Genomic DNA, 129,320 nt, shown 5'->3' with positions numbered 1-129,320 from the left:
TGTCTAAAACCTGTGAGAACCCCTGTTCAGCAAGTCCTGGAACACACCGTTATAATTGTGCGCATGCTTTGGTGTGTTGCCCAGCCAGTCACCAGCTGCAAAGGGTCACGCTCCTTTCTGAGAGGCTGTCATCAGGAGGAGTTTGGCATGTTCCCTCCATGGTTACCTTGGGCCAAAGGTCCATGCAGTGTCACATTCACAGAAGTTCATCATTATTTGGATGGCTTCTGAACGTGATAGAAGCAGATCCATTGTTATATGGTAAAACAACAATGTACCTGAGAATTGGTCACAACTGCTTCCCAGTGGCCGTGCTAAAGCAAGGTTATGATAACCCTTGCAGAATACATTACGCGAATTTGTGATGATTAATACTCACGCGTGAATATGCACACCATATTTCACATAAAATTGAAAAATGTAATGGTTTACTGAAGAATTCAAAGGTTGGAAACTGATATATTTGTTTATGAACTAAGTATTAGCAGAACTAATTCCAGAACCAAACCTATAAAAGAAAAAAAAATATCAAAAGGTTAAGATGCAAAAATGAAAAACTACTTTGGTACTATGCTGATTCATTGTCTGAAGCCTCAGGACTGTGTTCATGAGTATTTGACTTTCACTGATGTAGTGCCACTATTTCACAAGTTTTGTGATCAAAGAGTTAAACTGTTTTCTAAAATCAGTCTATGAGAAATGAGGCTACTGGTGTCTAAGTTGATATAGATATCAGTTTAGAAGTTGAAATCTTGCTTAAAAGCAAGACTTCAGATATCTGTAAGAATCAGCTTTTCAAAAAGTTAATTTCTTCACTTGGATATTTAGCTTATTCAGATAACATACTCAATTCATATGCAGCCTCTGTGAAAGTACACTAGACTAGAAATAGAATAACAAACAGTAGGAAGTCTCCATCAGCACATGCTCACAGCACTAATATCACCCCCTTTGGTGCTTTAACAGGCTATATAAAATTATCAGCTTTGTTTCTTCCACTTTATATAGGGAAAAATTTCTGTCTCACCCCTAACATTCTACCAATGCATGATGACCATCAGTATTACAGATGATGGTTACTAAACATGAGCAGTAGAGTTAAGCAAGAGAGGGAGATGCAGGAATAAAGATTAGGAATGTGATCAGCTGTGATATTTGTTACATCAGTTTGTTTTAAAATGGCAGTGCAGAAAATTAAACATTTCAAGCTATGACTGTGGTATGGCAGACCAGCTCTACCACTCAACCATATTGTCACTGGAGAGGACGCTACCCTCACCCACAGTTCAAAAATGCAGGGCTTCATATCCACGGTACAGGGCATGGATAAAGAGCTATGGGTCACCAAAATTTTGGCCTAGGGTTATGAGCTCAAATCAGCAAACTGCGAAAGATGTAGATAAATCATAGCTTTGAATGGGAGACCCTTCTTCCCATTAGACAAGGAAGGCACAAATCAGGACACCTAGACTGTCCTCTTGTTGCTAAAGCAGCATAACAGAGAAAGTACAAGATAGAAATTAAATTTTGAACAGAACAGCAGAAAGCAATTGGGTGAAGCCCAGAAACACATCAGTCTACAAGCTTTGCCTGCTTCGGGTGTAGAAAAGGAGGAAAAGTTGTTACAAGCAGCGACAGAAATACTTTGCTTCGCTTACACATAGAAGTCTTGAAAACTTCATGAAAGTCAAAGCAAGATACAGCTGTTGTAATATTTGAGAGTAGGTGTCTCACTAGGGTTACGGTTGATGCGTGAGCATAAGGCTAGGAAATTTGTTGAAATTTGGTTGTGTTCAGTTTTTTCACTAAATTGTTGTATGATAGGGCAAGCTACCCTGGTTCTACATTTCAAATAAAACAACATTTCTAATTAACATTTAGCTGGTTTGGTCACTGTATAATCAATATGAAAATTGGCAGCATCCCCTCTACTTCTCACAGGTTGAGCAGTAGAAATGGCAGTTGTCCTATCACTGAGGCTTTCTTGGTATAAATATGACACAATTTATGATATCAAAATAGTAAATATTTGATTGTATTTCATAGGATCTGATCCCTTCTACAATTTTCATCAATGAATCTCAGCACACATTTAAAAGAAAAATTAATAATAATAGTACTTTATCCCAAAGTTGGTAGAAGAAATGCCTAAATGAGCATTTGACTGCATGTTGTATTTCTTCACTCTGGGCCTGATTAGAATTGACTAAAGCAGACGGAGGATTTTCCAGGCTGATCTTACCACTTCTGTTGGTGCAGTCAGCACTCCAAGATGCCAAAGCACTGTTCTGGCTCAGGTGTACTCGTGAAATGCCACCTCTAGCCATCCACAGCTCTTTATCACATTTCTAATGGTTCCTGCTCTCTGGTTTAGAAAGTCATGGCAGCTTCTGTCCAAGCAAGTAAAGAATGAGCAGGGCTTGGTTAACCCAGCTGATTTTAGTTTAGCTAGCTTAGGCAGTGCTGAGCTGGCTGGTTGGATGTGTGGCAGCTCTGTGTAGGAAGGTAGCAACAAACAGCTTGAGGGGCTGCAGCCTTTTCAGTGGGCCAGACTGGTGACCACTGGGAACATCTGGGAGATCTAGTCCTTGCTAATTTACAGCTCTCAGGGATTCATGCTGGGCTGTCTCCATTATTGGTCTGAGATAATGACTTGCCACTGTATGAAAAAAAGTAAGGGCCATGTCTGTAGCAAAGTTGTCATTCGGTGGCTTAAATTTTAATGTGCCCTTATTTGCTCAGTAGTTACTTTAAGTCAAGCTATAAAATCATATCAGCAACAGATTTTATATGTACAAAAGGAATTTTGTAGTCTTTAAGAAAAATAATACCCCTGTTGGACTGCTTTATAGACTCATGTTTTGCTACTGTGCCATGGAAAAATCTCTGGAACTGGTCCCAACTTCCCAGGAGAGTCAACAAAACTGAATTGTACCATCCTCTTTTTTTTTTTTTCTCTTGCCAGTTGCAGCAATGTTCAGCTTTGCAGAAGGAAGAGGGGCTCACTTGGAGGCAAAGGGGAACCTGTGGAGTTTCAGGGCATCCGAAGATACAGGGGCAATACTGTGAAAGTGAGCAGACTTCTAGGGGATCTGTCGTAGGGAATGGGGTCAGAAAGGTTAGTGTGGTCTTGGGGACCAACTGTTCCCCCAAGGGATATTATCCTGTGGGGGCAGCTGCGTTGCGTGCAGTAACTGAGGTTCAGCAGCAGCACCGTGTAGGCAGCCATGCCTTCTGCTGACTAGAAGACCCATGTTCCCCCTTCCCTAGGGGTGCAGGATTCCTCGCCTGGTGCACACGCATGCACTGCCAAGGTAGGGATGCTCACTTGGCCCTTCAGACCGTACGACCACTTGGGCCCAGACATCTCCTATACTGAGGTAAGTTCTTCCTCAATTCAGCAGGTCCCTATAAAAACCAGCCAAATAAATATTGATCAGACCAGCTGTGGCCAAGAGGGGTGGTGCTGCATGTGCTGGTGAGCCACGTGGGGAAGGAGAGGTCAAGACAGAAAGGGCGGAGGGAGGAAGGGTGGAGGTTGACCGTGCTTTGTAGATCCTTGCGGGGTCTTGAGACACCCATCTGGCTGTGTGGTCCCAGCAGAGAGGGACCCCCTGGCCTCTGTGTCCATAGAGGACTGGAAGCAAGTTTTTAATACCATTCCCACCCTTGACAACAACTAATGCCTGTGCGTGCCTGAAGTCACCTCTGTCTCATTCAGGCAATCAAATCTCAGCCCAAGCCATTTACCGAATCTGCTTGTTGGACTACATTCAGCGGGCTGCCTGGCAGCGGGCAGTAGAAGCGCATCTCTCTCAGTTTCGTGTCATTTCTGTGGGATCTTCAGTGCATCGAGACTGCTCTGGGACAGCACAGAACCAAAGCACAGAAAGCAGAGCCAGCTGGGAGAGTGGCTTTTAAAGTGCACCCCTAACACAGACAAACACAAATACAGATGCGTCCTGAGTGAAATCTGCCCCACGAATTCGCTATTCAGAGACGTCTGCCTGTCTGGCCTTTTGCACAGAGCAGGGCTCACTGCTGGGCTGCGATTCCCCCGTTCTGACCCAAAGGCATTGCGTGTGGGACTAACTGCACCCGCTTACAGTACTTTTGGACTAGAGTTTGCTCACCTCCTGAGAGCCTGAAGTGCAGGAGAAGCAAGGGCTAAGATGTGCAAACTCACCCTGCACTCTGTGTTAAGCAAAGGCTTGACTAAGGGTTGTGCTGCCGATGTGCAGGGGTATCTGTGGAGAGCAAGAGGGGCTGCTTGTGTCTGCAGAACTACAGCATCAAACATTTGAATACAGCAACAACTGCCAGAGCATGTGCTGGAATGAAGGCCAGAAAGCTTCACAGTTTTGCTCTTTTTTGATCACATAATGGAGAAACTCAGCTCAATTACTTTTCAAGCAGCTAAATGCCCTGCTTCCTCCACGTTTTGCTTGTCTGCTCATGATAACTTTATTTCCCCAGAGCTCTAACAGCCACTAGAGTAAGACTCTTATAAACCTGAACTGCCTGTGCCTGAAGAAAATACGTTTTCGTCAGTGTGTGTTTTTGTGAAATCCCACAGGACTGTTCTCAATAGTCCTATATAGCAAATCCACAACTGCCTGTTGTAACTATCCACCCTGGTTTTCGGTAATGGCATTATCCTTGTAATTTTCCAGTCGTTGAAATCTGGTCTGCAAATGACTAACATTACATGTTATAAGGTGTTTCATCCAGAACTTCACCCTCACACAGCCTCATTTCCTGTAGAGCCAACCATCGTTATCAAGTGACCTGCTACCTACTATCTCATTAAAAGTCTTTTTTTTTTTTTTTTTTCTTTTCAGTGCTATTGACATTTTATCTTCTTATGGCACTTCTAAAACCACCTGCTGCAGGTGTCTAACTAGGTGCTGTGACTATTGCTTTCCGCTAGTAGTAAAGCGAGCTGAGGTCTGGCAGGCTGAACCACATATTACCCTCTTGACCCAGGATGTGTAGGAGATATACCACCACCTGTCATAGGCATGTCCTGTTCCCGCCTTCCACCCCACCCCCCCACACACACTTGCAAAACCTGTAAATTGTGTCTTTAGTTCCTATTCAGTTACTCTTTTACCTAAGTGATTCATATACAACACACGTATCTAGCTAGCTACCATATCAATGTATGGTAATTATAACATGTGCATATAGTATAGTTCAATCCAAAGAAAAAGATTTCCTTGGCTTGGAAAGTTATTGTGCATTGTAAAAATGAGAAACCCTATAGAATGGTTCAACATATAAAAACTACATGGCAGGCTCCTCCTCCTTGATTTACTGTTGCTTTTCTGGTGCACTCACCCTAGGAAAGCTGGATGCCAACCAGAACTGCATTAATTCCGGCACCCCTTCATCTGTTACACCTAAAGCAGGTCCCAGGCCTTCAGGTGGAACTACAGATGTGTGGGGAATTACAGATCCCTGACTAAGGACACCACAGAGAATCTATTGCTGTTATTGAACTTGTTTTCTAATCTGTCTTTGTCTTCTTTCAACTTCAGACCAGCAGGTCTCATTACACTTCTTTTTCCTGAGAACTTAAAGAGCAATTTACTACCCCAGATCCTTCCCATTTTGATAATGGGGGGCCATGAACAGATTACCATTAATCTTCTCTTGGATAAACTGAACAGGGCGAGTTTCTGATATCACTTATCAGGTATTGCTCAGACAGTAAGGCATTGCTAATTCTTGGGCATGCAGGTGCTTGACTTGGACACAACACTCCTTTCCTGCTCTCAGACATGGCCTATATGGACCTGATCTCTCCCTGCCCTTACGGTGTACTTTCCTGATTCCAAGGACCATGCTCGTTCTCTAAGGCACAGCATCACCCCAGGACCTCATGCTCAGTGTCACTCCTAGACAGCCCTTCAGAGTACGTGTATGTGTGATCCATTCCTCCCTAAAATTTTCTGGATGTGGAAGAGACCAGACAGAAAATTATCTGAGGCAGAAAACAATAACAAAAGAGTGAGCTGAAAGAAAAATGGTAAAATAGAGTTAGGAAGCTCATTTCAGCAAACTCTGCTTCATTAATGGTGATGCCTGTATCCTGTATTTTTGTTGCTGGACCATGAATCTTGCCCAATATGGAAAGAAATACATCTCTGTCATAACCATCTGATAGTCAGCATTGCTGAAGCCAGGTAGATGTCTCGCAAGGCTGCTACAGAAAAACCCTGAAGTGATTGTGTAGTTAATCTTGTTGGTTTAGTTGTGTTCCATGGTGATTTTAATTACACTGTAATCTGAGCTAAGTCAAAGGATGGTAAGAATAGTGGCTGGGTAGAGGTTAGTGGAATGTGAATGGAAAGAAGTGATTTGGGGGGGGCAGATCTGATGGGCAGGAATATTGCTGCGCTCCCGGGGAGGGGGTGAGGCTGTTCTTGGCATGAGCATGACAGGGAGCAGTGCCAAGAGGCGGGCAGGGCTGGCGGGCGAGGGATGACAGCCGCTGAGCAGGAAGAGTGATACTGCACTGATCGTGAAAAGAGGGTGAGAAACACTGCACGGATGCTGGTTAAGAGGGAGGAGGTCAAAAGCGGGACTCAGAGATGTAAGGAAGGATATCACAGGGACAGAACTGCAGAGCTGAACGCCAGCACTGTGCATCCACCCTCCCTGGCAGGCACTTCACAACATCGACAAGGCTGAACCTTGAATTACCTTGAGGGGGTTTTTTGCCCTGCCTGACAACAGTGTCTGCCCCTCACAGCTAGAGGGGCATCCAGCTCGTAACTTAGCTTTCAAGTCCATCAGTAATGGCTGCATTCAATCATCAGCTGTGGCACTGATGGACCCTAGATTACTGCTGTTTGATTAAGCAATGCTATCAGAGCTGTGTGCTCTGCAACCCTTAGATGTTATTTAGGCAGACTGGCATGGAGTAGCAGTAGTTTTTGACCAAAGTATTCCTAGGAATGTTAACACTTCAGTTGAAATACACCTAGCACAGCTACCTTGGACTGTAAAGCCATGTAAGACGCATCAAGCGATCATTCTTAAGTCTGTGCTGCAGCCTTCTTATGGTAATGAGGAGCTACTGAGGGTCAATATTAAGAGCACTCATTTTACCGATGGGGCAAAATATTTTATTTTGATGGGGAAAAAGAGACAAAGCTTAGAAAAGAAAAGCTGGGGGTTTGTGTTTCTGTAGGATGTACTGTGTATGTGGCAGACAAGTCTTATTACTATGGGGGAAATGGTAGTTTGTGCTGGCATGTAACGTATTTTGATGTCTTGTATATCTTAAAAGACAAAAGCAGTTGTAGGGACGACGAATGGCCCTAAACATGGAGGAGCTGACTGCACCCCTCTAGTTAGAGAGCAGTGGGTGGGTGGAGGTCCTGTGGACTCCTTTGAAAGCCAAGAACTCCCTTATAGCAAACTCGTACTATCTCATGGGATCAAGACCACAGATTTCCCCTTTGATTTTCAAGAGCTCTTGTCATACCGAAGAAAAGCCAGCATTAAATGTGTGCCACCTTTGCCCCTGCGCTTTGGGGAGCTCTTATCACAGGAGAGACCGCATGACTGCTTTCAGATTTTGGAAGGACACAGAATCTATTGCACATTCTTACAGTGCCCTGGAACATTGGCTCTAAAGCAGAAAACTAATGATGGACAGGTTGCAAAACAAATTCTATGAAGTTTGCTTTGTGAAGAAGCTGATCCAACTTTTTTTTTTTACTTTTTTTTTCTCCCTCCCCCCCCCCCCCCCCCCGCCCCAAAAGCAGGTCTCAGAGTAGCTAGCTGGAAGCCTTGTTGCCTTCTTCCTCTAGATACAACACCAAATTTTGTCAATTTAATAGCAAAATTTATATTCTATTTCCTTCTGTTATATACTCACTTAGATGAGATTTTAATTTGTCTTTTTTCCAAGGGTGAAGGTATGGATTTCCAAGCCATACAAAGTAAGAACAGTGTCATTTTAGTAAAAATCACTTGAATTCTCTGTATTATTTTCATAATCCCATTCTCCACTCCTATATATCAGCATTTTTTCTGTATAGACTCTGTAGCTTGCATGCGGTCTTGTTTTTTCCTACAGCCGTTTCTTGACAGCAGGATCAATCCTGCTCCTGCCAGGTGCTGAAAGGGCTGAACTGGCTTTGGCTGAATAAAAGCTGTGGGTGCGACACCAGCAGCTCTTAGCTCCCCTCTGTGGAATGCTACATTTGTATTAACATGTATCTTTCTTTGTGACTTTTTTTTTTTTTTAACTGAAAATGATGCCCTTCAAAACCTCTTCCTGGAGAAAAAAAAAAAAAAAAAAAAAAAAAAAAAAAAAAGAAAAAAAACACACTCCCGTTGGAATTTAACCTTAATTTGAACCAAGATCAGTGAAAGAAAAGCACTTTCGTGCATTGTTCACCAGCTCCACCCAGCCAGCCCCTTATCTAACCCCAGTCTCTATTGCCTATAGCTTTGTAACTTTTGCAGTAGTACGCTCCACATGCTCTTACATGCTTTAAAACCAACCTGGAGACACTGTGACATTATAATACCAAGAAACACCTAATGATCCTATCTTGCAAGTCCTTAGGCCGCACGCTGCGGCGGCAGCAGGGACTGTCTTTCCACGGGTTTGTGAAGGCCCTAGTGCGCACTGCGAATAAACAGCCGTGGTTACTCCTGACCCCTGGCAAAGGTGACAGCAGGTTCTGAAGCCCCTGAGTCAGCCGCTCCCTACACCCCAAACCAGGGGATATTTAAACATTACTAACTCTTCATTTTAACCTGATTCCTTGGGTTTCTTTTGCCTTTAGAGGGAAGCAGTCAACCCTTGATTTGCATGACGTCAGCTCGGGGTCAAAATTCAACCTTAAGCACACACATAAAAAAGCAAGCTTCCTTGTTTGCTGTTCAGAGGCGGACTTCCACTGTACGTCTCCTATCGCCTGCACGGGGGGGAACAGCCAGCAGATTGCTTTCCTATTACTTTTCACTTCCTAGAAAAGGCAGTCAGCTGCTCCAGGTGTGGTCCACCTTCATGCTGTTCCCCTATCAGCCACCTGCTCCCTGCAGCCAGCTCCCTTCCGCAGCATCCTCCAGTTTCTCCTGACCTGTGACCACTTGGTCCGCTTTCCCCCGCTTACTGCCTGCTTTATACCCCTTCCTCCCACATCCTCAATCTTCCCTCCAAGCCCTCATCGCTCGTTATTCCCACCCCTGCTTCTCTCGCGCTCCGCAGTCACAGGCCTTCTCCCTGGTTCTCCGGGGTCTGGCTTCCCCAAGCCCACGGCCCTTTTTGCGAAGCGCTGGCTCCCTTCACCTGCAGGCAGATGTGGCAGGTACCTGGCAGAGGGCAACCGGTGGTGCCACTCCAGCTAGCAGAAATGGTGTCCGTCACCTGGGGAGCAAACTTCTTAAAACTGAAGGCAGGAATCGGCCATTCACGACGACTGCTCAAAATAAAGACCAAATATCGTGCGGCTCGGAAGGAAAGAGAGGATACTATTAAATGCACCACTGGCTTGCCATGTAACCTCCCCTTTTTTAACAACGGCCGGCTGCTTTTCTTTTAAAGAGGTGTTTTGCGAAATGCCGTTTGTTTTCGTTCTAGATAGCCTCGTAATAAAACCCTTCAAGGAAATACTGCATATAGCATTGTTCTTACACTCCTCGAGTGTTTGAAGGACCCCTCGGAAGGAGCGTGCACCAGGAGACAAGAGGGAGGAAGCAGGAAAACTCAAAATAAGAAATATCAAGGAGACACAGTCAAGCATGAATCATTTTGGTCTTTCGGTTGAAGCCAAAGCAAGATCAGGTTTCACATCCACCCTCGACGGGGCTGGCGTTTTCACACACATTGCAACCCCAATGGCATGGAGGTGGCTTGATTTCACGGTTATTACAGGGGCCGCTGGCATATATTTAAGCCCGACTTAGGGGGGGAGGGAGGGTGTTCCAGGGGGTTTTTTTTAAGAAAACCGCAGCTGAGAAGAACAGTTACTTGCGCCTAAAAAAAATAAAGAAAGAAATAACCTTTCGGACAGGGAGGCGGTTTTAGTAGGCGCCCTCCCGCCGGGGAGCTGCGGCCCAGGCGCCTCAGCGGTGGCTGGAAGCGCCATTGACCCCACGGAGGAGTGAAGGCGGCTGCAGCCCCGCGGAGGGAGCGCGGGCGCGGGGGGGACGGGGGGGGTGCCCTGCGCCCCGGGAGCCGTCGCCCCCGCCGCCGCCGGGTGCCTCTGCCCCAGCTCGCTCCGGGGCTCGGCCGGCAGCAGGAAGAGGGGCTAGGAGGAGGAGGAGGAGGAGGAGGAGGAGGAGGAGGAGGAGGAGGAAGTCCCCCGGAGCGCCGGCCGCCGCCGGCCCCGCGGGGACTCCGCGCCCGGCCGCCGCCTGCAGCGAGGTGCCGGAGCTGGCGCAGCAGCCGGGTCTGGCGGGGCGGGGGGCACTGAGCCCTTGCTTTTAGGAGCTTGGGGGGCCGGGGGGGGCAGTTTTCAGCCCGGTCACAGGCTGAGGAATAGGCCAGATCCCCGGCCAGGGCCGGCAGCGGAGAGGCCCCGCCGCCCCTCGCCGCGCAAGGGGAGGCTCCCCGGCCCGCTCCCGCTCCCGCTCCCGCTCCCTGCCCGCAGCCTCCCCGCCCCCACCGCTCCGGGACCGATAATCCCTCTGCCGCCGGCGCAGCCCACACCCCCGGGACTGCTGCGCGCCTGCGGGGCGGGGGAGGGCCGGGGAAAGGGGGAAACCCCGCGCGGTGCTGGGGGCGTGGAGCGGCGTGCGGGGTCCCCCCGCCCGGCGCTCCGCAGCCGCCGCCGTGACCGCCTAGGGCGGCGACGCCGGCAGCAGCCTTGCCGGGGAGCCCCTCCGCCCCCCGAAAGGAGGGGAAGCCCCGCTGACCGCTCCGAAACCGGCGGGACGAGGAGGGCGCCGGGCAAACCAGCCTGTTCCCGCTGGACCGCTAACGCCTTTCGGCGGCCCGAGCTCTGGTTGCCCCCGCGATCATCTCGAGGCGCCCCCGGGTTTAGGAAGCCGAGCAAGAATTAGTCTGTCATTAAACCAGTGTTAGGTTGGAAAAAACCCTTGCCTTCTCTTTTCTCTTTTCTCTTTTCTCTTTTCTCTTTTCTCTTTTCTCTTTTCTCTTTTCTCTTTTCTTTCCTCTTCTTTTCTTTTCTTTTCTTCTCTATTATTTTCCTTTCCTTTTCCTTTCCTTTTCCTTCCCTTTTCCTTTCCCCCCCCCCCCGTAGGTCTTTAATTTCTAAGTATCCTGCTCTGCTCGTACTGGCTCAGGCGTGTTTCATGTGCCAAACCACAAATCCTATAGAGCACAGGTCCTTGCAGATGAGGAGAGCTCCAGCTTGCGCCTTTGGTAAATTAAAGAGCTCTGTGTCTTCGTGTGTCTGTATATTGACTATTTTCAGAGGGGTTTAGCTGTGGTTTGCAGCTCAATATTGAAAGGCGTTATTGATACTTCCAGGGAAAAACTGAGAAAAAGATTTTTATTTTTTTTTAAGTATAATGACAGCTGATGTTTTCTCTGTGGTTTTCCAGCTTCGATTTTTTTTTTTTTCCTTACTAAGGTTAGTGGCATGGGAACAGGACTGTTGTACTTCACGACTTCATTGACACATGCTGCATATTTGCTGCAGTCTGGAGGATCTGACTGTTAAGGAGTATTCGATCCAAAATTTATATATTGATTGTTTGGTCTTAGATTACCCTGCCACAAACAATCCACCTGGTTAAGTATAGTGACATTCCTTCTTCTGAAATTACAAATTTGAAAAGGAACGACTCTTTCGATGAATGTATTTTCTGATTAATACATACTGTAGCTTTTATTCTATTCCGGTAGTTCTAGAATGGAGACAATATATACAATGGGAACACTCTTATGCCTTAAAAAAAACATTTTAATACATACTAAAGTCTTGCACGTCACCAGAAACTTAAAGGTATTGGCAAATCTGCCAGTACATTAGACTGAAATGTTGGGGTTTCTCAGATGAACATGTATTTGCCAAAAAGTTCGGAACTACCGTGCGAAGAACCCCTGTTATCAGACAATATGTAAAAAACCACTGTATTCTTTCTTTATTTTTAGTGAAAGAAACATATTTTCACAGCATCAAGGTGACTCTGGAAACACATACAGTTTTTCCAAGCTTTTGAAATCCAAACTACTGTTAAAAAATATTGAGTAGCTCTTGCAGTTCCATCCTGCAAAGTGCCGTGCATCTCTTACAGGCACTTAGAATTGCTAGTATTTAATTAGGTCTTATTTATTTATTACATTCCAGTAACCCGTGGATTGTGACATGCTCTGTAACGGAGTGAAACAACAGTCCTTGCTTTAAAGGGCTGATAACCAAAGGTTGGAAGTACCTCCGAAGGCCCCCTGCTTCTGCCACTAAGGTATTTCCAGCCTGCATTCGGCTTGAGCACAGCAAGGCCCACGCAGTTGGCTCCCCTTGGACCTGCATTAAGCAGCTGACCTCTCAGTGCAGCTCTTCCCTTGGGATGCTTTGACTCCAGTCGTGTGTGTGTGTGTGTGTGTGTGTGAGACCGAGTACCAATGAGGAAGAAACTCATCAGTAGGTCAGTCTCTCCCAGATTCCTAGAAGCAGCAGCAGGAAACCCATCAGCTAATGCACACTGCTGATAATGGAAGAGTAGAAACTGTCTGCAGCCCGGAGTCCTCCCAGCCATCCTTGGGCATCCTTAAACACCTCTGTCCCTTGCTTAGCAGTGTTAGGCGGGTGATCTCAGACGGCTTCATTCTTGAAGTAGGAGTCAATAAAAGATGGTGTCGATGGAAGGGGAAGCATTTGGAGATTGTTTTCGTTCAGCAGGGCTTTGCCATGTAGCTCTTGACTCTCTCTGCTATCCATCTCGGTTGTCAAGTGGGTTTGACCTATTGGCTTGTACTCATACAGGCATGCAAAAGGTTTTTCCTGCATCAACTTCTATGTCCCTCATTTGTAGTTATTTAATTTTTGAGGAGATCATGGTCTGAGTGAGCCGTTCCCACCTTCACTGTTGTCAAAGGGCACCAATAACCAAGAAGGACAAGGGGGAAACCAGGAGCATCTAGGGGTGAAGGAGCCGGGCTGAGGCTGCCCACTGGTCCCTCCACGGTGCCCACCCCCTGAGGGCAGCAGTGGGACCCCACGGGACATCCCCACCCCCGCAAGCCCCAAAGTTTGAGGCCACCTGTCACGGACGATGGCCAGGCTGGTTTCAGGACAGGCTGAAGCTGGTAGGTCGGAGCTCGGGATCCGTTTGTCGCTGGCTTTGTTTCCAAAGCTGAAAATGTTCTGAGTGGCTTCGCCCACCACACGTGCACTGGTTGTCCCCTCCACTGAAACACCCATGGAAACTCAGAAACAAGGGGTGTGTGTCCCGGTCACCCGCCATCCTGCAGAGGTGAGGGTTGAGGGTCGGGCCACCGTGATGCTCTGCCTGTGCCCAGCCACTAGACAGGAAAGACGGTCTCCATCTTAAATCTGGTTTGTTTTTACAATTTCTACCTGAATTTAGGATACGCCGGTGATCGCAGGGGAAAAAAAAAAAAACAAAAAAAAAATCAGCCATCAGTCCAAATGCAAGTGATACTTTTAAATCCAATCGCCTTTGTACTGGTTTTACTGGAAATATGGAAGGCTAAAAATTAAATCCACAGATCTGCCTTCAACTTCTGCCTGTTAAATCATGATTTTTTTTTTAAATGGAATTCTGTTTAATTCGGAAAATTTCTTCTGCTTATTTTACTTAGCACTGCATAGCATCACATGCGACTTTTGGCCCTCGAAGGGACGAAGGATGGAAAACCCTGGACAGTTTTAAACCAGAAAGAAATGCAGGGTAACTAATGTCTGACTGGTCCAGTGAGCTGGAGATGGTGCCGTGTCCTGCTTTTTACTAGAAAGAAATCTGGCGTGAAAGCAGGATCTTTGTTGCCTAGGAATTAAGTTGTTGCTGCTGCTTATTCCTTACCTGAACTCCTAATCCTCTGTTTGTGCTTCGGCACAAAACAAATTATTTCTCATAGACCAGAGGGCTGCCTTGTAACAATTAAAGTCTATTGTGTAAAAGTATAAATGGCACATTGATCGTTAAGGTGAGCTGACTTGTAAAAAGTAATTCTTGGACATGAAGTATGTGGTCATTTAATGTATACTTTGGAGAAGTTATTATGCATGGGGAGGTAACCTACAAACAGTAAAATGCTCAGTTAGCCGGTTAACACGTATGCTTGGTCTGAGCAGACCTCAACGTGAGGTTGGCTCCCGCTTCTGCAGAAGACAAAGAGTATTTTGCTACTGCTTTCCCTGGGAACAACCACCTTATTCTAGGTTGTTTTTTTTTTTTTTTAATTTCTTGAACAAATAAGCAGCCCCCTCCCCTCAAATAAAAATAAACCCCTAAAGCACTTTACAAAGTGGGAAATACCCTGAAATCCTTGAACCTCGGACTCTGCCGAGGGTAGCGCAATCTCGGTCCACACATTAGGGAAAGAAAAAAGAAAAAAAACCTCCTCCTGCCCGGGGAGTGTTTAAAAGGAGGAGCGTGGATCCACAGAAACCAGTCCCGTCAAGGTCGGCTTTGTCTCGTGAGAGGAAAAGGCGACGGGGGTCAGCGTTATCGCACATGAGGAAAGGAAACCCCCACGGGGGCTGGAAGAGCTCGTCTCTCTCCCGTCTCCCCCTTTGGCCGCTGTGTCCCTTGCGGGGGCGACCCTCCCACCGAAGGCGACGGGATTTCTTGTTCCCAGAGGGAATTCCTCCGCTGGCCAGTTTTAGGGTTCCCGGCTCCCAGTTTAGGGTGGGGTGGGAGGACTCCTGCTCCCCGGCGCGCAGTTTGACTCTGGGGCAGCGGGGTGTCCCCCTGCCCCCCCGGGAACAGCCAGGAGGTCCCTGGGTGACCGATACGCTTCGCTGGGCCCCTTCCGTGTGGCTGCCACCGCCTAAAGGGCATTGTCTGGGAAAAACGGTTCGGAAGACACCGTTGGCAAGGTGTGGCGAACACCCGGGGTGTGAGGCTGCGGCTCCGCGCCTTCCCCCGGGGCCCCGCGGGCGCAGCTCTGGCCGCTCCCCCTGGGTCTTCCGCGCCGGCGTAAACTCCGCGGGGGGCCGTGCCGTGGGCGCTGGGCGGCACACGGGGGTTCTGCGGTGGGATGGATGCGCGTGTGCGTGCCGGTGCGCGGAGACACGGGAGACACGGAGGTGTGCAGCTCCAGCCCACCTCGCCGCCGCCCCGCGTGCCTGCGGACACGCGTGTGACACGCACCCGCACAGGGGCCCGTGACCGCCCCGTCACGCGTGCAACGCCTTTAACCGCTCCTCGCCGTAGTTTGCTTGGCTTTCAAAATTAGCCTGTTTGGATAGCACCCGATAGAAAACATTTACGGTGGAAGCCAAACGGGCAAATATTTTAATCTCTCATATTAGCACAGCGGTTTTCCAATCGGTTGATTTTTGCGCTCGAATATTTATTTATTTATGTGTGCGTTATTCATTCATTCGCTCCGTTCGCTCGTTCATTCATTCAATCGCTCGACCGTTCATTCATTCCTCCCTCTCTTGCCCTCCACCGACGGGACCGAATCCGCGGCATCCCGGGCTGCGCCTGCTGCCACCGGAGGCGGTAACCCCCGGGGGGGGGGGGTTCGTTTGCACACCCATCGCAACACCCTGGACGGTGCCGGGGCGGGACGGTGCTGAGAGCCCCGGTGCCGAGCCCTGCTAGGAGAGCCTTCTGGGGGTCCCTGCCGTCCCTGGAGGTGGCGGGCGGGTGGCGGGGGAGGGGGCCGTTTGCCTGCTTGGCTGCTCGGTGCTCGCGGCCGTTCCCCATCGCCGCTTCGCCTCCGCCACGCCAGCGTGAGCCCGCGGGGACCGCAGGTGCTGCGGCCGCACCCGGGCGAGGGCCGGCGGCCCAAGGCAGGGAGGCCCCCCCCTCCCCCGCCTGCAGCCCGGCTGCCACGGGGACGGGCGCCGGGGGGGGCACCGGGGCAGGTCGCGGAGCGGCGGGGCCCGCCGGCCCCGGGGCCGTCCCGGGGAGGGAAATGTCAAGAAGCTCCACCGCAGCCGGTGCCGGCTCGGCCGGCGGAGGGAGGAATGCGCAGTCAGACCACCAACGCGCCTTGAGCCGTACAATGCGCCACTTAATACACTTCTGTAATTTAAACTTCTGGGGACCCCCTCCTTCCAAGCCGATTTGCGATATAGGTGTTTTCTCATTTCCACCCCCCCCCCTTTTCCTTTGAAATGCCCCCACCCCCCTCACCCTCCCGCTCCCTTTCTTCTGAGCCCCGCTCTCTAATTCTAGATGAGTATTACTTTGCTCTTTTCGTTGGCCAAGCACAATTGTGTTATTGGAGATAATGAATTCAATCCCCATCAAAGAGTATTAGGAGCGCCTTGGCCCTGTAGTGCCTTTTTTCAAACCGGGAATGAAAGGCAGAGAGAAAATTCTCTGGGTAGCCTCCGCGATGGCAGCTTTTGAAGTGAAGGGAGGCGGGCATTGTTGTTCACATTTTTGTCCATACGGCTGAAGAAAGACCGGCGGCTTTTGATGAGAAGATGAGAACCGCCTCGTAAGTTGAGCAACAAGTTAGATGGCGAAGTCTTACCGCTGCCTACTGCCTGTGGATAACATATGTCCCGCATTAATAGGGGCTCAAGGGAACAATTGCCCGGGGGGGCCGGGTGGGGGAGAGCTCTGCTCTGCGCCGGCCAGCGGCTCTTTTTTCCCCCGTCCTCTGGACACCGATGCCCCGATGGGGGTGTTTTTAAGGGAGACCCGAGGAGATGCTCCGAGGCTCTCGGCTCGCTCGGGGGTCCGCGGGGCCAAGCGGCGGGAAGGCGGGGTGCGCCCGGCCGCCGGGAGGGGGGGGGGGGGGGACAGGGGCACCCCGGTGGCCGGGTGGGGATGGATGTGCGGGGTCCCCTCCGCTCGCAGTTTCTGATGGTTCTGCCAGGGCTCCTGGTGGCCGGGGCCTGATGTTAGGTCGGCTCCCATGTATTTGGAGGCCAGGGCGTTCCCCCTCTCTAAACAGGAATCTTTCTCTGTTACTGGGGTTTTTCCACTAAATGTGCGGTCGGGGCTTGGGTTTGTTGCCTTTTTTTTTTTTTTGGTTCCCTTTCCATTTCGTATAACGTAATGCCATACCTGAAGTTTGTAAAGTACTTCCTTAGATAGAGCTACCGGGCAAGGAAAAAAAGACGAGGGAAAACGTCTGTTGGTCACATCAGATAACCTTAGAACTAGAAAACTTGTTGCATACATTTGAATAAGTTCAGACATGCTCTTATTCCAATCTCCTGTCCCGCAGTTCAAAGATTCCCCGCCCCCGGGGCTTTATTATGCTAACGAGGTCATTACTGAGAGTCACTATGGAGAGACCCCGGTTTGCAGAATGAGGCCCACCTCCTAGTTACCAACATGTTTACATTTTCCGCCGGTCATAACCGGAGGAAACGTGCGTTAGCAACCCGCCGGGCAGGCTCGGAGAAGAGAAGGAATAAAGGGGAAAATATATTTCAGCTGCTGCGCAGTAGGTCGCAGATGTAGATGATTCATTAGGGAGCACTTAGAGAGAGGTCTCGGGCACAAAGGCGGCGTTTGCCGTAGGAGGGGTTGCAGCGAGAGGGCCAGATCCTGCTGCCGGGGCCGGCGGCTCTGCGCCTCGGTGCCCGGGCTGGCTGGGAGCGAGGTGAGAGCCCGCTGCGGGCCGGCCGGGCCCCCGGAGCGCGCCCGCCCCCCCACCCCGTGCCGTGCCCCGCTAGCGCGGCGTGGGGCGCAGTCACGCGGGGCCCCCCTCTCAGCGGCGTGGGGCAGCTCCCGCAGCACCTCCGGGAGCGGGTGCCGGCCCTTGGGGGGGCACCCTGGGACTGCTCACGGCCACGGGGTGCCCCGTCCGTGAAGGGGATGCCCCCGCCCCAGCTGGCGGGGGTGGGTTTTCCCCCGGACGGCGGCGGGCTCGGCCCCCCTTTCGCTTGCCGAGACGGGGGGCGAACGGGCCCCATTTCGGAAGCAGAAGCGAGGCCACCCGAAACGCGTCCAGCCGCCCCCCCCCCCCCCCCCCCGCTATTCCCCGCGGGGACCCCAGGAAGGCGAAGGACGGGGGTCGCAAACCCAGAGCTGGGCTGGACCGCAGGTGGGCAACGCCTCCCGCTGGGGAAGGCTCGGGCCACCGGGGCCGGGCGGGAGGCCGGGGCGGTGGGGGAGGGCGCCCGCCCGCGCCCGCGCCGCCTCCGCGCCGCTGCCGAGCACCCCCCGCCGCCGGGGGGGACCGCCGAGGAGCGCCCAGGGCAGCGGGGGCACGGCGATGCTCAGGTTCAGCGCGTGTTCCGCCTGCTGGCTGGAATAATAATTAATAACGATGATACTGATAATGTTTCCCATTCTGCCGGTAGCTCCCGCCTGGAATAACGAGCAGGTGTACGAACACTTCATGGGAAAAATTAGATTACCGAGAGGAAAACAGTAGCAGCAAAATAACGACGAGCTTCCCCTAAAATAACCCGCCTGGGCGAAAGCCGTTCGAGCAATGCTCCCGCAGCAGAGGCGCCATTCCGGGAAATGATCGTTTCAATGAATTCAACTAAATGTAGGGGTTTTGGGGTGGGGGGGAAGAGCGGAGACTGCAATTTTTTCCCCTCCTAGAGACAAATGGCTTCTGCCATGAGGCTACATATGTTTTAAATCCTAATGACTGGAGACAAAGGTGAGCGCTGGCAGTTTGATCTGTCCAAAGTTCAAAGATCTGAAATCTCAATGAGTTTCTGTTTGAGGTGAAGGGGAGAAACACAAACACCATGGCACGGCTTGGGCCAGAAAGTTGCACGGTTTGGGAGTGAAATGCGAGGTTATTTACACTAATCTATCCTTAACTGCTACTTTGTCACAATGGGCAGAATAATTAGTAGAAAATAACCAGAGAGAACAAAGGCAGGTTTTCTTCTTATCGCCTCCCGTTTTCCACTCTTCTCTTCCCTCGGTTATTTTCTCCCGCTGAAAAAAGACCTTTCGACACTGCAAATCGCAGAAAACGTTCAATCTGGTGGTTTTTCTGGGGTTTTGTTGGTTTGTTGGTTTTGGGGGTTTTTTTTAGTTATTACTCTGCATTTGCTAGTAGCTGAGAAGCCCGGGTTTGCGTTAGGAGGGGAAAAAAAAATCGACCCATTTTGCAGCACCGCCCTTGACATTTAAATAATCAAACTAATTGCGTTTTGATTTTAGCTATTAACCATTCTCCTATATTTCCTAACACGATATTGTAGCGTGGGAGTTTTGCGAGGACTTACGTGTACATTCCGTATCCCGGTCACTCTGTGTGCACTATTGTGGTGTGATTTTCGCCTGGTCATTGTGCGTTGTGTATATTTCCACTTGTCTCCCCTGGAAACAAATACATATTAATTATATGTATGTTAATATATACAAAATATGCATCGATATGCCTCCCGAGAGAACTTTCTCTCCCATGTTTATGTGAGGATAATTTGCTTCTTCGCGAATTAAAATCATCACGAAAATGCACGCGAAAAGTACATGTTTGTTTTGAGTCTCTGGTTTAAAAACGTTTCTTCAGAGTGATTAATCACGTATGGTCACACGTATATGCCTAGATCCCGTTTTATCATAAGAGAAAAGAAATAATACAAGGTGCATTGTTATCTCAATCAAGCGTTTTATCTACAATATCACTATAAAATTAAAACCGAGTCAATTGCTCTTTTAAAGGCTAGTTGGCGTTACAGCAAGGGAATTAATTTATTTCGGGCTTCTGTTGACGGACCAGTAACCATTCAACTATTCAATATCTACTCAACATTTCAAAACCGTTTTTTGAAGGTGTGCCAACGGCTGAAGTGTTTTCTCGCGCCCTTCTTTTACGCTTTACTTATGTTTTATTGACACGACTAAGTTTCAGAGGGAAAAACTGACCGGGAAAATTTTTTTCTCATCTTTCAGTCCCGACCATTTCAAATGAATTCCTTCCAATAAACGTACACCCTCCGACTGTTTGCCGATGTAGATGTCAGTGTTGTCCATTCGCACTCGGAAAACAACCCAGGAGCTACTTGTGATTTTATTTCTTCCCCCCCCCCCCCCCCCCCCCCCCGATTTGGGCGGCTGAAGTTGCTTTGATTCCATCCACTCGTCCCTTCTCCGGGGGGGGGGGGAGCGCTGTCCGCAGGTGCTCCGAGGAGGTGCTACGGGCGAGGGCCCCATCCCGCCCGCCTTGCCGGGGGAAGGCAGGGCCGCCGGACCCCGCGGCAGAGGAGGGTCCCGCTGTGCCAGGGCAGGACCCGCCGCGGCTCCTCGCCCCCGGTACCGGGGGCTGCCCCTGCCCAGCCCCGCGGAGTGGCGGCCGGCCCCGCCGCGCCGCCTCGACGGCCCCTGCCAACGCGCCCGACATCCCCCCCCCCGCTCCCCCCCGGGCCGGGCCGGGGGCCTCCTCACCGCCCAAACTCCGCGTAAATCTTTACAGAGATCCCCCGCCGCCCTGAATTACTCCCCGCTTGTATTTAATGACGTTAAATGAGCCGGTTTCGCTCCCTCGCACGTGGCCGGTGGGAGATAATTGCCGTGTAGGAAAAGGCGAAGTTCCCCTATAAATTGCGGCGACGGCCGGAGCCCGCAGCCCGGCGGGCCCCCGCTTTGCCGGTGCCCCGGAGACGCGGGGCTGAGCGAGCACCTCCGGCACGGGCAAAAAAAAAACCCCGCACCCGCCAGCTCCTTCCCTCCCGGCGCAGAGCGAGCGGTCCGGCTGGAAGGAGAGATGCTCGTAAGCTGCCCTCTACACGCTGCGGGGCGGGGGGATGCACCCTCTTCCTGCGGAGCCTACTTCTAGTTTATTTTTGCGGTGGGGCTGGGGGCTTCTTGAGCACGGGATTAAAGCAGCAGAAGGGCGGCTGGGAGCGGGGCAGAAAAGAGGGGACTCCTCTCCCCTCTGGTGACTTCCAAGGCAGCGGCTCTCTGCGCCGGGTACGCGCGTTTTTAACGTGTCGTGTCGGTGGACCACTGCCCACCGCAGCCCCCGTTTGCCTGCGAGAAGAAAGGGAAGGGATATAATCCTGATGGCGAGTGGCGAAGGGGCACAGGCTGTAGCGGTGACAGGCACCGCTCCTTATCTGCGAGAGGTTTGGAGCCGCGTCGGTCCGCTTAAACCTTTTTATTACCCACGCCCCGAATATTTCCATTACACACGGTCTGCGCTCCTCAGCTGATATGCGAAACCTGCTGCCTTATCGCTGTCGCTCGGTTGATATTTTCTGTGTACAAGCCCAAGGCATTAAATCAATGTCTCCACTCTGCAGTGGCATATTCTCTATAGGCTAGTCTGTGGGAGACAAGTGAAGTCCTGCTGCAAACGGCCTTCGTCCTGTCTCGATCCGCACGAAGCTCCTTTTGGCAGAAGAAGCGGGACTTTAAACAGGAGCCACCTGCCCGGACTCGCTGCCGAGCAGCCCCGAGCTTGCAGCCCTGGCAGCCGTCGGTGTCGGCCGGTTCAGGAAACGCAGAGGGCGAAGGGGCCGCACGGCCGGCTCGGGGGGTACCCGGCCGGACCCGGCGTCCCGGCCACGAACCCCCGCTCCCTCCCGCTGCAGGACCCGCATGCGGCGGCCCGGCGGCACCCGCGGTGAATCTCCGCCGGGCCGAGCGCATCCGCGTAGCGCAACGCCGGGAGCGCCGCGCCCGCATCTCGGCCCGCCGCCGCCGGGCTGCCAGCGGCCGGGCCGGCCGCACCTGCAAAGCCCAGGGCGGAGGGGCTCTCCGATATTTTTTTTTTCTCTCTCTCTCGTTTTTCGCTGGGTAGTAGCGCTGGAGGAATTTGGTGAGATTTCTGGTGCGCTGGCTTGGCTTGGCTTTCCTAAATCGACCCTTCAATTTAGGTGGTCGCTGCTGTCCCTGACCCGTCAGGGGCCAATTATGTGACAATTATGAGAATTACACGGTTCTTTTATCCGGCGGCCGTGCACGAAGGGGGCTGAGCACAGCGAAATCTGTTCACGTTTAACACGCACACCCCCACGCCCCCCCCCCCCCCCCCCCCCCCACCGCGCCGATGCCGCTTACTGGGAACCAGCGCTCGCCAGCGCGGCTGCTGTTATTACCGGCGCCGATGGGAGCCAGGGCTGCAAAGCGGGAGTCGGGCTGGGAGCCCGGCCCGGCCTCCCCAGAGGCCCGGGCGAGGTGGAGCAGGGCGAGGGATGGTCCCCGCGGGCGCCGTCCCGTCCGGCGGCGAAACGCCGGGTCTGGCTGCCCCCGGCCACAAAGCGCCCGGGAGGTTACACCGCCTCGGGTGGCTTTTTCCCTTCCCCCTACCTCCTGAACTAAAACCCCCGAACAACCCAACCCCCCCAAAACCCCAAACAAAACAAAAAACTCCACGCACACCCGCAGACGCCGGCGGGCCCGCAGCGCGGCACCCCGCACACGCACCCTGCGGGCGCGTCCCCTTCCTTCCCTCCGCATGGGCTTGGCCGTACACATCATTCCTCTTCGCATCCACGCTTTAGCGCTAGGTTTGTTTTTCTGGCGGCTGGCTCCGTCCTCCGTCACCCGCCCCAGAAATTTTGAAAGAAAACAGCAGAACTCTTGCATTGTTAACATTTGATTTATTTAAAGTCCTTAACTGCAAATGATCAAAAACATACTTCACGCATTAAATTCTCAGTTATCGTTTTAAATCAAAATATTTTTTTTTTCAATTACAATCACATTTATAAAATTAACAAAATTTCTTAAATTCACGTGTAATTCTTTTTTTTACTGTCATTTAAAGCAATTTCCAGCTGTAGAGAAAGAAAAAAAATATAAACCATGCAATAAATTAAGAACATTGAGACAGCGAACAGGAATAATAATAAAACCCGTCTGGCTATGCTAACACCGTGTAAAACTGTGGAAAGTGCATTAACACTGGATGAAACAAGCTGACGATGGCGATAATTAAACGGCCACGAAAAAAAATTGGATGTGGAATTTATTAAGCAAGTTGGAAAAGGGGAGAGAGACAGAGCTCTCCTCTTTTCCTTGCGTCGGTGTAATAGTCAACGTTTCCAGGGGAAGGGGGAAAATAACCTTGTTATAGATACACAGTTCTAGCTGGTACACGATGAAGACACTTAAATTAAATAAGCATGTCATCCAAATGTTGATGAGAGTTCCTGATGAACGAGAATCTTCAGTAACAGATGGGAAGGAAAAAAAAAAATCCGACTGGCTGTGACCTCTTGTAACTTTATATTACATCCCAAGACAGGTAACACTTGGAAAAAAATAAGGGTCGCATCCTGCACTCCAAAGCTCCAGTTGGTCCCCACGGGAGTGCAGGATCCGGCCCACAGCATCTGGGTGTATGCGGGTTGTACTAGCCGAAGGTTTATTTTGCAAGTATCAAAAGGATGATCCGAGAAAGTAAATAGTCCTCTTGTTGCTTAGAGATTCTCTTAGTGTTTTGCTACTTCACAGCAGTATTGTCCTTCAAAGCCTTTTTAATTAAAAAAAGTCTTAAATGTCTACTCACTTCTTCATCTCCGTATTGTTAAAGTATTGCCACATACCTGTAAACTTACATGAGATTATAGAGCACAGAAGGGGGGGAGACGAGGGGGGCAGAAAGCACAAACAAGTAGTTTACAAGCTCAACAATTTTTTCTTCTTTTTAATAACACCCTGCAAAGGCTAGGGGGGATCTCCGGGGAGAGGGGCTGGGCGGGGGGACGGGGAGATGGGAGGGGGTATGTACAAGTGGGACGCGGCCGGCTTTGCAGGAGGTCGTGGTGGATCATAACAACACACAACGCGTTGCGAGACAATTAAAAAGTAACAGTCCTTTGTACGCAGCGTGGGGAAACACCTCGCTTTCTCTCAGGGAGAGGGAAAGGGGGGAGAGAAGCCAGGAAAGGGGCTTGGGGGGGGAGGGGGAGAGGGGCTCACCCCGGCGGCGGGGGTGCAGAGCTAGGAGGTGTTTAGTACGGGTCTGGAATACACACCTTGGTAGTAGGAAGGCTCTAGGGCCGAGGGCTCGATGCTGCTCCGGCCCGCCATGGAAGCGCTGCCCAGGGGCAGCCCGCCGGGGATGCTGGCCCCATAGGAGGAATATTGCAGCGCCTGCTCGTAGGCTTTGAAGTCCAGCTTGTGCTGCTGCTCCGAGGAGGACATGAGGTTGTTGATGGAAAAAGGGTGGTTGAAGGAGTAGTGGGGATCGCCCTTGAGGTGGAGCTGGGATTCGTGGGCTAAGGAGTGAGGGGGGTGCGGGACGGAGGCCAAGGCGGGGACGGAGCTGATGGTGGAGGAGGCGGCCGAGGCCGAGGTCTTTAGCTCCGTGCTCGATCCGCTGTGGTCCATAGACTGGGGGCTGGTGGACGGGTTGGAGCTAGAGAGGGAGGTGGCGGTGTCCAGCTGCGCCGGTTTATTGTGGCCTCTGTGCAGGGGGGAGTTGGAGCTGGAACTGGAGGCCCCGGCCTGATCTTTCCTTCCCTCCTGAGGGGCTTTGCTGTTCGCTGGCTTCTCGCACTTGAAGCGCTTTTGCCGGCGGAGGTAGCAGCCGTTTTCAAACATGTTGCCGGAGTCGGGATGCAGGGTCCAGTAGGAGCCCTTGCCGGGCTTGTCAGGGGAGCGGGCCACCTTGACGAAGCAGTCGTTGAAGGAGAGCGAGTGGCGGATGCTGTTCTGCCAGCGCTGCTGGTTCTGCCGGTAGTAGGGGAAAAGGTCCATGATCCACTGGTAGATCTCGCTCAGTGTCAGCATCTTGCTGGGTGCCTGCTGGATGGCCATGGTGATGAGGGAGATGTAGGAGTAGGGCGGCTTGGCGTGGGGGTAGCTCCGCTTGAATGTCTTGGCGTCCCGCGTCCTGCCGAGGTTGGACTGGGTGTAGGCCATGGGGCTCATGCAGGGGTTCATGCCGCCGTACGGGCTCAGCCCGTTCATGGGGGCTGGCTGGGCAGACATGGCGTTGATGCCGCCGGGGCTCAGCGCCGTGCCCATGGCGGCCACGCTGGCCGGCATGCCGTTCACCGGCCCTGCCGAGCCCGCCGGCATGCCGGCCACGGCGCCAGGGCTCAGCCCGGCCCCCAGCCCCGTGTTGGCGTAGGACATGTTGAAGGAGCTGGAGGTCATGTTGCCGCTCGTCGTCATGGTGTTCATGGTCATGTAGGTGTTCATGGTGTTCATGGAGCCCAGCCCCGAGTTCATGTTGCTCACAGGCACCGAGGAATAGGCCTAGGGCAGCGAGAGGGAAAGAGGGGGTTAGAGGGGAGAGAGGCGCGGGCAGGACCCCGGCGGGGCCGGATCGGCCCGTCCTGCCCGCCCTGCCCAGCGAGCCATGCGACTGTCCTGCCGCGGGACGCCGTCTGCTTCCCCGACCCCCAGGAAAGAGCTTTCCAAAAGCCACACGGAAAGGCCTCCGGCTCGATGAAAAGCTCTAATTCATATTTATACGTGTTTCTAAACAGACACGGAAGAGGGGGGGCTCGCTCCCGACGCGCTCCCGGTTCTACCGGCGTGCCGTAGCTTGCGCCGGGATCACCGGGGCGCAGGGACCGACGGCCTTCCCGGAGCAGCTCCGCACCCCCGCAGAGCCGGGCTGCCGGCTTTATCTGCCCCCGGGAGGAGGTTTTCTCCCGGAGCATTCCCGTGGTTTTGCTGATTTTGTGTCCCGTCTCGCTAGCTAAATATTTAAACTCATTGGATTATTGAAATTTACGGGCGCACGCTGACTGCGCCGAGGAGAAATTCAGCTGCCTGCACTTTCTTAGAATAATCTCATGCATCTCTCCCACCCTGCACTGATTTAAATTTCTATTCTTACATAAGGTGCGATAATGTCTTGTCGCAAAAAACCCCACAAAAACCCCAACAACCCCAAAACCCAACAAACCCCAACCCCAAACCCCCAAACCCAACAGCTCACGTCCGCGCATTTTATCTGCGGAAAGCTTCCCCCTTGTCTGCATTTTCTATCAAGTCAGTCTTTAAATTAAGGTTAAAAAAAAAAACCCCAAACTTTCCCGAAGTACGAAAAGCCTGATCTTCCCCTGCCTGAGATTTTCTACAATTGCCCGACGTGCAGAAATTGTAGCACCCTACCGCATAACACAACTCTTAAAAAAAGCAGAACCGGAGAGCCTGAACTCGTGCTTTCCAGTACGGCGTCCGATTTAACAGGAGGGAGAAAGACGTTCCCCGTTTACCTCGAACAGAGGCAATACGGCTAAGAAAAGGAGGTTTAGGTGACGGTTAAATGTATAAAATTCATTACTGTTCACTAGGAATTCCACGAGCTTCTAAATGAGCTTTTAATTTAGAGGATCACGTTAATTATTTGAGATGGTAGAACGCGGATGGGTTCCCCACCTTGCATCCGCGCAGCGATTCAAATTAAATAGCAGGAGAGGAGAAAAGATTGAGGCTAAAAACCAGCAAAAAGCCAAGGTCGCTTAACTTTATGTTTGTGGATAATGAGTACGGCGAGGATAAATGGAGTCTGGAAACGGCACATAATTAGGATGACCCTTATTTGCCCTTAGCCGGCTTTCCTCTATTAAATGCGATGCCAGCAGGGTGACACGTATCTGCCTGTGCCCGCGTGGCCCTACGGGCGCTGTGTGCCACCTCCGGGGTGCAGGGACGAGGCGTGGGGACCGCGGAGCCCTGTGTCCGGGTGTGCTGATGCAACGCCCGGCTGCGCACACCTAGGTGCCCGCCTCGCTGCCACACTTCCTCAAAGCGGCTCCTTCCCGGGCGGGAATCCGAGGGGCTGCCGGCGGAGCTGCTGGGCGCCGGCGTCTCCCGGGGACGGCCGCTGCGGAGCCGCAGCGGCACAGTGCGACCCGCGGGCCCCCGCAGGGCCGAGGCGCGCCGCGGGGAGGGCTCCGGGCGCTTGCCTGGCTCTCTCCTCCGCCGTAGGTGTCGGCGCTTGGGCCGCCTCTCCCCCGTCCTTTGCACCGTGTTGCCAAACGAGCGCGGGGGCCGGAAGCGCCTCCCGGGGTGCCGCGGGCCGGGCCGGGCCGGGCCGGGCCGGAGCGGGCCGGGCCGGGGCGGCGGGGCCGGGTGCGGGCCCCCGCTCCCGCTCTGGGCGCCCGGGGCCGCTCTCGGCGGGGCCGCTCTCGGCAGCGCCGCCCGCCGGCCCGCGGCAGCAGCGCACGCCGCAGGCAGCCCCTCTCGCGAAGTACGAACGAACGGCTATCTTCTCCCCACCGCCCCCCTTTCTTCTCGCTCGGCTTTAACAGGTGAGGCCCCCGGCGACGGCGAGCAGAGAGGCCGGCGGCCCCGCCGAGGAGCCCGGGGAAGGCGCTGCCCCCGCCCCGGGACGCGCTCGCGGCCGGCTCTCTCGCCCCTGCCATCTGCCGGGAAGGAGCCGGGGGCCGGCAGCGCGGCGAGTCCTCTGCCCCGAGCCAGGAGTTTTCGGGGCGCTTTTGTGCGCGCCGCCAGCGGAGATTACGCCTTTTAGACGAGATCGAGGGCTGCCCCCGGCCCCCCCGGCCCTCCCGGCGGGTCCGCAGCCCCCCCCCCGGGTGTCCCTCCGAGGCCCGCCGGGGCTCTCGGAAGCCGTGTTTTCCTCGGGGAAGACTGGCCGGCTTCAGCGCCGGAGGGAGGGGGGGGGGGGGGGGAGGCACGTTTGCGCTGGCAGGATCTGGAGCTCAAACCGATTCCTCCGGTTGCTGCCCCCCTCCAGACCCCCAGCCCTTCCCCCCGGCCCCCCCCTCCCCCTTGCAGAGGGGCAGCAGCGGAGCCAGACCCTGGGATCGACTCACCTCCTGAGTGTCGGCGTAGTAGCTGTTCCAGTCGCTGGTTTCATGCCCTTCCATTTTCACAGTCCCTAACATTATGGAGCCAACCTGCCCGGTGTAACCATCCAGCCCTCTTGCAAGTGAGCGACGGGCAGCAGGAAAAGAGCCCGAAAGCCCGACCTAGCAGGAAGCCAGCTCTCAGGAGGGGCGGGGGGTGCCGAATTCTCCTCTAGAACCAGCCAAAAAGGAGGCAGGGAGCGGTGTGGGGCGAGACAGTTGAGAAAGTGAGGAAGTGCCGGCTGGGATGTGAGTGGAGTTGAGCTGATGTGTATCTTACGTCGCAGAAGTACCCACCTCCTCCTCCTCCTCTCCCCATTTGTCCGCCGCACAAAGGCGTTCGCACCTACAAAGCCGGAGATGCACCTGCAAACAAGGCAGTTCCCCTCGCCTGCAACTCCCCCCGGGGCGGCACTTTATTTGCAAAGCGGCGTAATTGGTTTAAGCTTGTGGGGAAAGAAGGAGAGACAGAGGTGGGAGAGGGGGAGAGAGCAGGAAAAGGAGGGGGGGGGGACGACCCACCCTTTCAGATGGACAGGACGAACGCTAGGAGGGATCGGTGGAAATGAAATGAGGTAGATAAGGGCAGGGCAGGCCCCTCTGTTTGAAGAGAATGCGAAAGGCCTTAAACCCCTGAGATTAGGGGCAATATTTACTGAAGTCCAGTAGATGCTCTTTTAACTTGGTGGCCCGGACGTGCTCCAAAGTCCCGAGTCCTGCAGTCCACAGGCTCCCCCCCGCTCCCGCCCCTTACTTCAAAGCTGGTCACCGCGCAGGTACCTCCGCGGCCCCCCCCCGCCCCGGCCGCGGCCCCCCCCCCCCCCACACCCGTTCCCAGCGCCCTACGGGGCGGGGGACCGGCCTCGGCGCTCCGGGCTGCGAGCAGGAGAGCTCGGCTCCCCGCTCCCCAGAGCCCCCCCGACACCCCACCCCCCCCCCCCCGGGGCTAAACCTAGCCCTTCAAACGGGGCTGCCGTCCTCTGTAGGTTGGTGATGGTGATAGTTCTTTTCTGGTGCCTTACGTTTAGAAACCATGTGAGTCACCGCGCTGAGACATAACACTAGAGGCACCCAATAATGCGGACAGAGGCTTGAATGCGGATCCACCGATATTAACCTCCACTTGGCAAACATCAGGTGAGTCACTGGAACCATTTTATATCTTTACTGTAGAAAGCCTCCAGCCCAGAAGGCTCCCTTGGAAGGCTCCAGGCACCCAGGAGCAGAAATAATAAATAGCGGGTATCTCATTACCGACTTCTTGCCCATTAACCTGATTTCTCGCAAAGAACAGGGGAGGAGGACTCTACACGGGCTGGTAAAAGGTAAAAAGGGGCAACGTCGATAAAAAAAAATTGACATTGGACGACGTTCTTTATTATTATGGAGTGAATCTCTCAGTCTCTACAGACGGATCGAACGTCCTCTCTTTCTGCTCCTGCCCTTGTCCGACTCTTCGAGCTTACGTCAAGATCACAGACTTTTCTTGGGTTTCTCTGCTCTATCCTTTATGAAGTTGCTCCTGCCGAGCTCCCAGCACTTTATCACCTGATAGTAAAAAAACAGACAACCCCCCAAAACCCCACCCACCAACCAACCAGCCAACGCTCCCCCCCCCCGCCCCCCCAACCCAAATAACTTCTCGGGCAATGGGAATTTGAAGGGGAAATAAAGTTTCTTGGGATTTTGCAAAAGGCTTGCGTATCATACCACACAAACTAACATACACATCTGGGTCTGAATTTCTGCGTGGCATGTTTATCGTCCAGCAGGATCACAGTTGCTTCCACAGTGATTTGTCCTCGAGTGATCTGCGAAAACGTCACCCTCACAAACACGATTTTAAAGTTCCTTATACAGAGACCCAGGATTCAAACGACGAGGTACAGCGTATCTCCACTTCCACAAATACGTTTTAACTTGTCCTCTAAATGCGTTTTCTGTTATCCCTTTCTTTGTTCTTTCCCTCCTCGTCCTTCTTTCTTTAAATCTGGCAACAGAATCAAGTCAAATCCTCGAAACAAACAAAACTCTGGAATCAGCAGACGACAACAAGGGATGAAAACGTGTCTTGAAGGAAACAAAATAGATAAAAGCACTGGATTAAACCCCTACTTTCTCAAACGGTCAAACTGCACCCACGGAAATTGGAACAAACCCCAGTGGAAAACCTAAGAGATGTTAAAATTGCCGTCTTCATGTATGCACCCTCCCTCTTTCACTAATGGCAGCGGTCTGTACGACTGAAAACAGAGCCCCTTCGGTGGTGGCGTGTTCCTTTCAGTGCCTGAGGTCCCCACAGAAGCACGGCTGCATGCGGCGAGGCCGGGAGGGGTGCCGCGGTCCCAGGGTCCCCGCTGGCGGCACCTCCCCGCCGGATGACCTCGGGGCGGTGCTGTCCCGCTTCCCAGAGCCCAAGCCCGCGGGAGCAACACCCGCCGGGACGCCGGGCGGCCCACGCAGGGCTCGCTCCGTCCCTGGAAAAAAAGAGCAGGCACGAAGCCGGCCCCGCTCCTCGGATGCCGCTACGAACCGCGGAGGCGTTTCGCCGGGCGGAGCAGACGTGGCCCCCGGCAAAGCCGCTCTCCGCGCCGGCCGGCCCCTCGGGACGCCCCCGCCGGGATGCCCGCCGGCCGGGCCGGGCCGGGCCGGGCCGGGCCCGGCCGGGCCGGGCGGGGAGGGGAGGTCGGGGGTTGTGCAAAGTCGCAGCGCCTCCTGTTGTCCGCTTGCGGCTCGGGCTCGGCTCCCTCTTCCCAAGGGTGCTCCCAGAGGTGAGAGCAGAGGCGGGCTCCTGCCTGCAACCTTAGAGAGCCCTTCGGCTTGGTGTGCAAACCAGCAAGCCCCAGGCAGAGTTAGCCGTTCCTGGAAACTCCCTTCAGCCCGGGTTGCTGTGTTGCAGCCCCGGTGGAGAAAAGCCTTCCTTGCGTGAAGAGGAGGGTCATGACGGCTCTGCCCACGACCACGGGAAAAAGAGGGTATTTCGGTAGCTGCCCTTGCCCTGCACTTGAGCCTCTGCGAAACTCTAGTGTGGGATGCTACGAGAGTCCAGCGCGATTTGTCCGTACCCTTTGCAGCAGGCTCAGCGGGGAGGGAGAGACTCTCCTAGGATGGAGGACGCGCGATACCAGCCGGGAGCTCTCCACGCGCGTTTAGCTGCTTATGCGTTTTCTAGACTTGACGACGGCAGCCCTGGCCCGATTTACAGAGAGCCTTTCCCCAGCTCTGGTTAGAGTAGCGCCAGTTTCTGATCAAGCTGTACACTGGCTTTTAATTTTTTTTTTTTTTTTCGGGGGAGCTGTTTGTACAGCCTGGAGAAAAGCGCCGGCTGAGGTGAGCTGTATTTTCCCTGTCTAAACGGGAGCAGGGTCTCAGCTCCTGGCTCCACCGGTGCGCGCTGCCAAGGAGGCAAACAGAATAACTGACCTAAAAGAGGAAAGTATGCGTGTGTGGTTTGGGTGTGTGCGGAGCGGGGGGAGGACGTCCACGGGAGCCCGTGTTACCAGCTCTGGCAGCGAGAGCTGGGCCCCGCAGAGGCCATGCAGCAAGCAAGCGGCCGCTTTTTGGGAAGCGCAGCGCTGCGGGGTCCCGGCTGTCAGGCCGGGCCGAAGGGCCTCGCCCGTGGGAAGGGGCCTCCGGCAGCGCCGCGGGTACCGGAGCCGGCACCGGCGCGGCGCTGCCCACGCGGGGAGCCGCCAGGGCCCGGGAGCTCGTCGGCGCCCCTTGCCCAGAGCTGCTCGTGAGCGCCGCCCGCAGGTACTGTCCCACGCGTGGGGCGGGCGGCCGTAGGAATCGGCGGGGGCTTCAATTTTAACTGTGAGGCGCTGTTCCAAGTTGGCTCCGGCGTAAGAGCTACTTTTCCCCCGGCAGGGGCAGGGCCTGCCGGCTACCCCTTCGGTTTAATTTGCAGGGTCTTCATTGATTTTACCCGTCTCCTGGCCGGGAATCTCTGGCAGTGCTTGTGCGGGAAAGCTCGGGAAGGAGCCGCGAGGTTCCCTCTGCATCAGGGTGCCCTCCCGGCTCCTCACTGCACAGCCTTCTTTTCTTTTCCCCGGATCTGTCTCCTGCAGAGGGTCGCCGGTACCCGGCTTTCCGGGCGGGCCCAACCCTGCGCAGCGGGTCGCCTCAAACGCCGCGGGACCCCTCAGCCTCTCCCTGTCCTTACTCATCCACCCCTCCCGACGGTGGGAAATCCCTCTTCCCGTCTGCTTCCGACCCGAAATCCTCCCGCACCCAAGCGGGCAAACAGGAATCGGGTGGGAACGTGCCGCTGCCCGGAGCCGAGTCCTTCGGACGGGGTGGGAGCCCGGGCTGTCCTGGGCCGCCCCGGGAGCGGGGTCCGTGGCGGGCGGGAGCGCCCCTCGCTCCGAAGGGAGCCCTCATCGAGACGGCGGCGGGGTCGGGGGCTCCTTGCCCTCCCTCACACCGGCAGAGCCGCCCCGGCTCTGCGCTCCTGCCGCCGAGCCCTCATCGAGAAGAGCCGGCGGGCCCCCCCTCCCACCGCCGCGCCCGGGCTCCCGCTGCCCGGAGGCGCCCCCGGCCCCGGCCCCCGGAGTTCACCAGCCGGTGCCACGCGATGAGGCGGCGTTTTCCTCCCTCCCTCCCTCTCGGGAGCAGCGCCCGGGCAGGTGAGGGCACGGCGTGGGGTCAACACTTGCTTCGGAGCCTTTGCTGCGTGAACTTTCCTTATCTCCGACCGTGACGGCCAAGCGACCCCCTTCCCCCGACCGACCCGAGGTAGGAGGGCGGCACCCCCTGCCCTTTCTGCGCCTCCTCCTCCCCAGGACCCGCGGTCTGGATCCTCCTGGGCGGACTAGCCGTGCCCTGCCGCAGGGAGGGCCGGGGGGACGCAGCCCTCACCCGCCGGGCCCTGCCTCCCCGCTGCCTGCTTCGGGGCCGCCGGTTCTCCGCCCTTGCCGCCGCCGCCGGGCGCCGGGGGGTCCGGGGCGGCCGGGAGCCCGGGCAGTGCCGCCCTGCTGCCGGCGGGGCCGCGGCGGAGGGTGGCCCCTCCGGCGGCCCAGACCTGCCCGGGCCGCGCCCTCGGGGCGCCGGGAGCGCTCCCGGCCGGGACGCCGGGCCTGCCGGGCTCTCACGGGTCACGCTCAGGGCGCGCCTTTCGTGGGCGCTGTACGAGGCCCGGCAGACGTTGTGTGGCTCGTTGCAGTAGCCACTTGCCGTTGCCGGATTCTTATTTTATTTTTTTCTCTTATTTCAGTGCAGCTCGTTGCATTTCATTTTCCTAGGCATCATTCAGAGTTGACATCATCAGACTTGAGCGACAGACAGACACTCTTGACATAAAATGTAATACCCCACCCGCCCCAAAATACTCATGTATCAGACCAGCTAAAGAGGCACAAATAACGAAATGAAAAACTACGAATAAGTTAATATCCGATGGTTGCAGTGATGAGAGTAAGGAAGCCTCCGTGTTTTTTTTGTTTACTTTAGTGTAACAAAACAGTTCTTAACTAGGCAAATCATGACCCACTGTATACAATCGCTTTGGTTTTGCTAATACGGTTAGATGTGCACGTGCTGTTCGAAGAACTCCAGCTGGCAGGATGCCCACACTGCAGCGTGTGATTGGCCAAGTGTATTTTACTTACTTTATGTAAAAATAAATGCACTTGATATTTCTCATTTGATTCAAGAGCAGCCATGTAGGTATTTATTTCAATTATTGGGTGTTTCATTTATGTTATGATTTATTGAAACATAAACGGAAATGATTCGGTTGTGCATTTCAATCAGTGTGCGTTTCAATCTTATGCAATTACTCAATATATTTTTGAAAGTTTTGTTTGTTTTGCTTTGTTTTAAAGGGTGTTGTGTTTTAAACTAGCTGCGCTACTATGGCATGGAAGAAACAGTATCAGATGAGATGGGAATTCGATTATGCACAGAGATAAACACATGTACATCAATGGCACCCACTTTGTAGAATCTCACCCAAATTGCAGAAGTGCTATTTCAGGACATATACAGATTTTTGTAGTACACATATAAGGAAGCAAGAAAGCAAACTAAGGCAGTGAGTGCAGTTAATCTAAATAAACTGGTATAAGAAACAAAGCTTGGTAGGAGAGACACTTTTGCATGAATCCTAGAATTACTTCTTTGTTAAAGTCACCCAAGTGACTTAATGGACCAAAGTCTGCCCTTCTCCCCCCCCCCCCCCCCAACAATATCTGCTGCCTGAACAAAAGGTATTCCCACTCTCCATGAGTCTTGCTTCTCCAAAACCTGCAGTGAGTTCTCTGTGAGAACATCTATTTTACTGATGTAAACCAAATATTGCTGTATTGGACAACAGAAGCAGAGCTGATCAACTCTTTGTAATCATGTCAATGTATTACTCCAGTTCCTCTGCAAACTGACCTTCCTATGCAGAAGGTGGACTTGGTTTGGTACCTTGGATTTTGAGTGATGGAGAGTGGAGGAATTCTACTCTTCTTTCACTGCATAGCACCATATTTTCAAATTGTTTGCTCTGTTCTCCTTTACCTGCAAAGAATTATTCATCTCCCTGTCTCTGTTTCTGCAGCAGTTTTACAGAAAAGCATTGGGAGAGACTAGTATCCATCATAAATGGCTTTCTTGGCTGGCTTCAGCTCTGAAGAATCAAATGTACAAAATCAAGGCTGGCTTACTTAAACTCCTCCCCAGGGAGCAGTTCCACAGCTTTACCCAGCTTGCCGTTCCTAGAGCATAAATGAATTCAGGCTGCATTAACTGCACATTTTCTTGAGCTGTATCAATATGGACAGTGAGCAATTGTGGGATGTGTGGCAGCATGATCACACATACAGAAACACTGGCCATGTACTCCATCAGGGGACATACACTAACCTGTGTATAGGAAAATGATGTTTGTCCTGGAAGAGGATGCCCAGAGGCCCTATGTAACACGTCCTGTAGTTTTACATTGAAATATGAGAATGTGAGTATCAACTGGTAGCACCCTAAAATCATAAACAAGACCCATAAAATAGGATAGACAACTAGGGTCTATGGGAAAGTAGAGGAAGGTCTGGATTTGGTAACATTTTAGGACTCCTCAGGGGCAGCAGCTGTTCAGTATTTTGGAGAGTGGTTGGTCCTCCCAGCAGTTGGCCTAAGCTTCTGCTGCTGCTTTAAGCATTTCAAGGGTGAATCTCCCTGCTGAGCAGTTTTAAGGGAATGACATCAGAAAGGTCACTTAGGTCACCATGTGCCTTCCCTTCTGCCATCACGTGGGCTCAGTTCCTTGTGCAGCTACTGGTGAAGACAAGGAAGAATCAGATTTAATTCATCCCTCCTCCACCCCTCCCCAACCAACAAGGCAGCTGCCTAAGTATTTCTGCAGTGCATGTAGTTTCAGGTTTACTCTTTAGGTAGTGACTTAAGTTGAGATGATTGGGAGGGAATCCAACACCTGACGTTTCCTTCAGTTCCTCCAAAAGACAGAGATCCTCTCTTCCATCCCAACAGTTTCATAGCTGATCAGGTGGCTTTCCTATTACCCATTGAACAAACAATCATTTTCCCCTTTTCACGATCAATATCTAGGAATATTTACTTCACCATCCATCCTGTGCCAGAAATCCTTTAATCTTTTTTAACATTACCCTTAGAGGTAGCTGGAACTTCAGCCTCTGGAGGTGCCTTTCCTCACCCTTTGCAGGGCATTTCCTTTTGCTGAAGAAACTGATCAGATGTGAAGATTTTTCTTGTGATTAAATGGGATTCTTGTGTCCCCCAACACTGAGTCTTCAGCTGTGAAACCTATGAGAGCTACAAAAACACACATATATATCTACATCTATATATCCACAGTCAAGCTGTTGTCCTAAGAGAACAGAAGAGTTGAACTGGAATAGCTGACTGGAAAATCTGCTGTATTAACTGAAAGACAACGGAGAGCAGAGATAATATGATCAAATTTTAAAACTAAAGCAAGTAAAGGGCTGAGCCCAGCAAAGACTTTGGCAGGTGTTTAGCTGTAATTTCTCCATTTATTGCTCACAGCCTTCTTCAAAGACAGGAGTGTCTCTGACCTTGTGGCTATAATAAAGGCTATGTGTGATGGGCTTCTAGAAGTAACTAATGTTATTTCTCTTGGGCTATGTAATAAAATGGCACATATCTGGAAATGTGACAGTCACATCATACTAAAAAATAAATTTGGCATTCGTGATCACTCAAAATGACCAAATGATTCTCTCATTGTAATGATTTTCTTATTATAAATATGGTTTTAAATAAAAGGGCTCCACCTTGTTTCCAACTTTTTATTTATTTTTATTTTGAATTATAAAGGAAATGCCATTATTTAAATAATGTGTTTCAATCGGGAGAGAAAAAAAAAGCAAAGCCCAAAATCATAGGAGGAAGAAAAATTTTAACTATTTCTGCTGGCATAGTAGTGGCAAATGCAGATATCTCACAATCATAATGGAGATTAGTAGACCTGGGTGTGCATATTTGTTATGGATCAAAGATAGGATATAGTGATTAGAAGAATGACAATGCTTTCAACACTCACAAAGGGATTGAATGTGTGATTTATAATACTAATTCCACAAAACCTTTCTATGGCTGCTTACTGCACAAAGGATTCAATACGGATTGATCACCAAAAAAAACCCCAAACGTATTTCCTTCAGCTCAGCTGGATCAAACCCTTGCAACTAACCAAAAAGCTTTTCCTTATTGACACTCTCAGATTTAAGAGATTATTTCCCCCCTACCTGTTTACTCCACTCTTCTGCTACAGATTACTGTCCCCACAGTGTAACTGTCAGAGAAGTTTGTGTGCTACATTCCCAGCGGCCATACTTCACAGTTCAGTATTTTAGCTTATAATTAATTGATTGTCTCTGAGTATTTATGGCCATTTTATATATATATATGTGGCAGACATATTAAACAAAGATGTTGATGCCCTGAAAGAGCAAACAATAGCCTGTAGCCTGAAGATACATACCTTTGATTTCTATTTACTAGCAGTCAGAAGCACAAACTCAGTTACGAATCTGCCACTTGTTCTACTAGGGGACTTTGGAAAGTCATTCAGACTCTCTTTGTTCTAGCTCCTGGCCTCTAAAATGGGATAATGCTACTTGGGCACCATGGCAAAACTATTTGCAAATACGCTGTTATTCTTGCTAGAACTATTGCATTGGTGAATAGTTTTGAGCAAGTGTACTTGCCGTTTTGAGGCAGACTAGACTAGCGCTTTGGCTGTAGCACATCAAAAAGGAAAGAACAGTATCCCCCAGCAGGGATGGGGGGGCCCTTTGGACTATTTTATGGGAAAAGAGTTTCACAGCCAGATGGAAAAGGATACTAAGATGAGGCTTAGCATATAGTGGCAAACTAGACGTAAGCCACAGAAGAGCTAGCAAAGTAGTTATGCTCTTACTTTTCTTTTTCCTTTAAGTAATTGCTATTCAACTTTCCAAGGACTCCTTCTGGCATTTTCTGGACAGCCCATACCAGGCTGTACATATTTCGTATGTACCACACTGTCCTGATTCTTGATTGCCTAGAGGAAGGTGACTATTGGCAGCACCATCAATTCCTCCCGACTGTCACCCAGTTTCTACCCAAAGCCTGTGGGGGCACTCTGTGCATCTTGGTCTCATTTCAGCATGAACTTGGATCACGGCAACAATGTGTGCTTGGGGGTGGGACTTCCTACATGGCATGGACTCAGACAATTTAGAAGAAAAGAAACTGCATTTTTTACTTTCTTCAACCAACTGAACAATTTTTTAATTTTCTTTCTTTCTAAAAAGGGAAAAAAACCCTTCCTTGTAACATTAACAGGCTAATAACTTAGATGATACAATTTATGTGATATTAGAAAGCTTAGTGATCTGGTGAGGCCTAATTAAGAAAAATAATAATGTGTACCCAGGGACTGAACTTGCACAAGGTTTTCCAAATCTAGATCCATTTGCTAAGTATAAGGATTCGTCTACTGATTAAATTTTAGACTTTGCAAGCTACAGAGATAGGGCTTAACCTGTTTAACTAAATACTTAATAAAAAAACACCTTCAGGCTTCAAGCATCACTGTGATCATTAAGAGAGGGGCACATGCTACTAATACGTGGGGAAAGAAGAAGCAGCTTTCCCTGTTTTCCTCTGTATCAGAGACAAGAATCTCTGCAGCTGTCATCTCTGGAGCTCAAGCTGAGGATCTAGAGGATGTATCGGCGACACTTATCCTGGAATGACTGCTAAGCAATGTGTGTGGCTTAGTAGGGGCAAAATACAGCATTTGGGATTTAGCTTGACATCAGGTCTCCTTGGGTGCTTACTCCCTTTGCTTACAAGACCTAGTGTCTAAATGCTGTAAACCAGGAAACATTTATGAACCAAGGCTTGAACCTTTCTTGCAAGCTAACTACATTCTCCAGGAGTCATCCCCTGGTCTGCTGCAAGCAGAACTGACAGACAACAGATGCAGGAAGATAACACAGCATACTCATTTTCCATTTTACCACAACTATTAACCTAAAGAAGAAACCCATGTCTAAGGATTTTTTCCTTCTTCCTAAGATTTTTTTGATGCAAATCCTTCTTGCCATTCAGCAGCTTCTTACTGGAACTTCCTGATGCAAATACCTCTTCACATGCAGGGCCTTTTCTTCCACATCCCACTGTGACTCCTGCAGAGAGGAACTGTTCTAGGTAAACACAATTGTTGAGGCTTTACTTACTGTTTAACTAGTTTGAAATGAATCTGTTCTCTAGGCTTACAACTGCATTAAACTGCTAATGGGATTCATCTTCAATGAGGCAATCGAACACTTCATTCCTGTTCTGAACTGCTGTAATGGCCTGGACAGCTAACGGGGAATCCTTCAACACAGATCAACTACTTCATATTTCACCTTATGCTCCTCCAACTACTCTCGGATTCCTGCTAGAGAGAGGAAGAAGCAAATTAGACACCAAATAGATAGGCTTCCTAGGGCGTATTGCAGGGCTTTAATCAGTTATCTTGCTATCAAAAGAAGAAAACCTGCTATTGATTGGGATGTAATGCGACCCATAATGAATTTTTCATCTTCACCAAGTTTTTCATTGCATTAGAAGCTGGCCATCTAGCCCAGCGTAAGAAGCACTGTTTGCAAGAAGTACACTGCCTACCTCTTTGAACTCCAGGAATACAATTAGGTGGGGAAAAAAAAAAGCTACAAAGCTGTAGCTGAAAGCTACAAAGAAAGGAGAGGATAATAGAAGACATTTGCCTGTGAGATCAGTGGAGCCTTTAATTCAGTCGAGTGTCATATTTGAATCCCATACGTGCAGTTAGGACCCTACGGTTCCTTGTTATCACATGGGTGTTTGGGGACCCAAACTGAAAAAAAACCTTTATTTTTACCCACCATAAGAGACTTCAGTGGATTACAGCTGTAATTTTGTAAACTGCTGCAGGCCAGAGATTCATGGAAATTCCAGTGCTCTGAGTTCAGATGATATACAGGGACACCCCCCCCCCCCCCACTGCTATAACCTGCTTCTCTTTGCCTGTGTTCTAGACAACCAGCCTTCTTGGGATCCTGGTCAATGTGACCTTGTGGGTTTCTGCCATAGTTACGACCATCTTGATAGATTCACTTTGACATTTCACATATTCTTTTCATGTTCATTTTTTTACTTCTTTCCTGAAGTTTGATGATTTTTGGCACATGTTATCATCTCTACATTTGCCAGCCACTGAAATGGTCATGTATGTTCTTGGTCCACTTATACTTCACGCTTCATGTGTGAAAAGATCTACTGTTAAAATTTAACTTTCACAGTCACATATATTTGATACCTCTGTTCTCTGAAGGTCAGGCTAGTAAAACTCCAAGACACGGGGTCAGGATTCCTCTCAACGGAATTGCTTCCAGGCTCTGCTCGTGTTAATACCGCAAAGCTGGTTGGTTTATGGGGCCCGAGATGGAGTCTATCCCGTTGCAGGCAATCCCTAGTACTGCCAATAACAGAAACTTTAATGATGATGATAAACGCGTCACGCACAGCTGGGTTAGGCCTTCCTCTCCAAGCTGACTCTCTGACAATTCGGAAAATCGGACTGGAAACCGCGCCTGCAGTTACGGCTGGAAGCGGCTGCGCGGCACGGCAGACGAATCCCCGGCAACGCCGCTCGTACGTTTGGCTTTCAGGGCCAAACTGCGACGAGCCGCTGACTGACAGCGGACCAAGGGGGGCCGCGCACAGAGGGCCAACAAGGCTAACGCGGCGCCACCGGCCTGGCCCGTACCGCGCGCTGCGGCATCCCGCGCTGCGCCTCGAACCTTCCCAGCCGCGTCCGCGGCTGACGCGACGCCTGCGGGCCTTCACGCGCGAGCTCGCTCGACGCAGCGAACTCGCCCGCCCCCGTCGAGGACCTCGCGCCCCCGCCTCCCGCGCGCAGGGAGGGTGGGCGCATCACGCGCGCCGCCGGCGCCCCAGCCGCGCTGCCCGCCGGCGGCGCGCGGCTGGCCCCTGCCGAGCCCTCCCCGCCGGCAGGGGGCGCTGGCCAGGGGCCGGCAGCCGGCGCTCTCGCTCTCTCCCCCGGCGGGAGCCTCGTCGCTCGGTTACGGAGCGCGTCCTTGCCCCGCCCGCCTCCTCAAGTGGGAGCGGCGGCGGCGGCTCCTTCTTCTCCACCTCCTGCTGCTCCTGAGGCTGCGGGCCCGGCTCGTTGTCGTCCCCGAGGCCGTGCGGGGGGAGACTAGTAGGCCTCCTGCGCGGGGCCTGTGTCGGTGCGTGGCGGGGTCGCTGGCCCGTGCCGTGCCTCTCCTGCCGGCGGCCCGGCTGCGGGCGCTGCCGGGCTGTGAGGTACTTTTCTGAGAGGAGGGAGGACCTTTGCCTGCTCGAGGGGGAGAAGCGGGGCTTGGAGGAGCCCGAGGTCACTGGGTTCTGTAGGTCTAAAGCTTCTTGTGGTTACTTCGAGAAAGCGTTGAGCTTTACCCTTTCTCTCTCTTTTTTTTTTTTTCCTCGGGAGTTTCTGTCCAGCTCCCGGTTTATGCTCCCAGAGATAGAAATGGTTCACTTGTTTCCTCGAGTAAAATGCTGATAGCCATTGCCAGTGCTTAATTATACGTGTTCACAACAGTCTTGTTAAAGTCAATGGGGCCCTTAGCACAATGAAGTAGTCTTTGTAAGACTGGGTTCTGTGTTGGTATATGAAATACAAAAACTCATTTCTGTTTGAATTTACAGGCTGCACACAGTAGGAGAAAATTGCTAGAAAGCATGAGCACTTTGGACTGAGTTATGTGGAAGAGCTGAATATGATTAAGGGACATGACACTATATGCATGGAATCTCAGTGGGATAGTCTGAAGATCAAATAAGCAATAGTTACTGCTCCTAGAAACGTGAGCATTTAGCCCTTATTGGAAGATTTAACACTGGATCAATCGCACCAGTTAAGAACATTATCCTCCCCAGAGGTCAAAGAGTCCACATAAGCCTGCCATGAATATAAATAAAAATATTCGTAATTAATTCATTGGGTGTTCTGAAGTTCACAGAAAGTAAGGATCTTCTGAAGTAAGAGACATGAAAAAGCAAACTCCTGATCTCAGGGTGATGACTCAAAGAAATAAATCTGCGGAAGAAGATATTGCTGACAAAAATCAGAGAAGTTGCTCTGAAAAAGTTAACAGAGAAAATGCCACTTGTAGTCATGAAAGCACAGTTGTAAAACTGCCAGTAATAGCAGCATTTGCAGGTACCACTAAAAAAATTGTAATGCTCAAGCACCCAGCACCACCTCAGAAGCCAAGTTACTGCAGGTCTAATTTTCATGTTAATAGCTCCCCAATCTCATTAGAAAAGACGAAAGCTGTTAGTAAAGTAAAGGATAGAGTGTGTATGCTACAGATGGATCTCCAGAATTTAAACAGAGATAAAACTGAAGAAATAGGCACTGTGATTAAAGACAGTGATGAATTTTGCTCTACAGATTCTGATAAAAACAAAAGTATTTCAAGAAAGGGAAAAATAACCAGGGAAAGCTGTAAGAAGAGAAGCAGAGTGATTTCAAAAGTAAAGCAACAAGATCTAGCTGTTGAATCGGGAAGAGTGCTGAGAAAAGGAAGCAAGCAGCCAAGTGTGAGGTCTGCTCGAGAACAGTTGGAGGAGGCAAGAGATGTGACTAGACCAGACACTTCAAAAATATACGAGAACAACTTCCAGCAGAGCAAACCTGAAGAGCCTATTTCCACACCAGCATTGCCTGTGAAAGTGGTTGCAAGGTCTATTGGTGAAATAATTGCTTCCCTGCAGTCTACTTCTCCATCTCCCTCAGACCAGACGATCAAAGAACTCCTGGAGAGTGTTCTTGGCCAGAACTACAACATAAAAATGGAAGTAGGTGAACCAGAACAAGAGCAATATTTTTCTCTTGGGTAAATATTACTTTTTATAAGAGTTGTATATTTTTTTTCCAGCTCCTACAATGTGTTACAACACGGAAGCCAGACAAAACAAATGGATAAAGACACTAATGTATCACAGAATATTCTTCACTGTTTCTTCTGCCAGTTTTTTTTTGATGTCCCTTAAAAATGAAAATGAGGCAATATAAAAATATATTAAAACATAAACTCTTGTGGGATATTATTTTTATTATACTGCTTATAGTTTAATACACCTTTTTCTTTACTCTCCTTTCCCTTTTTTAAGGTTACATATTCCAGTCTGACAGATGAAAAAGTGTGTTAAATGCATTTGGGATATTGTTGGAAGTATTGCTTCTTTTAGTTATTGTTTAGGTTGTGAAGTCCTGATAAGACAAATTCTTTATTTTCACAGTTAGGTAGATTGTGTAAGCAGCTGTAAGAGAGTCCCTTCAGTTAATTACAGCAGTAGATATCAGTAGTAGTAGGCATCAGGTAGATGCTACAGAAAACTTTCCTACACTTTCACCAGAGGGTTGCTGATTAATTTGTTAACAAGACTAGTAACTTACTATCAGATGGCTCTGTGAACTCTCTTAGCAAGACTGATAGTTTTGTTCTAGTTCCAAGAGGGCTGAAACTTATGTCACAAAAATCACTATCACGCTTGGTATTCATGCTAGCATTTGTTAGGGATGCCATGGAATGAATAGACCCACGGAGGGTGAACTACTCCTTTTCAGCAGCAACTGCCTCTGCAAGGAAGTGTGGAAGACTGATGAAAAGCATATGAAACTGTGTTTTAGGAGGTGATAAAGAACATTGTTTCCCCACAACTATCAAAATGCTACCTTTTATGATCATAGAGTAGCTCTCGTAGAAAGTAAGTGTAGTACTTTATATTGCCTTAATGTGAGATTGACTGTCTTTTGATTAAATACAACAATTAGGAGAAAAAAAGAATCCTGAACTGAGTTAATTTAAATGTGTAAGTCCATGAGCAGCAATAGTCCGAAACTGCATTTCTACTAGATTTGTGTCCTCTGATTTGATATTCTTCTGAGAGCTGTTTGTGTGGTTGAGGCATTCACAGTGCGTCCCACTCTCTGTATATTTTCTGGTGTATTTCAATTGGGATTGAAATCAGAGAAGACTTTCCTCAGTGTGGCAGCATTGAGATGACCCCTCTTCATTGCTTGACTTGTATTTTAGGAATGTAATTATTTGGGACTGTTCTCTTTGTCTGGCTGAAATTCTCCATTTGGTTACAAAAATACTTCAGGCAGATGGGAAGAGGGCTAGAGAAGAACCTGGACCTGGAAAACCACTTCTTGTTCAACTTACCAGAAATAATTATTAGTGGTCAGTAACATGCTGAGTTGCATGGTTTTTCTTACTCTTTTATAAATATGTCTTATGTTCTAGGTAAGATTTTTCAAAATTTGGCCTTTAGCAAGTCCTGATTTTCTAAAATTGAAGAGAACTGATTTTCTGTTGTTTGTAGTGGGAGCTGCTGGGCTCTGAGCTTTGAAAATCTGACCTCTGGAGTACTGTGATATTTAATTCTTTATTTCTAAAACTTACATCAATCAGGTTCAAAGTAAAATGAAAATTTGAACTTGGTGATGACTTTCTGGTCTGTTTTTTTGTTTTTTAATGTTTTTTTTTAGGTATGGACATATGGACATCAGTGAGGATGAATGAGACCCTTGCTGATTACATTTTTTTTTTAAATCCAAGGCATTTGCAGCAGGTGTCTTTTGAACTTCTGTGACCTCATAAATAGGATGAAGACGCTAGCAATTCTTTATTATTATTATGCACGGTTTATTTACTTTACACTGAGCTTCAAGGCTTGCCTTCTCTAATGAAGTAAGAAATGCATTCTTTTAAATGAAATAGAAATACCTAGGAAAAGAACAGAACTACTAAAATGAAAAAAGCTCTGAGAATTAAATGTGTTTTTCATTTCTTACAAAAAAAAAATATTCTGTTCTCTTTGTCTTATTCTTGAACTTGCATTAATGACTTGTTAGCACTGATAGCTTATGATATTGCTGTGGAGGCTGAGCGCTGTTTCCCCCTCCCCATTGAAAAGAGCATTATCTGGGGAATGGAATGCCAGCTCGGTGGGACGTTAGTACTTAGCCCTGTTTCCTTTGCGGGAAATCAGTTATGAATAATGATTCCTACCACATTTTCTGTTAAAAAGTAGAATTTTTATTATAAGTATAATATAATTTCCAATGCCTGGAGTAATTTAGTTGCCTTGAGGCTTGTTGCTACCCCTGAAGTATATTGAGTTATTAAGTTACATATTGGATTTAGTATCCGTAGGAGGGTGTTTATATTCATTTTGGAAATGCATTTTCTTGGTATTCAGCTTGATGTGCAGCTTTCTTGGTGATGAACCCGCAGCTCATCTTTAGTTAGTTACTGTTTTCAGCAGATCAGTTCTTTGGTACCTCAGATGAGCTTGTGAGGGTGGTAACTAAATGAACAACATTTTTGTTCTCGAAAAATAACATCAAATTTGAATACTTCTATTAAACAAGGACTACACAGTGCACCATACTAGCAGCAAGCCAACATAAAATGTACTGTACTGTTAAAAAAACATTTCTAGCTCTTGTCAGTTAATCTCAATAGTGAGGCCTTGAGAAGATTTTCTCTGTAATGCATTAATACTCTCCCTAAAGTGGTTTGATGGAGACTAATTACTGTTGACTTGTATTTGCTTTCTATCTATCGGCAAATACAAACAAGTATTTGCTCATAACTTTACAGTATCTCACTTATTATTTGCTCTATATGTTCTTTATATTTTAGCTGATATGAAAATTATGCAACAGATCATCTACTGCTTTCTGATAAAACTGGTTTTAAGAGGCTTATTGAAAATATTTATTTCTTTTTCCCCTTAGGTGCTATAAGGTGTATTCTAAGTGTCATGGAAATGAACAAGAGACTTCAATTTATTTCATTTAGTTCTCTTTAAGTGGTGAAAACCTTACTTCTTCCTATTGTTTTTCTTATTTTCTGCTTACAGGTGGCTTGTGGAATGTTCTTCTCACAGTCTTAGCATCCATTAAAATGTAGCTAAATCAAGACCATGATGCTTTTTATTATTAGTTTGCTATTACATTGCTATTTCAGGAAGCACACATTATAAGGTTAATCATGGCAAAGGCTATGGCACTTCCTGCCACTTGCTGAAGGGAGCTGCTCAGTCTTCAGGGGTGGACACTACCATTCCTGGATACATTAAAATTTTTTTCTAGAACAGTTAACTCATATTACTTTAGATTTATTTTTTTTTTAAAGATGATTTATTTTCATAATGTTGCAAGAAACTGCCTAGAGAGAGATGTTGGGTAGATGGTTTACATGTGTGGACTTCTGAAATCTATCTATTTCTTCAAAGTTACCAGTGCAACTAATTAAGAACAATCCAGTTGTGTAGTTTGTTACATTTTATCAACAATCACTTTCCAGTTCCTTATGATCTTTAGGCCCACATCATTTATACTTGTCTTAAAAAATGCTACAGGCTTTATGGGGCAAGGACTGTCTTGCCCTGAAGTCTAACAAAATGGGAGACTAATCTTCAGTAGATCAGCAAGCTGCTCTATAATATGAGAACAAATTGTTTTTTATCGGATAGATTGTAATCTCCCAGAATGTCAAGCTTTGTCAAAGGGGTACAGGGTGATTAGCTATGTTTGTGTATAAATAACTTGTATAAATTCACCATGTTAAAATAATGTTTTAAAATATTTGTATGTTCACACGTGTAGATTGACTTTGTTTTGTCATTTATCAGGGTCTTTTCTGCACTGGTGATAGAGACTTGTCAGAACAGAGAGGAAAATAATTTATTCTAATAGCATGTAACTATCAAATGAGGAATCAAAGAAATACCAGATGAAAATATTTAAATACAACAACAACAACAACAACTTAATTTTCTGTATGTCAGGACTCGCAATGAGTCTTTTCAGCTACAAAGGATACCACAGACATATCAAAATGACTGAACATGTTAAAATAGTTTCTAGTGAATTATCAAGGGTACCTTGGGTACCTAAATAGTTTTCTACACCTGCAGGAGGAAGCCTATGGCTAATAAAGCTTTACAAAGGCACAGTAGAAATTTCCATCACAAGGTTAAAATATCAGTGCAGGAAACAGCTTCCTCAAGAGTGGGCAGAACACTCAAGAACAGATTTCCACCGGAATTAAGAGTTGCCACAGTTCTCAACACTTTTGTTTTCCAAAGTTAGATCACACCTCTTTGGCATTGTTTTTGTTAATGCAAACACACAGCCCACAGTACATATATAGACAGTACACATAATTTTATTAAAATAACAGAATGGCATTGTGCCTGTGATTCTCCCTTGGAGAGTGGACAAAAGAGAAAACACTGCACCCAAAAAAGGAAAGCAATCACATAACATGTACAGATGTCTAAAATGAAATTAAGATAATATTTGCTCATATAATTCTGTTGGTTTTGACAGAATAGGAAAATAAAATTGTAATTTACATATTATGCAATAGTTTAGAAAAGTAAGTTGATCCAGCCTGGTTCAATGAAAGGCTTTGTGAAAATTTCTCTCTGATTCCATGAATTGGATAATAAATTGCATGGGAAAAGAATTACAGTTGGCTAAGATGGACTGTAATAATTAATAGTGCATGGTAATCACCATGTTTGAAAATATGCACATGTTGCAAAGAGGAGGAAGGTTGTTTGGTATAGCTTGAGAAGATAATGCTGAATCTGTTCCTTTTAGTCTGAGTTGTTACTACATTCCTCTATTTTAGTTCTTTGCTGTCATGGTGATTAAAAAAAATTTGTTATATGAATTGTATTTTTCTTAAGCTGTCTTTTCCGTCAAAGGTAGATAAATTACTAAGGCTTTGGTTAAAAGCAAAACATCAACATGTACAATCTTCTGCAAGGCCGTAGCTTTTTATTGCTTTATAGTTTACATTTTTGCCGTAGTATGTACATTTATCACTTTGTGTTGGCCTGGGGATGCCTTTTTTTTTCCCTTTTAATTTTCTAATATGTAAGGAAAAAATTGTTGCAGCTCAGAGTATGCTTCTCACGTGGTATTAAAGTTAAATGCAAAAAGTCCTAGGCATTAGAAAAAAATTAATATTTTTAGATTGTTAGGTGGACAGTACACTCAAAGGAATAAAAATTCGACTGTGTAGAAGATTCTTACATTAAAAGCAAATGGACATTTGCAGTGCTGCCAGCAAAGGATTTTTTTCATGACGTGACAGACTGTTTCTAACACGTATTCAACTGATAGCTTTAATCTTTAATGCATTCTTGCATCAACTTGTGGCTCTGAAATATTTTTCCTAGAAGTATTTAACATTTCTGTAGCAGTTTTAAAGAACTCTATTCTAAAATGAAATGTACTTTAGATGTGATACTTCTGTTTATTACTGTTTTCTTTAAAACTTGGTTCCTCAAGCCAGTGTGTGGCACATACGGTAAAGTACGTGTGTGCTGGATTACGTACGTGTATGCTAACCAGGTGCTTAGAAAGCACACTGTCCTTAAAACTACCTTCTATTTAGAGAGTTGTTGCGGCGTTTTATTTCTGCTTTTTTTTGGTATGGATATACTGTAACCAAAGGGAACCTGTTGAACCGTTCCTTTGACGAGGAAGAATAGTATGTTTGGGAACTAAGAACGATTTCAAATTTTGTAGTAACTTTTCTGCAAGTGAAGCAATTATAATTTTCTCCTGTGAAGAAAATGATTAACTGAAAATTGCACTCAGCTGTTAAACTTCTCTGCTATAAGTAGTTCCGTGGAGAAGTTATTTATAGTGAAGAGTTAAGCATGTGCATAAATGTTTGCATAAAAAAAGATGAGCCTGAGATCATTTGTCTCTGAATGTACTTGTTGCTCTCAGACTAATTTGTGTAATGAAGACCCAAACTTTAATCTATGCATATATATTGTTTTGATGTTGTTTTGTTCTATAAGGTGGTATGAATAATTATTATTATTTTTTTTTTTTAGCATTCTTGTTTGACACTAGTTTTCTTCTCTTGCTTATACAACAGGCACCAATTGAACATGAGGAAATAAAAACTGAATCTCAAGTCTTGCCAAGTTTTCACCAAGCAAGCCTGGTAACATTCTGCATTATCTAGGAATGTTAAAATATAATAAGTTAATAGTGCTTCTATTTGCTTGCAGAGTTGTTAAGATAGGTAGTTCATATTTTAAACTGATAAAACTGGGAAGGAAATGAAATAGTCCTTAAAAACATTTTGGTACTTAATAAATCACAAGTATACCTTTATTTTTCTCTTTTTCCCTTTTGTGTCTTGTTCATTCCTTTTCTTATGGGATTTGATTCTCCAGCTGTTGGATATAATGAATTTAACTTTTATTAAGTAGCATGCTGATTAGGGCAATGGAATTGTAAGACATTGATCTATAGTCACATGTATTAGTGCCCGTCATTCTATGCCTTTCATTCAAACTGATTTTAAAATTTAAATATTTAAACTTAGATATGTTTGGGGGATTGCTTAATGTTTAGAGGCATTAATGATTTATTTGCTTTAAAGGCTCATAGATCTCTTGATATAAATTTCTGAGGTCCTTTGCCTATTACTATATTTATTTTTGGAAATCTAGTTAGCTGTTGAGGAAATATTTGGCTTAAGACAAAATTGATACAGTGTTCTAGGTGCTTCATAAAATGCATGGATGATGAAAGAATAATTGCGTATAATAAATATTGTACTGAATTACCTTTCAGGGAGCACATAAGTGTCTTTAAAAAAATGTTGTACATGCACCTTTTACATTTTTTCCCCCTTTCCCTCAGAAGACACCAGTAGTTCAGAAAGAATCTCAAGCAGCAAAAAATGAATCTCAGCCTAAAGATGAGCTGTTAACATATAATAAGCAGGTGAAGCAGGTAAGCAGGTTTAGTACTATTGTGAGATAGTATTAGTTTTCCCATGCTTAAGGTTTTTATGCTTTAGAGCATACAGAGGTCTGCAAGCTGTTTCTTTACCACCGGCCCTTTAAAAGAAGATTTTCTATAAAACAGGTCTTCATACTGGTCTTGCAGCTTAAGGTTAGAGGAAAAAACAAATTAAGGTTCGTTCGGTCAGATGTTGGGTTAGGCTTTTCTTTATGAGATTGGAAAGAAGATTACAAATGAAACAATGTATAAATAGAATCCTAATCTACATTTAACAAGTGGATGCCTTCCTGGAAAATGGCATAATGCTCAATATCCTTTTGGTTTTGTGATATTTCACACATGACAAAAACTGTCATTAAAATATCAACCCTATAAAGCTTAGATTTTCAGTAGCGAACACGTATCAAGTTTATAGAGACTACCACAGAGGAAAAATTTGTTGCTAAGACCAAATAATGTCTTTTCCCATATGTTGTCAGTTTCTAGCATTCTGGTATTGCAAGGCTATAACCAGATACTGAAATAAAACGCTAACCTTGTTCCTTCTGCAGCTTCAATGTAAATTATTACTTTGCCTTAAAGTTATTATATATGCTTATCATAAAACAGAATAACACTATTTGTGTTTAAAATGGTATAATGAGAAGGACAACCAAGAATGGGATATATTTCCACGAGGCAGTGTTATGTGCAGAGGTACCAGATAGCCTTGGCCTAAACTTGAATAAATGAGATGATCTTAAGGTTGGATAAGCTGCATGGGAAGACAGATACAGGTGTTGAAAATAAGGAGTTAAAGGGACTGAAATGAAAAGAGGATGAGAGACACCCATGTGAGATGCTTGTTGATGGCCCGATATTTGCGAGTATGTTGTTTCAAGGTCTAGTCATCATAACCCAGAGGTCTAGCCAAAATAAGAAACCTTCTGAATGTCTAAGGGCCTTGCTTCAGCTGCTTCTTCAGCTCCTCCTACTGACTGTAGCTTGGCCCTGATTGTGTCCCTTCAAGCTGCATGGAGAAAGGAATAGAGAGAGGTAGGCAAACGCCTAGAATTTCAGAGCATTAGCAACCAACTTTCCTGATAAATTTTAGGATAGCCAAGAACCAAAGATGCACACAGCTTACCCTGAAAGGCTAAGGGACAGGGGATCTCTGGGAATGAGTCACAGGGAGGTGACAGAAACTCCCCATCAGTCCTGGCACTGCATTCTGCGATGGGCCTACAGTGGACATGAAGTAGAGCCCTAAGTGGCCCGGTGATGCTGGCCTGAGCAGTTCCTGTTGGCAGGCATTCTTCTGTGGCTAAGAATTCATATTTCCTAGCAACTTTTGTGGTAGCAAAATGATGTATGGTAGATGGGTTAGAGTTCTGTTGAAGAAAATGGATGAAAATGAAATTATATTACTTTTTAAAAATTCTGCTAAATCAGAAAAAATATTGTGTTTTGAAATTTTCCTTAGGATATTTGTCTGTCTGTAGTTTAGAAATGTTTCTAATCCTTTGGTAACTGAAATCTCATGTGCCATCTGTACTTGGCTATAATGTTTTATATAATTAATATTAATAATGGTGTTTGCAGGTAGTTTTAAGAGTATACTCTGCAACATCAGTTGATCTGTTGGTTACTAAACTAAATATGCTAAATGATGTGGAAACAATACACAGCACAATGTCACTGATGGTAATTTTTATAATGTTCCAGAATATAGTAAGATTATTTATTACTTCTAATTTATATACTATTTCCAACAGTTTCCCCGTTATTTAAACAGTACTGGGGTACTGTGATGATGTTTTTTAGATATTTTAGTATTATTTGGGGCAGCATGCCACTTCTGTAATGCACTGGTGGTATTGTTGCAACAACACCCATCAGTGGTGTTCAGTGATCTTACAACACAAAGTAGTTTGCAAGATTGGCACCTGAAAAGATAACATATATTTGGTTCCATTTAACACACGTACTATGCAATTTAAATATATTATTTAATTTGAAAGTGCATGCTTTCACTTTTACACATGGAAAAAATAATGGAGACAAAATTTTAGAAAAGGAAAGAGAAATGGTTTTAAGAACCCATATATATTAGCTAAATGCTCTATCGCATCCTTAGCAGAAGTATTTCTATACAGAGTAACAGCAATGTACTGTTTATTAGTATTTCTATAGAACACTATTCTTTGGCATGTTTTTGTGATATCTTTTGCTTTGCTTAGTGGGCTGCAGGGCCCATGCAACTTGAAGATAAATTGATTGACCGGGCAGATGAACTTGCAAATTTGGTGATACACAAAGCAGTTAGATGAAAAAACCAGATATTTGCTTTAGTTATTGTAATTTTATGTTACATCTGTAACTGAATTACATAAATATTTTGAATAAAAAGTTGTGTGTTTGTTCACTGGTATTTCTACAAAGAAAATGAAATAAAATATGAGATTACATACATTTAAAATGTCCATCTAATAGTAAGTGTGTTGGCTCATGTTCTCTGATTTTAAGCTTAAAGGACTCTACTTAGTATAGTCTCCATAATTCATTAGCAAGAGTGTGTTAAAGTCCCCCTTTATGATCGGTTTCACAAAAAAGATGAGGTCACAGAACTTTGGCTTATGATTTTAAAATAGTAGCTGCTCTAATTTTAGTTTTGGAGGTTTTCATTAGCCTTATTGGTGTCTAAGACATTGACAAGTGTTGTTGAGTATCTTCTGTTACTTTGGATATCATTTACATGGCATTTTTTTCAAATTATTCGAGTATCTGGGCATTCCATAAGCTGGTAATGGCAATGCATCCAATCAGGCTACTTTTTTTCTTTAAACTGGACAAGAGATCATGACAGAAACATTTACCTGACATTCAAAAGCAAAAATCATAGTCTTATATTTGGCTCATTTTAATGATACATTTTCAGGTAGACATATTACTTTCAGACTTTTCTGTATTCCTTATTTTTGTTAGCCTATTTCCTCTATGTAAAATTTTGATTGACTTCCAGTTTCTTTGGTAAACATAAAATATCTGACTTCGGTCCTTCATATTTTTTCATGGATGTGCTGATATAAAGAGTGGTGTGGTTTCAAAAATAAACTAACAATATATGAAACCATTTTAATTTTGAGTAAGCCTTTTCAGAAGGTAGTGACTCATTTAGGTATCTTCTGCAGTTCTTAGTATCTTTTACTTGATGATTAATATGCTTGTTAATGAACTATAAACTTCCATGATTTTCATGCAGTGAGTTTTTCTAAGAACTTATATACTGCTGAAGTTATCAGTAGACATAAACATTGTGCCCACTTATATTCTGGGATAAATAAAGCATGTGAGTGAACAAAGAAGAGTAAAATCTTATGCCTTTGTGATTCATTTAACCAGATATGTGATGGAAAATCTTAATTAGAAAAGCATTTGGTTACAACAATTGTATTATTTGGGTTCTTATAAACTAAGCTAGCCAGTCTTACAGAAGTAATTACCATGGTGTATCAGGAAGAGCTGGGCAAAAAAGTGGACTTACTTTTCATATTTAGAGAGAAATTTTTTTCAAGACAAAGCACTTTAAAATTTGTTTTCCCCACTGCATTGTTCTGTTTCTGTCTGTGTTATGTTGTGATTATACTTTAATTTGTGGAACGTGCTTTGTTGTGTTATGTATGCAAGCTTTTAAGTGGAGTTCAGAAGAATCCTTTTTATTGATGGCACTTCTAGTCTGTTTTAGGAAGATGTTTAACAGTTTGCAGGAAACAGAATTGTGGAACGGTTGAGGTTGGAAGGGACCTCTGGAGGTCATCGCAGTATGGTAAACGCAGCACAAGGGTATAGATTCCGAAGTTGAGTTTGTGAAGCAGATGCAGACACTTTGGCAGCAATGATGACTTTGGTAGTTCCTTTTCCTTGCTGTTTGCTCACTCCTGGATTAGAGTGAGGTATGCCCGACAAAATTTCTATGTAGGGACTCTCTACAAAGGGAATCGGAGATCTAGATTAATTTCTACCTTCCCTCCATGCATTTTTTTAACTTTTTTTTCAACGTGGATCAGTTTTCTGATCTATTTCGCAGTGTGAAAAACAATTTTTGGCACAACTAAGCAGGTGGTGCTCTAATAAATAGGAATGAGCAGCTGTGCTTGGAAACAGTAGGAATTCCTTACATTTGTATTCCTGCTGAAGTTCCTGTATTTAATAAACATAGCCTTGAAGAAACTTTTCTAAAAATGTCATCCTTTAAACTATATGTATCTGTTAGAATTTGCTTAAAAATACAATACAAATTTTAGATGTATTCATGCTCTTCTAAGTTTAATAGTTCTGAATAGTAATATGGTTTTTATGCTTTTTTGATTATTCTCTCTGTAATATATTGACATACACTTATCTTATACACTATTCAGAAATGCAGCTTAGGTAGGGCACATTGGACATTTATTTTTATCACACTTTTCTGCTTATTCTATATCCTGAATAGCTGTGGGCGCTGCTGTGATCTGTGTATTGACAGCAGTTCTAAAGTACTCTAGTTTAATTGAATTGTTTTCTGGTGGTCAGAGTTGCTTGTGTGCCATTGCTCCTTGTTCTACTCTAGAGTGGGATATCCGTATAATAATAATATCCATATAATTTATCAGTTTGTAACACTGTGTTTATCTTCTGTTCATGAACATTTTCAGGCTCCAGCCTTGGATGCGTTACTCGTGGAAGGAAAAGCAATAACAAAAATTAAACCAGATCAAGTTCAGAAAGAGCTACAAGAAGAACACAACTTGCAACAATCTTTGCTTCCTCAGGCCTCAAATGTCAAGTAATTTTTTAATCTTATTTCATTATTATAAGAAAAATACTGAAAATATATTATTAGTGCATAGCATGAGAGGTAAGTTTGGAGAAGAAATAATGCCATCTCCCCAAATTTGGATCTGAACACTTGCAATTTCTCATCTAAATTATCAAGTTTAGTTTGGTATCTCTAGTTTTAATTTTCTATTTATCTCCTTGAAATAGTTCTGATTTATGTTTTTTAAAATCTAGAGGGCCTATTCAGTCCTTCTGTATGCAGATGAAACTTCTCTTGACTGCAGCAGAAACTGAAGTTGCTTATGTGGGGGTTGAATTTGTCCATGCAATTCCAAGCATAATCTAATCAAAATAATTAAAAACAAACAATGGAAAATACCACAAATTTAATATAAGCAATGCCAGCTGTAAGTCATCATCTTTAAATAGAGAAGATGTATTAAAAATTCATTAACTTGAATTTGTATTACAGTCAGTGCTTGTCTGAAATTCAGGAGATTTTACATGGAGAGCTGTAATTTAAGGACAACTGCTTATTACCTTGCTCTTGTCATAGATTGTATCTGTCATTCTGTAGTAGAAGTGCAGATTACAAACATAGTACAGACTGTGTCCTAATTTAACTGATCCTGTCCATCCCATGTGAAGTGAGACTCTTCAGTTTTATGGTCTTCACTGCTAATAAGATCTTTATAGATAGCTTTGTTTAGATGTACCATAGGTTGCTGCTTCACTTCTCTATTGAGAAAGGGGGGGGGGGGGAAGAAGCTTTAATTATTAGCTTTTGTTGTTCTTAGGGTCCTGAAAGGTCTATTGGATACAGAAGAGAGGCTTTTTATGGCAGGCCTAAAGTTTGTAAATGGATAATACTTTCAATTAAGTAGCTGAGAATAGTCATGGGAAAAGAATGCTTAAGTTTATGAAACAGTCAAATTGGCATTTAAGTGACCCTTTGCATGCCATTGCTTATCTGCATTGCTTAAAGATCATTTGGTTAGCAAGATTATATATTAAAACAAATAGTGTCAACAGACAATGAGTGTTTTACCTTCAATAAATACTTACTGTCAGATTATCAATGGTGCAGAAACTGCACGATTTTCTAAACCCCCCATATTTAGTGCATTAAGTGAAGGTAATGTAGGCCACACACATAGTATTGTTTTTTCATGTCCCCTTTTTTCAAAGAATGATAAATAGTCTGTTTTAGGAGAGTGTGTGCTGTAAAAACATTCACCTTTACCTGCAGCATGCCCCAAATATTTCAGTTTACATTGATAAAGCATTCAGTTCATTCAATGAAATGATAAACTTCTATACAAGAGCAGTAATGATAATGCAATAAAAATAACATTTAAATTGTTTTTATTTATTTAAATTAAATTACAAACTTAAGAAAAAAGTTCCTACAGAATTTTAGAATTATTTTGCCTGCCATCATTTACAGAAATCACTCCAAATGTTGTAAGTTCAAAGTTAAGTTGTTTCCTCTCTATTTTTGTTTGTTTGTTTGTTTTAATTGTGTGGTAATTGCATTGCAGACAAAGTGAACTGTATTAGAGCATCCTGAGGTAAACTACTAAGAACATTCATGAAGATATATACCCTCTAACAAGTTAAAAAAACAGTGTGAAATATTTATTTCTAATTTTAAATTAATGTTATCTGCTTATTAAAGCACTGATCTCTGATTTGACACTCCAAAACAGTTACTTACTTCCATTTATGCTGTAAATATATTCAATTAGTTTAAAAAAAAATAATTCTTTGCGTTAAATGGGGTTGCTGTAAGCATGCCTTAAATCCTAATCTGTCTCATGGATTGTGTGATTGAGTTGCTTTTCAAACTGGATATTTAATTTTTATGTTTAACTTTCACATTTTATTTCATTGACCCTGTTCTCATTCAGGCAAAAATGCCACTGATTTCAGTAGAGACTGGATTGTAAGATCTGGTGAAACTGTTTTGTTGAAGCATGAATTAACTAGGCTCTTTTCTGTATATTAAAGTTGTATGGCTTGAAAAAAATTATTTTGACCAGTTTTAATTAAAATAAAGATTTATTGGCATTCTTTCCTGTTGGGTTGTCATGTGCCTATAAACTTAGGGACTCAAACTACATTAATGCAACAGAGATATATCTGGTATATACTTGATGTGATAATTTCTTGAATGTGAGTCAAATTTCTGTTATATTACAATGATTTTCATTTTTTTTTACATGTGTGATTTTTATCTTTTACTTTTTTTGCTGTCATTTTTCAGAAAACTTAAGCAAATATAAAATACTATTTTTGTAACTTGAATATGTATTGCATGATGAATCAATCTTGTGTTTTTCCTTACTTCATTTTGTAGTTTTCGCTGATTTCCCCTTTATAATATCTGTTCATACAATAAGGCATAGTTCTCAATAAAACAAAAAAACAAGTTGTTGAAAGTGTCATTGTCTCAGGAAAACATCAGAAAAATAGTTAAACCTGAAAACTATTCAGTGTAATTTCAAAGTGGAATTTTAACTATTTTAATTTGGGATTTTCTCTTAAAATATGAAGGCACTTATGAACTTTAATTAAAAGTAGCATATATTTGGGGAGCCATTTCTGAGTTTTTTACATCTCAGACGTTTTCCGTATACTGCTCTTCACGTTGTAACTGTCTGCACGTTAGACATTTATTAACTTTTTAAAGTTCATACAGTAGCTGGAGACTGTTTTTAGAATTTGATCCATAGCCTATGGAAGTCAGTAGACTTTCATCATCTTCAGTACAGCTTAGATGGGAGGGTCAAATGGTAGAATTTTTAGTTTTCAAACATAGTCAAAGACCCGGTGTTTCCTCTAAATCAACAGCTGAATTGAAAAGCTAGGAAGAAGTTCAACTGATAGCATATCATAAAACTAATTCAAAGTTTCAAGGGTATTTACAAGGTACTCTGTCATGGGAGAGAATTTGCAGATGAACATATGTGTAACATTTTAACATAACATTTATTCACGTACCCTATTTAAGCTGTAAATCTTCATTACTTGGTTTAAGTCTTTAGTGTACCAAGTGAAAGCTCTACTTAAATTGGGAAAGTAAAATTGTGACTACTGCACTTATTTTTAACTTCAAAATTATTACCAACGTTTTAGCTTTTACCTGTTTTTCTTTTCTAAATAATGTGATCTCTACTTTTAGTAGAAATCACCAGGCACTTTATACCAAGTATTTATGTTAGCAATTTATGTACTATGGTCTGATGTATGTCATGATGTAGTATCTGATAAACTATGTACTTTAGAATATAGAGAATGGATACTAAGGTTCTTGATTTCTTTGTTTTCCTTTCTAGAGGTCAACATAATCCAAGCATTCATCGTCTATGTACCGCTTTTCCTAGTTTTATATTGCCTCCTTATTTACAACTGGTTTCTAGAGTTTATCATACGTTAGACAGAAGAGGTCACAATATCTTATTTACAGCAGAGGACACGGACAATAAGGAGGAAGAACCAATGTGTTCCAAAAGTATTTATTTGAAAGAGCAAGCTGAAAGGAAAAGGTATGAACTTACTTATTTTCAGAGTTACTGTGGTTTAATTAATTTTGTAAGTTAAAGGATTATATGTTGAGAAGTAACTCATGGTGTTTCAGTATTTAGTAGTTTCAAAGAAGTGCCAAGAAAAATATTTGAAAAAAATTGCCTTATTTGGTAGATGTGTTTTAAAATAATTAGAACAAGGGTACTAAAACGCTTGTAGCTTGCTTAGACTGTAAAATGTATTATTTGCTTTTAAAATAAATTGCATTTTATAGACATATTTTAAGTTATATGTCACAATTCAGGTTATAAATATATGAAGTTTTATACTTCATTCTACTCACGAGAGGTCCCATTGAAATAACAAGAAACACTGAGCAAATAGAGTAGGCTTTCTGTGAATATAAAATTCTGCAACAGTAAAAGGTTTAAAGTACACACCCACTAGCCCTTTATCACAGAGACAATCTTACCTCAATCCTGATTCTACAAGGAACAAACATAACTTTAAGTAATGGAGTGTAGTTCTGTTGAGCTCAACACATGCACAAAGTTAAGCACATACAGAACTGGGACCTAGATAAACTTGTAGTCAAAAGTATTCATTGCATATGTAAAAGGTAGTCATGTGATAACTGCAGGATCTTGCATCTTTAATGAATGAGGAGCTGAAGTAGAACAAAATGCATAATAGTTAATTTTTCTGAGGTTGATGCAGCATGTAAAAAGAGATCTGTCAAAAAAAAAATTTGTTCTATAAGAAGCAGTGAGGACATGTAGATGGATTTTGCAATAAGCCTACTCAGTTTTATCATGTTATTATATTACCAATTTTTATATTTGATGGTAGTGAATTCCTAAATCTTTGGTTTTTTTTTTTTTTTTTTTTTTTTTTTTTGGACGTGTTTTGCACTAAAATATTGTGCATAGGAATGAATATGAAGCGTATTCTTTTTTCATTGCTTATTACTTTGGTTACATTTTTGCTTTTTTGTGCTTTTCTAGTTTATATAGTAACATCAGAAAATTCAGAATTGGAGCCTTAATACTCCAAGTTTTCCCTGATGGTTTTTCAGACTGGCCATTTACTACTTGTAGTTTCTGTGTATCAACAGCTCCAGAAATATAAAATTATTGCTCATAAAGTCTGTAGTGATCTAAAGAATGGTAGAGTGGTAAATAAGGATAAGGCTAGGTCAGTTTTACAGGGCAATTTGTGTAGCTTGTTAACCTGGGCTCACTTGAAAAACATGCGTTTTAGTGCAGCCAAATGCAAGGTCATAAGGATAAGAATAGAGAATTAGGGTCATCCTTTGTAGGAGGGGAGATTGCATCCTGAAAAGCAGTAACTCTGAAAGGAGCTTTACAGTCTTGAAAGATAAGCAACAGAAGATGGCTGTGTAATACTCTCTGAACTTTAAATTAAACATGTTTACCTTAAAATAAAGGAGGTGAGACCTTACCAATAATATAGAAAAAAAGTTTTGGGATTAGAAATATTATACAGAGCTTTTCTGTTCCAAGTTAAGTGCTCTAACAACTGAGATAGTCATGTCACCACTTGTTCTGTCTCTTGGCTGCATGACTTTTGCATTCTTTTCTGCGCAACAGCTCAACTTCCTGTACTCAGAATGGTCAGATAATCTAATGGTGAGTGAGGTTTGAATCCTCAGATAAGCAATGAATTCTCATTTCCTGGCTCTCTGCTTCAATAATGAATTATCATAAAGAGGTGGAAATCACCACTCTGGGTTTTTTCCCTGTCTTATAAAAGAAAAAATATAATCACCTTGCCCTTCCTTGAAAGAATGGATGCATCCACCCTTAGAAGAAGGCTCTGTATTCTGGATTTAAAATGGAGGGAAAATTCTGCCTGCAGCCCCTGAAAAAAATCTAAGTTCCAGAGAGGGGCAGCAGATTTCCTGTTGGCTAAGTCCATGATTCTTCTTCCATATGAAGGTTTGTAGGAATGTTGTGCACTTAATGCACTTAACAGAGTGTTCCAAATACCATTCTAGGGGAGCAAGCACAAGTGTTTATTCTTGTATGCGATCTCTCTTTTTCTTGAATACTAGTTGTGTATTAAGACATTTTAAAAGATCATCATGTTGGTTTTACACAAGAGATGGTTTGAATATGTTACCTGCATGGTATAGTTTCTGACGCAAAAGGATTTGCTAAACAAAAACATAACAGACCCAGTAGTTGAGGTTTCAGTCTAGACAAATTGAGAGTAGCTATAAGATTTCAGTGTATAGCAATTAAAGTAGCAGGTTATGAAATTATCCATTACTTACAGCCTTTAAATCAAAGCTGGATTTCTTTCTGAGGTATATCCTGATTTTCATCGAGCAAATTGTGAGCTTGATGCAGAAGTACTGATGAAATTTTATTATCTGTATTATTTAGAAGGTTCGGTAATCATGATGCTTCTTTTCTGACCTTAAAATGCGAATCCATAGATTACCTTATGAAAATTTTTAGTCATTGAATTCTTTTGATGTAGTCAAGATTATCCTAACCATCAAGGATGGGTATTATTTCAGGGTATACGATTAGGCCCTGATGTTTTCCTTTGGTTTTTGTGAGCTTCTGCTTCTGTCAGGAATTTGGGTAGCATATGAATATCATTCATGGCAATAACTGAAGTCTTTGCTTTTGATTCAGCAGCATTTTCTGTCTGTTGGACAGATACAGACAGAATATAAGGACTCAGTGAGAATAAGAACACTGATCAGCATTATAAGCAGGGGTTTCAGCATACCAGTAACCCAGCCATTAACTGTTTTGCAGGTCATGGTGGAAGAGGATTTAAGGAAACTCTGAGAGAATAAATCGATGGCTGTAGTGAGCTTTTCTGAGGTGTGAGAGGCAACAAGAGGGTGGGCAAAAAGGTTTTCAAAAAGGAAAAAACCTCAAATTTAGGAAACTGGTGATGGAGTCAGAAGTCAGTGTTGGAGTTAGAAGTCACAAAACCAGAAGTTGTCGCTTTACTGATCTAGAGAGAAAAAAGGAAAGGCTGTGAAAGCTTTGAAAGCAGAGGAGCATCTTATATTTGAATGGGCTTCTCTTTTTCTATTACTTCAAAGAATGGGATAACGTTCAAAGCAAGCAACTATGATCTTTGCAGTAGTGCTTTGAATGAATGTGAAAAGAACAAGGTGATGTTTGTGTAGGCTAAAGAAATGGATGCTGCAGCAAGCGAGATACGAAATTAGATACCAGACTTTAGCTTTGTAGAGAGATTAGAAAAATACTTTAATTTTAGAATGTTGTGAATGATACATATGTTCTGAGTCTGTGTGAATGATGGGATGCTAGCGATAGTTATGAAGAAAGTAAGTAGTGGGGAGGCCATGAAGGTTGAAAAGGGAAGGCTCATAAGATCTTTATCTTTCAGCGTTGCTGAACTAGCACTGGCAGCTTCACATCCCTAAGAGAAAGATCATCTGATTTTTTGTTGGTGCGGAACACAGTGACGAATCACGCTCCGATTCATTACCATGGAGAGGGAAACTGTACATGGTCTTTGACTAGAACATTACTAGAACTAGAGGAAGAAGAGAAGAGAGTAAGGGACAGAACCTCTTGAAATACTCCGGAAGTGTAAGGAATTAGATGGGAGTGGCACCAGGAGAGATGAACTGTAGAAACTGTGGGAGGATGGGATTTGAAGAAGAGGAAGGTTTGGTTTTCAAAGAAGTAGCCAACAGGTTGAGGAAACTGAGGGTGAGTCTGAGCTTTATGAATCAGCAGAAATTTTTGGGAAGAAATTTTTACATTGAGAGCTACATTCCCCGGAGATGAAGAGAGTTAAAGTTTAAAAAGAAGCCCATACCAAAATTCCTTGCTGAATTTGTTTAGTCCTCGAAATCTAGAAAACTAAATTCTTTGGAGCACTGCCATCTAGTGGCACCATCCTCTACCATCCTCTTCTGTTTTTAATTTTTAAAACTTGTTGCCTTATGTGAGCCTTGAAGGTCAAAGGTGTCATTTACCTGACACTAATTTAGGTCCATTTAAGCTGTTCACATTTCATTACTGACCTATTCCCTGCATTTAGCTAATTTCACAAATGCAAATGATCTATGTAGGGGTAAGCATGTGTCCTAGTTTCAGCTGGGATAGAGTTAACTGTCTTCCTAGTATCTGGTATGGTGCTATGTTTTGAGTTCAGTATGAGAAGAACGTTGATAACACTGAAGTTTTCAGTTGTTGCTCAGTAGTGTTTAGGCTAAAGTCAAGGATTTTTCAGCTTCTCACAGCCAGCCAGCGAGAAAGCTGGAGGGACACAAGAAGTTGGCACAGGACACAGCCAGGGCAGCTGACCCAAACTGGCCAACGGTGTATTCCATACCATGGGACGCCCCATCTAGTATAGGAACTAGGGGGAGTGGGGGTGGGGAATCGCCGCTCGGGGACGAGCTGGGTGTCGGTCGGCGGGTGGTGAGCAATTGCCCTGCGCATCATTTGTACATTCCAATCCTTTTATTATTGCTGTTGTCATTTTATTAGTGTTATCATTATCATTATTAGTTTCTTCTTTTCTGTTCTATTAAACCGTTCTTATCTCAACCCACGGGTTTTGCTTCTTTTTCCTGAATTTCTCCCCCATCCCACTGGGCGGGGGGGGAGTGAGTAAGCGGCTGCGTGGTGCTTAGTTGCTGGCTGGCGTTAAGCCACGACAGCATGACTTCTGTGTTGTGAATAGTAAAATTCAAATGACTGTCAACTGTTTAAATAGCAATAGATCTATCTTTATTTTTTTTTTATTAGTTCTGAGTTCTTCTGTGAAAGAATCTTGTTTGACTGTAACAATGTCCAAAGAAGCCTACAGTGGTAGGGTTTTATGGTAGATCAGATCAAGAAAGCAAAAATTTTCTTGCTTTAAAGTCTTGTCTTCACTATGAAAAATATCTACAGGCTTAAAAATAGATATAACTTTTAATTGATGTCTGCAAAAAACATCTTGTGGAGCAGGATGTATCCATTTATCAAGATGTAAACTTCCCAAGGTCAGGTACAGCTCTCTCCTGGGACTGACTGTATTATTTCATCAGATAGCAAAAATGCCTTGCTTTTGCACTCCTGTTTAATCTTGGTATACTTGGCAGGCATTAGTTATCTGAGAGTTAAAAAAGCTACTTTTCTAGCCACGAAGACAAGTACTAAGCTAAATATATTTTTATGAAAGGTATACATGGATAGTCAAACCTGTTCCTGGCAGATATCCTACAAAAAATATAACAGGATTTGTAGCTTCCTGTTATGTTTGTTAAGATTCCTTCATGCAGGAATGCCTGCATCTCCCTGAGACATTCTGATTTTACAGTTTTTTACCAGCAGATGGAAACATAATGATTATATCAGTATTATTATTACTTGGAGCTTTCCTCCATGATGCACCTCTCTTCCAGAAATGAAAAGTCTGAATGTTGTTTTGCATCAAATCACAGTTGATTACTTAGTTTTCAATTCAAGGAGTTTATACTATTTATGGCAAAAGTGCCCTAAAAGAGGGCTCTTTTTATGTTTTTCACTTAAAACACTCTTAACTGCCAAATGCTAAGGAATATTTTGATTGCTTTACCTTTTTGTATCTTGTATAACTTCACTTGACATTCCTTTGTGGAGACACCCACCTTGAAGAGTCAGAACCACCTGGGGTGGGTTGACCCTGTCTGGATGCCAGGTGCCCACCAAAGCCTCTCTATCACTGCCCCTCCTTGGCTGGACAGGGGAGAGAAAATAGAATGAAAGGCTCGTGAGTCGAGATAAGGACAAGGAGAGATCACAGGCAAAACAGGCTCGACTTGGGGAAATTAATTTAATTTATTACCAGTCAAATCAGAGTAGGATAATGAGAAATAAAACCAAGTGATAAAACCACCTTCCCTTCACGCCTCTCTGCTTCCTGGGCTTAACTTCACTCCTGAATTCTCTACTCCCCCCCCCCCCCCCCCCCCACCTTTCCCCCAGCAGCACAGGGGGGACAGGGAATGGGGCTTGTGGTCGGTTCATCAGACATTGTCTCTGCCACTCCTTCCTCCTCAGGGGCAGGAATCCTCACACTCTTCCCCTGCTCCAGCGTGGAGTCCCTCCCACGGGATACAGTCCTCCATGAACTTCTTCAATGTGGGTCCTACCCACAGGTTGCTGTTCTTCATGAACTGCTCCAGCATGGGTCCTTTCCGTGGGCTGCAGTCCTTCAGGCACAGACTGCTCCAGTGTGGGTCACCTGCGGGGTCACAAGTCCTGCCAGCAAACCTGCTCCAGTGTGGGCTCCTCTCTCCATAGATCCATGGGTCCTGCCAGGAGCCTTCTCCAGTGCAGGCTTCCCACAGGGTCACAGCCTCCTTTGGGCACCCACCTGCTCCGGCCTGGGGTCCTCCACGGGCTGCTGGTGCATATCTGTTCCACTGTGGACCTCCCTGGGCTGCAGGGGGACAGCCTGCCTCACCAGGGTCTTCCTCATGGGCTGCAAGAGAATCTCTGCTCCGGCACCTGGAGCACCTCCTCCCCCTCCTTCTTCACTGACCTTGGTGTCTGCAGGTTTGTTTTTCCCAGATATTCCCACTCCTCTCTCTCTTTGGCTGCAGTTGCGCAGTTTCCACCCCCCCTCCCCCGACCCCCCCTGCCCCAAGTATGTTATCCCAGAGGCACTATTACTGTCGCTGATGGGCTCGGCCTTGGCCAGTGGTGGGTCTGTCTTGGAGCTGGCTGGCATTGGCTCCATGGGACATAGGGAAAGCTACTCGCAGCTTCTCACAGAAGTCACCTGTGTAGCCTCCCCACTACCAAACCTTGCCATGGAAGCCCAATTCACCACCAAATACTTAGATGTAAAGAAAAACTAGGAAGGCCAAACACTTGTCAAAAGTTAGGTTTTCATTTCCTGTTTTTCTTCTCTTTAAGAAATAGGGTTTTTTTGTCAAAGCTTCCACTTGAAGAAAGGAACATTCCAGAAAGAGTTCAAGAACTACTCCCAGATCTATAATCTTTCTCTCTGTGTGAGAACTACAGCTTCTGGGCTAGTGCTACATTTTAAGGATTCCTGTTTAACCTCCAAATGTACTTCAGAAGGCATTTTGTTTGCTAAATCAAATGGCTGGTTCTCAGTTATGTTGAGGACACCCCACCCCCCCCCCCCCCCCCCCGTTTATACAGTATTCTGATAATTTACATAGGTCTTAAAATGGAAGTACATTGCAATTAGCATAAATGAGAATCAATATAGCAGATATACGTCTGACAGTGAAATTGCAAGTAACAGAAGTTACACACTTTAGTTCCATGAATGCACAGAGAAACTTCATTATTTAGTGTTTGCAGAAAAACTACCCCAAACCTGACTAACACCGGTAGATGTCAGTGTTGACATATGCCAATGTGTTGAGAAAAGTGTGTTCCATGTAATGTGCATTTTAATTTACATACTTATATGGATACCTGAATATATGAAATTAAGTGTTTTTTCTCATTCTTTTGTATATACATTACATATTTCACCATTTATTGCATTCTGTGCTTGTAATTGGTAGTACAGTAAGAACTATATAAGTGAGAACTTAATTCTTGTATTATAAAACAAGCTACAAGAAGAATAGCAAAAAATATAAATTTAACCTTCTCTCCATTAAATAAAAACATTAATTTATAATTTTATATATAAATCCTGTAAAATATCTGTTCAAGTGATAATGTTAATAGTTGTTGCTACTAGTATCTAAAATAGTTTTGCCAGCTTGGTAGTAGTAATAGATCCTTCAAATCTGAATTTCCCTTTAGAGGTGGCAGGAACAAAGGAAATAGAGGTAGAACAGTTATTACAGGATTTATATATGAGTTACTGTGTTGTGTAAAAGTGTTCACTGTTTTTGGAAATTGAAACTGTAGGTAGATAGGAAATTGGGATGTATAATTACTTTAAACTACAGCTTTCTGAAGTGAAATATTCCTTTTGCGAGGTGTTTGCTATAGGTAGATTTATTTTAAAAAAGGACAAAAAAAAATCCGAATCCAATCCCCAAGTAATGACATAAGGTGCTGTTCAAAACCAGCCAGACATTCCTGGTGAAATCAGTTCTTTTTGGCATTTAAGTATATCTGAGTGTAAGCACAGCACTTGTGTGGTGTATTTGCCATGCATGAAGTTATGCATGCAATGCATTTTGTACTAATTTAGAGCTTAGTGTTATATTTTTCTTGTGACTTCTATAATACACACCATGGACCTGATCATGAAAGTCTTAAAATTATTTGGTGTGTGACTAAAAAAATTACAAGCTTGGCACCAGGTTTCCATTGTATAGTATGTAATTTCAATCTTTAGTTTATAAAACAAAGTTTTATTCATAATTTATTTCTAATTTGATTTAAACTTTACCTAATTTTCTTTGTCTTTAACAACTAAGCTATTACTGTGCTGTTATTATCTCACATAATCAGAGTAATTTATTCATCCTTATGTTCCTGCAGAGTTTGTTATGAAGGAGTTCCTATTTCAGAGCAATTCCAGAATAATAGGACAGATGGGATTCACTTTCTTCCCCCTCATACATCAAAAAGTCTAACGGGATGCCAAAAATTTGCTGAATATTGTCTTAAAAAGCCACAACTGCAACTGTTAGGAGAGAAAGTAAGAAATAATTTTAATAAATGTGTGCTGTATATGCACAATCCTACAAATGAAGACACAAAGTCTGGGGGGAAAAAAAAAAGTTTTTTGTTTTTTTTTTTAATTGTCATGCAACAAAAGAACAGAACACCTTGGAAATAAAGTTCTGCTGATTTTTTAACATTTGATAATATGCAATATTAAAATGTATATGGAGTTTTTCATCAATGGGGAGGTTTGTTCTGAAATCTCATGTCTCAGTTCTTAATTCCTTCTCTGAAGTAATAGAATATGCTAATGTGCTGATTAATAACAAACAAAAACTCTAAAAGAGCAAATCAGGTAGTTCATTCAGGCTGTGGAGCCCTATACCACATAGGATTTCATTATATTTGGTGGGGTTGTTTTTGACAAAACCATGTTTAGCAGAAAGCAGCATTTCATCACCTAATAGTTCAGATTCAGTACAGACATTTATAAACTGGGTTTATGTTAGTTGATAACTGCATTGTATTGGTTTTGAAGGTTTCCATTTATCCAGAAGCTTTAAAAATGTTTTGGGCTCCAGCTCCACCAAAATTCTCTGCTCCAATTTCTTCATTAAAGGAAATTTTATTTCCTACGTATGAGGTAAATATTTAAATGTATTTTTAGTGTTCCCATCTTTTGCAGAAATATACATCTTTTTCTAACATTATATTTGTTAACTGTAACAGTTGTATTTTATGCTGCTATCTTATTAGCACTCTTGTGTTTGTGTATTGTAATCACAGTATGTAAGTCATCGTACAATTTGTACTATTATGTATTGATTAGTATTGTTTCATTTTCTGCAATAATAAAGTTTCTGGTAGTAATTATTCTTAATTACCATGTGCTATTATGTTATCTTGCTTAATGTCTTTACATTTATGTTGAAAGATACGTTTGCATAGTTTTTCTTCTGCTATGCTATGCTGGCAGTGATTTCTATTAAAATGTAATAAAATATTTCTTATACTTAACAAAGTCCATTTTAGAAAATGCCAAAATTTTTGAGTTTTGAAATGTTTTGAATGTAAAATCTCCACTGTGATTACATTATTGTGAGAGATGAGCCATTCACGTAAAAGAGCATGCCTATTGTATGCCTGTATTTGTAGCATTCTGTACCTTCATATGGCAAAGGTTATGGAGAAACTAGCATTTCATGACCAGTTCACACTCCTGTGCAAGAGATAAAGCACGCTTATGCATGGATTAATTGATAGCAGGAATAGAGCTGACATAGTTCCCCATCTCCTAGCTTTACAATGACCAAATTGAGAGCTGTGGTTAGTACTGTATGGACTACTGCAACCTGACAGAAATTACCAAACTAAAGATAAAAACTTTAGAGAATCAGGTAGCAATAATCAGTTTCCTCAGGTCTCTGTCTCTTTTGCACCATGTAATTCTTGATCACATTAAAGAATGTGTTCCATCAGAAGCCTAGGATAAATGGCTTCTGTGATGTTGGTCTTGCTCATCATTAATCTTTAGCTCAAATATGTTATAGGCTTTATTTATCTGTTACTATGTTTTCTATAGCTGACTAAAAGAATAGTATTGCACCTACTCAAATATGCAAATATATTAATATTTCAGAGCAATGGTATTGAGGATGTTGTATTTGAAGGCTTTTTCACTGATCATGATGAAGAGTTAGAAGCTGAGCAAGATGATCATGATTTCTATGATTATGGGCTGGTGTGTATTACGGTACAATTTTTTTTAATGTAGTACTGAAAAATAAGATTAGCAAAACAATTTGTAGTTTGAAGATCTAGTCATAAGACGAAACATTCTATGTAACTGACTTCTAGAAACAATTTTATGTTAGGTATTTGTTCATTTTTTAATAGTTAGAAAATGCTAAATCTCACTTTCTGAAACTTGAAACTGTGCTTGGAAGGAGTCATTGCATATTTTAAAGATGCTTCTTATTTTGTATTATTATAGCACTAGGTGATGATTTAGGGGAGGGCCTGTGATTATAAATAACAGGTTTTGAGTAATATGACATATCTCAATGAAGCGGCTTACGGGATGTTCCACTATGCCCAGACATCTAAAAAAACTGCAAGAGTCAAGAAGCAGAATAGGGGTAAAGAGATGTTTCCAAGTGTGTGATTTTTTTTTAATCTAGAATTTCTCTGAAAGTAATATTAGGATAGGCAAACAATTCTATGCAGGTGATTTGCAAGTGAAAGATTGAAGTGTGGCTCTAAGTTGCAGTGTGGGTCTTTCCAGTTAAAGAATGTTCATTGGAAAGACATCTCCATACAGGCAGTAAATTCACAAGGTGTTCAACAGTATGGCATATTCACAGTGTGTTCTGAGATTGGAGCATCTACAGCACTGGACCATCTATGTCCACTGACTGCTTGCTCTTTAGCATTAATTTATATGAGCATGTTGAATGTGTCTCAGACTTTTGGACATCTGGCAGTGGAATGGTCTTAAGATATCCAGAAATCCAGGGAAATGCAGTCCTCACTTCACTCTGGCAAAGGTGGGGTTGGTTTTTTTTTGGTGAAAATACAGATTTGTTTGGACATTAGCTCTGTTTTTGTCAGTTTCTGCTTTTAAAAGCAGAATGTATCTGAAAGCTTTATTCATATTAGGCTCAGACTAATTCAGACTTATTTTGCTTTTTGTTTTATCTATAGACAAAAAGTTTACTGAGAAGATGCCAATCCTTGCCTGACTTTTCTGACAGTGAGAGCTCAGAGGTATTATTTTATATTTACTTGTATTTGTTCCTGAACTGGGATTTTGTGGAAGAAATTCTTCCACTGTACTGAATTGAACTTAATAGTTTCCTACTAAATGCAAAAGTGAGAGTCTCAGAGGTCTTTTTCAGGTGGATTGGTTACATTAAATAGGAGAACGTAGCTCTGCAATGAGAACCCCTGTTAACTTTACAGGCATTTGGATAGAGATAAGTGTGAGTACTCTGTACTCTAGCTAACCTGAAATGAGTGGGACAACATATCTGAGTAAAGATTTGCAGTATCAGGTCCTTGGATTTCAGATGTATCAGGGCATCAATGTTGTCAAGTTTCCAATCTGTAAAGTGCTATGTACTTTTATGGCTATTGAAGTTACAAAATACATAAAGCAATAAACCATGTAAATTTTACAGCTATGCAAAGATGACCTTGGTAGCATTATACAAGTAAGAATTTGAGGAGTATGTATTTATTTAAAACTTATGTATAGTCCATAAAGACCTGCTTAAAATGTTGTGACCATGTTGTTTTAAAGATGGACATGAAGCATGGCAGCATTTTGTATGCAATGATAAATAAAATCTATGATTTAAACACCAGATTTGCAACTTGAACTAAGCATTGATGCTTGATTTTTAAAATACTAGTTTCATGTTCATATAGAAGTAGTCTTGTTGAATTCAGCTAGCCATCCTTTAACAAAACTATGCATAGTTCATGAAAAGAATTTATCAAGTAACAATTCAATATTTATGCAATTTGCAATCAAACTATTTGATTTGGTGATGACAGCTAATGATGGATACATGTAGTGATAAATGATAGCTTTACATTGAGTTAGCTTTTAAATAAATCAGTATGAAGCTTAGATTTTTTTAAAAAATATAATTTTCCTAAACAAAAGTGGCACACTTGTGACATTTTTTTTTTATCTTTTCAAAACTCCACAGGGTATAATGCATTACCACAAGGCTGATGCAGTGTCTTTCTAATGAATATACAAATTAAATAATTCTTAGCAGATGTCTGTAACCAAGCATTGAAAAAGTGCTTCTTAGAGTCTAATTAAAAATTATTCAACACTTTAAAATGCTTCATTTATTTTTTCATTTATTTTAATTATTACTAACAAGTGTTTCTCTCTGTAAATTTCAGGCAGTGGACATGAAATTGCATTTTATTTTCTTTGACAAAGAGGTGTTATGCCTAGTATTATAGTGCAAGTTAGTGAACTGAAATTAACAGAAAGTCTGAGAAGTAATACATTTGTTATTGCAGATAGTATTTGCTTAGTATTTAATAACAATTAAACACCAGAGGATAATAGTTATTCTTTTGGTTTTGATTTCATCAGGCAATTCAGGGATGGAGGCACAAGGTATGAGGGTGCATAATTCCATTCAGATATTAACTGTGTTTCCATGTAATACAGTTGTACTGAGTCCTCCTGTCTTTTCTTCTGAGTTCATGAATATATCTCAGTTCATCTTTTTGTAAATGTCACCACCAGTGACATACGTTTTTGATTTTAAAATTTAACTTTCCTACAAGGACTAGGGGTATTTAATTCAAATTTCTTGTGATAATTTTTAGAGAAGATTGATTTTAGCCCTTCATGAGCTTCAAATAACTTTGGATTAATATTTCAGATCTCTTTGCTTTGACACATATCCTGAGATATGCAGATCTTTTTTTCCCATTAAATACTATAATTTTTTTCAGCAGTGTAGTCCCCATGTAGCTCTTTTTTTTCTTTACAATTTTATACAGAATAAAATCCAGTCCGTTACAACTAAGGAAATGTGATATATAAATCTTATTTCAAATGAACATCTAAATAAATTGTTTCCTTTTTTAACAGATAAGTTTGATTAAAAGATCAGTCTCAGCTCTGGAGATGACTGCTTTCAAAGATGAAACTACATTAAATATATCAGCTAATTTCAAAACCAGCATGAAAGAGTTGAAAGTTATGAAGCAACGGATAGCTGAGTCAGAGGTTGAGACAGAGATCGGGAAAAGCTCCCCTACCAAGCATCTATTGAATGAAATCTGTGACAATCCTCAGTCAATGCAGACAGACATACCAGTAGAAAAAACGCCTGCTTTGACTGGACAAGAGGATAATGAGAATGACGTTGTTCTTGTGGAGCGATCTCAAAAGGCTGGGATTAAATACACTGTTTTCCCAAGAAGAAAGAAAACAAAGAAATCAAAGAAAATAATCAACCCTAGAAAATTAGAAGCTGTGATTAACAAATTAAGTCAACCCCCAAAGATTCTTAAAAGGTTTTCTTTAATTAGTGTATTGCCTTTTTAAAGAATGTATTTTAATTTGTAACCGTATTATCTAATTACAGGTTTTATCTTTTTTTAATATTAAATATTGCTCTGAAATTAAGTAATAATAGTTTAGTTATTTAGGAATAATATACTTTTTTTTAATGCAAAGAAAAATACTTACTGCTCAGGTATCTTTAGAACATTTAGTATGTATTATACTTTAAATGGAAATGGTGTTGCTTCATGCAACAACAGAAAAAGTTTTATCTAAGTATAAATGCATGATTAAATTGTCAAGCTTCTGAAAGACAAGTGGAAAATTCTAAGTTCTTAGGAAACCAAAATGCTAGGCTCGACTAACCTCCTTTGTACCGTGAAATTTGTAGATTACATCAAACAAGTAGTTTGCTTTTTACCTTTTGTTTTCCTGTATCACTCTAAATATTTTCCTAGTGAATGTTTACTATTTACATACTTCAGATATGGGATACCTTAGAAAATAGTCAAATATTTAAAAAAAAAAGAAAAGAAATTAATGTTCTTGCTAGATTTTTGATATTTCTTAAATACTTATGCTTGAAGTGTGACCTGCAAAAAAACCCCAAATGTTGTCTATTTTTGTGTACAGTCATATGTGTCCACATTGTACTTACACTGATGCTCAGGCCTGGTCCTTCAGGCCAGCTTTCCTTTCAGCTGCTTTTTTTTTCAGCTTTTAGGCACCTTTCAGTAGGTTTATTCTTAAGAAAATCAAAGATACTTAAATGGTGTGAAATACTTTTATAGTGAGCTGTGACTAAGGGAGAAGGTGTCCTCTTTCCAAAGTCTTGTTTTAGACTGGGGTACTGTATGTTCTTTGCTGTCTAAGGCTTTGATATCAGTTTTGCTAAACCAAGGAGATTTCATCTTTGTACTATTTTGCATGTCTCTCATGCATGGGCCTGCTACATTTTTTATTTAATTTCCTTTTTTCTCTAGTAGGATCCTTATGTACAAAATATTATAAATATTAGGTACACAGTATTATAAATATATATATATGTATAAAATATTTTCTCTGTATTCCCTTCTGGTATTCTCTCTGTGTTAGCAAGGCTAGTATTGTTTGTGATAAAGATTTAGTGTTTCTGTTAAAGTCTTCAGTTTCTTTCACTTTGATGTCTCAGAGCAGATGTTGATACTGAACATTTGTGAAGGTTCTCATCTTGGAAGCTACGAATTTTCCCAGATTATAATTTTGGAAATGTCCTTGTAAACTCAAGTGCTTGCTTTCACCTCTGGGTGGTGCTTCTGCTTATATTGTCATGGCCTCTTCCTAATATCATTGGCATCTATCATTGATATATTCATCCATCTAGGATTTATCATCATTTAGCCAGGCTGATAACTGCCCACTATGAAATATTATCCTTTCTTAGGTTTAGTATTGTCCTCATAAACCTAAATTAGAAGCTTTTGGAGGAAATAAGCATGCAACTGCAAATAAGTGCTGAACATTCTGGGGACATGAATGATTCAGAACAATTCTGCTTACCTGCGGCTTCAGAAATGGTTTTTGATAAATGGCTGATAAGTTAAAATATTATCATTAACAAGAGAGCTAATAACAGGTTTTTGAGTAGTTGTTGACTGGCAGATTACAATTTGATATTGTTAGTATATCTGGGAAACTGTAGTTAATTGTTAATATATTTTTCCTTAGGTCTGTGTCTCTGGGAAGGCTTTCTATTTGTGATAAATTCAGTACCAAGGTGTCTTCAGCAATCAAACAATATCAGAGCCCCAGCATCCCTTGTTTGTTAGATTTTGAAAAGTTTGCAAAAGTGAGGGGTGGAATTCCAGAAGAAACTTCTGCTCGCATGTGGGTCAGTGGAATATGGAACTGCTGGTTTGATGAAACTTTCCCTCCTAGTGGGACTGCTTCCGAGGAGAAGGATACTGAATTACTAAAAGGAACTGAGATGGCGGACTCTCAAGAAGCAAATGTACAAATAGAACTAGTTGACTCAATACAGCCTGTTCTTCTTGAAGGAGCAACAGTTAGTATTGAAGATTTAGAAAAAGAAGTAAGAAGACTGACTGAGCTAATAGAAAAGGAAGAGCATCCTTCAGCTTTTCACTACTGCAGGCGTGGAGCAATACAAAGAAAGTTAGGCAAGTTAAAGTCAGCTATGGATGACTTGGAAAAAGTAAGTTTAATGCCAAGTTTTACTTCTATCAAGCAATTTTTTTTTTTAATTTTTTTTTTAAAATTGAGTTTCTGAGGCCTTCAACAGGTGAAGAACTAGAAGCAGGAGAGCTGATAACTAGCTGAATGCTGCCACCTTTTAGCTCTGTGTGATAGCATGATCCAAATTTAGTCCCACAAGAATGAATGCTCTTAATAAACTGTGTTAATTTACCCTGGTATTCTCCAGTCACCATAATGTTTCTTTGGAGACCCTTGCTCAGGATACAACACTCCTAAATAGACTTGTAAGTAGGATAGACAAAAAGGACAGAAATTCTTTTGCTTCAAGTTTTGTTGCTGGCAAAGCTGACAAGTATTTTTTTAATATCTGCAAAAGCATAGTAAGCAAATAAATTTGAATGTCATGTATTTCCTGTTTAAACTATCATTTGACAAGATTTTATACAATACTACTAGTGTTTTTCTATGTATGCTTATTTTTTCAACACTTTTAAGTTGCCTTTATAGTGCTACAAACCTGCCATTACTTCCACCCAAGACCCTGCACAACTAGAAAGAAACAACCAAACAATAAAAATGTTACTGAAAAAAACAGAAATAAGAAGATTTTTAAAGTCTATAATTTAGACTTGGAAGCTGTAAAAGCTTTCAAAGGCATTCTTTAAGCAAAGGTATAGTTCTGGATGTTTGTGAAACCTGGGTAGAGAAGTCATGTGTTGTACTTTCGGTATAGTATTTTCATTGTCATTTAACATCTTGATTACACACAGCTAGTCATAAGCAGATTGGGACCCCAAAGTACTTCATCCTATATATAATGTTGTAGAGCAAAAGATGTGCTTCTTTCCTTAACCAACATCTCGGCTTTTAACATAGCATTTGGTGTTTGGAGAGGCAGTCCTCAGCCGCTGCTTTGCGGTTCAGAATCCTTGTACTGGAGTGCTTGATAATGCAAGATTTAACCAGATCTTTCATGTTGATATTACTCTGTGGGAGTTATTACTGCTTGGGAACTAACTGGGCATCGGTCGGCGAGTGGTGAACAATTGCATTGTGCATCGCTTGTTTTGTATATTCCAATCGTTTTATTATTATTATTGTCATTTTATTATTGTTATTACTATCATTATTATTTTCTTCCTTTCAGTCCTATCAAACTGTTCTTATCTTAACCCATGAGTTTTACCTTTTTTCCTTCTGATTCTTTCCCCCATCCCACTGGGTGGGGGGGAGTGAGTGAGCAGCTGCGTGGTGCTTAGTTGCTGGCTTGGGTTAAGCCACCACACGTTCAGATAGAAGAATCCTGATTTCTAGAAATAGTTCAGATAACTATTTTAAAGAAATCATCAAATATGGTAATATCCCAGCTGATTAATATTTTGTGCTGAATATTCTGGTAGCTTGGACTCTGATTCTGCATATGCGTAAGTACATGATTCTTTTAAAGAAACAAGTGACATTAGTAAAATTTTTCAGATTTTTAGGTTAAATTAAAGTTTGTCAGTCTAGGAATTATCTTAAAAAATAGTAATAACAATTTCAGTGCAAAAATTTTCTCATTTCCTATGTACTGTTTTTAGCACGTTTGACAAGTTCCTTCTGCAATATAAAAAAAATATTTACTTATTTTGTTTATAGGCTATTAGCCTAGAACCACTGCTGCTTGATGCTTACTGGCATAGACATTTGATTTACCTCTTTCAAGAAAGAATTTCTGCTGCTTTTGATGACCTGAATTTTATAACTAAATGGAGCAAAAATAAAGCAGGTAAGTAACTACTGAAGTGTAACTTAACAGTTAATTTTTCATAGTGTTTTTTCACTAGTTGCTTTTGGCCTTAGTTCTGCAAATGTTTTTGTATGTCTTTAACCTTATCAGTTGTTTTATCCATGTTATATAAAGCAGACATGAATTCTTCAAAGGCTTGGAACATAAGTTAGGTTTCTAAGGCAAAAAAAGTACTTAATTTTAGTGTGTTTTTAAAAAATGAAAAAAAAAAAAAGAAAAAAGGAAGACTGATGGAAATTGTATCCATTAATTTAATGGGGAAAGCTGGTAACAAGCCTGTAGTGGAGACAGTGTGCTATTATGCGTCAGGTCAGCCTAGTTCTGCCATACTCTTTAAAGTGGGAAGGAGGAGCTTAAAAGGGGAAGATACCACCTGGTTGACAGAGCAGACCCTGCAGGTCAGGGGAAGTGCTCCCCAGGTTGTGATGCTGCACCTCCAATACTTCGTCCAGTTTTGGAACCCCTGGTATGAGAGAGACAAGCTGGAGAGAGTCCATCAGAAATCCATTAAGGTGGTCAGTGGTCTGGAGCCTAAGTTCTGTAAGGAAAGGCTGAGGGAGATGAATTAGTTAGCTGGGAGAAGGTAAGGCTAAGAGGGAAATCTGTTCTCAGCTACATAATTCGTGGTAACAGAGAAGACAGAGTCAGAGTCTTCAGAGAGATGCACAGCAAAACAGGAGGCAATGGTCATAGGTTGCAACAAAGGAAATTTTGATTGGACATGGACTTGGAAGACACCTTCCTCCCGCCCCCTTCTTCCTCTACCTTTTTTTTTTTTTTTTTTTCTGATGCTGAGCATGACGTTATATGGAATGGAATATCCCTTTGTCCTACTTAGGTCAGCTGCCTCAGCTGTGTCCCCTCCCATCTTCTTGCCCACCCCCAGCTTGCTTGCTGGGGAGAGGGCAGAGTGGGGGAAAAAGAAAAAGAAAGCCTTGCTACTGTGCAAGCTTTGTTCAGCAAGAGCTAAAACATTGTTGTGTAATCAACACTATTTTAGTCAGAAATCTGGAACACACCACCCTATGGGTGGTTATAAAGAAAGTTAACTCTAGCCTGACCAGACCCAATACAGTGGGATAAATATTGCATGGGCCCATTTAAACTAAATCTCTATATTAGTTTGTGGTCAACACTAAATGGCTTGATGGGCCATTTCTACAGAGCTCTACAGAGAGCAAAGATTTTTAGTACCCATGAATCTAGCAAGAGCTATCCGTTTACAGCTGCATGGGCTCCACGAATGAGTACACAGCTGTAGCTCTAAACTTCTGAGTTCTGTTGCTCAGATTAAAGCAGGACTTCCTTTTTTTTTTAATAATCTACTGTTCTATTTCTGCTGCTTGTGTTAATTACCCTGTAAAGAAGAAATGACTTATTGTTCTGGACTGCTGAATAGTGCCTTTTATATTTTGGGTGGTTGTTTCAGATACATACCTGTCAATGGCTGAAATTTACAGGAAACAAGGTGATAATACACTGGCAATCATCAGTTATAGCTCTGCAATACAATGCAGCCCTACAGATGATGACATTTATTTTAGGAGAGCTGAGTTGTATTTTGAGGAAAATCAATTGTTATTGGCCATGGATGATTATGCCAAAGTAAGTTCACTTTTTTGAATTGTTACAATAATGTAGTAACTTTGTGTAGCCTTAGTAAAAGTAAACTGTATTTGGATATATCTGGTAAGTAGCTTGAAGAACAGATATCCTTTCAAATAAATGATGTTTAAAAAAAATCAGTGCTATGGAAATAAATAAGTAATTTCTGTTACTCCTGCCAGCTAATTCAATATATTACTGAATGTCTACAAATTATCAGCCATTAATAGGCTTGCATCACTACTTTTTTATTTCAATTTATTTCCAGTTAATGGAAATGTCAATAGACATTAAAGGACAAAGGCATAAAAAAAGAAAATCTGAGAATAAAATAAAATATTATTTTTATGCTTGGTTAAGACCTCTAGTCATTAGAAATAAGAAGGAGGAGGAGTAACATAATGTACTATTTTTCATTATAATTTTTCATTATAGTGTTTTCAGTGTAACCCTAAAAGAACAGATGCACTTATGAAACATGGAATACATTTCTTTCACCGTTCAGTTTTGCCTACAGCTATTCAGGATTTTACAGCTGTGATCAAGGAAGACCCCAGCAATGCTCAGGCAAGGTAGAATATATAGTTTGACAAAAGTATTTGAATTTTAAGTGGATTATTAAAAGAATATAACTATGTAAAAGACTGAATATGCATTAAACAATAATAAAGCACTTGCATTTCTGAAGAGGTGTCTAATAGAAATAGAATAAGACATCTAGGCCATGATATTCATTGGGGAATCTTTGTATTGCTTTTAATGACTTTGGATTAGTCCCTAGACCTTAATTTAACTAGGCACAGAACCATGTGCTTAGATCTCACTGGAGTAATGCAAATATAGAGTAAGTTGGACTTAAGCACGTGCGTGTGTGCTTTGCTCTGAAGAACTGGATTTAAATACATGCTCAAAGTGAAGAATGTCCTTAAGGATTACATAGTTCTATGCCTAATTTCCATTGGTTGCCTTGACACTTCTAGTTTTAGCATTATGCTGAATTAATGTTTTCTGTGAAAAAAATTGAACTATGGATGAGAAGCATCTTTATTTTTGAATTATAACAATGATTTTGAGGTTTGACTTACAAAGACCAAAAGAAATAATTATATGATTTCCCTACCAGAAATTGTGACTTCTACTTAATACCATTCCTGCAAAGATTTACATTCTTTTTACACTCTATTCTGGATTCATGAAAATAGAGGTAAAATAAAAATAAAAGCAGATATTCAATACCAGATTATGATACCAGAATTTAGGTGTCAGCTTGCTGTATCCATGGGATGTAGGTGTCTAAGCAGCCATTATCACCAAGGAGTCTAATCAATACAGTTAGTAGACTTTAGGTAGACTGAATATAGACTCTTCTATAAGGCCTGGAGATGTGTTCAGCTAAACAGAGAGTAAGCGTATATTTTTGGATGAACTGAACTGCTCTCTTCTCTCTCTTCTCCTTGAATTGCATTGACTAGATCTCTGTCAACTGTAATGGAAAGTCAGACACCTAACATATGTTGCAGACATCTACAAATTGACACCTAAGTTCTGTTGTCTTATTCTGGAACTGATCCCCATCCAAACTGAATAGAAATGGCTAGGGGAGCATTCCCCTATATGTATCTTCTACCTGTCAGCCCATTTCCTTCATCACAGGGAACCACAGCATCATGCAAAGCTTTCTTATGACGTTAGGTTCCTGTGCTACTAAAGTAATTTACAGATGTTCCTTAAGACTCTGACTTTGAAATAAAATCTTGAAGCAACATAAAGCTGCATTTGGCTTCCTGAAATCCACTAGTTCATTGAGGCTTACATGTTGATGTGTGGGCTCTGTGAATAGTCCTAGTGAGTATAAGTACCTTGTGTTTGTGTTAAGCACGTGATTTAAATTCTTGAGGAACTGACTTTACTGTGTTAGATTGAAAAAGGATTAGTATATATTTTGCATTATAACTCCACATAGAAGTGGGATGTGGCATAAGACCTGGTTAATATGTGAAAGCTATCTTCAGTAATACAAAAAGATAAGTTTTATATATTACATTTTGCATTGATAAAATAATTTGACAGCCATTGCTGTCTATTCACACTTTTTCACCTGTACTTGTGATTTATCTTGTTTAAATATATTGCTAGCTTCCTGAATTTGAGGGATGAATAGTGTAAAATAGTAGGATCTGATTTTGTAAACTTCTCTGTTTGAAAGAAATATTGAAGAATAGCATGGATGTTTTCACAAAGCTTTAATAGTAATGAGGGCAGGTTTTTTTTTTTCTTTTAAATCAGATTTAACAAAATCTGATATTTCCCATACAGGAACCGCTGCATGAATAGACTATGGAACTTGGAGAGTTCCATTCAACTCTGTGATGTCCAAAGCTGATACAGGGTTCTATTATATTGAACTTGGATTATGCAACTGCAGTGATCTGCCTATACAGTATAGATTACCAGGCTTTGTTACTTCAGACTTGCTTTATTAAATTCAGAAATAAAATTGAATTTTTATTCTATATTTCTACAGTTATTTCCTGAATAATTACTTGAAGGTAGCATGACAAAAACAGTGGAAGAACTCTTGATATTAAGTTGACTCAACCTGTTAATATTACAAATAATAGTCTATGACTTCACATTGTGACTTCATTCTGTAGGTATAATTTTCTAAGGGAAATTATATTTAAAGAGAAACTTTCTTCCTTATTAGGCTTTATCGAGGAAGAGCATATGCTAAGCAGCAACAGTACAGAAATGCAATACAGGACTTAGCAGCAGCAGTTCATCTAGACCCTTCTTGTTGGTTAGCATTCTACTATAGAGGTTGCATACTACGACAAATTGATCCAAAAAAAGCTGTGCAGGACTTCAGTGTTTCTGGTATTGTTTGTTTCTTTTAATGGTGTGCTTGTTTATCATTAAAAAGAAGAATGACAATTCACTAGTACTTACTGTACTGCAATGTGACACAGGTATTTCATGTTGCAAACATTGAAATGTATGGTTGTCATTCAGTGTTTGGTAATAACTTGCTCTTGGTCATTTCTATTAAGTTTGCTCTTAGACATTGTGGTAGGTTGACCCTGGCTGGGTGCCAGGTGCCCACCAAAGCTGCTCCATCACTCCCCCTCCTCAGCTGGACAGGGGAGAGAAAATATAACAAAGAGCTTGTGGGTCAAGATAAGGACAGTTTAATAAAGTGAAAGCAAAGAAAAACAAATGATGTTATTCTCTACTTCTCATCAGCAGGCGATGTCTGGCTGCTTCCTGGGAAGCAGGGCTCCAGTACGTGTAGTGGTTGCCCCGGAAAAAACAAAAATGCCCCCTTTCCGTCTCCCTTTTCTTAGCTTTTATATCTGAGCTGACATCATATGGTATAGAATATCTGTTTGGTTAGTTTAGGTCAGCTGTCCTGGTTATGTCCCCTCCCAAGATCTTGCCCAGCCCTAGCCTGCCATTGAGGGGGGCGAAAATGTTGGAGAGACAGCCTTGACGCTGTGCCAGCGCTGCTGAGCAGTAGCCAAAACACTGGTGTGTTCTTGACATCTTTCTAGCTACCGATGCAGAGCACAGCACTGTGAGGGCTGCTGTGGGGACAATTAACTCTATCTCAGCCAGACCCAATACAGACATCGACTCTTGCTGCTTGTTTTTCTTCAGTTATTTTGCCTCTGCTTCCTAAGCTTTTCTGCTTCACTTTTAACAATTCAAGTGGGTGTAACTGAGAATTACAAATATGTCTTGAAGGTATTTCGTGCCACAATGAACAGTTTCTGTTGTGATCTAATATGTTTTGTTATGGTTTATCTATGATATTTTATAAAACTCTAAGAAAACTAGAGTAAGAAGTAATGTGCAAATAAGTTGCATGGAGTAACTGAAATATATGTGAATATCTGAACAGCTGATTTTTATTCTCCCTCTCCCACAGTGCTCATCAATGACACTCAGGAAAACTTCTGTTCTTTTCTTCATCGTGGGATTGTTTACTCAGAACAGTGTCAATGGTCCCTGGCAATCTGTGACTTTGAAAGTGTCCTAGCTTTGGACAGGTGATTGGACTTGAGAATTTTAATATATGTTGTTTGTATTCTGATTATCTGGGGGGCATAAAAGTACTAATAAAGGAAAGTAGAATCAGAACCATTATTCAACAAAGAGACTGGAATTAAACCACACAAAACCATAATGTCTTCTTTTAGTAACTTTTGCCTCATTTACTATAGTCCAAGTATAATAAAAATAATTATTAATGTATTTAAAAATTAAATTTTATTTTGCCTTACATGGCAACTTGCCAAATAAATTATTCAGGTCTGGCAGACAAAAGATGAAACTGAAGTCCTAGGTAAAGTTGACTGCTCATGCCAATAATAATTTCGTTAGTCTTTTAGGAGGGAATGTGTCCACAATGCAGGTAAAAAGTCAAACTACTTTTTTTTCCCAAAAGAAAATGCCACAATGTTTTCTTTAGAAGTCCCTGAACTAAATTTTTTAAAAATGCTGTTTGTGGTCCTTGATAGTTGATGACTGAAGGTGATGTGGTTTGTCTGAATTGCATTTCTTCCTACCACTTAAAAATACTTCAGAAACAGATTATATCTGTAGCAGCCCTGCCATGCAAATGGCATTACAATATGCAACAAGCCTCCCATACCAGTTAGCTGCATTAATTGCCTTACTCTAAAGGTACTGAGTTCTTGTTCAGTCTTGGGCAACCTCAACAGTCCTGTCTTGAGCAAAGGCTTCCATTCTAATCTGTGGCAGGCCTAAAGACTCCTCAGCTCTTCCTTTGTCTTGGTTCTGCTATAGGAAGTCTTGAACTTTGCCTAAAAACAGTCTGCAAGAGTGAGCTGCACAAGATATTGCAGATCTTGGAAACCCCAGGTCTCCCTAGCAGCTAGCCAAGTGAAATGATAGAAAATAAGGGACAGGCTAGATGGCAAATGTGTAAGCTTTGTCAGTCTTTTAAAACTACAATGTGTTTTTAGTGTTGAAGAATTCAGTATTTCTCGGTCTATTCAGTACATACAAAATTACCAGCTAGCTCTATTTCTAGTCCAGCTTCTACGACAGAGACTTGTCATCATTTCTTCACAATTCATATTTGGAATGCTGTTTTTGGTGATCAGGGAGCCTCTACTGAAGCTTTCAAGCTTTCTAGCTTTCAAGCTACTGAAATGGTGGGGTTTTTTAATGAGCTATCTCCTCTGCTGGCAATTGCACTTCTTTAGCTCAGTGTGATCACAAAATAGATGTGTGGTAAATGTCATAAAAGTAGATGAAGCTGGTGTAAGCTGTGGTTAATACAATGACATATTTTGTGCAATAACAAAAGGAAAAAAATTTCTGTTTTTAGGTCTGTGATCTTTGCTTACCTAAATATTGGTTTGATACTGCTGTTGCATCTTGATCAATGCTATGAAGCTATTCGACAGTTTACTAATGCCATTGAAATTGATCCTCTTAATGTTCGAGCCTATGTATGCAGAGCGCAAGCATATCATAAGGTAGTAAATTCCTTTTGCTTTTGTTTGCCACTTAATATAGCTTTATTTATATTTATTGTTGTTGTGGGGATTTTAATACTTATGCCTTGGTGTTATACAGGTGTTAGAACCTGCTTATAGCTATATGTTTCAAGTAGTCCTTGTCAACATAATGGAATTACATGCATTGCAATTGTAGAATATTGTTGCCATGTAATGCAATGACACAAAATATTTCAAGTGTCATTTTATCTTTTCTACATCAGTGTACATCTAATCTGAGCCTTAATAAATTTTTAAAAAATAAATTTCAAAACTATTTTTTTTGAAAATATGTATTTTTAAAATATAAAACCCCACATTTTGAAATACAGTGTTTTCTAAACAGAATTTTCTTGACAATACTTATTTTTCAGGAAACTCAAATTTTCTTCCCCATAAATGGGAGTGAAAACATCTTCAGTGTTTTAATTTACTGGGATACAGAGTGTATTCTACTTCTGCATGGGATTTGAGAATAATTTCTGCTAGCAGTTGGGTTTTTGAGACCCTCTCAGGAGTACAAGCAATGGAGTATTCAATGTGACCCAAGTTGTGTAGATTTCATTGGCAGAATTCAAACAACTGTTGTGTCTCACAGTGCTTAGTTTGTTTTCAAAATGTTTTGAGAAATTGCTCACACTGTTCTTTTTCTTCCACAACTAAAGGAAACGGCTTTTAACTCAGAGTCTAAGTGGTTTAATGATATTCTTTTTTTTTAATATTGTCTTTTAAGAACTTGTGCCTGATAGTTTATATTGGAGGTCATCCACTAATGCTCAGGTTGCTTTTGTAGGTTTTTTTTTTGGTGTGTTTTTTGGTGGGGTTTTTTTTTGGCTTTTTTTTTTTTCTTTTTAAATTTCAATGTAAAGCAGTAAAATAAAGCTCAGTACATGCATTCCATCAATGCTGTTCTTTAATGAGAGTTTGAGTTAGCAGCTATCCAAGGTGGATGAATCAGTCCTTGGGATCTTCACCGTAATGATCTCCTTTCTCCTCAGCATCTGCTGAATGGGACCACATGCACAGACACTTGAAAAATAAATGCAAATTCATTACAGCAATGAAGATTTATCAGGACATATGTGCATGTGGATCTCATGACCTAGTCTCCTTCCCAATAGTCCAGACTCTTCTTTGGATTTTGGAAAAGTAAAGAAACTGTCTGGAGTTTGGATTTACCCTGTGAGAAAGTATGGAAACATGTAGCGTAACTGTTTCAGACCTTTATTAAAAACATGTTGAGCTCCTTTATAGAGGGCATATGTGCCTTGTGAGTTGTTACTATGTGGGCATTGCATCCTGCAGAACTACATTTATAGAAATAGTAATTGTGTTTCTGAATTGTGTTCATATTAGCAATTGAATTGCTGTTTGTTCTTTATAAATTGCAGATTCATAATTTACCAAATGCTGTGAAGGATATAAACCGAGCCATTCATCTTTATCCAAATAAATCACAACTTTGCATATTAAGGTAGGACTTAGCTGAGAACTGCACGGATACCTCACTTCTAAAAAAAATTCCATTTGGAATGCTCTTGGGAGATACCCTTGTATTCTTTGAAACCTGCTCTGAATGGGTTTAAAAAAATGAAGTATTTTCATAGCATTTCCAGACCTGAAGAACTTAATCTGCATAGTGTCACCCAACTATCGTAATCGTTACCTTGGAGGGAGGAACCTTGTTTCATATACAGGATTCCGCTTTTTGAGGTACATGTAGTTTCTGGGGAAAAAGAAGTAAATAGGTGCCGTGACAAAAAAAGCAAGTCTGAACCTTTAAAAATTTAATAATTTTAAATGTTTTCCCCAAGTGGATGGGTCCTTCACTGATTTGTCTGCAGAATCCACATAATGAAAAGAATGTGGAGGATTAAGTCCAGGCCAATTTAGGTTCGAACTATTCTTCTTCCCCATCTTCAGCCCAGTGAGAAGTAGTGACCTTTACCAAGACTAAAAAATAAATTACTAGATAAACCTGTTTCGCCCCCTGAAAAGCTGTAAGAACTAATGCTAGGATATTATTCCTCAGGTGTATTAGGAGAATTATTTACTATGTTCCAGTCAATAATACTGTATTGTCTGAGTTTTAAGAGTGGGTTTGCTCAGCTTGTCTCTCAGTGTGGTTTGGCTAGCATAACCTCTTATAATGATGCCGATATCTGAAGAGGCAAAAAATTGTCCTTGAAAACAGAATGTATCTATCAGCTGTCAGTCTGTGGTGGATTTTACAAACAATATTATTAAGATTATTGTTGGAGTTCTTGAGATTGTAAGGATTACTATCTGTGAAATCCAAAGAAAATGTATTTTTTAACTCCTATAGTCTGAAGAGAGGTAAGCATATAATTTCTTGGTACTGTGATGTGAGAGAAAAAATTAAAAATTTTTCAGATATTTCTGATTAACAAAAGGGAAAAACTTTGGATGTTTTTATTGGAAGGCATTATTTTTCCTTTTTCTCTTTTTATACTAGTGAAAACATATTTCAGTAGTATTTGCGCTTTGAAAGAAATGCCTGGAAATAGTTTTACTAATTACATCCAACAAATATTTCATTACAGGGGACAGTATTTAATGGAGTTGAAGAAAGATGAGCTGGCAAGTTTATGTGTTCACCAACTTGCAGAAATGGATGAAGGTAATGTCAATTTCCATCAATTTTCTTAGGTAGTTGTGAACCATGGCAACAGTCTGTAACCAAGGAATTGTTCAAAAAAATTAAGTTCAAGCATGCAAATAGGTTAGTTACTATGAATCAGCTAAAATATAGGAACTTATTATCTAGAGTATTTTGTTTGCATGTCTGAAGCCTTTAAAGGTAATAATGGTGTACATGATTGCCTGTATTATCACCTGTGATTTCAGAATTTCCTTTATCTTTTGAGTTCTTGTTTTTTATTTCTACCTTTCAATATTGGTAATTTCTGCTTTAAAGGAATATTGAGTAAGGATTCTGTTCTGTTCTTATGTACAATCTTTCCTAACAAAATATCAAATAGCTTTGGAACTGAACCCTCCCAATGTGTTTGAACAGTAAAAAAGTTGCAGTATAGTAGTTTCTTGTTATGTGCTGGGCATAAAATGGCAGTGTTCAGTGCATCCCGAAGCTCTTGGTGATCTATATAAATAGCCATACTGTATAAGATTGATTTCCTGTCTCTGGTAGTGACCAAGAGTGGATACATAGGGCACACAAGAATATAAAAACAAAGCAGGCACATGGTGATACTTCCACAGAGCAAAGCCTTCTTAGATGTGGGGAAAGGGAGGTAAATATTTGCAGATGTTTAGCAATCAAATTACACTCATTGATAAACTTGATAAACGTTGATAAACTTCAGACTTTTGTAGGAATTTTGTTTACATTTGTATTTTTATGGAAGTTAAAACAATCTTTGATACTCCAAATATTTTAATAGTATTTTAAAGTTTGCATATAATTTAAAGGTATTTTATACTGGAAAACATATAGGTTGAAGTAAAAGAGATTATTGTTTTTCATGGTGGTTTTCTTCCAGAATCCTTTATGTCTCAGCCTGTTCAGCAAGCACTCATTCAGTCATTTTGTCAAAATCACAATAAGGCCATAGAGTGCTTACGTGAAGCTGCTGCAACTCAGCCTGAGCCTTCGATGTTTATTATTTTAGGAAAAATACAAATGAAAGCCAAGAAAACTAAGGTTAGAAAAGTTTACATTATATATATGCCAAGCAAGACAATGTTTTTCTTTCTGTATTCTTTTAAGATTTTCTGAAATGTGCTAATAGATAAATAAACCTTCAGAGTACCTCATTGTTTAAACTATAAGAAGACCTGAGTAAGAATTTTCAACAACAGCACTAATAGTTCAGCATAAATTAGACAATTTTAGTTTTAAACATTTAAGGTGATCAATTAAAATATACAATTATGTAGATTGAGGTCCATTATATGTAATGATTTTGCTTCTTTTGAAATAAAATAATACAGAAATATGTCTAGCATTTTTTGTCTAATAAAATGCAGTACAAAAGTTTAATTCAGGTATGTGAACTGAATGTATAATGTATAGTTACAGGTGTTTTCTGAACTTTGTGAATATTCATATGTTGTAGGGTTTAACCAATATTGTCGCTACTCTGAGTCCTGCAGTTAGCCAATATTTGAGGCCTGCAGAATTGTTCAAATGGGGAGTATGGATTAGCTGTTTCTTTTTGTACAGTCCTATTTGTTTATGCAAAATGTCCAGAGTCCTGTTTATCTATTGTCCTGTCCTATCTATTGATTTCTGTGTTTGAAAGTCATAGTCTTTCTGTTTCCTCTTAGCCTCATGTTTGCAGATTCTTTTTAAATGAAAAGGCATTCACTTTGCAAAAATTATGCTCCTGCTCCCTGGGCTTGTACCAGATAAAACCTCTTGATCCATTCAGCTATTGTCATTAGGTGTGGGTGTTTTATTTGTCTGAAACCATAATGGGACATTACTAGTTTTGCTGTTATTGAAAGAATGCTAAGTCAAAGACAGTGATCATTAGTACGCTCCAATACAACCCATTTCAGTTGTCATGGTTAAGAGGATGTGTGTTAGAGTCATTCCCTGATTTCTCAGAGTGCTTCACCCAGAGGTGAGGACTTGCATTGCCACCTCTTCTGGAGAGGAATAACACAATACTCTCAATATAGGAAAATGATCAGACTTCAGGCTATAGTGCCCTGCTGTGCCTTTAGAATTATATGTGAGTGAGTTCAAGTATCTGCAGTTCCTTTTCTTTTTAAAATATGAGTATTTTTGGATGTAGGTATAGAGAAAAAAAAGATTTTTAAATAGCAGTGAATGCAGACCTGTTTCGTTTAAAACTTTTACTACCCTGACAACTTAGGGAGGCAGGTGTAGTATTTGCAGACAGCCCTATGGGCACTGGTATTTCAAACTGATTTTTCTAAACAAATACCTCTTCAGCTCGAAAGACTCGCTTAGGAAACAAAATGCTGTAGTTCTTTTACTCTTCTTGATATTGAAACTTTCAACTGTGGTCCCTTCATAATCCTCAAAGGCTAAGGAATGGCTTATCTTGAACTGTTCTTAATTTTTTTGATTGTTCTCCTTACACTTTCCTTTAAACCAAAACATTATTAAATATGCATAAATTACTGCCCAGATCTATGAGACATGGTAAAATTCTGAAAGGCTATTCACTTAAGTTCCTTCAATACCTATACAGGATTGATCCTTTTGATATACTTCTTAATGGTTATTAAATTTAGTGTGTTGCCTATGGAATAAATAGTTTGTCATTATTTACATAAAGAAACCTGTAACAAGTACTTCATTATTGTCAGACTCCATCAAAAGGTATACCTCTTCTTCCCGAGGAAATAAATATAAGTAAAATTAATAAATAATGATAATTAAATATGTACCTAAATAATGGTATACATGAACTGGATGTTATTTCTAGATCATGTACATTAGCTACTTTGTCATATATAAATAAAACTCAGCAATATTTCTGTTTTTCTAATCAGTTATTAATATGAACCATTCAGAGATCAAGAGTGTGTCCAACTCTAGCAACATCAAAGAACACTAGACTAGTCATTTTTACCATAATGTTCCAAAGACTAAAAAAAAAAATTTTAAAATAATTTAAAATGTCTAAAAAATCTTGCAGATTTTCAGTTAAGTGCTTTACAACTAATAATGTTCTCTGTATTGCAGGATGCTGTGAGGAGTTTTAAAAAAGCTATGAAGCTCCTGATGACCTCAGCAAAAATCCTGCCTAATACATTTGAGACTGCAGAAATGTATTATCTCACAGGCCTGTGTTACATGGAGCAAAAAAGTTTATTACGGGTTGGTGTTAATTATATAGAATACATTAGACTTTGACTCCACTGCTTGTAAACAACCACCATGATAACTGAGCGAATTATTTCAATATTTTTAAACAGCCTCCACTGCCTTTAGCAATTTTCTTTTGAATTCATGATGTACATTAGACTGTCTTGCAAGCTTGTGAGTCATTTTTCCAGCACTAATGTTATGATTTTTTTTAATGTATGTCATTAATTGCCATTCTGATGGAATAAAGAACATGAATTTCTTTTGTGTTTATCAATGTCTTCACAGATCTTACAGACAAACAACACTCATGTAGGAGTATTGGTGGCTTAGTGAATTGGTAGTTAACTTGGACAAAGGAATTCCTAGTTTATTGTATTATGGAGTTGTTTGTAATTTGTTAACGGCTTTCTATATTACTGTAGCTCATAACACCCCTAGCTGGTTCTCTTTGGCACTTATGTATGACACTTAAGAAATAAACTGCATTACCTAAGAAAAATATACTTCCCTTCTTTCAACAAATCAATACTTTTAACTGTATTAGAGACTTTATTGAAAACTATTGAAAGCTTACCAGTGAGCTTTGTGGCAGGCCTAGTGTGAGTTCATGCAAATGTTTTTTCTGTGTTGATATTTTAATAAATGTTTCGGTTTTTGATTTGCTAAAAGGCTCAAGAAAGAAACTAGAAACATTTGAAATAACAAAATTTCACAGGGAAGAGAACAATTTCTTGCCTTGTCTGCTTCCAACCCCATTTGTCAAAAGTGATATTCTTTTGGAAGGAGGCTGTCAAAATTGTCTGAAATATCTAATGTGGTAATACATGACAATTGCAAAATGTGACTTTCTGTGTCAACATACATCTGATATTACAGCTGTAGATCCTGGAAAAGCCCATGACTTTGTAACCTAATGTACAATGTAGAGGAAAAAAATATCTGGATGTATTTTAAAGGAGTTGCATACGAGCCATGTTAATCCATTGTCCATCAAAATAAACAACTTCACTACTTCATCTCTTACAGACAGAAGACCATGTGCGTGGTTAAACTTTTGCAGTCTCACTGAAGAAATGAGATTATTAAATGAGTTAGATTGTGCCTCCTTGAGGCTATGATTGCATTAGGTAGGGTGTTAAATGTTACAAAATTTTAAGTAGCAGTAAATGGATGAAAGTGATAAAAAACAATGCAGGTACATGGTGGGTTCCAACTGCAAAAATAGGTCATATCTAGCTGTACAAAAGAATCAGTTCGTTAGGCTATGGTTTCAGCTGAACAAACAGACCATATTTAACCCTGATGATATGTCATCCTTTTAGGCCCGTGATGCTTTTAGTATGGCTATCAGAATACATTCAAGTTACCCTGATGCTTTTTATCAGCGAGGGCTGTGTAGAATGCAGCTCAGAGAAGCTACGTGCATCCGAGATTTCAATCGAGCACTTGCTCTTTGTCCATCACATTTCCAGGTAATATAAAGTCTCCTGATAGTTTGGTTCTGTGGGAGATTTTTTGGATGGGTTCAAAGACTGAAAGGTTTTGCATTTATGGGTGTATTGCCTTGTAATCTGCCAGCAAGCACATGGCAAGCATTGAATAAAAGAAATTACAAGCTTTGTAAGATGTATGTTTTTATAAACTTGTAATTTCTGTCTTCTATTTAACCTTTGTTTTATAATGCTAAACAAAGCTGTTTTCTACCATGTTGTCATTCTGTCTTCATCTCTACAGGCATATATGAGTCGTGCTGCTTACTATGGAAGTAAAGGTAGATACTCTAAGGCAATTCTGAATTGCAATGAGGCGATCAAAATTCTGCCTAGCAGTGCACGAGCTTATTTTTACCGAGGGACTTTAAAGTATCAGAATAAGGTGGGACTATCTTTGTTGTACTTTTGCATTCTCCCTTAAAACTTATAATGTGTCTTACTTGACACTTGAGAATGGTGAAATAATGGTAGAAGTGTTGCTACTGGAAACCAGGAATTCCACCTGATTATTATACTTCCCATTCCCCATTGAAGCTACTCTCTGGTTGTTCTGTGTAACTGAAAATTATTGATGGGTTGGAGAAGCTACTGGAAATCTATCTGGTTATTCTCCTCTTAAGTTCCATGGAATAGATTCTTACCTAGTGATAGACAGAAGTACCAAAACTCCACAAAAGATATCTTCGATGTTAGGTTAAGATATAAAATGTAAGCTAGTAAAATTAAGAATCAGTTATGTATTGCAGTATATGGATGTGATGTAAGAAAACACTAAGAATGTTTGTTTGGCCAGTCTTTGCACAAATAGAGCTTCTGAAGAAGTGCTCCCACTGCCGTAAGGACTGCAGAAAGTAGTCCATAGAGGACATAGTGAAATGGTTGGATGCCTTCCAGTACTAATGAAGAACCAAAATGTAGAACTATGAAATAAAATTTTACAATATGCTATTATTTGAGGAAGCATGTGTAGTACCATGAACTCTGAATTACAATTTATTCATAGTATTTTTTCATTTGCAGACCTTTAAAGCTGCAATTGAAGATCTTTCAAAAACTATTGACCTCGACAAAACCTGCATTTTGGCATATTATAACAGAGCCGTCTGTTATCATCAAATAAAAGACTTCAGAAAAGTATGGTATTAATTTTTGTCAACATCACATGAGCACTCAATTGTTCGTATTAGCTAGTAACCTGTTATTGACAATTAGTCTAAATTTATGACCTCTTGCAATGTCTTCCTGAATGATTGTGCTCTTCAGGAAATTGTTTAAAATAAATGTTTTTTTGGTCTCTACTATCATAATACTTGCATTTGATATCCCTTTGAAAATATAAGAACTATATCCAGAAGAAGACTACCTCAAAATGGGGATTTGGACTACATCCAACCCTCTCTCACAGTCCTGTTTTTCTGGACATGTTGATACTTCTGTCAACTTGCCTGTGAGCTGCCTCTGAGGGTTTCTGCTTTCTACCTTTGTTATAAAGCAAAGGCACAACAAGGTGCACAAAGGCACTGTGAAGCATCAGACTGGGAACACAATGATGTTGAACTGTCTTTTTGATGAGGCCTGTTTTCCAAGACAGAGTTAGTTTTGAAGTATTTAAGCTCAGATGTCTCAAGTCAAATCGACCTTGGGCAAAGGCCACTTGTGCTTAGAGGTTAATTGGCCAAGAATGATGCAGATGGGTAAAGAAAAATAGGTGATTACAGTAACTGAAGGTAAAAGTTTAAGATGTGAAAATGATAGTTCCTTCATAAATAAGGAATTATGAAAGTTGTTCTTTGCTATCACTCTCCAGAAAAGCCACTTAAAGTACAAGGGAAGTTGCAGAAAAATGTAGTATATTATTGACAGAAGAAATTTACAAGATCTAACAAGAACTGGATTGTTTTTTTTAAAGCTGTTTCTAATATCTAGCTTAGTTTAGAAGTGACAAAGAATAGAACTTCTCTTAAGTGGCTAATAGATGGAATAATGCAATCAAGGACATTTTTGTCATATTACCTCTAAACTGTCTAGTTATTCTTAAGTATACTATATGAGTTCAATCTTCAGGTGAAAAAAGAGTTGGGCTAGAACTTCTTCAGATCAAGCATTGTTAAAATACTGTTCAGTTTCGATAAATTTGAGAATTGAGGCTTCTTCAGTCTACCTAATCATATCACTGTTTGCTCTTTTACAAAATTTACACCCAAATTTAGTTAATACAACTAGTGTTTAGATTTCTCAATAAAAATAATTTATATTTGAAGATGCTTAATTTTAAAAGTACCTTACTTTGACATTAATTAATGACGAATTAATCTAGAATAATTTGTTGTGTATTTTTTAATAAGAATTTGGACATAAAATTTAGCAGTAGAAGTAATTAAGATTTATTTCTAACTCTGAAATTTATATAATGGCAGAATAAGTTTTAATTATGTCTATTTAATATATTTGCATTATCTTTCCTTCCATTCTCTAGGAATGGGTATCTATGTAATTACAGGAGGCTCCAAATTCAGTTAAATTCAATGTGGAAACTGTGAAACATTGGAATAGCCACACTGAAGTCTGTGCTTAAACACATGATTTGTAGGAGTTTGAAAGCGTGTCTTTTAAATTTTGAAGTATCATTGTATCTCTCTGAATAAATTATGGTTTAAAATACATTTTATGTTTTTGTAGGCCTTGAAAGATTATGGAATTCTTCTTCTGCTTGAATTGAGTAAGGAAATATCTTTCAAAGTGTTAATTAATCGTGGACTACTCTGCGTGGAACTTGGTGATTATGCTAATGCATGTGAGGTACAAAATCCTTCTTTGAGTAAAGGAAATGTAGAGTTTTCTGTTAAACATAAGCCATTGCTGATATAAAGACCAGCTTGACAGTTTTTATATTATCCTGAAATAGTTTGTGCCCAGTTCTCATTTGCTCCACACCTAATACCAGCCTGGCTGAGAAGATGCAAATAAAATGCAGTTTTACTTGTTTTACAGTTTTATGCTACTAGAGTTAAACATGGGAGTTGCACAAAATTTAATAAGCCAGAACCTGATTTTTCCTTCTTTTTTAATCTTGAAGTAATTTGTTGAGTCCAAATGAGTACTAATGAGTACTAATTCATTCACTAAACAAATTGAGGTTCTCATTGAGTGGGCTTGTTTTATTCCTCTGTGTACGTGTGTGTGTGTGTAACTGACCATTTTTGTTGAAAGGGCAGGAAGGGTGCAACCTCAAGATAATTTTCTTAAATGTAAAAAAATATTATGTGTTTCTGATGCTGACTCATAGTGCAGATGACTCTCATTCCGTGGGACTCCATGTGGTATAGCAATAGCGGGCTTGAAACCTAACAGCGTTAAACATTACTCTTTCACACACATGGATTTTCATTTTTTAATTTTAAGTAGCTTTAAAGTTTTCTAAAAGTTTTATTTTTTTTAAAAGCGTTGCTATGTATTTTTAGTGTAACTGGTGCATTCATTGCTTCCGTTGTGGACTAGTGACTTTAAAATGTGTTACCTTCTTTATGTGATAGCAACAATTTCAGCGTAGGCATTCTAAAAATTGAGTAATATTTCTTATTTGCAAATAAAAAATGAAGAATGAATATGAATCCTGTTCCAATGACCTGGAAGAGTCCTATTGGAAGTGCACAACAAAAGCTCTTTACAGTTGGTAGACCTTGCACAGAAATAATTTAAGTAGAAATATTGTGTTATTGGTCTTTTATGCTTCAAGGTGCAGTTGATCAGAATAGTTCAGAAAAGAGGCTGAGGTGGTACAAACTGATACATAAGGCCAGTAGAAAGAGACTGGGTCAGAACCAGCAGGATGAGCAAGAAATTCTTTGAATGGATTGTAGTGAAAGCAAATATACAAAATGGTAATTGAACAACAGACACAAAAAATAACAGCTTATTTAAGAAAAACATTAGTGATTACAAATATGCTTGAGACCTTCTTATGTGTCAGTTCTGATAGTATTTTACTGCAAGGAGTATATCTGTATACACATATAGTGCTGGTTGAATTAGGATGTACTTACTTAAGTACAGATACATACTACTTGAAGTGAGTGTATTCCTGAATTGGGTACACTGGAAGAAAAAGGAAAAGTTAAAATTCAGTCTATATAAGATCTGAATTGCTATATAGAAGTGTCTTTTCCTGTTGATTCTGTGAAATGTGCAGTTACCTGTAAGGATAGCACCTTTGGTTTAAGTAAACCAAACCTGGTCCTTGGAACTCTCATCCTGATTTTGCTCTGCTCCATACACAGAGCAGAGTGTATGCTCCAAACTGTGCACATGAAGAATCCCGTTAGCTTTACTGGGTATTCTTTGAAAGGCTTTGCTGGATGGGAACAGTGTGTCTCAGTAGTTTTTTAAAAACAGACCTATAATTTTATGATAGCATGTTCACCAAAAGGGAGGTTTTATTTTAACAAAATATTAACATATACATAAATATATGCATATCATTATTTTGCCACTTTTGCAATTCCAAAAGTACTAAAATCTTCCACGTAATTTTATTTTTACAATTTGAACAAGTAAATGCTTTCTAAGTTGCAGTTCAGTGGATGCATCAGCTAAACCACTCCTACTGCATATTGATTGCTTTCCCATGCAGAAGCCTAAAGTGCTTCCTTACATCATAATTGAAATGATTGTATTTGATTTTAAAAGCACCTGTACAGTTTTTACAATTGAACCACATATATCAAAACCACAAGCATTTTGAAAAATGTTCTGAATGTTAGTAAAAGGCAAAAGTCAGAAGCCCTATGAAGTCTTTCAGTGGAACATTGTGCATAGAGTGTCCCAATGCAAATATGAGTTTGGTTTACTCCATTTGTCAAAGTCATAACAGAAAGTAACTACATAATTTTATTATTGGGATAATTCTATTGAAATTGAATATAGCAAAATATATTATCAATATATATGTATTTAATAATAGCAGCTGAGGTACAGTATTTCTATTAAAAACAAACAAAAAATATCTTTCTGGGAGGTTTTGTTTCTGGAAATGTTGCCTTCAGCTTTGTAGAAATACCATGATACCACATAACTTTGAAGATTTTTATTCTTTCAAAGTCTGGGACAAGAAGTATAAAAGCAGTTAAATACATCTCCAGTACTTCTGAATGTATAATGCCTTTGTCAGACATCATCTCTGGTTTTCTATAGAAGTATAAAATTGTTTAACTAAAACCACAGTTGTAGGTGAAGTGAAACACTATCAGTTTGCATGGTTTGATATCTGGTCTTTTCAGGACTTTAAAGAAGCAACGTTGCTTAGTCCATATGATAGCCAGGTCTTTCAAGCTATTGGAATCTGCTATCATAGGTAAGAAATGTAGTTTTGTCTGATGGAGTGTAGAAAAATGAAATAATTCCTGAGCTTTATATTCTTTTTCACCTTTTTGTATACAGTATGCTGAGAACTGTGGGAGGGGAAAATGGTAAAGAGGAATGGAAAAAAGAAAATTAGATACTTTGCAAGTTTAATAACTGGTATTAAAATCTGGTATCAAGCAACTATGTGTTCATGACAGCTTTAGGAGGAAATACTAGGATGATAAAAAGAACCAAGAGAAGGAATGAAGAACAAAGAATTCTGAGATAAACAGAGTTGGGTTGGTTTGTTCAGAATTAGTTAGGGTGCAATTTCTGTTTACATATGCATTTTTGTCCTTTAAAGAAAGGCAAAAGCCTCAATGGTCTTCCTTGCCTGGATTTTTTATTTGGAAATTCTAAACTGTAGTTTCATCAAGATGAGGTTTATTTAGAAAGACTAAATTAAATCTGTTAATCACCTAAAATAGATATAAATTGGAAGAAGTAAGATGTACATTAGTATCTTAGTCCTAGTGGCATTTGGAGTTGATAGCTCCTATTTCACACAAATATCACCTATAATAAAAAGGAAATTTTAAGTGCTATCTACCTATTGGTTTAGTCTAATCTATTTTATTCTACAGTTATTCTGCCATTGATCACTGCTTAACCTTGCTGCTGCTAAGGCAGTGTGGAGGTGGACATACTGAGGACTGTAGCATCAAAACTTTTTGTGTTACTATGCCTGTACTTAGGGCATAACTGACTCCATCTTTCAGTGTCTGGATGATGTAGAACTCATACAGCAATGTTGAATCCTGCTTCTAAGAAGTGACCCTATGATTTTGGTGCCCATGTCTATATTCAGCTGGCAAAAGGAGTCCCTAGTAACTATATAACTCAGCTATATAACCCATTTTAAGATGCATTTGGGATTCATCCTGTAGTCTCTAACCTCATGACTGCCTATCAAAAAAATTTGGAATGAAGCCCTCATTTGTTGTTGCAACTTTTAAAAAGCATTTAGTTTACAACCCGTAAAGTTATTTGTTAGCTAAATATATTTAATCTTTCCTCTTTTGGTAAAGAAGTCAGGCTGTGGTTCAGGTAGACATGGGTAGCTTACATTTGAACAATACCTTATCTTTCAGTATCTTCTTGGTAAAACAATTTTGTACTTTGTCATGTTAAAGTTTTTGCTTTATGTGTAAAGATACTTACTAGCATTCATTGACATTTCAGGTATTTAGTCCTTTTTACTGCTACTTGGTATACCTCAGGTGCATCAAGTTTTTAAGAATGGAGTTCTACATTTGGCTTACTCTTAGGCCAGCATGGTCTTTGCTTAGAACACTGAATATCGTCTCTTTACCCTGCAAGTTTAGCATTGTTTGGATAAGTTCAAGAATTGGAATGAGAAAAAACAGAGAGAAGGCTTGTATTAGAAGTAAATTATTTATGTCTGAAACATCTGTGTCTGAACAGTCTACCAAAAACATGTTTGGTCATGACATTTGGACAGCATGAATGACTCAGATAAAGTCTCTCTGTTGAGTACAACTGTTGGAAAAGTGAAATCTTGGCCCAGCAAAAATTAATGAGAGTTTAGCTGTTTTCTTTCTCAGGCCAAGGAATTGAAACTGAAGTCTGCAAGGTCTTACACCGACTACCTTCAATGTTATAAACAGCAGAGAGCACATACAGAAAGCAAACTTAAGGAAAAAAGAAAAGTGTCCCTTTCAGTCAGAATTGAACTACTTTCAATGGGCATTATGGGGTAGTATTTGCTGATTATTCATAAATTAAGAATTTTATTTATAGAAACTTTAAATAGCAAACATTAATATCTCTATTTATAGAAACTTTAAACAGCAAACATTAATATCTCTATTTTTAGACTTAATGAGTTTGAAGAAGCTGTGAGGTCATTTGACCAGGCTCTCAAACTAGATCCTGTTTCTGTGGATGCCTATGTTGGACGAGGAAATTTGTACATGGAAAATGGACATGAGGCTGGTTGTAAACAAGCACAGAAAGATTTCTTGAGAGCTATTCACCTGAATCCAAAGTGTATAAAAGCCAGAATTTGCTTAGGATACAACTTCAAGGTAACACACCAAAATTCATTGTTAATGTTATGTTTAATCAGACAAAATAACATCGATCTCATATGCATACATTTATATAATATGTACAATAATCATAATAAACATAAAATCATCCATGTACTTTAGACAAACCTTATGGCATCTTCTGTCTTTTTAAGTGAATGGATAGACCATTATTCTTTTCACTTTTGTGCCCAATCTTGTTGGAGGTCTGCTCTTGAATAATGGAATATCAAGTAACCTTACACTAGTTTGATTTGTGTATATGGTTCTCTGATAAACTAACATTAAGAACTGGCATGTTTTGTGTGTATGAGTTCTTTACTGAAGTAAAAAGCAGCCAAAGTGTTGACAAATCTGTGTAAAACAAAATCTTGTATGTAATTATCAAAACTACACTGTTAGCAAATCTGCTAAAATCCCTTGGTGAAGGCCATATATATAATGATCTCTGAAAACTGCTTACTTACATAGAAAATGAACTTCTATATTAGCAAAGGGATATATGATATGACTTGGCAGGTTTTGTCTCTGTCCAATTTCTGTCATTCAGTTACTGTGCTTTATTATATCCAGTTGTCTGAAATGTCTTGAATTGTCATGGTTCTTGTTGCGGATTATTTTTTGCCAATGTAAATGAGGGATTAATGTTAGTAGCCTGTGTCAGGTAGTCTTGCATAGGTGTCATGCAAATTTCCTTTTACAGCTTTGCCAATTCACTTAAATTCTAACTAATGCTTTCACAGTGCTTTGGGAAGTACTGTGCAAGAGAAAAATCTGGAGTGACTACATTGGTGAGTAGGTAGGAATAAAACGTGGGTAAGAATTAGACATCTTAGGTGCAGGAGGCAATCCAGAAAGTTCACATAGTGGCAGGTGCTTAATTTCTGAGAGGCCTAATTCTCACTAGATGCCTTCTCTTAAGACTTATACCTTTTGGGACTTAAACATAGACACATGTGGAGAAGTATTTTGATGTGAGGAAATAGATGATTCACCTTCCACCTTTGCTTAATTAATACATATATTAGGCAAAAGGTTTACATTTTGCCTGTGGTCCCAAGTGGCCTACTTGCCCAGAATTAAGCACTTTCTTGATTGTGTTAAGTCCTTCACAATGTACAGTATACCAGAATTCCATTTGACCATCCAGGGGAGGTACTTTTGCTGAACAGCCTGGTGGTTTAATTTTATTGTCATGCGAAGTCTTCAGGTCACAAGCTAATATATAGCCCATCAAGAGTTGAATCTGGTGAGGGACATGAAGGTCAACAAGAAAGGCTTCTACAAGTATATTAGTAGCAAAAGGAAAATTAGGGAAAATATGGGCCTGCTGCTGAATGTGACTAGAGGTGCAGTGATAAAGGACATGCAGAGGTACTCAATGCCTTCTTCACTTTGGTCTTTACTGGTAAAACTGGCTTTCAGGAATCCCAGGTCCCTGTGACCAGACCTTCTTTCCAGAGCAAGGAAGACTTGGCCTTGGTGGACGAGGATCAGGTTAGGGAATATTTAAACAAAATAGACATACACAAGCCCATGGGACTTAATAGAATATACGTACAAGTGCTGAGGAGCTAGCCAACATCACTATGAGGCCACTCTCAATTATCTTTGAAAGATCATAGCAATCGGTAAACATTCCTGAAGACCAGAAGAAAGTAAATGTCACTCCTGTCTTCAAGAATGGCAAGAAGTAGATTCTGGGGAACTACAGGCAGGTCAGCCTCACTTCAGTCCCTGGAAGGGTGATGAAGCAAATAATTCTGGAAACTATTTTTAAACACATGAAGGACAAGGTCATTGGGAGTAGTCCACATGAGTTTATGACGGAGAAATTTTGCTTAATCAACCTGATAGCCTTCTATGATGAGATGAATAGCTTGGTGAATGAGAGGTGAGCAGTGAATATCGTTAATCTCGACATTAGCAAAGCTTTCAGTAGTCTTTCATAAGGTCTTCATAGAAAACCTGGTGAAGTACGGTCTAGATAAGTGGACAGTGAGGTGAAATGAAAACTGGTTGAACTGTCAGGCTCAAAGGGTCATTATTAGTGCAATAAAGTCCAGCTGGAGGCCGGTCACTAGTGAGGTACCCTCAGCAGGCAGTAGGAAGTCCAATACTGTTTAACATCTCAATTAATGACCTGGATGATGGGGTGCACCTTCAGCAAGATTGCAAATGATACAAAATTGGGAGGTCTGGTTGATACACAAAATGGTTGTGCTGCCATTTTTAGAGGGATGACGCGCTAGACGGCTGGGAAAAATGACAAAGAGGAACCTCATGAAGTACAACAAAGGAGAGTGCGTTCTACATCTAGGGAGTAATAACCATGCACCGCTACAAGCTGGTGGCTGACTGGCTTAAAAGCAGATTTGCAGAAAAGGACTTGGGGGTCCTGATGGACAACAAGCTGACGTTGTCAGTAATGTGCCCTTGCAGTAAAGAAGGCAAGTGATACCCTGGGCTATATTAGAAGCAACATTGCCAGAAGGTCAAAGGAGATGATCTTTCTCCTCTACTCAGTATTGGTGAGGCCACGTCTGGAGTACTGTGTCCAGTTCTGGGCTCTCCAATACAAGAGAGACAAGATGATTAAGGCCTTGAAGCATCTGTCATACAAGAAGGGAAAGAGAGATGAAGGCTCAAGGGGGAAATCTTATAAATAGGTATAAATATCTGATGAAGGACTATAAATAAAGTGGAGCCAGGCTCTTCTTAATGGTGCACAGTGACAGGACAGGAGGCAATGGGTACAAACTGAAATACAGGAAATTCCTTTTAAACATCAGAAAACTTTTTTTTTTGTGTGCTGTGAGGCTGACTGAACACCAGAACAGATTACACACAGAGGTTGTGGAGTCTCCATCCTTGAAGATATTCAAAATCTAACTGAACATGGTCCTGGGCAACCTGCTCCAGCTGATCCTGCTTTGAGCAGGGGGTTGGCCTAGACAATCTACAGAGATCCCTTCCAAACTAAACCATTCTGTGATTCTGTGATGTAGAAGAGGTAATATTTGCAGTTAAAACAGTTGTGACAGATACATGACATAGTTGCAAAGACAATGAGTATTGCATAATTAACAAGATATTTGAAAATTAACAAGGTATTTGAACTAATTTTTTAAAAAATTTAGTTAACTGCATTTGTAAATATAAGCATGCTTCCATTCTCTGCTGTAATTTTTTAAGTAGGACCATCAGTATGTTTAACATTTCTTATGTTTCTTATTATGGACATATTACAATTCATTTTAGGCCCTTGGAAAGCTTCAGAGAGCATGGAGCCAATTTACAGTTGCCATTTGCATTGATTCAAAATGCCATGCTGCATATGATGGACGAGCTTCAATCTGTCTTCAAATGGGTGAAACTTTTGCTGCATTTCAAGATATAAATGCCGCACTAAAGGTAGATGTGATATTACTAAAATCTACCTGTTGCTATGAAGCCAGCCAATACTGACATTAATAGTTGCCAATTTGGATTAGAAGGTGCAATTCAAATCTTTTTAAAAGTAAATGTATCTTTGAAAGCCAGAATAAATTACTGCAAAAGTGTAATTTTTCCCTGAGTAAGAATGTATCTATGTTTTCCTTTCAGCTCACTACCACTGCTCCACTGCTAACAAATCGGGGTGTCATCAGTCAGTTAATGGGATATCTACCCTGTGCCATGAAGGACTATCAACAAGCAATTTCTGTTGACCCAAACTATGCATTAGCCTATTTCAATGCAGCAAATATCTACTTCCATAATCGACAGTTTTCACAGGTAAGTCTACAGTCTGTCTTTATACTCTCTTCAGAACTTTTTTACTTGAATAAATACTGTTGGTATAAAGCTGTCTTTAAGTGTAACTATCGTGAGGCTTTCTTACTTCAAATTTCATGGTCCTCTCCCAGCAGATGATTGATCTGTAGTAATTAATAACAAATAGTTGCCCTACTACTGTGTATTTTATCATTGATATGAATGAACTAAGATTCATGACACCTAGGATACACGTCACAAAAATTTGTAAATAACTGTGATACCAAAATCTAACTAATGATCAGTAACTTCCCCCCCAGCCTAATTCCTGCACATTAAATAACTTGCCCAGATTCACTATAGCACCATGAAAAGAATCTCCTGCTGATGACCGTCAATCAAGACGTCAGATCTTCCTTCTGTTACCACAGTAACTTTGGAGTTTTAAATCACCTAATTCTGCTTAAATACAGTGGGTATATTCAAACACAGAAGAGTTGGATACTGAAATTCCTCTTGTGAGAGAATCTGAAATCTGCTTGAAGGCAAGGTTCATTTATTTTTCTCTGCGTGAGGAGGCCTGTGCCATGATTTTTATTTGGTTTTCCAGTCACATTTCCTGGGCATAGGCTCAGGCGTTTGTTTGATTGGAGGTTTGTGGTCCAGCAGCTGTGGAAACCCAGAACCAGCATGGATGCTTCAGCACATTTCATCTACTTGAATTAATTCTCTCCTAGAGTTGCATCTGTAAACACTTCAACTTGTACTTAATTAAGGAATTCATCATGTATAGTACAGACTTGGCATACGGTGTTAAACCTAGATTGTACTTCATAAAGCACAAGAAATAGGTCATGTAAGAAAAAAAATTAATGTTCTTGTGTGTTTCTCTGAATTAGACTCCTTGTTGCTCTTCAACATTAGTTAGACTTGGATCAGAAATTCCTTAGGAGTCCAAGGTCAGTGCCCTGCATATGGCTTCTTCTGTGATCATATAATCTCTTTTCATATGCATCTGATATCATTCTTCCATGACTGGTCTTGTGTAGGCTGTTCTTACTTTTTACTGTGTTTCTGTGACTCCTTACTGTCTCACAGAGGCTGTCTTATTATGAAGAAAGGAGTTCAAGAATAGGTGTTGCATTATAAACTATTTTCTATGTTAATTCAAGTTGGCCTTAGTGTGTAGCTTATTTCTTCTACTACAGTTACAATTCAGCATAAACAGCTGTTACTTTTTAAAAGTCTGTTTGGATGGTGATCGACCTATTTGTGGATAAACATGCTGGTGCTGTGTCTCTGTGCACAAAGAACGCTGAATAGAATGAGTAAAGACTTAAGAATACTAACGACTAAAAGAAACAAACTGGAATTTACAAGTTGTACATAAGCCATTTCCCCAAATTTTAAGAGCGTACTTTGTCTCCAATTCATGTGTTTTGCAGGCCTATTGCTATTATTCAAAGGTATTGCAACTTGACCCAAGAAATGAATCTGCTGTTATGAATCGTGCTATTACAAATGCATTACTAAACAATATTGAAGAAGCAAAAGAAGACTTTGAGAAGGCAATTTGTCTCTGCCCATTCTCTGCAGCAGTGTATTTTAACAGGGCAAATTTCTATTATGGATTGAAGCAATATGAACTAGCTGAGAAAGACATTTCAACAGGTAATCTTTGTTTACTTGTCATGATTATGTTTGGTAGCATACTAACAATTATGATGATAAATTACTTGGCTTTATTTCATGATTCAGAAAGTGTGTGTCTATTTTGGCTGGTATGTTTTCTACCTAATTTGATCAGATATTATGATGTGATGAAAAAGAGGAAGTTAAAGTAAACATGCTAATTAATTGTGGGTTTTTTCCATTCTCAAAATTGGAAGAATATGTAAATTAGAAGATAAACTGTTTCATATAATATGTGTCATTAGCAGCTGAACAGAGCCCCATTCTAAATGAAATTGTGGCAAGAAGTTAATGGGAAAATACTATATTTACTACGTCTGAAAAATTTTTATGAGTTTGTGTGTGTGTGTGTATGTGTTAAGATATGTAGGTGCCTAGAAAATGGCATTCAAGTAGCTTATTTTATATATGAACATGAAATTTAATGAACATGCTCTTTGTAGAATAAGTTTTGAAACAGTGTTTGGCTTCCATAAGCTTTTCTGTTGGGAATAGACATGTTTCATAGAGAAGAGGAACTGAATCAAACTTTCATCTTGATCTTAGTAAAAACCAAAGCTTTTGTTCAGGTTCAAAACAGCTGAACTGTATTACTCCATTGCTGCTTTTGTCTTTGCTACTAACATGAGATTCAGCAACTCTGGATACACAGGCAAACTTCTTCCAGTAACTAAAGCTATGTTTAGTTTGTATTAAATTCACTGAAACAAAATTTAGTAATGTGACTTTGATTGGACAACACTTGATTGCACAGGTAATCATCTTTCCTGAAAGAATAACTCTCTTCAGATTTTTTTTTTTTTTTTTTTTTTTTTAGAAATTAGTTTACTTTTACAGTGAAATTTGTCAAAATAGTGTTTTTACTTTATGGCTTTCATGACTAATGTTTTCATAGTGTTAGGTGGTGAAAATTGACTAGACCAGGGAGCTGTTTGATTTTCAAAAAATGTTCTCTCTGAAGCTGAATTTTAAAACAGCAGATTAAGCTTTCCAAGAAGTACCTGAATCCTTTTCATACAATGGAGAAACTGAATAAGATACTGGGTTCATTGCCATGTTCCAGAAGTTGGATGGTAGTAGTTCTCTAAGATTTTGCTTCTATTTCAGAGGAAAGCATAGTTTCTGCTGTTGGGGCAAAGTTAAAGTGGGGTTCATAAATGGCATCAAAACCAGAAAAAACCCCCAAAGTATAAATAAGATAACAAAGTTGCCTGCCTCTTGATGTAAACTTAATGTATGTAATGTTTTTTCTTGTGAAAGCATGTCTGGAGAAGAATTTGAGCACTGACAAAAGTTTTTGGATGATGCTTTTCTTTATAATCATGTGATAATGTAAAAAAAAAAAAAAAAAAAAAAAAAAAAGCCTAACATTCTATTTCTTATTTTTACAGCATTGTCAATTCAACCTAATGATGCCTTGATGTATAAATTTAGAGCTGATATTCGTGGTAAATTGGGTTTCTATAAAGAGGCTGTAGAAGACTACAAACAAGCAATCAGCATTCAAGAACAGATTGATTCCATGTGAAAAGATACCAGTTCTCATACTACTTGGGTTCTATTTACAGATTTCTCAGACCTATAATTAAAAAAGTCTGACATGCAAGAAAAATTTATAATTTATCTTCATTTTTATATATTCTACACACATTTTATTCTCCTAAATAAGTACCTTGATTGTGCAAAACTAGCCAGAGTTGTTTAAGAATGAAATGCCACATTTAATTTTTATGAGTTATATAGATTGTTCTTTATTTGTTAGTGTCAAGAGATAATTGATTGCGTTGTTTGCAAAATGAAGGACAGAGAAGAGGAATTTTTAGGCAAAAGACCTCAACTGTATTGGTTATAGAAGGATAAAAGAGAGTACACTCTCCCTCCCCCCCAGATATAAATGCTTACAGTGATGCTGATTATATGTCACATGGACCATCTGGGAAATAAATATTCTAAGATGGCTACCAAATGCTTGTGACTGCTAACTAGGTCTCACTTTCTTCCTGATCTTTCTTCTATACCTCTTCATAAGATTTCCTATTCCCTGTCACTCACATGGTTGGGGAAAGCCATTGTGCAAGGTCTATCTGTTGCAGTGCGTGAGAACTACTCCAAGAACTGAAATTTGAGAAGGACATGATTCAGTTTGTGAGTAAATAGTTGAGGCTACTTGCTTTCAATTAAATATATTATGCTGTGCCAGCTTGAAAAATGTATAAATAATAGATCATAGGTTTGTGTTCTAAGCTGTAAGAATGCGCTTAAGAACAGGCTCTCACCTAAATGTGGAGATTGAAATGTAAATCTATGTGACCAAAATTTAAAAATTGTCAGGCCCTACCCATGTACTAAATTAAACCCCCAAGTTTGGCATAGTATGGTGCAGATAGCAAAAGGATGAAGCAAAACAGATGCCTTTGTTCTCAGGAAAGAGAAGAAAGAGGAATGTTAAGGTCTTATTCAGCAAGCAGTCCTGTGGTTTCATACAGTGAAAAGATTTCTAAAGGCACAAATGGCACTTCAATACATAATCCCAGTGGTATAGGAATTGTACGTGTAATTTCAGGTTAGGTTTATATGTAAAATGCTATCAATTTTCCTCTTAAAAAAAGGCCAAAGGGAAAGGTGAGAGGGACCTTCACAAAACAATAGACCTAACATGCTGATATGTGCCTGTAATTACTTAATGTTCTGTACGTGGAATAATCCCTAGATAGTAGAGAATAATTCAGAATAAAATCAAAATTAAATAATCTAATTTATATAAAATCAGTATTAAAGAGTTACATTGGTCCATTTAACTTTATAACCGACCTTTTTTTGTACTCCTGGAGTTAAGTGATTTTTTTCATTTATGTGCTATGGAGATGAAAGTAAAAAATGTTGTCATTGCTTTGTCTCAAAGAATTGCGTTTTATTTTCTCTGAGTACTTAACACATTGTTATAGGCTATTTCTGTAAAAATATCTGTTCTTGCATATCTATGCAGTGTATGTTTAGTCAAGGCGATAGACAATGACTGGAATTCTAGCTTTGTTCTGGGTATCTAAAGTTTTGCATTTCTAATATCACATTACATTGTAAAAATTCCTATGCTTGTCACCTTATGATATCTGGGTTGAAAAAAAAAATGGAAAGGAAAGTGGAAAGGAAATTCAGACTATCACAACTAAAAGCAGTTAACTCAGTAATGCATTTGACTTCATCCCTACTCTCCTTGACTATCCTCTTATCTTGTTTAATATCTAGCATGATGAGACTATGCACCTGCAAGGTCTGTGGTGATAAGGTTGACTGGAATAGGTGCATCATAGTTAAGATGTATAAAAGCTAAAACAAGTTCAGAAAGTTTTGTATTTAATTTTTGTTTATTCATGATGAGTGTCTCTGATGTTTAAAAATGAATGTTTATAGATATAATCAATAAATTATTTCTAGACATTGTAGGATGTTGCATATTAATATTTCTTTCTTGTATTATACATTAGAGCATTACTTATTAGAAATATATTTGCAATGACAGTTTTTCTTAAAATTAAATTAAAACACATGACCATGGGATGATCAAAAAACAATTTCTGCTTTTCTGTTCTCCAGTAATTTGAAATATAAAATGCTAGTAATAGCTTTTAGAAGTATTAGTTTTACCACACTACAATAAAAAAAAATAATCTGGTAGACCGCAACACAAAATAGGAAGAATTCTTTGTGACTATTACAGAATTCAAGAATCAGAATAACTGTGTCAGGTCTGATTAGACCATTGTAGCTACACGTTTCTGTAAAGAGTTTTACTCTTCAGAGGTTTTGCTTTTGTGCCTTTAATGTTGACTGTTACTGAAGATAAGTTTGTGAAGTCCAAGGTGATTGAATAATTATTTACTACTTCTCCCCTCTTGTTCTTTTTTATTTATTTACTTTATTTATTTTTGTGGTATCATTACCTACTGCCCTGGTTTCGGCTGGGATAGAGTTAATTTTCTTCCTAGTACCTGATGTAGTGCTGTTTTGGATTTAGGGTGAGAATAATGTTGATAACACACCAATGTTTTAGTTGTTGCTGACCAGTGTTTATACTGAGTCAAGGACTTTTCAGCTTCTCTCACTGCCCTGCCAGTGGGGAGGCTGGGGGTGCACAAGAAGTTGGGAGGGGACACAGCTGACCCAAACTGGCCAAGGGGATATTCCAGACCATATGATGTCATGCTGAACAAAAAAACCTGGGAGGAGTTGGCCGGGGGGTGGAGGCCCACTGCTCGGGGACTGGCTGAGCATCAGTCAGTGGGTAATGAGGAACTACATTGTGCATCACTTGTTTTGTATCTTCTTTTATCATTATTGTTATTTTCCCTTCCTTTTCTGTCCTATTAAACTGCCTTTATGTCCTGGTTTCAGCTGGGATAGAGTTAACTGTCTTCCTAGTAGCTGGTACAGTGCTATGTTTTGAGTTCAGTATAAGAAGAACGTTGATAACACACTGATGTTTTCAGTTGTTGCTCAGTAGTGTTTAGACTATCGTCAAGGATTTTCCAGCTTCTCATGCCCAGCCAGGGCACAAGAAGTTGGCACAGGACACAGCCAGGGCAGCTGACCCAAACTGGCCAACGGTGTATTCCATACCATGGGACGTCCCATCTAGTTTAGGAGCTGGGAAGTGGGGGGGCAGGGAATCGCCGCTCGGGGACTGGCGGGGTGTCGGTTGGCGGGTGGTGAGCAATTGCCCTGCGCATCATTTTTACATTCCAATCCTTTTATTATTGCTGTTGTCATTTTATTAGTGTTATCATTATCGTTATTAGTTTCTTCTTTTCTGTTCTATTAAACCATTCTTATCTCAACCCACGGATTTTGCTTTTTTTTCCCGATTTTCTCCCCCATCCCACTGGGTGGGGGGGGAGTGAGTGAGCGGCTGCGTGGTGCTTAGTTGCTGGCTGGGGTTAAACCACAACACTTTATCTCAACCCAGAAGTTTTGCCTTTTTTCCAATTCTTTCCCCCATCCCACTGAGGGGGGTGAGCAAACGGCTGCGTGGTATTTAGCTGCCTGCTGGGTTAAACCACAACACTTACCCAAGTGGATCAAGTGTAACGTACAAAGTATAAATATACGTGTGTCTGTACTTCCATGCCTGATTATCATGGTGGTTGATGCAAATTGGGGGATTATTTACCTAGTTTCCTATAGGCACACAAAGTCAAAGTTTGCTTGCAAGATGGTGTTGGTGGTATTTTTGTTCCCTTTCTCCTTCTCCACATGCCTCTTTCAGTGCTCTTTTTTATTATCTGAAGAATTGTTTATTGATGAAATTGCTAAATTATGCATGCTTCTATGGCCTTTTCCTTTCTTTAACCTCTTTACGAATTACCTGCTGATGGGTTGTGAGATAGTGGTACCCTCATCATGTATAGTGCATCATCAAACTTAAATCAGAATGAAGAGAAGTTGAGCCTTTTCCTTGGATCCTTTTCTTGTGATATTCAATGTAAATTTTCTTTAGTTTAACCTCTCTTGCACATCAAACAGAAATGGACACATAAAAGATTTTTATCTTCACGTTTAAAAACTAAAACCAGATGCAATCACGATGATGCAGTTATGCAATCATTCACTATTGGTAGAGTGACTTGACTTAAATAATACGGGCTATTGTAATCTGTCTTCTGCTTGTAATTTTTTTTATTCTGGATGGTGTAGGTCTATTTTTTAATACTTAAAACCTGAATATTTATTGATTCTATGGTTGGCTGCATGGAGTTAAATTTTTAGATAAATTTTTAGAGCTTTTCATCTATTACACAATGCTTAGGAAATGGCTAGTGTCCCATTGTATTTCCAATTTCATCATTTAACATCACTCTCATTCACAATTCGGGGACCATGTTAGGTGGTTTTTAAAGAAAATGGATGGAGAATTTATTTGCACAATAGAACATGAAAATTTCAAGTTGCTTGATCAAAGCTTACTGCATTCTTTGAAAAATAGATTATCAGCTCCTTTTTCCTTCAAATCTTTGTTTTATGTTTCCTTTCTGACCTAAAAGAAATCTTATATTTTCTAAAGGCTTTTAAAAGTAGGTAGAAATATTTTGTATAATAGCACTTCTTTTATGTCTTTTTTAAAAAAATTGATTAATAGAGTCACTAGTGACTCTAAGAATCACTGTTCCACTAATAAATTGCAGTTGTATTTTGCAGGCTGAACAGCAGCAATTGAACTTCCCTGTTGGTAGGGACTATGGTAGATTTGTGGCATTCTGAATTTTGCCGAACCCGGTATGGGACAGGTGTTAAACTCTGAGGTTACTTCCATTGCTAATAATAGATCCAGTAAATTTTCATACTGGGGATTATCAAAGTGATTTTGCTTCACAAATGCAGTTTAAGAGAAGCTCTTATTCTTTGCTATGTGATCATATTAGTTCTTTTTGGATTTAAAATGATAATCTGAGCTTCATTGTTTCTGCATTTATTTCCTTTCATTCTCTTTTTCTAGAAAATCCTTTTGATAGACTGTAGTTAGAAAAAACCAGTTACTAAGGAACCTCAGTTGCATTCAGGTTTTTCCTCCCTCTTCAAAATACTGATAATACATGCATTACTGGGAAAGAGGGAACACTTTGATTAATGGAGAATGAAGTAGATAACGTTATAAAAAAAGGACCAAAGCAAATATTTCCATTTGAAGCCCAATAAGGGAATGGGAAATTTTGAATAACCTTTCACAGAACAGTAAGTTACCTACATACATCTATCAACTGAATGTTAAAGCATTTTCTTTCAATATTTTAAAATTTACACTCTTGGATGGGATGCACCACCAAAATGATGATGAAGCAGAACTTTTATTACCTCCATTGAAAAGCAAAGGAAAGTGGTACTTCTTGAAACAAAGTGGGAAGCTAGTTTATTTATAAATTTGGGGAAGTTGTTTTGGTTTTTGCAGTTGTTTTGCAGCAGATCTTTGCCTAAAGTTATTGATCAGGCTTTAGTTTATATGAGACTAAATCTAATTTATTTACAACTCAAGTAAAAAAACCATTTGCATAGCAATAGTATATCTCCACTTTAATAATCTAGTCTGAGAGAGAATGTGACAATCAGTGGCAGTGAGGTGGGTAGCTGGTGAGAGAAAAGTAAGGGGCTCAAATTTTGCAGTTTGTTATTTCACGAATTTGAGATGATGAATGTCATTGATTCCCTTATGTCTTCAAGATCTCCACCTTTGTAAAATAAGTAGATAAAATTTACTTTAATCTTTTGAAATCATTGCTGAAAAATATTTAGGCTCACCTTGGAGTTAGCATGAACAAGTACATAGCCTTTTGTAGCTTACAGAGAAGGACAGTAATAAAGAAAATTGACATTAAAGTGACAAACTGAAAACTTCAATAACAGTAAATAAAACAGAACAGAAGCAAATAAAAACATTGTGTTCTCAGCTGAACTCCAGTGTCAGCCGCTCTTCTGAGGTTCAGATAGTTTGGGTGTATGGGTGGGGTTGTTTTTAATTGAGAAGCAGGTCTTTGGGAAGGATACCTCTCAAAAAAATACAAGTCCTTCCCAGCTGGCCACACATATGAGAAGTGCAGTCAATTCAGAAAATAAATTTGTAGCTGAAGCTGAAGACTGTATGGCTGAGATAGCAGATTGACAAGATTGCTGTAACAGTGAAAGCGAAAAATGTGTGAAAGTGAACCAAACTCTGCACTGCTATAGTAGAGAACAAGCCTTGCAGGAAAGATGCTACTCTTTAGAAGAAAACCCGGGAGTTTTAAAAGATAATTTGGGAAGCCTCTTTGTCAAAGTATAATGAATGCAAGTGGTCTATCATTATATCTAAGCTTGTTTTGTTTTCAGTTTACTTTTCTTGGGCCTGAAATAATGCAGTAAATTATAATGCACTGCTGGCTTTGTTCATTTAAGTGGGGGGAAGACTGGCAACTACATTTCATAGAGAAGGATAATCTTACTGCTGCTACTATGGGCTTTCCACTAGTCTGTAGTTTTAGAGCAGAGCAATCAGGTTTTAGTCTCGCCTTTCTGGGTGTGCATATGAAAATGAATTTTCTTTTTGAGTGGTTAGGGAGATGAATTGAATCTTAGTTTCTGTGTTATTTTTATCTCAACATTTTTTTCCCTAAGAAACATGTTTCAGAAACATATTTTGTTTTGAATGCTGTGCCAAATGATAGCAGATTTGTCATTTTCAACAAATTAAAACAAATGTAATACACCCTAGTGGAAGGGAGTAAGAAAACTGGGTAATGCATTTCTAATTTCAATGAGAAATATGTCAATTTTTTCACATTATTTATGCATATGCTACACCTGTACTGCATTTTATCAGGCTGAGCCAAAACCAGGTTCCAGCTCAACTATAAAACTGCCCGAACTTTCTATGCGCATACTGTGAGAAGCAGGATGCAAGATGGGTATAATGCCCACGCAGTGCTATATAGACATTACTGAGCAAAGGCTGCCTATGACTCAACACAGAAGATGTTTCTTACAATGGGACACTCTGTCTGTCTTCTTTTTGTAACACTGTCTGTATACCATTGCCACAAGGGCAGATGGAACACCAGATGGGCTAGGCTGGTATGGTGAGCCCTACGGTAAGCCATGGTACACCTGGGCCATCTACTATGCTTACGGTAGGAGCATCACTGGGTAGAAAGAATATTAGCTCAAGTTACCTGTTATGTCTTCAAACCCACGGCTCAAGCCAGTGCTTGAGCATGGGCTCGTGTGGACGCAAATTGAATTTGGATTTGATTTGGCAACAGACCAAACCTTGAAAAGCGATATGGATTAAATCTGAGCCATTCCGTGGAATATCAGGAAAAAAATATAGTGGAAAAAATGGGCTTGCAAAATGCGCTCTGAAGAAGTCAGTGTGAATAAAAGTGGTGTTTTAAGTCACCTTACTCAAAAGACGACGGTCTTCAAAAGTGTGACTTTAAGACAGACCACCAGAAGATGGCAGTCTGCAATCTTGAGTGGAACAGCTCTACTCCCCGGTAACAAACGGGCTACACCAGGAGCCTCTGGCTCTCGTAACCCTTGTGTGGGCAGAATTGCGCTATATCGGTGTTTTCTAGTGCCTCGGGTTTAACTGACAGTGTTGTTCTCTCCCTTCTTTTTTGATATGCTACATACAGTTCTGTTATAAAAAAATGATAACTGAGATTATCATACCTCACAAGCACTTGTGTAACATAAAACTGTAGTATTAGAACGTAAACACATGTATATGAACATGTGCACAAGCATAACCCAATGTATATATGTATACACACATGCAATAATAACTGCCCCTTTCCTGTCCTGATTTTTTCTCTCTCTTGCTTTTGAGGTACTTTTCGTCAAAATGAGGCATTCAGAAAAGGAAGGTAAATGGCGTGGAACCTTTTAACTGCTCCCAGCAGCTATATTTTACAGCATGTTTCTTTTTAGTCGCTAAATTCTTTTTGTTGCAAAATGAAAAGGCTTATCATTGCTATCTGTTGGAATTCAAACAGGAAAGCTAAAAGGTGGCCACACCTTGCTTCATGAGACATTCCTCCTCTCTGGCCTTTTTTGCCACCTTTTCAAAATGGACACAGTGCTTTGTTTGAGAAGAGTGAAAAAGGTAAAGTGCTTTTGCTCTGAGGAAAAAAAAAACCCGACCCCAAGCTTAGAGTAGCAAGCAGAGGTTGTGACCTTCCAGAGCAAGTCTTTGTCAGCTCTAATAAAAGAAAAGCAGGCATCAGGCATTTTCAGAGCTGCAACCCTGGTTTCTCTGCTGGGTGAGACTCTTAACTGAGTTGCAGTCTTCTATTTTTTTTTGTGACTACATGCATATGTGCATATAATGGTCGTTAAAATCTGTATTCAGAATTCATTAAATTCAGTGAAAGGAGCTTGACTAAATTTTGAGTCAAAGCTACAGAATGACAAATACTCACTCCCTTGCTATTCCTTTTTCCCATGTTTATGAAAACTAGAATAGTGTGACTGACCTGTTACTGGAAAAGTGATCCTATTTATCAGCTTTTCCCGATCTGTTTGATAGTGATACAGTGTGCCAAAGAGCTTATTTACAATCCCTAAAATGTAAATTTATAACGTATGAACAACTTTGCAGTGAAGTGTTTTTGTCAAGTAGTATGTGCAACTTCATTTAGTGGTCTCATAAGTGTACTGTTTACTAAGGCTGTTCTCATGGGGAGAAAATACAAAACAAAAAAAAAATGCACTGGAAACTCATATGCTGTTTTACTTAAGAGTAACTTCCCCAGATGGACCTGTGTGGTTTAGATGAGCTCTCCATCTACAGAGGTTCATCTCTAATAGCAGGATGTTTCACCTACTATTTTTAAACAGAAATGTCTGCTATAAAGAGAGGAAAAAGCTGTCTGAAGGGCAGGGCAGAGCAGGGTTCTGCTCCTCTCTGTTGTCCCTCTTCCCCAAAAATGTCAGGTGGCTATGAATGTTGGAGAGATACTCTAAGCTCTCTGGGAGAGGATGAGCCTTTGTGCTTGTCCCCGCTGCAAAGGCTGGGAGACGCTCCTTCCTGAGATGATGCACACGAGGATCCTTGTACCCGACATGCTGGTTCTGTTCTTCTTTCCCACCTCACCTAAAAAAGAAGGAAATGGCCCAAGGGCCCGCAGCCAGGCTGTTCCCAAGGAAAGGGGCTGCCTGGAGGAGAGGAGGAGACAGGTCTGCTTGCAGGGGTGCCACAAACCCTGTCCCAGCTCCAGGAGGGGTGCTTGCTGAGCAAAGGCAGGGCTGGGGGAGGCCCATGTCTTTTCCTTCCTTCTCTTGCAGGAAGCCAGCTTGGGAGGAGAAGGAGGAAGAAGCACTGCAGCAAAAGCATATCTGGGCTGCGATGCCAGCCAGTGTCTGCACCGGGGAGGCAGGGAGCAGTGGGAAGAAGAGGGGTAAGTCTGCAAAGGAGCAATTCCCCACACCCTTGGTGGAGGTGAATGCCTGGGCAGGGTCTGAAAGCCTTGCAAAGAGGTGGAGGGGGGGGTTGTTGAGGGAAGACACAGAGCTTTCCTACAGGGACACTGAGCTTCCAGGGGATGAGGGATGCCCCAGATCTGATGGCACTGACCAAGGGCTCCTCCAAGCAGTGGAGAGGCCTGCTGGGGCTCTGCCCAGGCCCATTTGTCTCAGCAAAGGACTTCAGGAATCACAATCCATACGGCTGGCTACAAAGACCTCTGGCAATGGTGCTGATTGATGCCCAGCCCTGGCACGTGTCCTGGGCCTGCTGGCTCCCAGGAGGCTGCGTGGGCTGAGCCGGAGGTGAGGGCCAATGTCCTGGGAGCTGAAGCCCATGGATGAGAAGGGGAGAGCAGATTGCTGGTGCCTGAGTGGCTTGCACGTCGCCCTGGCACACGGCTGGGGAGCAGGGCTTGGGCTAATTCTGCCAGGCTCTGGCATATTAGTCTGTTCCTGGCCTGGCCTGGGACAAGTTTGACTGCCCAGGAAAGCCCTTGGGGATGGAGCAGAGCAAGCGCCCGCTCCCTGTCCACCGTCCTCCAGCTCACCCAGGCGCTGCCCAGAGCTTGGTGCGGGCAAGGAGGCTGGGGAGGGCTGGGGAAGATGAGGACACGGAGACAGTGGGAGCTATGGAAGCTGGGGGTGCTGGAGGGAGCCTTCCTTTGGGCCAGAGCGTGGGGCTAGAGTCGGCCCAGTGAGGCCATTTCAGCAGGAGTGGGATGTGTTGTGGAGTGGACAGGCGCTGGCTGTGACAGCAAATCCTCAAGGACTGTGCAGGGGCACTTTGACTTGTGAGCCCTGGGGACACCCTTCCCCAGCCAGCCTGTCACCTTCTGCTCGTCCCAGTCCTGGGGAGTCCCTTGAGGAGACTTTCCCAGGCTCCTTGAGAGGTGCTGGAGTCACGCCCTGCTCCTGCTCTTCCCTCAGGGTTGGCAGAGGAGCCGTTGAGCACCAATTTACAGCATGACTGCCATGAAGAGGAAGGCCCCCCAGTCAAGGGAGGATGGTGAGAGCAGCTATCTCCGCAGCTCCCTGAAACCAGAAAGTAGGGCAGGGCAGGGGCTGTAGGGACAGGGTGGAGGGAGGGTGGCAGGAGCTCCCCACAGCCGCCGGTGCAGAGCCCGTCTTGTGCTCAGCAAGGGAGACTTGTGGTATGGGGAGGGACGACCTCCCCAGGCCTCTCTGGAGGTGCTCAGCAGGGATGATGCTTGCCCCCCATTGCTCCCTCCCTGCCTGCCTCCACAGCGCGTGCTGTGCTGCTGTGTGGACTCTGACCTGGACGCTGGCGGGCTGACGCACCAGGACAACGGTCTTCTGCATGGTGAGCTGCCTGCGGGCTGCCCTCGGCTTTCCCCAAAGGGGCACCCAAGGTCTGCAGCTGTGAAACCCTGATGTTGGCCACTTGGCAGATGTCACCTCCTCCCCCAGCGAGCCCAGCACAGCCTCCCCATGCTAGTGCTGCTGAGCGACCCCATTCCCTGTGTGGGGGAGCTCCAGTCTTCTCAATTTGGTCCTCCCAAGTGCATCCTCCAACCCAGGGGAACTCAAGGGTTTGCTTTCCTGAGCTCTCTTCTGGCTCTCCGCTGTGGCCACCCAAGCATGACATCTGTATAGCTCTAGAAGCCATAGTAGCCACCTCTGCGGGGCTGGTCCCCAGCCCTTCTCCATGGCCCCGGTCAAATGCTTGAGGAGCCACAGCACACCTGGGGTGCAGCTCTCCTGGTCTTTGTGCTTCTTGCTCAGGATCAGGCCTGAGATGAGGACTGTTGCAGCTCACCCAGCCTGCAGTTCAGCACTGCCTGTCCACACATGGTCTCAACTCTCAGCAGGTTTAACTTCTGCAGATTTTGTGCTGGCCCCCGTCTCGCTGACCTGATGAGCTTTTCTGTCTTCCAGTATCCAAGGGACAGTGGAAGGTGATGGGATGTTTTTTTAGGAGTCTGGGGTTGTGGGAGGTGAGCCTGAGCCTTGGGAGGGGAATCCTGGTGTTTTGATAGAAACATCTGCTGAGACCATGCTGAGACCTTTTGGTGTCTCATGCTTTTGGGTGGGGGACATACTGGGAGAAAAGGAGTAGCAAGAGGGACACGTGCCCAACATCCCAGGGAGGCAGTGGCCTCTCCAGCATTTGGGGAAGCCTCGTCCAGAGCTGTGGGTGGCCTCCTGTAAACCTTGGCCTTGCTCATATTTTCCATCTCTTCCCTCAGCTCATTCTGCTGGGAGCACCACCCGCAGCAGACCGTGGAGGTGCTTCAGGAGGAGGATACCACGTACGTTATCTTCATGGAACTGGTGGAGGACAGGACCTCCTAAACCACCATGCTGTGCCCCTTCTGCAAGCATGCCTGGCTCCACCGTGGCTGCATCTAGGTAGGAGGCCCTTCCCTCACCCACGTCTCATGGATGTGGTGTGCCCAGCAGCTGTGTCCTGCTCACACTGTTATACTCTCTTCCACAGGGACAAGCTCTCCAGGCAGGGATGAGCCTTTTGGCCTGTCTCCAGCGCAAGGAGACATTTCTTCCTGAGATGATGCATACGAATATCCTCATAACTGGCATGTAGGTTCCTTTTCCCCTCCCAACATGCCTAAAGCTGAGGGGAATGGCCCAAGAGCTTTGCCAGGCTGGCCCATGGTCCCTCCAGCCCAGCTGTCCCTTGAGCTCCTATTGTCAGGGCCTTGGTGGCACCTCCAGGTCTAATTGCCCCTGGCCAGCCCTGGGGGCCTCCTGGTTCGAGCAGCCATAATGGTGGCCCAGTTAGAAGGGGAAAATTACTGAACAGAAGAAACGGATGTATTCCTCATCCCTATCTCTAGTCACTGATCCTTTTGGAATGGTCTTCCCCCATCCGAACTGGATAAACCACTGATACAATAAGTGATAAAGCTTTTAAAGAATTATCTTTCAGGTTGATGCTGCTGCTTTTAAAATCCATATAGAAAACAGTAGATGTGTTTAGTGTAGTTCATTTTGTTGCATTTTCCCAGACTTCGTAACCAATTTTTTCCCTCGTAAATCTTGATGAGAAATTTTTCTAAGATCAGCTTTATGTACCGAACATTGCCCTTACTGATTGGCTTGCTCATGGTGAGATAAATTACAATTTCTTGTTTGCAGAAACGAAACTCAGAATACACTCTTCCATGACTTCACTAGTGTCCTTATTTTATGGAATTACGGCAGCAAATGTATAATATTAACTGCAGCTGTAGGAGGTGGTGTCCTGCATAATCTTCATAGCCAGTCTCTATCAGGACAGAGGTGAAAAGTATGAATAAGAAACCATTTGTACTTACTTAAAAACCACAAATGGTATCTTATCTGTGCTTCTTAAACTTATTGCCTGGCCCTAGTTTACATGCTGATGACTCTGACAAGCTTGGTGTCCATGCCGTTACCAACTATAGACTCTGATTTAATGAGAAATTCATACACTAGTCTTTAAATAACCAGTTATCTCAGAAAACCAGTAATTATTTAGCTAGAGGCTTTCCAAATAGTACTGTAATTCTAATTAGAGCTATTCAGAAGCTATGAAGTAAAGAAAGAAAACCTGCATCATTGAAGACTAGCTCTTTAGTAACTAAACTGTGTATCAAGCAGAACAAATGTGTTAAGGTAGTCTCAGTTGGGAGCTAATTAGTACAAGAACCATTAGCCTTGTTTTCTAATAATAACATTATCTAATATTCCATGCTTCTCTCTTGGTTGTTTTCAAGAGCTCGCAAGGAAAAAGTACATTTTATTTTCCACCATATTGAAAACTTGCTGACTTGCCTAATCTCATTAAGTATCGCAGTGTTTATTTCCATATCAAGGGACATTGCAAATAGTCTGTCAGATTTTAAAACGTAAAAGTGAAACTTCTGGTGCATATATTTAAAAAAAAAAAAAAAATGTAAATGGAACATGTATATAAGAAAAGGGCAGGAGATAGAGGATTGTTTTTCTGGCGATATAAAACCAAGCAATGTGGGTATGACTATGCTGTATTTATGCAGTCAACTTTTTTCAGCTCTTGCTCTCCATCTCAGGATGGGGTTCTTGCTCTCACAGCTTTGCAGAGCTTTGTGTAAAAGGGCTGGGTCAGTGCAAGGGGGCCTAACAGCCGTGTTCCTGATCAGGAGAGGCCATCCTTTGGAGTGGATGTGGTAGAAGAGAGCAGGTAACTATCTTCTTAAGGCTTACGAAGACTGCAACTCTTGGGGTAGCAGCTGTGCGAAAATAGGGCTGGAGGTGGTTGCAGCAAGTCATAGATGAGGCTGGGTCTGCAGCACTGCTGAGATCCCAGGTGGCACTGTGTCGCTTGCTTGCTTCCAGTGGTTGCTGTGGTATTGATGGCTTTTACCACCTAAGTTATACCTTACCATCTTTGTCTGCCAAACTGCAGACTCTTTTCTCTCTTTGCTGCCATTATCTGGGTTTTGGGAGTGTGAGCATTTGCAATGTTGAGCCATACCGATGCAGTTGCATTCATAAAGGAACTGCAGTTAGGCACTATTTCAGCACTTGAAATCCTGAGCTCTTAGTACTTCTCTTAGCAGCCCTTCTCTGTGAAACGTTTCAGGGTGTATTCTGTGAGAACACCTGTCCATTTCTGGCCCATGTGCAGAAGTGCTTTTAACACATCAGCTTGGTAAACTAATGCACATCTTGCATGGCACCCTCCACATGGCAGCTCACAGATTCTTCCCCAGATAGAAGGGAGGCACAGAGCCCACTCAAGATTTGTTCCAGTTGCTGGTGACCATATAACTCTTACTTTGAGAAAGGCAAGTGAATGCAAATGAAAGAACACAAGTAGCTTGTTGTCTTGAAGAGGTGATAACCTGTCTCTGGTGAGATTGTGCAGGCTGCATGCAGAAATGTTGGGTTACAATGGCAGGTACAGATGTTAGTAGGTGTACTGATTTGACTGTCTGAAACAAAATTGGAAACACTGAATGGTGGAGCTGCGCCAGAATGAAAATGAAATGTGAACAACATGGCCGATTTATGTACTGAGATATACAGGTCAGTGAGGTAAATCAGGCCTGTCCGTACCCAGGTGGCTATTTCTTCTGGAAACTTGGAAGAAATAGTTTTATACCCACCCTCTTTCTCTTTCCTCTGCTTCTTTGTTCTGCTTCAGTTTCTCTGGTATTCTTTATACTATAGCAAAGTGTAGAATAACATACCCTTGCTGCATTCAAAAAATATTGAGGTGGTCTGAAATATTGCAGCAATGAAAGCTACACTTAGATAGATGAAGAGAGATGGCTATTTTAGAAACGCTGGTGGTGTTTTCTGTTAGTTGCTGGGAATTGGGATAACACGTAGAGCAGCCAGCTTAGTCCAGCCAGGAGGTTCGTGGCAACTGCAGCTCCCTAGCTCTGGTTATTAGTTCCTCCTCTACATTTTGGAAAATAACAACAGATGGATTACTTGTTTAGAACAAACAAGTCAGCCAAGAGTAGAGCAGAGCCAACTGTGCTGATATTCCAATCCTTCCCTAATGATCCATTAGTCCAGCTACTGATGTGACTCTGTGTTGTCAAGTAGGAATGACAAAACAGAGTCCAACATGAATCGTGAATCTTTCCTACCTTCTGTTCTGGGAAATAGTTGCCAGGATTTCCCAAAACAATTTTTATTTAAACAAAATATAATTAAAAAATTAAACTGTTGAGCTTAAACTGAGAATTTTCTGCATATTCTCTGAGAAAGAAGGAAACAAGGATAGTTCAAAATGGGATAGCGAAATCAGATTTAAATTAATTTCTCAAAAGTATCTGAAAGGATTAGAAAGCTAATTCTCATTTTCAAAAGGAATGTATACATTTACATACTTTAAAATATTCCAGCTGAGGACTATCTATATACTCAGGTGTCTATATAAATCTGAAAATCTGCGATGTAGCTGATTGCTAATTTGACTTTCATTTAAAGACAGTATGATTAGTGTTAATCAGAAGTTTTTGGACAAAAGCTTTTTTTATCAAAAATGTTGTTTTTGTTAAACCAAGAAGTTTTGTGGAAGCATGCCCATGTCAGTGAATTCCTGTTTAGACAAAAGCCCAGCAAAAGAAAAGAATTCATTTGCATTCTATTTTGATGTTTACAGAACAGGATACTTTGACTTTGCTTTGAAACAGCTCTTTTCTGTTTTGAGAAGCTGTGTTTTACTTTACTCAAAAAGCTGAAAGGAGTTTAAATGAGATAATAACATTTTAATTAGGTTAAAATAAAATCTTAGTCCATTAAAAACAAAATTTCATTTGGAATATCACTTCTCAAGGGTGTTTAAATTTCCTGTTTACTCTCTGAACTGTAGAAAGCTTTCAGATTAATTTTATTCTCTGTAAAAACAAAAAGTCCAGTTCTCCTCAGTGTGGGAGTATTCTCTTTTGAAAATTTTACTCAAACTTGTGATTTTTCTGGTGCCATACTGCCAGTGAGTGATGAATGCTTTAGTTTTCCTGGCTCAGTATTCTGAATGTGTTTTTTTTTGTCTACTTGGAGTTATATCTAGAACCTATTAGTAACTCTTAGAAGTACATGATTTTACCATTTCTGTTTTCCTGTGAGTACTTTGTTTTACTGCAACAAAACATAGCCGTGGTGAAAGAGAGAAATTAAAGCAAAACGCTGTCTGAAGTTTGAGAAAGTTCCTTCCTTTTCCCCCTCTCATCCTCATGCTTCAGTTCTCCAGGCATGTGATCCAGATGGTTCTCTTCAGATTCAAGCATGAGCTCAAATTCTAAGCTAACAAAGAAAATTAACTATAATGAGTAGGAAAAAATTCCTAATTGAGTTTATATGGAAAAAAAAAAAGTAACAAGAACAAACAAAACAGTAAGAATCTTACTTCATGGGGGAAATATCTATGGAGTATGAAAATAAACTGAGTTGTGATAAACACACTGGATTTTTATGTTGATGAAAATATTTTTATTTATGGACATCAGTAAATAAAACTCCTTCAGAATCTAGCATTATTATTTTCCCTGGTAATTGAATTTTTCAGCTACAGTTGGTATTAAGATTTGATAAAGTTCATTGGCAATGAGCAAATTTTTTTTGTAATGCTTTTATGTAGCTTTCATTTCTTGAATGCAAGATATTTTCATTTAAATTAATGAAAGCCTAAGATTGATACATTCATACATGATAACTGCCCAAAAGACCAATGTCATTGCATGCTGTAGGTTGCACTGAACATTGGTGTTTGCATCCCATCTTTTTATGCTGTAATTTAATATGTTTTCTAATGAGGAGTTAATGCATTCAGCTTTGGAAACAACCAAGGGAAGGATTGCTGCTTTATTCTTCCACTTCCTATGGTTGGCATTAAGGTGTGTATGGGTGCTGTAAAAGGGAGTCCTTTGTCTATGGTGCTGTCATGGTGAACACTCGGGTGTTTCAGCTGTAGTGAAAACTGGGGAAATGGCAAACAAAATGGAAGTAGGATGTCTGATGTCCAAAAATGGCCATACTGAAGTGAGTAGTTTGATACACTGATGCAGACAAAGAGCATAACTGTGAAAGTTCTCATAGAACCAGGTGTCGATTTACTTAGGAGAGTTACTGGTGCAAACACCAATGGCCAACTCAGGCCCACCCTCGAGTCAAGCAGATAAACCCTCCTACAACAGTGGTGTCCCCACAGCCTGGTTCAGATCCAGTGCAGCATAAGCTGCACTAAATGTAGGCTGGCACCTGTATAGCTATATCAAGTATCTCCTTTTTCTCTGCTCCTCAGTGCTCTCAAAGAGAAGTGTGAAGGCAGAGGAAGCAATGAACACAAGATGGATCTCTGCACTGCTGTGTGACTGCACCTCTTTAGTGAACTCTTGGACCTAGAGTTGCGAGGGAGCAAGTTGAAGGAACAGGCTTCAGGGAGGTTTTGGAACCCACCACCTGAGAGATGGCATGGCTGATTTTCGAAATCCCAGCTGACCTCAGTCACCTCACGCAGAGCTTCCCCACACTGTGCCTCCTGGCACTTTTGATGGTAAGAATGGGGTGCAGAAGACTGCATGAAGTCCCTGGGATCCCCGCTGGTTCTGCCTCGTGCAAGGGGATCTGAGCCTACTGTGGAAGCAGCAAACGTGTATTTGCAAAGCAGTGTGCCTGAGTTAAGCTCCACTCACCTAAACTGCTTTATTTCCAAAGTTGTGCGCTGCTTAAAAATGATACCATCCCTCCTCACACCTGTGAGGTGCATTGGAAGTGTTCATAGCTTTGATAGTAGAAGTAGATGGTGGGAGCACTTCCTCCGCTACTTTAGGTAAAGGGAGTCACTTCAGCTATACCATTCTGACTTGCACAGTTTAAGAGTGGCACACCATGTCCCCTTTTCAAACAAAGCTGAGGAGATAACATTAGTGAGGGCAGGAATGGTTTAATCCAGCTTGGCTGCATCTGGATGAGGATGTCTGGCCATGCTATGAAATCAGACACAATAAGAAAAACGAGAGCCTGAGCCACATCAGCCAATGCTGTAAGGGTGGTTTGGCTGTTCTGACAGAAAGTGCTCCTGGATTATTCAGCTTATTTGATCTTCATATTTATTGTTCTGGGAAATTTAAACCACACTAAATTAGACATAGATGATGTTAAGTAGTCTTTTAATCAAATAACAGTTTTGTAAATGACGTTATGTAAAATGAGAGGTCATGTTTTAACCTTTCCCTCAGTGAAATAAGGCATTATCATTTTTATGTGCAGCTCTCTGTATATTATGCATTCTGTATAATGATTGTCAAGGGTCACTTTTTCAAAGCCATTTAGGAGGCATTAATTTTGATGAGTGAGTGGCTCTTGCCCTAGATAGCTATTCAAATCTGTCAGGTTCCTTTTAGATGCTATACACTTTGTGAGAGGCAGAATCAATGATGCTTTGCTGACCAATGGAGATTTTTCTTCCTTTAGTAAACTGGGTGCAGACACTGGATGTTGAGTTGATATCAGGATTATTAACTTTTTCTCTGCCGTTCTTTCCAACGTTTGCTTTTTCACATCATTATAGGTCTACAATATTACAATTTCTGGGTCGTCCAACTATTCATGACTACTAGCATGAAGACTCATGCCAAAAGAACCTCTGCAGCAATTTTTATATATGTTTTTATTTCCCGAGTGTTAGTTTTTTCAAGTAACTATGAATGTCTGTGGATAACTTTAAAAAGACTCAGAGCAGAAACAATACCAGATAATAAGCTTCTTTTAGGTTACTCTTTACAAAATAACTCATCAAATAACATAACATGGCAATTGTCCTTTGGATGTTTAACATAATTACATAAATAAAATCAGCATCAAGTCTCTTTTTCTGAAGTTTGTCAAAATATTTTCAGACAATCATTTCAGTAAGTACTATTTAATATTCAATGCGTATATGGTAGAAAAAAAATAATGTATGCTTTAAGAATTCCCATACCCATTCTTAAATCTTGCTTATTTTTACAAACATGTTACTGTTTATTCTGTGAATGGCTTTCACAAAAGATTAAGAAAGATATTTCTCCAACAATACCTAATCAACTTTTTCAAATACATTAACTCCTTTGTTCTCTGTTAGTTCCACTAACGTAAGGGGGCAATTTTCAATGTAATGACAGAGCTACCACCTCTAGACTGGAGGTTTCTTGAAAGTGTAAATGTGCATCCTGGTTTCAGCTGGAATAGAGTTAATTTTCTTCCTACTAGCTGTCATAGTGTTATGTTTTGGGTTCAGTATGAGAATAATGTTGATAACACACTGATGTTTTCAGTTGTTGCTAAGTAGTGTTTATATTGAGTCAGGGATTTTCCATCTTCTCGTGCCCAGCCAGCAAGAAGGCTGGAGGGGCACAACAAGTTGGGAGGGGACACAGCCAGGGCAGCTGACCCAAACTGGTCAAAGGGGTATTCCATACCATGGGATGTCATGTCCAGTATATAAGCTGGGGGGACTTGACTGGGGTGGGGCGGATTGCTGCTCAGGAACTAACTGGGCATTGGTTGGCAAGCGGTGAGCAACTACATTGTGCATGACTTGTTTTGTATATTCCAATTCTTTTATTGTTATTATTATTATTGGAATTTTATTATTGTTATTATTATCATTATTATTTTCTTCCTTTCTGTCCTATTAAACTGTTCTTATCTCAATGCACAAGTTTTACTTTTTTTTCTTTCCCAATTCTCTCCCCCATCCCACTGGGTGGTGGGGGAAGCGTGTGAGCAGCTGTGTGGTGCTTAGTTGCTGGCTAGGGTTAAACTACGACAGTGGGTCTGGATGACCCAAAAAGGGCAGGCATGCAAAATCTCAGCACAGGGTAAAACTAATGAATTTTCCAAAGCATTTATCTATTTGTGTGCTCTTCCTTTCACAGGTTTTACAGGTATTTTGGATTCCCTATGCTCATGCCATGAGGTGTAGCAAAAATTCCATAGCTCATTTCTGTTCTTCATTAAGCTGTTGCATTACCTGTCAACTTCTTAAATATTAGTGAGGGTTTGGACAAATTGGCTAGTGCACCAATTAGGTGGAAATTGGAGGCCTTATCAATTAAGACTTCTGCCATAAACAGTGTTTGGGCGTTACTAATTTAGAAGAGTCCCAGAGTCTCTTATATGCAGTCTTGCAATGAGAGAGTTAACTGCCTTTGCAAAGAACAGAAAAAAACCTTAGGGAAGCGCAGCTGTATACAGAACTCAACGAACATTTTATTTATGTACTGTACAAAATGAAATCTTGTCTTTGGGGGGTGAATGCGGTATTCTTCCAAATTTTCCAACTTTTAAGATGTTACAAGTAGACACAATGTAACAGACTTTCTTTGAAATGTTTCCTTCCTTTGAAATTTCAGTCAGATGTTATGGCATATTTTGTAGCTAAGGTACTCAATAGCTGATCATTTGTTGATTGCAGTTGCTTTTCTGATACAAAGCTTGCATATTTTATAGCTAGAGAGGGTCAAACATCGGAATGATCTATCAAAACTCTACAAACTTTGAGAGCTTTTTTTCTGTCCCTCTTTTTCAGTCTCATGAACAAAGCAGTGATCGCAACCACATTCAAATACTACGTGCAGATTAAAGTATGGCAGTGACCTGGAGAATCAACCTGCCCGGAAAAAAACGAGAAAAGCCGGGCGAGAAAGCCTGCCTTTATACCATGCCTTGTTCTTAACTGAATCCAGAGGGTTGCTGGATCAGGCTCTGGGTCTCAGGGGCATTCTCGTTTCCTCTGCAAATACAGACCTGTCAAGTTTCGTGCAGTCTGTGCGAAATGCACGCCACCTTCTCCTTATCCCTTGCCCTGCACCTCTCCTGCTTTCCCTGCTGGTGCAGCGCTCCCAGGGCCGGGTGCTCCTGGCTGGCGGCTGCCTCCTCGCCCCCTCCCTGGAGACCCCCTCCAGAGGGGGCTGCTCCAGGGGAAGCCCACAGTCACAGCCCCGTGGCAGTCACAGGAATAACAGCGGGATAAATATTTAAAACCAGCTGTAAAAGTTATTTTACCAGACCCTGTAAGCGCTCGTGAAAATGTGGGAGCTAATTTTCCCTTCGAGTGTAAACTTTTGGGACAGACTTCTCTTTTCTGTACGCTTATAGGAAAGCATATAGGGAGCCTATTGCAACTACTGCCTGGCTTTAGAAGCTGCTGTAATACAACCAGCAATAAGAATACCTGTCTGCAATAAAAGGCTTAATGAAAATGTTTGCTCATAGCGTACGTTATAGGAACAGTTACTATTTTGTTTCTATACGGGATTGCTCACTAGGTGTCCTCACAGGATCAGAACTCACTGAATAATTTTATAATCACGTTTGGAAATGGTTATATTTGCCCAATCCTGAATGATTATGAGCTATAAAGGGAAACTAATGATGTATATCTGTCTCTGACTCAGCTGGGAGATTAAGATAGACAGATGGAGGGGGCCAACTTTATATCCATTTCTACACTTCAGGTTTAAAACTGTTACAGTTTTTGCTGGCTTGGTACAGAATCCATGCAGGATACTGAGCTAATACAAATAATAAGTTAATATATAAGTAAAAATTAATGTAATCATTTTCTGACAGAAGAGAAAGCAGCGTGGAATAATTAACTGTACACAAACAAGGACTTAAACAAGAATTTGAAAGCCTTACTTTTGCTTGAACATACTTCAGATAATCACATAGAATGTAAGAATGATGGTAGTCTCAAATTAAACTTGTTAGATCTCCAGGAAAATGTTTTATGTTCCTCAGAGGTAAGTGCAACAGATTTACTTGATATTGAATAAATAATGGTTTCTGTCTATCTGTGTCTTCTGGTTACTGATTATTTGTCATCAGTATAACTAAAACAACTCCCACTATAAGCCTGTCTTTCACTTGACCTTATGTCATTAGTTATCCTTCTTGGGAGGCTAGGAAACTGTCTTTTCTAAGCTACTTTGTTAACATAGATTTTTTTTTCAATTATAACACCCAAACTGACCATGACATCAATTAATTTAACCTCCTCTGTAACATAGGCCATAGATGTTCAATAAAAAAATATAAGCAGCTATAACTGGACATCTAGAGCTGCTGCTTTTGGAAAGTGTGGAACATACCTCAGGCAGATTTTCAGCTCCAGCATGTTGCAGCCAGCTAAAGACTAATTTTATCCTTCGTACAGATTCATGCTAAACAGGCCCTTTTTCCCTGCACAGGACCTAGGAAGAGGGTTGCTATGGAGCTGCTAGGCTGGCTCAGTACTATACGAATTAACACATTGTTTCCATTTTATTTGCATTTCTAAAACAGGGACCAGAACTGCGCTTTGAATGATGACTTCTTATTGGGGATCATCTATTCATACTAGAGTGAGGGGTAATGCAGTAGAATTGCCTTTACTCATGTTTTTAATTATTTAAACTGATCAAATTGTTTTGACATTTAGTGCCTAGAAGTGTCATTAGTAAAACATAACACGCAAACATCTTTTAATGGAACAGAATTTTGACATAGTTGACTAGCAAATCAGTTGGTCCTTCAAAAGATGTAACTATACCAAAGATGGTTTTGGCTGGGAAAAAAAGACAGAAGTTGATGGAAAACACATAGAAGCAGGTATTTTGGAACTCAGTAAACAAATCCAGCTCATGGTAGTGAAAAACTAATACTTTACTGAGAGATAAGCTATCAGATAAACTTAGCATGTGAACTACTTTGAGGTAATCGCTTTTTAGATATGTTCGTTTGTCTTTTCCTTTAAGAGTTAATTCACAGATATACCTCATGTAAAAACACCTGGCAAGTGAAAGCAATTATGTAAAGTCTTGTACAGAAATAGAAGTAGCAAATGGAAGCATATACTTCTTGGAAAATGTACTCACTGAAAAATATCACGATGCACAGTGAAATAGCAGTACCTGGAAGGCAGTTATGCTAAAGTAAAACTAGAATACATAATGCCTGATAATTTAATGGTGAATATGAGTAAAAGGGAAAAACAGTGGCAAATCTGAGGTGTAAATACTGAAACACCCTATCGTAGACTGGCACAGGTAGTACCACCTGCATTTTTCAGCAATGAAGAAGTTTTTAGATACAGTCAAAGCTTGTGGAACAATAGCAGGAAAAGATCAAAGGTCAGGCAGAGCTAATTTATATAGAAAATTATTTTTTAAAAAGGCAATTGTACATAAGCTGACTATGAAGATCTCTAGGAAATATGGACTATATTCACAGAAAGTATTTTAGCTTAGGAAGCCTAATCTACCTAGGATCTTACTATAGTCAAAAGGAGGAGATGAACTTTTGCAGAGTCCAGTCAGATTAGACTCACGTGCTTACTACTTGCCTGGGGAAGTTTATCTTCATTCACCAGAGGAGACGCCTATCTTCCCTAGCATTTGTGACTATCTCTCTGTGTGACGACAACCAACCTGGCGCACATAAACTTAAATTCATTGTCTAAATTAATGGAGGAGAAAATAATCAGTAAAAATAATCACCAAAAGCCCCAAGAACAACCCTCAAAAGAAATTTGGGCAAATTGTTATGAATAATATTGCATTGGTAATGGCTGCTTGCAGATGAGATGCTTTTGAGAAGTAATGGATGGAATTAATACCTTCTGAACCCCTTAAAACTCTACAGAGGGTAAGGGTTTTGAGACTGAACTACAGGGAAATGTCCTGCACTGACAAGACAAGAGACTTACTTGATACAGTGTTGTTAGGTCTTTTCTAACAGTCGTCTATAACTTTAAGCATATTTAGTGCCATGCAGTGAGTGTATATAAATGACAAAAGAAAGCAGGTTTTCTAATGAAGGGCATTGGCAGAGACCCAAATTCTCCTCTGACGAGACTGTGCTTATATCCCAATCAATGTTTTCCAAAATTTGGAATCAAATGTTAAGAATTTGGCTGGAAGGAATGAATGTGGCACACATTTCCATTACTGGACTCCTAAATCAGTTTGGGAAGAGGGGAAACTGTTATCTATGAAGAGTTAAGTCAGTGTGTGGGATCTCTAAATTATTCTGGGAATGGGGACAGCAGAAGCCTGATCTAGAGAAAGGCCAAGATATTATCTGCAATACCCTGCTAGAACTGCAGTGTTTTCAAAGCAGAAATGGAAGCAAAAGGAAGCAGTAGGTACATAGCAGCACTCTACAATATGCCCGTCTGAGAAATAAACATGGGAGTTGTAGTGATCTGAAAAAAAAATCAGAGTTCACAGTGGAGAAGCTGAAAGGCTCAGAGAGGAGACTTCAGGTAGATGCAGACTGAAGAAGTAGTGTTTGGAAGGCCAAGCATAAACTGACAGATTTAAAAAGAGAGAAGAATAAGAGTTTTCCAAGCATGCATATATTGCTATGTCAGTAAATACAGGTGAAAGAAAGAAGCTGAGTAGTTGCTGGAGCAGCTCTGATTTGAGTCTGTGTTAGCAGTGTACTGCAGAAAAGGCAGAAGTGAAGACAAATTAATTCTGTTGTATGTTCTGCATAACTCAAGGACTCTGAGAAAGCAAGCACTGCAATCTCTCACTAGTGCACATCTGTGCTGCTCTATTCATGTCAGTGTTCTCAGGGGTTTTAAAATGCATTAGTACCTTCATGGCAGTAGAAGCAGAATTTTGCCTAAACATCCAGGCTTCTGTTCAAAAACTGGTGCATTTATAAGAGGTAACTCTGCTATTTTCTTTCTGTATCGTGCCCAAATGTTGTGCCTGCAGGCGCAGCATCTTTATCTGCTACGGTGACAACACAATCCAATAGCTGCCTTTTCAAAAGAAGATAAGTAATTTATTTTCTGTAGATAGCAGGATTTGTGGGTAATTGCTTGAATATCATAGAAACTTCTCCACAGGATTTCTTTTCATGGTATTTTGATTTCTAAAGTATGCTTTCATTAGTGTCTTCTGAACAACATGGTTAGGTCAGCTCTGCTTAAGAGAACCAAAGGAGAGGCTGGATGCAGGGATAGCTTCGCTCCTCATATGTGTTCGTGATTGCTGACACTGCAAGGGGCTGGTTCAGTCTCCACCATAATCTGGGGGTGTCTCCAGAGCTTCTCTAAATCATAGATGGCCGCACACCTATTGCAGTGTCATTTTACAAATGAAAATTGCCAGAATGGAACATCTGTGTGATTTCCAGTACCTCCTGTGTGGGAAATCCTGGTAGAAGGAGGCAGAAGGAATCAAGTACGCAGTTCCCTGACTATGAATACAAAGTGTTATTTCTAACCCTTTCTTCCAGCAATCTTCCTTGTTATCTAGTCAGCATTTCAAATCTGTCTGATAGCTAATTGAATTACAATTTTTAATACCTATATTTTCCTTACCAATGCACTGTGCCTGAGTTAGGGCATGGAGGATGCTGTGCAATTTTGGGTCAAACCCAGAAAATGTG

General features: G+C 41.6%; 2 protein-coding genes and 1 long non-coding RNA gene across 4 annotated transcripts; 2 read left to right on the top strand and 1 right to left on the bottom strand.

Moving 5' to 3' along the window:
* Window positions 1-22,968: 22,968 nt before the first annotated feature.
* FOXA1 (forkhead box A1) lies at window positions 22,969-28,293 on the bottom strand. Its single transcript, XM_049825956.1, has 2 exons — window positions 27,756-28,293; window positions 22,969-25,221 (listed from the first exon to the last, which is right to left on the bottom strand). Exons 1-2 carry the CDS (start codon window positions 27,825-27,827, stop codon window positions 23,959-23,961), a joined length of 1,335 nt encoding a protein of 444 aa, XP_049681913.1. The 5' UTR covers window positions 27,828-28,293; the 3' UTR covers window positions 22,969-23,958.
* A 123-nt stretch (window positions 28,294-28,416) lies between these two features.
* On the top strand, window positions 28,417-30,071 carry LOC126049490 (uncharacterized). Of its 2 annotated transcripts, XR_007509209.1 has the most exons (3): window positions 28,417-28,564; window positions 28,817-28,925; window positions 29,558-30,071. It is a non-coding gene; the product is annotated as an uncharacterized LOC126049490 (long non-coding RNA). The 2 variants fall into 2 exon arrangements; XR_007509208.1 differs by lacking the exon at window positions 28,417-28,564 and having other exon boundaries at window positions 28,734-28,925.
* A 10,401-nt stretch (window positions 30,072-40,472) lies between these two features.
* On the top strand, window positions 40,473-103,992 carry TTC6 (tetratricopeptide repeat domain 6). Its single transcript, XM_049826003.1, has 31 exons — window positions 40,473-40,610; window positions 40,995-42,149; window positions 48,275-48,343; window positions 49,051-49,143; window positions 53,829-53,959; window positions 57,291-57,500; window positions 65,958-66,117; window positions 67,723-67,836; window positions 68,787-68,849; window positions 70,711-71,138; window positions 72,835-73,321; window positions 74,962-75,091; window positions 76,542-76,717; window positions 77,153-77,289; window positions 79,425-79,594; window positions 80,646-80,766; window positions 82,074-82,224; window positions 83,637-83,719; window positions 84,810-84,891; window positions 85,784-85,927; window positions 87,947-88,081; window positions 89,395-89,544; window positions 89,807-89,947; window positions 90,586-90,699; window positions 92,245-92,364; window positions 94,842-94,915; window positions 96,803-97,013; window positions 100,278-100,430; window positions 100,623-100,793; window positions 102,218-102,443; window positions 103,856-103,992. The coding sequence occupies exons 2-31, from the start codon at window positions 41,337-41,339 to the stop codon at window positions 103,990-103,992; spliced, it is 5,394 nt and encodes a 1,797-aa protein (XP_049681960.1). The 5' UTR covers window positions 40,473-40,610; window positions 40,995-41,336.
* The last annotated feature ends 25,328 nt before the right edge of the window (window positions 103,993-129,320 follow it).

Source organism: Accipiter gentilis, chromosome 22, assembly GCF_929443795.1.
Source record: "Accipiter gentilis chromosome 22, bAccGen1.1, whole genome shotgun sequence".
Taxonomy (NCBI): domain Eukaryota; kingdom Metazoa; phylum Chordata; class Aves; order Accipitriformes; family Accipitridae; genus Astur; species Astur gentilis.
The sequence above is the reverse complement of the archived record's forward strand: the minus strand, read 5'-3'. Positions and strand labels throughout refer to the sequence as shown.

Bases quoted from the DNA above. Each gene is read 5' to 3' on its own strand.
- FOXA1 (XM_049825956.1), bottom strand. From the start codon at position 27,827: ATGTTAGGGACTGTGAAAATGGAAGGGCATGAAACCAGCGACTGGAAC. The intron at 25,222-27,755 runs GTGAGTCGATCC...TCGCTGCCCTAG, and splicing joins ACTACGCCGACACTCAGGAG to GCCTATTCCTCGGTGCCTGT.
- TTC6 (XM_049826003.1), top strand. From the start codon at position 41,337: ATGAAAAAGCAAACTCCTGATCTCAGGGTGATGACTCAAAGAAATAAA. The intron at 48,344-49,050 runs GTAACATTCTGC...CCTTTCCCTCAG, and splicing joins GTTTTCACCAAGCAAGCCTG to AAGACACCAGTAGTTCAGAA. The intron at 77,290-79,424 runs GTAGAATATATA...CTTCCTTATTAG, and splicing joins CCCAGCAATGCTCAGGCAAG to GCTTTATCGAGGAAGAGCAT.